Genomic DNA, 144179 nt, shown 5'->3' with positions numbered 1-144179 from the left:
AGCCTCTGGGAGGTGACTTTAAGGTAGGATGTTTTGGAATTGCCAACACTTGGTAAGCTTTTGGACTCCAATGAGACATCCATTAGTTATCTCTTGCGAGCTTGAGAAGGGAAGTCCAAGGTTAAAGATCACCTTGAATGGTTAAGGCTTAGTGAGAGGCTTGAACCATTGCAAGTTGCATCAGTGAGAGAATTAAAGTTGAAATCTAATTAAAGGATGTATTTGTATAACACCGGTTAGAGAATTGACTATATGTTGAATCTCTAACGCGAGGAAATGAACCATCTGACCGGAGCTATGTCTTTTGCATGAGGAACCACCCCAGTGAACCTGACTCTCCAAGAAATGCTTTTCTTCCTAAGTTATTCCCATTACTTGTTTTGTTAGTTAGTTTAAATCTAAATTTTTACAAAACAAAGTTTGTGTTTTAGTTCTTAAGCTAACCTTGAAATGAAACACTACCAATTCACTTTGAATTGATATCATTGATAATTTGGAAACCCTTCCCAGTGAACGATCCTAGAGCCGCTATACTATAGTAGCTTTTTCTTTGCTACCCTAGTATATGGTGTAATAGGTTATAAATTTTATTGATTACTCCCTCATCCAAGGAGCACCAGCTGGACACGAATCAGCTGAGACACCAATTGGGCATGAATCAAATGGCGCCGTTGCCGGGGAAGGTGTCAAGTTTATAGTGATACCATTTTAGAGCACTTGTGATTTTTCATCACAAGTTGGTAACGTTTCTTTCACTTTACTAATTCTCATTTTTTCTTTATTTATTCATAATCCAAGTTTTTTAATTTTGTTGTTGTAGCCTTGTTTCCTTTTGTTGTCCTTTATTTTCATTTAAGTTGCAGATAGATACTAGTTGTGTATGCCAAAGTGGATACGAGACAGTGGAGGAAGACTTGTTAAGTGTGATCCACCTCATAACAAATAATTCAAATTGAGCTTGAATATCATGGAAGCTACACCTGAAGATCAGCATAGTCACCAAGGTCGTCAAGACAATCTCAATGAATTCAGATCAATGAGGGTTCGTATGCATCCACCTCGTATGAGTGCACCATCATGTATAGTGCCCCCTACAGAGCAGCTAGTGATCAGACCGTATCTTGTTCCACTTCTACCAACTTTCCATGGGATGGAAAGTGAGAATCCCTATGCACACATCAAGGAATTTGAAGATGTTTGTAATACATTCCAAGAGGGAGGAGCTTCAATCGATATGATGAGGCTTAAGTTATTTCCTTTTACTTTAAAGGATAAGGCAAAAATTTGGCTTAATTCTTTAAGGCCAAGGAGTATCCATTCTTGGACTGACTTACAAGCTGAATTCCTCAAGAAATTTTTTCCCACTCATAGAACAAATGGCTTGAAAAGGCAAATTTCAAACTTCTCAGCTAAAGAGAATGAGAAATTCTATGAGTGTTGGGAAAGATATATGGAAGCTATAAATGCTTGCCCTCACCATGGCTTTAATACTTGGCTATTGGTGAGCTATTTTTATGATGGTATGTCTTCCTCAATGAAGCAACTCCTCGAGACAATGTGTGGAGGAGATTTCATGAGCAAAAATCCAGAGGAAGCTATGGATTTCTTGAGCTATGTAGCTGATGTTTCAAGGGGATGGGATGAACCAACCAAAGGAGAAGTGGGGAAGATGAAGTCTCAACTGAGTGTTTTTAATGCTAAGGCTGGGATGTATACCTTGAAAGAAGATGATGATATGAAAGCAAAGTTGGCAGCTATGACAAGAAGATTGGAGGAGCTGGAGCTGAAAAGAATACATGAAGTGCAAGCTGTTGCTGAAGCACCAGTGCAAGTGAAGTTGTGTCCTAATTGTAAATCATATGAACATTTGGTGGAGGAATGCCTTGCAATTTCAGCTGAAAGGGAAATGTTTAGAGATCAAGCAAATGTTGTTGGACAATTCAGGCCCAATAACAATGCGCCTTATGGAAATACCTACAACTCAAGTTGGAGGAATCATCCAAATTTCTCATGGAAGGCTAGAGCAACTCAATACCAACAGTCGGATCCACCATCTCAACAATCTTCAAGTCTTGAACAAGCAATGGCTAATCTCAGCAAGGTAGTGGGAGATTTTGTTGGAAACCAAGAAGCCACCAATGCTCAAATCAATCAAAGAATTGACAGAGTGGAGAGTATTTTGAGTAAAAGGATGGATGGAATGCAAAATGATATGAACCAAAAGTTTGATAACATCCAATATTCAATTTCAAGGCTTACAAATTTGAATACACTGCAAGAAAAGGGAAGATTTCCTTCTCAACCCCACCAAAACCCCAAAGGTGTCCATGAAGTGGAAAGGCAAGAGGGAGAATCATCACAGATGAAAGATGTAAAAGCCTTGATCACTCTAAGGAGTGGTAAAAAAATTGAGCAGCCAACACCCAAGCCACATGTTGAGAAAGAAGAAGAGATAAAGAAAGGGAATGAAATGGAAGATAAAGAGAGTGAGATCAGTGAAGAAAAGAAGGACTCTGATTCAATAATGAATGCAATTCCAAAGAAGGAACTTCTGAAGGAAGAATGTTGAAGAAATCAACTTCTCCACCTTTTCCTCAAGCATTACATGGGAAAAAGGGGATTAGAAATGCAGCTGAAATCCTTAAAGTATTGAGGCAAGTGAAAGTAAATATCCCATTGCTGGATATGATTAAACAAGTTCCAACGTATGCAAAATTCCTAAAGGACTTATGTACTATCAAAAGAGGGTTGACTGTAAACAAGAAAGCCTTCTTGACTGAGCAAGTAAGTGCAATCTTACAATGTAAGTCTCATTTGAAGTACAAAGACCCGGGAAGTCCTACCATTTCAGTCATGATTGGAGGAAAGGTAGTGGAGAAAGCTTTTTTAGACTTGGGGGCAAGTGTGAATTTGCTTCCATATTCCGTCTACAAGCAATTGGGACTTGGGGAATTGAAGCCAACATCAATCACTCTATCTCTAGCAGATAGATCAGTGAAAATTCCAAGGGGGGTAATTGAGGATGTCTTGGTTCAAGTGGATAATTTCTACTATCCAGTAGATTTTATTGTTCTTAATACAGATCCTACTGTAAAGGAAGCTAATTTAGTTCCTATCATCCTTGGAAGGCCATTTCTTGCTACCTCAAATGCAATCATCAACTGCAGGAATGGGCTGACGCAACTCACTTTTGGCAACATGACACTTGATCTCAATATTTTCTATATGTCTAAAAAGCAAACCACTCCAGAAGAAGAAGAGGGTCCAGAAGAGTTGTGCATTATTGATACTTTGGTGGAGGAGCACTGTAATCAAAATATGCAAGACAAGTTGAACGAAAGTCTTGTGGATTTTGAGGAAGGTTTGTCTGAATCTCCTACTGTGCTTGCTACTCTACAAAGTTGGAGAAAGATAGAAGAGATTCTACCTTTGTTCAATAAAGAAGAAGAGACAATTGCTGAAAAAGAAACTCCAAAACTCAATCTGAAGCCTTTACCTGTGGAGCTGAAATATACATATCTTGAAGAAAATAATCAATGTCCTGTTGTGATATCTTCATCTCTGACCAGTCATCAAGAGAATTATTTAATAGAAGTTCTCAAGAGGTGTAAGAAGGCAATAGGATGGCAAATATCCGACTTGAAAGGCATTAGTCCTTTAGTTTGTACTCATCATATATATATGGAGGAGGAAGCAAAGCCAATTCGTCAACTTCAAAGAAGATTGAATCCTCATTTACAAGAGGTGGTGCGAGCTGAGGTGCTGAAGCTACTTCAAGCAGGAATCATTTACCCTATATCTGATAGCCCTTGGGTAAGTCCTACTCAAGTGGTACCAAAGAAGTCAGGGATCACAGTGGTTCAGAATGAAAAAGGAGAAGAAATTACTACACGCCTCACTTCAGGATAGAGGGTGTGTATTGATTATAGAAAGTTGAATGCTGTAACCAGGAAAGATAATTTTCCATTGCCATTTATTGACCAAGTGCTGGAGAAAGTCTCTGGACATCCGTTCTATTGCTTCTTGGACGGGTATTCAGGGTATTTTCAAATCGAAATTGATGTGGCAGATCAGGAAAAGACCACTTTTACATGTCCATTTGGAACATATGCTTACAGGAGAATGCCTTTTGGTTTATGCAATGCACCTGCTACATTTCAAAGATGTATGTTGAGTATTTTCAGTGATATGGTGGAGCAAATTATGGAGGTTTTCATGGATGACATCACCGTATATGGAGGTACATATGAGGAATGCTTAGTCAATTTGGAAGCGGTTCTTCACAGATGCATTGAAAAAGACCTGGTGCTCAATTGGGAGAAATGCCATTTTATGGTTCGTCAAGGAATTGACCTTGACCATATTATCTCCGAAAAAAGCATTGAAGTAGATAAAGCAAAGGTGGAGCTTATTGTCAAATTACCATTTCCAACAACTGTAAAAGGAGTAAGGCAGTTCTTTGGCCATGCAGGGTTCTATAGGAGGTTTATAAAAGGTTTTTCAAGTCTTTCAAAACCTCTTTGTGAGCTGTTAGCTAAGGATGCTAAGTTTATATGGGATGAAAGATGTCAAAATAGCTTTGATCAGCTGAAGAAATTTTTAACAACAACTCCAATAGTGAGAGCCCCTAACTGGCAACTACCCTTTGAACTGATGTGTGATGCCAGTGACTTTGCTATAGGAGCTGTGCTTGGCCAAAGAGAAGATGGGAAGCCCTATGTGATTTACTATGCAAGCAAAACACTGAATGAAGCTCAAAGGAACTACACAACTACAGAGAAAGAATTGTTAGCTGTGGTATTTGCTTTGGACAAATTTCGTGCTTATTTAGTGGGGTCTTTCATCATTGTCTTCACTGACCATTCAGCCTTGAAGTATTTATTAACAAAGCAAGATGCAAAAGCAAGGTTGATTAGATGGATTCTTTTGTTACAAGAATTCGATCTCCAAATCAAAGATAAGAAATGAGTGGAGAATGTGGTAGCTGACCACCTTTCAAGGTTAGTTATAGCACATAATTCCCATCCCTTGCCTATTAATGATGATTTTCCTGAAGAATCACTCATGTTCCTAGTGAAAACTCCTTGGTATTCTCATATTGCTAATTATTTAGTAACTGGTGAAATTCCAAGTGAGTGGAATGCATAGGACAGGAAGCACTTCTTTGCCAAAATTCATGCTTATTATTGGGAAGAGCCCTTTCTTTTTAAGTATTGAGCAGCAAGGGATTCTATCTCATTGTCATGAGAATGCATGTGGAGGCCACTTTGCCTCTTAGAAAACAGCCATGAAGGTATTGCAATCAGGGTTTACTTGGCTATCTCTTTTCAAAGATGCCCACATCATGTATAGGAGTTGTGATAGATGCCAAAGGCTTGGAAAGTTAACAAAAAGAAATCAAATGCCTATGAACCCCATTCTAATAGTTGAGTTATTTGATGTATGGGGTATTGACTTCATGGGACCTTTCCCAATGTCTTTTGGTAATTCTTACATCTTGGTGGGGGTGGATTATGTTTCTAAATGGGTTGAGGCAATCCCTTGTAGACAAAATGATTACAGGGTGGTTCTCAAATTCCTTAAAGAGAACATTTTTTCGAGATTTGGGGTGCCCAAAGCCATAATCAGTGATGGAGGTGCTCATTTTTGCAACAAACCTTTTGAAGCTCTGTTATCCAAGTATGGAGTGAAGCATAAGGTGGCTACACCTTATCATCCTCAGACTTCCGGGCAAGTTGAGCTAGCTAACAGGGAAATAAAAAACATATTGATGAAAGTGGTGAATTCCAGCAGAAAAGATTGGTCTATTAGGCTTCATGATTCATTGTGGGCATATAGAACAGCTTATAAGACTATTCTTGGCATGTCTTCCTATCGTCTTGTCTATGGCAAAGCATGCCATCTCCCTGTGGAAGTTGAATACAAAGCTTGGTGGGCAATAAAGAAGCTGAACATGGACTTGATCAGAGCCGAAGAAAAGAGATATCTAGATCTTAATGAGATGGAGGAATTAAGAAATGATGCTTATATCAATTCCAAAGTTGCAAAACAGAGGATGAAGAAGTGGCATGATCAACTAATCTCCAACAAGGAATTTCAGAAAGGGTAAAGAGTTTTACTGTATGACACAAGACTCCATATCTTTCCTGGGAAGCTCAAGTCAAGGTGGATAGGCCCGTTCATTATTCACCAAGTATATGCCAATGGAGTGGTGGAATTATTGAATTCCAATGGCAAAGACACCTTTAAAGTCAATGGATATCGTCTCAAACCATTCATGGAGCCATTCAAACCAGAAAAAAAGGAAATCAACCTCCTTGAACCACAAAAATCCTAAGCAAATAAGGGTTTGGTGGACGTGGTTTTACCACAGTCCGACATTTTTGTAAATTTTGTAAATTTCAAAGTTTTTTCCATACTTTTGATCTTAAATCATGTTTTTATGTGTGTTTTAATCTTCTTGAATGATCTCAGGTGGAAGAAAATGCAAAGAAATTGAAAAAAAAAAATCGGGAAGAAATCGGAGCAAAAACAGGGCTCTACGAGACTTCGCAACCTGAGGAAAACTTCTACAAAAAGAGCACTTTGTTGCCAAACCATTCCGCAACACTTTGGGATTCTCTGTGAGAATTTTCGTAGCTGCGAAGGCGAGTTTGGCACACGAGTGCCACTTCGCAGCATAGGAGCCCCCATTTCGCAGCTGCGAAACGGCTGCGAAGCGATAAAGCGTGAAAATCCCTGATTTCGCAACCAAAGTTCCATTCCGCAGGGTATTTCGCAATTGCGAAAGCGATTTTGGCACACTTGTGCCACTTCGCAGCACAGTGACATTCATTTCGTAGTTGCGAAACGGATTGCGAAGTGGCTGCGAAATTGGCTTTTTTCTGCGAAACTCAAATTAACCCTTAGTCTTCCGTTTTTTTTATAGATACCGGTCATTTGAGCTGCGAAAAAGGTTTCAAAATAGAACTCGCTATTCTCGCAGACTGTTCATCTCCTTCCTCGAGCCCGACACCGCGCAAGCCTCCGGTCATCCATTCCGGCCAAATTTCGGTAACCCGAAATGGCATCGAACCAGAGGGGCCAAGTCTTCCTCTCCTTCAAGCCGCAAAAGAGTCCCGTGAGGGGAGCCCGTTCCAAAACCCATCTCTGAGCCTCCGCAGCCGAAAGCAATTTCTCCTCCGGCAAAGCCCACGCCGCAGAAGCCTCCGACGAGACGTTATCTCACCAGGTCAGGGGGTCGGCCACTGCAAAAGAGAGCAAGGGTTGAAAGCTCAGAACCCATTGATTTAACGGAGCAGTCCCCAGAGCCCTCGCCGGTTCCATCTCCAGTTCCATCTCCGGTGCCATCTCCGGCGCTGCCAACAGAGCCTAAAGAGCCTCAGCCACCACTTCCCGAGCCCCAAATTCCATCTGAAATAGCCCCTGAAGCAGTAATCAGGCAGCCGATGCTGACGCAACCTCCAATTGAGGGGAATTTGGACTGTAGAGCCAGGCCATTCCACTCCGAGCTGTGCTTTGACATAGCTACATTCCAATTACGGCCGGAGCTTGCCCAATCATTCCAACTGCTGCGAAGATACCGCATGGAGCACCTGCTGACTCCGAGAGACTTTTTCTACTCCAGGGTAGCCATGGATTTCTATCAATCCATGACAACCAACCAGGTCAGGGATCCAACTTTAATTCATTTCACCATTGATGGGAGGCATGACATACTGGGAGCTCGCCATATAGTTGAGGCCTTGCAAATTCCCTACGAGCCGAGCCATTTCGATGATTTTAGAGCGTGGACCAGTCCTACTAAGCTGGAAATGGTGCATATCCTATCCAGAGGAGCTTCTACACGTCCGCATCTGTTGAAAGGAGAGCTTCCTCCAATCATGTTTCTGATTGATGCATTTTTGCGTCATAACCTCTACCCACTGCAGCATTGGACTCAAATGAGAGGAGTCCTATTAGAAGCCCTGTTCAAGATGTCTGAGGGATTTTTCTTCGACTCTCATCATCTAATTTTGGCAGCCCTTCTCTATTTCGAAGAGAAGGTACACAAAAAGAAGCTTCAGAGAGCTGATACCATTCCCCTTCTCTTTCCAAGGCTGCTATGCCAAATTCTGGAGCACTTGGGGTATCCTTCTGAGCCTCAGTTGGAGCGTAAGCGCATTTGCCGAGAGGTATTTACTCTCGACAAATGGAACAACATGACAACTTATAGAGTTGACCATCCAGTGCACCCACAGCTAGCTGCTAGGAGAGCATCCCCACGACACATACCTGAAGGTATACCTATTGCTGCTCCTGCCACTCCCAAAGCTCCACCAGTTGCTCCAACTTCATCTCAGCCATCCACTTCAGCTGAACCGAGGATGGCCATTCCCATTTTTGAATACAGAGAGTTGTGCCGTTCATTGGAGACCCTCACAGCATCTCAGCGCAGCCTTGCTCAAGAGATGGCAGCCATTCGAGCATGCCAAGAGTAGATGTTGGCCACTCAGGCTCAACACACTGCCATCTTAAGGCAGCTCCAGCTTCATTTCGACCTACCACCAGCTGTTGAGCCCTCCACTTCTACTATAGCAGTGCCACACTCTCATCCCACAGAGCCTCAGGCCCCATCTAGAGCACCAACTGAAGAGGCAGACCCATCTGCCTAGTCCCAGCACCACCCACTCATCATATCATTATATCTATATCTACTGCTTTTGTTTTATGTATTTCGTTTTTTTTTTGTTTTAAAGAAATCCCATTATTTTGGTACCATATTTGGGATTGCTCGTATTGCTTTTCTTTTTCATTGTACTCAAATGGATTCAAAGTAATACAAGTCTAATATTTCTTGTTAACAGTTAGCATTAATTTATCCTTATTTCATTTTCTCACATATTTTATTCTTTTTGAAACATGTGGTTTCTCCAATCAGTATGCGAAATTGATATCACTCAGGAGGTACCACTTCCTCCCTTTAATTACAATCACTCATATCACATTGAGGACAATGCTCAGTTCAGTTGGGGGGGAATGAGGAAGGAAGTATGCTAAGTTAAAGGAAGTATGCTAAATCTTTTTGATAATGCAATTAGGTTGGTAATCAATTGTAGTTTTTGCTTTTTACTCTTTTTATTCTATTCTCCATGGATTTTGAGGAAAACTTTTCAAATTAAAACAGGAGAAATTGAACTGTTGCTTTTCACTTGACTTAGAGTATGGATTATGCTCACTAAAGTGGTTCAATTTTTGAAACTTCTATTGAAATTGAATTTAGTTCTTCCACTTTAAGCTATTCACACACTGTGCACATTAGATTCCGATTATAAGATGAAAAGCTATTTCCCTCTCGACTTAGGATAATTTTAGGACTTGGTACATTTGACCTCATTTGATAAAATTGAAACACCCTGCAAAAGGCCAATGAGCCTTTGAAATAAAGAAAGTTGTTTGCTTGCCTTAAAACCCGAGCAAGGTCTGAGGGGTATATGGTGAAAATCTTTAAAACCTGGTGCCCTAAGCCTTCATTGGTTGGGAGTCACCGACCTCAATGCTCGTTATAAGGGTGAATAGGTAGAGTTAGCATATGGTAGGTGCTTGGGTATTAGAAATTCATTCTCAAAAGTCCGGGGAAAAATCCGAGGAGTTAGTGGTTGAAAGATCCTTAAAACATGATGCCCTAAACCTTAATTGGTTGGGAGTCATCGATGGACCCCCATTACATGGACAATTCAGAAAGAGTACCCCATAAAGCCTCTTTAAAAAAAAAAAGAAAAAAAAAGAAAAAAAAAAGAGAAAGTGTGTTCTTTCTTTATTGATTTTGGTCAGTTTGCTAAGTGTTGAAAAGAGATAGGTTGGGGGAGAGAGATTAGTTTAGCATATTATTCTCGGAAACTAAGGAACCTATACACATAGATTTTTGAGGAAGAATAAAGTTTGGTTCTTTGAAAGTGGACATGATTTTAAAACTTCAGTTTGCATAATGCATTCCCTTGATTGACAGTGTTTAGCATAGTTTGTTATAACTCTTGTTGAAATTTGGGTTTATATTTCTTTAATGTTTCATGAGAGAATTAGATCATCATGCCACTTGAGAATTGTTTTTTGATCAGCATGATGTTGTAAATTTTAGTATATGTTGCTTTTTATTTTCATTTTTCTCTCCTTCATTGCTAAGGGACTAGCAATATGTCGGTTGGGGGGAGTGATTACTACTCAAAAAGTGCTATTTGATAGCTTATAATTAATCCTTTTAAACACTTTTGAGTAGTAGTTTTGGCCTTTTGACTCAATTGGCATGTTAAGGACCCTTGAAAGCAACTTTAATCACTTTGTGTAAGTTTTGGTGTTGTTGTTAGTAATTTGATCACCAAAGAAATCCAAGATTGAGGAGAGTTATGTGGAATCTAGGTCAAATCTTGGAAGTCATTTGCCAAGAGTAAATCCGGAATGCAAGGAGAAAAAGTAAAGAGAATCTGCCATGAAGTATATTCTTGATGACAGTCGTGACAGCCACTTTTGGAGTACTTTCTGAAGTCCAATTGATGCATGCTATATACCATTTCAAAGCTCAGGAAGTCAACAATCCAATGCTTCAAACGGTGCACAATTCAGAGTTGAAACGAAGAAGTTACATCCATTGCAAGTCAATCACTCCAAGTTGAAGGAAGCATTTTGCAAAGTGTTGGGAAATCACCCTTTTGTTGCGAAGTGATTTCGCAGCCTTTTTGTACAGTATGGTGTATTTCCTCCTGAAGTTGCCCGATATATGCCGCAAGCTGGAAGCTAGGAACCTCAAGATGGAAGCCAACTTCGCAGCCCTGCGAGAATAGCCTTTTGCTACGAAGTGATTTCGCAGCCCTTCTTGAGTGTCTGCGAAATCTCGCAGACACCATTTTCTCTTGCGAAATGGTCCCTGGAGCATCCCGATATTTGCTACCGACATTGGGAGATATTTTACATCAGATTTTTGTTGTCTAAATCCCAAAATACTCCTTGTAAGCCACCAATTACAAGATTCCTTAGCTTTTAAGTTAGTAAAAAGAGAAAATATCTATGTAATAATTAGTTTTGTATTATGTTCATATATATATACCTCTCGAGAGCCTGTTCTCAACGAGGGGACCCTTTGTAAAGTTTTGGAAAGCAAGTAAAGTTCAGGCCCTTTGTTTTGCCTTACCTTCTCACTTTGTATTATTTATTTCTTACTAAGTTATGCACTCCCTGAGGAATTTTCCCCAGAGAATGAGTAACTAAACCTCTAGTTCCTTAGAGCTAAGGTTGCCGGGGAAGGTTCCAAGTGCAAGAATGCAAAGCTTTGTGGTTTCAGCCATCAATGAAGAGGAAGTGAAATCCTTTAGTGATTTCTATGTTTTTAGTTAACTTAAAACACCTTAGAGTCACCTGGGCCAACACTTGGTAAGGCAAGTGATTTCCAACCATGGAGATGCACTAGTTTACCCCTTGCGAGCCTCTGGGAGGTGACTTTAAGGTAGGATTTTCTGGAATTGCCAACACTTGGTAAGCTTTTGGACTCCAAGGAGACATCCATTAGTTATCTCTTGCGAGCTTGAGAAGGGAAGTCCAAGGTTAAAGATCACCTTGAATGGTTAAGGCTTAGTGAGAGGCTTGAACCATTGCAAGTTGCATCAGTGAGAGAATTAAAGTTGAAATCTAATTAAAGGATGTATCTGTACAACACCGGTTAGAGAATTGATTATATGTTGAATCTCTAACGCGAGGAAATGAACCATCTGACCGGAGCTATGTCTTTTGCATGAGGAACCACCCCAGTGAACCTGACTCTCCAAGAAATGCTTTTCTTCCTAAGTTATTCCCATTACTTGTTTTGTTAGTTAGTTTAAATCTAAATTTTTACAAATCAAAGTTTGTGTTTTAGTTCTTAAGCTAACCTTGAAATGAAACACTACCAATTCACTTTGAATTGATATCATTGATAATTTGGAAACCCTTCCCAGTGAACGATCCTAGAGCCGCTATACTATAGTAGCTTTTTCTTTGCTACCCTAGTATATGGTGTAATAGGTTATAAATTTTGTTGATTACTCCCTCATCCAAGGAGCACCAGCTGGACACGAATCAGCTAAGACACCAATTGGGCATGAATCACCCAACATGCCCACAACAAAAGCAATATCAGGGCATGTACATACTTGAGCATACATAAGGCTGCCAACCAAAGAAGAATAAGGAATGACTCTCATTTCCTCTCTCTCATCATTATTTTGAGGACACTGAGCCTTTGAAAACTTATCAGCCTTCACAATTGGTGCTCTAGTAGAACTACAGTTGTGCATATTGAACTTCTTCAATATCTTCCCAATATAGGCTTTTTGAGACAATTTAAGCACTCCATTAGCCTTATCACGAAGAATCTTTATGCCCAAAACATAAGAAGCCTCACCAAGATCCTTCATGTCAAAATGGGTTGACAACATGTGCTTTGTCTCAATCAACAAGTCAGAATCATTTGATGCGAGTAGTATATCATCAACATATAAAACAAGAAATATGTAACTACTCCCACTGAACCTTAAATATATGCCTCTGTCAATTGTATTCTCTTTCAAACCATTTTGGGTGATAATCCTATCAAACTTCACCACCGCCTCAAAGCTTGTTTAAGACCATAAATTGACTTATTGAGCTTGCAAACTAAATCTTCCTTTCCAACTTTTGCAAAACCAGTAGGCTGCTCCATATACACGTCCTCATCCAGATCACCATTCAAGAAAGCTGTCTTGATATCCATATGATGTAGCTCCAAATCAAAATGAGCTACTATGGCCATAATCACTCTAAAAGAGTCATTGGTCGATACAGGTGAGAATGTTTCTTTAAAATCAATTCTTTCTCTTTGACTATAACCTTTAACCACAAGTCTAGCTTTATATCCCTCTATTTGCCCACTAGAATCACGTTTGGTCTTAAATACTCACTTGCATCCAACTGATTTACAACCATGTGGCAATTCGACCAAATCCCAAACACCATTCAAATACATAAAGTTCATTTCATCATCCATGGCTTCTTTCCAAGAAGTGAATTGAGGACAATGAATTGCTTCTTGATAAGTGACTGGATCAGAAACATCATAACCATCATACTCATGCTCCTGCAAATAAACCATATAATCATTTGAAATAGCCGGCCAACGAACACTCTATGATATTCTCAAAGTAATCCCATCAACAACAGTATCATCAATAGGAATGCTAGGTTCCACTTGATCACCATGCTCTCATTGATTAGTGGCTGGCTGTTGGATAATAGGAACATCCACATTTGGAACATGAGATGTGTGAAAAGGAATTATAACATGCTCTACTCCAAAAGGTATCTCACGAGGCACAAAATTGGGATCAACATTAACTTCATCTTCAAAGTATACAACCCTATCTGACTCAATGATCCTGGTGGTATGAGATGGACAATAAAATCTGGAACTCCTTGATCCAATGCAATAGCCAACAAAGAAACCACTAATGGTTTTAGGATCAAGTTTCTTTGATTGTGGGTTATATGGCCTAACATCAGCCTTACATCCCCAAACATGGAAATGGTGATGGCTCGGTTTCTTCCCTGACCATAGCTCATAAGGTGTCTTAAGCACAGACTTACTAGGCGCTTGATTCAAAATATATGTAGTAGTCCTTAAGGCTTCACCCCATAGAAATTCTGGTAAGGAGGAATTAGACAACATGCACGTCACCATATTCAACAATGTGCGATTTCTTCTTTCTGCAACCCCATTCTGTTAAGGAGTGCCTGACATTGTTTATCTAGCATCAATGCCGCATTCCAACAGAAACTTTGCGAATGATCCAAGATTCCGTCCAGTCTCATCATATCTCCCATAATACTCACCACCTCTATCAGACTTCACAGCTTTAATGGGTTTTCCCAACTGCAATTCCACCTTAGCCTTAAACAGATTTAGGGAGTCAGATTTCTCATGGATTAGTTCAACATAACCATATCTAGAGAAATCATTAATAAAAGTGATGAAATATTTATGACCCCCTAAAGTAGTTGGTGTCAAAGGACCATATATATCTGTGTGGATCAAGTCTAAAGTACTTCCACACCTATCAATCTTCTCTTTTCTAGTCTTAGCTATCATCTTCCCCTTTAAGCAAACAACACAAGTCTCGAAGTCTGAGAAATCAAGATTAGAAAGCACACCATCTCTAACCAATCTTTCTAATCTTTACCTAGAAATATGACCTAGGCGTTTGTGTCACAACATGGAAAAACTCAAATTCATTCTAGCACACTTGCAATTAGGGATGGCAATGGGGCGGGTCATTTCGGGTACCCGCCCCGCCCCGCCCCTAATGGGGCGGGATATTATTTTTCTAAACGGGTATGGGACGGGTTTGGGATTTTTTTTGAAACCCGGGGTGGGTTCGGGTATTGCCCCGTCCCACCCCGCCCCGCCCCGCCCCGATTATATATAAAATTAAAATTAAAATTAAATTAAGTTTAAATTTTAAAATTTATTTAATTTAATTTTTATTTTATTATTTTTAATATATAGATAATAATAAATTATTTTTAATAAAATAAGTTATAAAAAATATAATAATTTAATTATTTATAAAATATATTTATTTTAATATAATTAAAAAATTTAAAAGTAATTTAAAAAAATTAAAATTAAAATTAAATAAAAAGTTAAACGGGGCAAGTATGGGAATGTAGCATACCCGCTCGCCTTGCCCCGCCCCGTCCCGTCTCGCCCCGTTTAATTTTTTAAATGGGACGGAGATGAGAATTGCTTTAAATAAACGGGGCGGGGTTGGGAGGGGGGCGTCCCGCCCTGAACCCACCCCGTTGCCATCCCTACTTGCAACCAACAACAGATTTAATAGAAGATGAATCACATAAAGGACCATGATGAAAACTGAGACTCTAAAGATTGCCAAACAAAACAACATTGCCAATTAGAACTGAGTTGCTAAATATATCCACTTTTCCTCCTCCAAAGTGAAAAGTGTAACCTTGTCTATCCAAAATAGATATAAGAATCAGATTCCTCCTAAGTGAGGGTATGAAAACAACATTGTGTAACAACAAAAAACTTTATGTGATCAACCTTAGCTTTATCATGCCAAAAAATTCTACTTTCACTTTGCTTCTATCACCCATATACACACATTCTTCATGCTTTGACGACCTCCTTTTGTTTGTCATCTCCTATTAAGAATTAGTGACATGAATAGTGGCACCAGTATCTAACCACCAAGAATTGGCATGAACATCAACAATATTAGTCTCAATCATGTTTGCATTCAAATTAACCACAACCACAATTTCACATTTCTTTTTCTTCTCTAACTAATTTTTAAACTTGAAGTAATCAGCCTGCTTCTGGCCAATCTTATGGCAAAAGTTGCACTTCCCCTTAAATCTCTTATTCTTTGTAGCATTAGAAGAAGCAAATACATTGGAGGTTCCTTGACTTGAATTCCATTTCCTCTTGAATTGCTTAGAGCCTCCAAAATTCTTGTGTGAAGGTTTTTTCTTCATATTACTCACTTGGTCAGTAACAAGAGCAAGATAGTGAGTCTCATTTTTCTTTAGTGAGACTTCATGTTGCACCACAATCGACATCAACTCCTTCAGAGTCCATTCTTCCTTCAAAGCATTATAAGTCAACTTCACCGCATCAAAGGAAGTAGGAAGAAACTCAAGTATCAACCATTTCAAGAATTTCTCACTCAACTCTACTTTCATCTCATTTGCCTTGTTGAAGTAGTGCTTTAGCTTGATGATGTGATCTCTAACCCCACCTACTCCATCATACATAGTGGTTGTGAGAAACTTCAAATAAGTTGTAATTTTTGTCTTATCAATCTTGGTATAATTGGCCTTCACATATTCCAATAAGTCTTTGGCTCTTTCCGTTTGACACACATTCTTTAATAGATTTGTCTATAGTATACTTCATTACCATCAAACAACTCCTATTGGAGTGTTCCCATCTCTCATAAAAAGATCTTTTATCAGTAGAGATCACATCAGTGGGCTTACTTGGCTCATCAACTTTCAAAGCCAAGTCCAAATTTTGCAAAGTCATATGCACATTGAAAGACTCATACCATTCCTCAAAATTATTTCCAATAAGAGGCTTGATGGCAGATAATTGCAGAGTAATTCAAGGATTGCTAGTAGCTGAAAAATAGCAAAATTAAACAATATCATGCACTTTGCTAGTTTCTAGAATTTCTCAATTTAGCAATAGCTTGGAATTTTGAAATTCCACAGCGGTAGGAACAACTAATTAAATATCACAACCAAGATGCACTAATTTTATTACTGAAAGGGCAAAAGAAAATTAGTACGGTTTGTAATATATAATTAATTTCCTTCACCAATCTAAGCATCCTACCAAGTATTATAATTATCGATAGGACAATTACAATACCCGTATGGACCTTAGTAATCACAATAATAAAGCAACCAAAAGTGGAAGATAAAATATCTCAACAAAGGCAATTTGACACATATAGGATCACGATAGGCACCCACATATATGTTCACTATTGTCATGATAAACTCAAATATTTAATTTTCACAACTTGACACACTTGGAATTGTGATAGGCAATCACACAAGTGTTCTTCATTGCCATAATAAATTTAAATATTTAACAAAAATGGCCTAGGACAACATTATTGGTATAAGATAAAAAATTATATCATAAAGAACAATAATAATAATAATTGTCCCAATAAAACCAAATTTAACAAATGCATGAATACCAAGACAAAAAAAAAAAAAAAAAATTAATGATGTCATGATGACGTCATCTCATCGTGTCCACTAGAACACGACCTAGTTATTCTTTGGAGAGAAAAAAAAAATTCGACCAAAATTTTGTGCATTTTCCGACGAAAACACTTAGGTTTCCATCTTTAAACATCAATTCTTCAATTTAAACCCAAAAATTGCACAAAAAATTGCATAAAAGGAATAACCAAAATAAGCCTTAATTTCCGAAATTCCATCAAATGAGCTCCAAAAAAACCACAAAAAATGATGGGTTTTGCTCCAAACAATATTCTCTACAAGTCTCCAACATCAATCAGGCTTGAAAACTAAGAAACAACACCAAACGGAAAAAAAAAAACTCCAAAAAAAATTGGCTTCCATAACCAGAAAACAAGAAACCTAAAATAACCTAAATATGCAACTCAAATATCATCCATGTTATGCTCTGATACCAATTGATGAATTTTTAAATAACATAGGATCATATGTAGACATTAAAGCATGCATTAAACTAGAATAAACGAAATGCTATCATTGATTAATGTCGTGGAAAGCCATTTTCTCGTTCCACTGCCTCCAAGACGAAGCTCAGCCTGTGATGGTATGTGAATCCAAGTTCAATGAGCTTTTCCATTTCCTATACCCAAGATTCAATCCAAGTGTGTTGTGCGTGCCCTCTCCAACCAAAGAAGAAGAAGACAGAGAGATGGAGCGAGAGAGAGAGCTATCTCTTTTTTTTCACTTATATATATGCGCATTACACACATTATTTGGACCACTTGACTTAATGGGTCAGTCAAGTGAATTAGGGTGAGCCCATAAAAAATCAAGCAACAATATGTGTCCAACCCCATTATGGACCACAATGAAAAAATAAAATAACATTGATTTATAGTATTATCACATTGATTATGTAAGTCCACACATAAAAAATTCCAACAAACAGATGGTATCCGATACTGATTCACTAGGCCAAATTATGCAAAATCCTACTTCTCACAAATGACGCAGTGCTCACATTCCAGATTTCCTAGAAATAAGCAAATCTAAAACCAAAAAAACTTCCTAAATTGGCCTTTGATTTGAGTTCATGTGCAAGTGGATCTGCAAAAGAAGACTCATGCACGATCAAGTTGTGACCAAACTCTTCAAACCAAGGATTTGGAACCCACAAACTCCTTTTGCAGAAATTGCATCTTCTCCTGGACTCCATTCCTTCATGGCCACCTTTTTTAGGTGTGTAATTCCTAAAGCTGAAGATGATGCAAGTACAAGGCTGGTTTTGACTAGTGAAAGCTTTGAATGTGGAATCGGAACTCTTCAGACTATTCAAAATGAATCTAAGAGCTTGAAAAAGTCACTCAAGGATGTTGCAACAGAAAACGAATTCAAGAAAAGGCTCCTAGTTGGTGCCATTCCTTCAGTACCTATCATTGAGGTGGACAACTAGAGTTCCAACAGGGACCCACGAGATGGCTATCAAGCTTCAAGTCACCAAACCAGTTTCAACTTAAGTACAAGTGACAACGATCCCCTAGTTCAAAAGATTGAACCTGTATATTCCTCTGTAGGAATGCATTGCATCTTTGACCAATGCAAAGCTTCTATTATAGTTTTGAAGTTTGGGAACAAGAGTTCTGATCTACTAGCATATGGAGCAGCAGATGGAACCCCTACATAAGAGTTTTTTTTTTCTTTTTTCTCAAAAATTCTTCCTTGCTGCTAGTTTTCACTCAATCACTAATCCTTTAGATTTAAAATTCGTTTCATCAACTTCAAAATAATTTTAAAAAAAAATTGAAAATTTTTATAACTTTCCTCACTCCTTGAACTTGAATTTTAAGTTTCGTTTGAGTTAAAAAACCATTTTGGAATAGAAGATATAAACGAGTCTTTAGGGGGGCTCCGTTTTCACTCAATTCTGGACACCCGAGATATTTTTGAAAAAATAAAATATCAGAAGACTTTTTAATTTTATTAAATATTTTTTCTGAATTCTAGACTTGTTGAAATTGATATTAGAGATATAAAATATTTAAAACTATGCATTTTTGAGGGAGATATGATTTTTCAAATTCATATCTACTATGCATGCTAGATTTTGGATGCCTGATTAGCTTGTGTTTTAAAAATATTTTTGAGTACCATTTGACCCTGGATTCATTTTTTATGTGATATAAACACTTTGAATATGTGTGTGATTTTTTTTTTTATGATTTTATGTGATCAGTTATCATTTTAGTAAAATTCGTTTATGCATGTCACTTTTTCTTATCTAATTTGGACTTTGTAGAACCTTTAGGTGTCTTTGCTGCAATTTGTCCTTTGAATGAGTGTTTGGCTTTTGGTATGTTGATCTAGATGTGTAGGAGTTATTTCCTGAAATTTTTTGTAATTAAATTCCACTCTAAGCCATTTTTTTAGAAATTGTTTTATGATGCTTCCTTTTCTAACTGCATGCTGATGGTTTTATACTTTACTTGAAATTGTTATTATTTTTGGAGTCATTTGATTTATCTAAGCTCAATTTTTGGCTTTGGCACTGTATATTAGACATAATGGATATGTTATATAATTTATGCTTGTCCTAACCACTCTAGCATTTTTTGAGGAATCTATTAAATTATGCATGCTATCCATGTACACTCTCTATCACTTGCTTTTTGGAATTTTATGAACATGCATGTTGTTGTGAGTCATATTCATGTTTGATTCCATCATTGGGTGCTTAGATGTATGTTAGATTTGCTTGGATAAAATGCATGTTGTGTACTATATTTCTATACTAATTTTGATGTCTTATGATAACGTTTGAGAGGCAGTCTAGGTACGCATCCTAACCTTCCTTTGTGATTGGTTTTCTTGTTTGGCATGCTTTTTTTTTAAATCACCCAGCCTACCTAGGTACTCTCAATTAATCAATTAATTGCCTCATTTCCCTCAACCTAGTCATTAGAGACCTCTTTAGGGCTTAGAGAGGAGGTACCTCTAAGTGCTACCTCTTAGAGGTACCTTCCCAATAGGTAACCTGATCCCCGAACCTAAACTTGGGTTTTTCAAAGACACGCTTTTCCAAAAATTATGAAGTCACTTCTTCAGGGTTTTTCTTTCTTATTTTATTTTCCTTTTTAAAATAAAATAAAATGAGTGGTGAATCCAACTTTTCCAAAACTAATTTTTCACTAATAAAAGCGAGTCTTGTCCATTGAGTGGGGACGCACGTGGAAAATGCAGGTCCACATCTACTCAATTCTAGATGAAAAACCTAGGTAAGGTGCAATATATTCTTAAAATTAAGGTTCTTTAGGATCATAAGAATAGGAAGATTGCATTGTCTTATTCCATTTACATTAATAAGCTTTTGGTTAAGTATGTGATATAGGACTCCAATAAGGGTCTGCTTCCCTTCAGGCATGGAGTGCATTTTTCTTCAGCAATAGGTAGCCTGATGTATGCAATGCTATGTACTAGACTAAACATTTGTTTTGCTGTAGGAATGGTGAGTAGATATCAATTCAATCCGGGCATAGATCATTAGACAACGATCAAACATATACTCAAGTATCTTCGCAGAATAAAAGATTATATGTTGGTGTACCATTGTGATAAGTTAGTACCCCTTGGGTACACGGATTTAGATTTTCAATCTGATAAAGATTCTCATAAATCAACCTTTGGGTTTGTTCACTCTAGATGGTGGGACTGTTAGTTGGAGAAGTATGAAACAATCTTGTTTTGTTTATTCCATTATGGAAATTGAGTATGTTACTGCTTTTAAAGCAATAAAGGAAACCATTTGGCTTTGAAAGTTCCCAATGGGACTTAGGGTAATACCCTTGGTTGCATTACCCCTGGTACTGTTTTGTGATAGTAGTAGGGTAGTAACACAATCTAAAGAACCAAGAAACCACTAGAAGGGAAAATACATTAAGAGAAAGTATCACTTGATACGTGAGATAGTTTTTAGAGGAGATGTAGTTGTGGAGAAGATTGTTTCTATGGAAAACCTGACAAATCCTTTCATGAAGACTTCACGAAGACATTGTCTACTAGAGTCTTGGATGGTCATAGAGATAGCTTAGGTGTCAAATGTGTTCCCACCATGTTTTAGGGCTAGTGAGAGTATGTTGGGATTAAGCCTTAGAAATCATGACATGATGTAATAGATTTAGATTCATTTATAAATGTATTTATTTATGTTTTTTGTTTTCCCTTTTATTATCCTATATGCATTAGTTGGACATCTAAGCATACACACTTATATATATATCTTATATTGTACATGACTTGAGTATATTAGGAGTTACAAAAAAGATACAAGTTATGAGTTCCTTGTAAGTAGATAATTTGTCTACAATCTGTTCATGGATTTGAATAATCTAGTAGAGATTGTAGTATAATATCTCTTAATTAGAAGGATGACTTCTCTTGGTTGTTAGGATAAATTTCTAATGGCTAATGCACTAGTGTGTATGGTTACATATTGGACTGGACCTATGGTAAATCATGATGCAAGGTTATCATCTATCATGATTCACCAAACTACTTTATTGCATGGACTCTTAACCTTGAGAGAATATTGAGTCTGTGCCAAAATCAATAAGAGGCTTTAACTTATGGGTAAGATCATAATGTCGTCATATATTCCTATGGATTGAGTTATTGTTGATAGAGGTTGGTGACAATAGATATTCTCAATAGAGACACTATGATATTTCATGGTATTAAGACAATTTGTCCCCTTGGACGATCCAAAAGGCATATGATTTAAAAGACTATGGTTGTAGCATTTCACTTAGTGGAATTTAGCATATGTTCCTTTGAACTAAAGTATGTCAATTATTGATCACATAATAAAAATAATTTGGAACTCAAAGATTGGAGAGGTAATCTTGATAGGTGATAATACCACCTTATTAAATTACGAACACCAACTTATGGGGAGTTTGTATGCAATGGATAATAGGGCACAAGCCTAAACATTCACTTTGTTGTAATTATATAAAATACTATAGTGCAATTGATTCTCTTTAGTGGAATGTTGAATAAACTTCAAAATTGGATTCTGAGAGAGCCGGTATTTTCCTTTGGGTCCTAATGGTCTTCGTTCAAGCTCATAAATGAAGGAGGCACTTATGTTGAGGATTGTGGGTTTTAGGTTCATAAGTGTGCATAAAGATGTTTTGGTAAAAATGCAAAGTTGCACTAGATCTTATGAATTAACTTTTTGGCATAAGCTAATTAATTAATTGGAGCTTAATAGAGTGAATTAATTAATTAGGATCTAAGTAGGCTGAATTAGGTGACCCAAGCCAATTAGATTCAAATCACTTAAGCCTACTAGGAGTCATATATCTATACTCCTTAGGGTTAGGCTTTCCTACACATTTTTATTGTCTTTTTCCAGATAGCCTCTAGAGTTTAATCTTAGTTTTTCTTTTGATATATAAATCCATTATTTTCTTGTGCCTAGAGCCTTGTGAGAAGTGATCGGGTGGAAGAAACTTGGGTAGACATGTTTTGGAGGAATTTTCTATGGTTGTAGAATCTTCTACGACATCACCATCAATTTGAATATGATTTGGGGACGTCTAGATCAAAGTATGATTTTTCCGTCTCTAGATGATTGTTTTATTTGATGTTTAAATCTATTGTTTCCATTCAAATAGTTTCTAGAGAAGCCTAAGGTAGATTATATGCTCCCTATACGATCCACGGTAAGATGATGAAGAAATCCGGAGTTCCAAGCAAAATAAGATGTCAGTTATGCCTAAAGAGAGATTCAAGACTTATGGAGCATGATGAAACCTAATTAAGGGAAAAACAAGTGATTCATTAGCATGAAAGAAGAACAATGAATTTTATGGATCGATTTAGAGAGCAAAGAACCATCAAGAAGAAAGTTTGAAGCAAATGCAATCAAACTTAAAATGGAATTTGCAACTTAAACCTGGTAGCACCACATGCCTTGACTTTGAGGTGAATTTTAAAGCACTTTCTATGATATTTCTAGGGTAAACCACATATGACTTTGAAACTCAAGAAGTCATCAATCGAACACTTTAAATGATTTGTGAATAGAAGGTGAAACGAGGAAGATAACAAATTAAAACAAATTGCACAAAGTTGAAACAAGAAGTATCAATATAAGGAAATTAATATGATTATTATCAAGATATAGATAACTAATTTTGAATTCTTGAATAATAGTATATAAAAATGAGACTTGTGTATAACGAAATAAGACCTAAAAAAAAAAGAGACCTAAGAATAAAGAAAATGATATAACTATTATCAAGATACAAAAAAACAAGATTGTTTTTTGTCACATGACCTATAATTTTAATGGAATAATACTTTTCTATATGGAATTGAAAAGTGACTTTTGTTAGTTCAAACTCTCAAGGATTTCTTCAACATGCTTTCTAATGTCCAATTTAAAAATAAAATGAATTACTCACGTCCTTTACTTGATGAAAGTAACATAACATTATTTAAGTTGTGGTATTTCCTAAGTAGTAAACTTTATTTTAAGATTATTTTATCTAAAATGGATATATCAACTATGAAATCTTATATCCATCAATTTTGTTTTCAATGTAAGAGGAACTAGAGACAATTCTCCTTACTTCACATTGAGTTGAAATATATTCTCATCATAGATATCCATCTAGTTGGCTCTCTAAACTCTAAAAACTCAATCACAATCGAAGAAGATATGTGCATATATAATAGAGCGAAGATATAAAATGTTGCAAAATAAAATCATGGTTATGTTGGGTTTTTTTTTGTTTTTATTTTGTTTTGTACTTTTTTAATGTTTTACTATGAGATTGAGGTAATGTTTTAAATTTTTTAATGTGTAAGGTGATGATCTTTCTTTAGCATTACTTACTATTTGGATATTTTAAAGGATAGTGATGATTAATGGATAAAAGAATTCCATCAATTTGTGTGTTTTTACTATATATATGTTGTATTGATGATTTTGTTATATAAATATGGAAGCCCACTATATGTATTTTTATTGTTTTTGAATATTATTTACAAAAATAAAACATGATAATAAAACATTTTTGTTTTTTATTTTATTTTATGTTTTAGGTCTATTTTATAACTGATAAGTTGTTTTAGAATTTTTAATTAAAAATAAAAAATTTTAATGAAATAATTTATAGGTTTTATTAAAACACCTTAGTGAGTGTGGATTATTTGATGATCCTTTAAAGCTTTAGCAAGGGCTAAAAAAGATTTATCATTAAAATAATTTCTTTAAATAATATAAAATTAAATAGATAAGAAATTTATTTATTTTTTCTTTTTTCATAACATTCATTAAATGACTATCATTGTAACCTTTTAGTCCATCCTTGAAAAATTTAGTGAGAGTCAATAAATGACTTTGATTAAAACCCTCAATGCAGGTTATCTAATTATCACTTAAAATTTTTATTAACACCCTTTTTAATGACACTATAATTATGACTATTATCAATTATTGATAAGTGATAAATCTTATCCTTATAATGACCAATAAACATCATTAAAACCTTAATTTATTTTTGCATTTAGATTTGGATATTTGAGATATGTTAATCTCATTAAAAGTGGATAAGTTAGACTCTTAGATAAAATGTTCATATGTATTAAACTCTTAAGTCTTTCCATGTTTCTATGTGAAATAAATTTTACTCAACTACACTCTAAATAAAGAGATCAATCTCTATTTTATTCCTATGTCAACAAAAAATTTAGTATCTACAATATAATAGTTTGTCATTACATGTTGTATGGGTAAACAAACCATCATTAGAAAATATGATTAATTATATATTGAAAGTTTTGTTTGTAAATTAGTTCTTCACTACTAAATAGTATTAAAGCTAGTCATTCTTTGTTGATGTTTGAATGAAAATAAGTGTCAATAATTTTATTTTATTTTTTTTGTAGTAATAATTGTGTCCAACTACTAGTGGTACACTAATGACATAACAATGCAGAATGTCTATATTAACCTTTTTGAGGTTTGTATATAACTATGTTAAATAAATTTATTAAAACCTAACAAGGAATCGTGCATTTTTTGTGCAGCTTAAAATTAAATTCATATGATATAATGATTAATTATTACAATTTATAATATCAAATAAGCATTATTTTAGGATTTGATTATTATTATTATGACTAAAGATATACCAAATAGTACCAAATATTATTTGATAATTAGTTTCATATAAACACGTTCTATTTTCCGATAGGTTGAAATTAAAAATTCAAATAAAAATTAAAAAAAATAAATATTAAACAATTTTAAATCATGCTTCATTCAATCTTGACAGAAAATGGGTGAATCTTAATATATATTGTATCCAATTTTCTCATAAAAATAATCAATTTTTTAACATATGTCAAAACAAATCTTGACACAAGATTAAAAAACTATGACACGTATCCCAAACAACCATTATACATATGACACCCAACCTAAGCATATCTTGCATCTAATATTCACACAATAGAAATCAACCTTAGCATATGTCAAAACAAACCTTAACAAAAGATTGAACAACTTTTATAGATATCTTTAGCAACTTTGATATATCTTTTATCCAATCTTGATAAATATTGCAATGGCCATAACATATGTGACAACTTTTCTTGATTGATGGTCGATGATGAAAGACACCTAACTTAATAATGTATTTATATCAAGATTGCTTGTACCTCTAGCTTGAGAGTTAGCATAAATGTCAAATATGAACATAATGATATAATGATATATACACCTTACCTTGATGTTCTAACCATTAGGAACAACTTTTTATTTTATTTTTCTTATAATAAAATTATTAAATATGTAAAGCATTGTATACTACTATGTCAAATAAATTTTATCAAAAATAAACAAAGATGTGTAACTTAAAATTAAATATATTTAGTATAATGTGTCATTACAAGTTGTATTTGCAAATAAACAGTTATTGAGAAACTTAATAAATAATATTTATCTCTTGGATACCTAAAATTTAATGTCAACAAATATGGAAACTAATGATGGATGAAGTTATTATTTCCATTTTTTTCATTAGAAGGGCACAAATTTATTTATTTTTGTCATATATAGATTACAATTTAATTAAATAATAATATATATTTATGGTACAATAATTGATATGTTTTCTTTTTGACAAGCATTAGTAAAATAGTTTACTATTCATACCTTATAAATAGAGGATTTGTTGTTGAGATAGGTGGAGTTGGGGTTTTTTCATAAAGAGCCCCAAACTTCCAGAGCTCCCTCAAAGACAACCAAATGACACAATAAAGGTATTTCACTTTTTGTTCCGTTGATTTTTCTTCTTCAAGTGGTATGGTAATTTAAGGGTGTATTTACATTCAGAATTTTGAATCACTTGAGGGATTCAAATTTGTTGGATTAGAATTCCACTAGTGAATCTAGTGCATTGATGGTATTGGTGGTAATGGTAATTGCAGGCTTGCAACATCAACAATAATGATAACAACGATGGTGGTACATGAACAGTGGTGATTGTGATGGTTACTGTGGCTTTGGTGCAGTTAATTGATACAATAATCCTTCTCAGAATGATTCCTGATATCGATTTTCCCAACGATTTGAAGTAAGAATTGAACAATCACATTCTTTTCCCCAAATTCTGTAGAAGAGAATTCCTATTGATCACCAATTTTACTTAAAAAGCTCTATATCTTTTGTTAATCTAAAAGAAAAGTTGTTATCCATTTGTTCCTATTAGAAAAATGTCATTTTTGTTCATTTTATCTTTTTAAATAGAGTTGTTTGATCTTATATCCATGTTTCCATGTCATTAATTTTATGAGATCAAGATCTGAAAATGTTTATTTATTTGTTGTGTTATGCCTTAACATGTTGTTAGGTTATCATATTTTATATTTATTTTCATTGATATAACTAATTTTTACTTTGACATAATGATGAATGTATCTTTGTGGTTATTTACTTATTATTTTAATTTCTAGACATATTCACCATTGAATTGTAAGAAGTTATTGGAAAAGGAAGCTAGGAATTTGTTATGGATGTGTTAAATCTTAGTACCATATTGGGCCATTTTTCAAAGAAAATTAATGTTTATTTGGTTCTCTAAAGTAATGCTCTACATAATTTTGAAAACAAACTACCATGTTTTCTTTTGAAGAAATGTATCCCATTATTAAAATCTTTTCATATTGAAAAGGATTCATAAAGGATATAAATATAATTATATTGTATTATTTTACTTTTTGGTGAACATTAGGAATTTACTAAAACTAATTTTAAAGTGAAGAAATTACTCAACTTTAATGAAAAACATTGACATTAAAAAAATTGTTAATTCAATTAACATAATTAAGTTATCATTAATATCTTTTATGCACTCAATTTTGTAACCTAAAAACTCTAAACATAATGAAATTTAAGTATTTAATAGTATTTGAAACCCTAGGGAATTGATTCTAGAATTGGGCACGAGATTGGCACAGGTATGCTCATGGCTATAGGAGTAAACATATGTAAAGTGAAGTCTATATGAGCAAAGCAAGGCATACATAGATTCTTGGTCCTCTAAGTGTGCTTATATAGGGTTAAGTGTGCATACAAAAAATCATGTCCACATTGAGAAGTGTATTAAGTTAAGATATGCATATGTAGAGTAGAATGTGTTGAGGACTAAATATACATATAGTTGGTGTGCTTAAGAGTTTGTTTATGCTAAAGAGTACACACAGTTTTGCACATATACTACTTTATCTTCTTCAATTTTGTTCATTTTCTTGTATTTTCTCCAATTTTCTCTTTCTCTACTTTATCTCAATACCTTCAAAAGGCTTCTACCATGATCCATATACTTTTCTCCTCTTTGTCATTCTTCTACAAGCTAGCTTCCTTAAATATATTGAAAATGAATTGTTAAAATGAGTTATTGTTACTCTAATAGTTAATGTTAATCATGAATTAATGACTTTTAAGTTTAGTTTTGACTTTGGTTAGGTTAGGTTGATAAAAGGGTTAAACAAGATAAATTGGAAAGTTGAATAAAATAATTGGAAGTTGAAAATTCTTGTAGAGTTTAAATAATCATTATAGTATGGGTAAAGTGGAATAATGAAAAAGAGAAAATAGTAACATTGATTAATAACATTACAATCTAAAAATATCAATTACCAATTGTTCGTTCATAAATGGTAAGCAAATGATTGCTTAAGCATTATTATCATGGGATGTAACATTAGGAATAATCACTTGTTTTTTTTTATTTGGACTTAATGTAGTGTTGGTTTTTTATTTTTTTATTTTTTTATTTTTTTAACTTAATGCTAAATGTAATTTACTTTCAGACTTTTGTTGATTTGTTCTTAATATATTTTTTTACTTATTACCTATTTTCAAGTTTTTTTTGTTAGAATAAAATATGACAAAATATTTTGCTTTTTGTCGATTGTTAAAATTAACTTTTTAAAACAAGGAAAACACAACCTCAATAAAACCCTTACCCTATTAATACTTAACATTTAACAAAAATAAAATAAAATAAAAAATTAATATTTAATACTATTAACTTGTATTTAGAATTAAGTTAAATTAAGTTCTATTTAGATTTGTGTCGGAAAAAAAAAACCAAAAACTACTTCAACTATCTATATTCTTATATAGTTACAATGAGTATAACTAGTATGTAGTATGGTGATTGGCCTTAATAGTGATTCATGATGGTAGATGTGATTAGAGCCACAAATTGTGCTATAATGACACAATTAGAGAGTAAATTATGTGATAGAAAGACTTAACTCATCCTACTTAATTTCAATTTTTTTTAAGACCTTAGCCATGAGTCGTATATCTTGAGCTAAATCCCAAGTTTAAGAGATGAAAAGGATGCAACTCACAAGAACCTCTTTCATCCATGATAATGAAGGAGCTTAATGTGCATACAAGGAGCTCCAAGAATTCTTAAGCATAATGAGAGCTGCACAAATGCAAATGGAGCAATGCAATCAAGAAAGATTAGAAATAAAGATCATAGAGAGATATGAAGAGCAAGCAAACACGGAAAATAAGATTGGAGGTCATAGATTAATGTTCAACATAGGAATTGGTATTCAAACTTGGTAGCAACACATACCCAGACTTTGACATCATTTTTTGAAGGATTTCCTTAAGGTTAATTTTAAGCAAATTATATACCATTTCAAAGTTCAAGAAGTCAATAGTCTAATGCTTCAAAGAGTGTGTAGATTGAAGCTGAAATAGAGAAGTTATAGTTGTTTGAAAACAATTGGTAGAACTCAAGAGCCATTTTGAAATCGAAATGATGATTTTGAAAATTTAACTTACGATTTCAAAATCACCCTAATTTGAAATCACTCATTGACACTTTGAGGTTTGCTTCTCTACCTTGGGAATTGTATCTTAGGCACTCCATCCACCCTAAGTATACTCCACATGATTGGAAATCAGGATTTCATTTATTTAGTCATTTTTAGGTAATTATTTAGAACATAAGTGGCCAACATTTCACATGTGAGATTTTTGTTGAAACTATAAAAACTCTATTTTTTAGGTTTTTTTAGGAGTTCTTCGATTTTCTAGGTAGAGAAGACATATTGAAGATTCTTGGTTTGTTTTCTATATTTTATTAATTTAATCAATTATTTCAAATTTCTTTAATTCAATAATGATTCTTTATTCTTCTTTTATGGATTGTGTGAATAAAATCACCACCATGAGAGGATAAAAAGTCATTTTGGGATGTGAAATATGAAAACCTAAGGTTAGAGCCAAAGGAAAACAATGGGTAAAATCGAACTAAAAATGGAGTAAAGGAAAGGTTGAGGCATAATAAATGAAAATACATATATCATCTTATGTTAGTTTGAATTAGAGGATGATACAATAACTCATTCCTTAATACTAAGGATTCTTGATAATTTTTTATCTTTATTTATTTGAGGTTTTGTTATTGTTATTTACCTTAGGACAAATCTACACAAAATGGTAAAAGCCAAAATCCTACGACCAAAACCCAAATTTCATATTTATTCATCTATTTGGTATTTTAGTAATGAAATAAAATATTAAAAGTTATAATACAAATGCAACCCTAAGTTATGAAACTCGGGTCGATCTCGTTTGACTTCACATTTTGAATATGTTAAGACTAACTAAAATTAATACCCTTGTTTTTCTTGAGGCCCTACACTTGAAGTTAGATTGTGGAACCCTCTTGAATCATTTGAATTAGAAATCAATAATTCTCTTGTTATTTAATTAGATTTATTTTAGTAAATTCAATTTTATTTAAATCAATTTTACACATTCTTAATTTAAGAAATTAGGGAAAAAAACAAATCAACTTTACACATTCTTAGTTTAAGAAACTACACAATTCTAAACTTTGTGGGAAAAAAAGACTTGTGATTGAACCTAGAAAGGTTTAATACAAGTAGGGGATGTTTGTTTTGAAAGATGAGTTTTATAAAACTTATTTTATCAACAAGAATTTATAGAATTGTGGTAACCCTAACTATCATAGAATTTACACACGAGTGTCCAATCGTTCTAGAGTGAATAATAACTACATTAAAAGGAACATATCATTACACTCACAATGCAATTATGCAAGTTATCATGAGTTGAATTTAGGTCATTTCAAAAAAAAAAAAAGGAAAGAAAGAAAAACCCATTAGGTATATTAATTATGAAAAACAGATTTAAAAAAAAAAATCCAAAAATACCAAACCAAATGCAAGGGCATGAAACAAATTTCCTATTGGGAAGGGCATAAGATAGCAATGGTATGAAATGCTAAGCAAGCCTCCATGGCAGACCCACCATTTCTTTTAAGGAATTCAGGCATCAATACATAAATTGCAGTCTAATTCAAATCAAGTTAAAATCATAATTAAAATAAGCTTAATTATTTACAAAAACATATAAATAAATTAATTAAAGGTTGAGAAAGTTTTTCTTCTCTTTGGCCAACTTTAGAGAGGAGCAAGCATTCTTTATGTCATACTAATTTCTCTTTCAAATAAGGAGCATTCAAATATTGGAAAGACTATTTTTATGGGTTATTCAATTAACAGGTTATTAGAAACCCAAATTTTGAAATCTAATCATTCATCATTTTTTTAGTCTCATTTTGATAAAAATGTGTTCATTGTTTTCTTGTAAAAATTATCATTCTTTTAAACATATTGTAAATATTTGAAATAGTTAAGGGCATTTATGTCAAAAATGAGTTACTCTTAAAATAATTTATTTATTTAAAAAAAAAATTTGTTTTTATTTTATAAAAAAATGTAAGTTTAATTTATATTAATATTAAATTAAACTCAACTTAATTCTTATTAAAAAGAAAAAACAATTTCTAGAAAAAAGACTTGTGCATATGAATGAATTAAAAATAAATAGTTTTTGGTAAATATTATTATTAATATTAAAAAATAGTGTAAATTGTTTTTTTTTTTATTAGAAAGAAGGATAATCTTTTGATAGGATATTGTAAAATATAAATATTAATATTTTAATAAAGACAAAAATTCTATTTGGAAAGTTTCCAAAAATAGTTCTCAAAAAACAAACAAAAAACGGTTTTTAAAAAACTTTTCTTAAATGTTTTTAGAAACAAAATTTTATTTAAAAATTCAAATATGAAAATTTCTAAAATATTTCTATATGTTCAATTATTACTTATACAATTGAATAAACCTAACAAAACACTAACACTTCAACCAATATTTAAATATTAGAAATTAATTGTTGTATGAATTGTTTAAGTTTGAAGTGAGCTAATCCCCGATCTAATTATTATATTTCACATGGATAAGTGAAAAGGTTTTTAATACTAAATACATATTAACTTCTCTAAACTTTACAAAAATGTTTTAAAGTTTTGAGAATCCTTTTAATCCAGAGTTTCATATCTAATTTAAGAAGTTTTTAGAATTAATTACCTTTTAAATTTCAAATTAATTTTAGAAATTACTAACTCATTTTGGGTGTTATTCTCTACCAATTGTTGCATGCAAATTTTTTAATATTAATTTGATTGCCTTTTAAATTTCTAGTTAATTTTTAAAATTATTAGAGTAATTTATAAATATTAGGCATTAACTCTTGTTGTATTTATAGTTTGGTTAATGGGTATTTGGTAAACCAACTTAATAATTAAAGTGACTTAACAATTTAATATAAGTCATTAAGTAAAATAATAATGTTTGGTAAAATAACTTAATGGTATGACTTCAAGCGAAAAAACAACTTTAAGTAATAAGTAAAAACAATTAATTTATTCTTAAATTCACGTATTTATTTTATTTTTTTTATCCTCATTTACCTAAATTACTTTCACGATCTTTTTTGCTACTTCACTGTTACTCAACCTTATTTATCTTAGTTATAATTTAATAAGGATAAATATGTCAATTTGATGAGTATAAATAAGTTTTAAGTTAATTTTATTAAATAACCAATTTGATGACTTTAAATAAGTTTTAAGTTAATTTTATTAAATAACCTTAATATATTTAAAGTAAAAATTAAGTAATGGGTTTTAAATAAATAATTTAAGTATAATTTCACTTAAAATTAAGTTAAGTCATTAAATAATAAGTATTAAATTTTGTTAATAGAAAATAAGATTATGTGTAAAGGTGAAACCATTTGAATTATTTTGAAATATTTTTAATTTATAAATTTATTTAATTAATTAACACATATTTTGAGTTCTAATTTAATTTTTTTTTAAATTAATTCTAAAATTCAAGAAAATGTGAAGAAGTTCAATGTTGACAGTTGAGAGAGAGAGAGAGGGGGGGTTAGGATTCGGGAATTTTATTAGGGCTTAGATGGTGGAGAGAAAGTAGGAGAAGAGATGGAGAGAGAATCGTGCTTATATGTTTTCTTTACCTTCCACGTTTTTGTTTTCAATTTCTTTGCTTTATATGCTTTCCTTTTGTAGTTAAAAACTACTCAGAAACAATTTGCAATTCCTTTTGCAGAATTGGATTAGGAAACCTTTCGGTAATTCGTGACTAAATCTAACACGACGGTTGAAAACCTATATATGTACAAAAGAAGTGAACAACTAAGTCCAGGTTCTTTCTCTCTGTTTCACCGCTCATCCTCAAAACACCCATTGCTGCTACTGCCCAAATACGCTCTCTAAACTCTTCCGGTACCTATTTATTTTTTCTCTCCCAATTTTAATTTTCAAGCTATGCAATCTGTTTGTTTCCAAGGGAAAATTATTCCGAGAAAGATTTCTATTTTACTCTAAAAATATTAGTCAAATTAAAGTTAAAGATTTCAAAATCCTCCCGGTTCAGTTGGAAAACGCCGGTTCAGCAGGTTTTTGTATAATTGAGTCAAATTCTCATATGTTCGAATCAATGGGCAGGTTCCATCAACCTGAAAAATTAGGGCGTGTCGGTTTCTGGTTTTGTGACTTGCTTTGGTGGGGAGATTAATGGCTTTTGGGTTATGCCCAATTTTGTCTGTTTGGTTGCTGAGAAAAATCAGGAAGTTGTTTTTTGTTCCTAAGAATGCGAATTTTACCTCAACTGAGGCCCTCTCGGTAGAGGGTTGTGTTTTTCTACCTTTTTCCCAGTAACCCAATGGAGCATTTAGTTTTTCTTGGTGATTTTGAGGTGGATTTGTTAAAATCCGATTTAAATGGTAAAGAAGCCAAGAAAAATACTAGTATGTTTTCAGTCCATGGTATCTTTTTGGTTAAGATACTATAAAAGCCAAGAATGCTGTTCTCTGTTCAGATGATCTACCGTTTCTAATTCTATGCATTAACTCAATCTTGAATATGGGGCTGCAGGTCAGATTTGATATAAAAGTGACACCAAATGGATAAAGCTTTAGACAGCTTATCTCATAAAAGGTATTCTCTTTTTTTACAAGTTAGTCATGTTCATACTCTTCTTCTGATATTCGTAGTTTGGACTTCATTTTGTTGCCAAGTATCTTTTGGACGAGATCAGTGTGTTAGCTTGATTTCAATGTTGTTATAGGGGATCGGTAAGGGAGGAGGCACTGTGTTCAATAATCACAGATTCTACTGCCAAAGTGCAAGTTCAGTTTGCAGAAAAGAAGTAAGCATTTTAGTGATTATTTTGACCTCTTTCTGAATGATGTTTATCATCCAGAATTTCTAGACTTTTTAGTGGCGCCATTCTACTGAGGAGTGGTAACCTGGTAGAACTATTGGACTTGATGAAATAGTAACATCAGAATACTTGAATAACTTTATGTTGTGTTTTTGCAGCTTTGTTACTTTGGTGTATCGAAGCCTAGCTTTACTAAAGAAGGGGTCTCCCAAAGAAGTTTCTTTAGCTACTCAGGCCATTGGTTTGTCCAGTCTTTACAAAAAGAAAGAATTATTTCCCTTATAATGAATTCAGAAAATTTATATTTCTTTTGTATCCATTGGCAGCTTTGTTTGCCATCACCTTGGGTCCTGGGGGTAATACACATGAAATATATAAAGATTCACTTCCTCCACTTTCACAGGTTCTCGAATCTGGTTCTGAATCATCCAAGATATCATCTGTACGTGAAATAGTCTGTAATTTATCAATAAATTCTACATTTCTCCCATTCTGGGCTATAGTTCTTAAAAAGAAAATTTTTTTCCTGACGTGTAATTTTTTGTTGTAGATATTAGATTGTTTGGCTATTGTCACTTTTGTTGGTGCAAAGGATTTTGAGGAGACTGAAAAAAGTATGCAAATTATATGGAAACTCATTCAGCCGGTAGCCTTGAATGTATGTACACTACCTGACCTCTCTGTCTATGAAAATTGTCTACTTTTTCTTTTTTGAATAAATGCATACAATCTGAGTTAAATATATATAATTTGATATGCTCTTGATTTTATTGACTGAGACAAAATGGCAAATAATTATACAATTGGTAGCAGAATATGCACATTTCAAAAAGAATATCTGCTGCCACCATTACTGCTCTTTGTCTTCTTTTCTTCTTAATCCATACTTAACCCTGTTTCCGAATATCTTCTTTTATTTCTTAGTTTTTCTTTTTCAATGATTGACTTCTCAGTTTTTTAGTTAGTGCTTCACTAAAGTTTCCTAAAATTTTGAATTTCCCCAATGTCTAATAATTCTGAATGCCAAAGTATTGTGGTAATCTTGACCATAATATAATTGAATGATGCTAATGTTGTTGTGCAATCTATCTGCTGTTAATGAAAAAAATTTCTGTTTTAATTCTTAGGTCAATGCAAGAAAACATTCACCAGCCATTCTAGCTGCTGCAATTTCTGCATGGTCATTCATTCTGACAACAGTGGATGGATGGAGGCTTAATTACAAGTATTGCCGAGGGTAAAACAAAATTTCAATCCTGATCACTTATACAAACTGCAATAAAGGTCTCCAAATTTTTAACTAATTGGTTTCTGAATTATGTGCCACCTTCTATGTAAAACCTCATTTCTCATTAAGAAAGGAAAAATGAAAAAAAAGAAAAGAATTTGTTGTGAATAATTCAATAATTCTCAGATATTGTAAATAATTCCCACATGGTTAAAAGAATTACAGCATATGCTTCTTTCAGTGCATTGATTATCCTTCAAATTTTTCCTTCATATATTTTGCTTCTGGATTATTCCCACAATGCTTGCCAATATAGTACTCTTACTTCTCGATCTTCATGATATTTCCACCACTAAATCTTGGCTTCTAAATTTTTTGCAAAGTTGAATATCTCCCAAAGCATGACTTGTCATGCTGTTTCGGTGCACTAGCAGTATGAAGAAATAACATAGTTGTTTTGTAAATTGTTGCAGGGCTATTTCTTATTTGTCAGATCTAATAGAGTATGATGATGAATCCGTCCGTATTGCTGCCCTCGAAGCACTGGCTTTGATATTCGAATCAGGTTGTTTTAATAGCTTGTCAACTGAAGCTAAATGTTCTAGTAGTTGCTTGATTCATGAAGGGAATACTTCCACAAATGGATATTCACCTATACAAGAAATGAAAGACAACATCCTACATCGAGTGAGGAGACTTTCTTTAAAAGACGAAGTTGACAAAGATCGCATGAGTGATTGGTTAAAAGTTTTTGAGGTATTGCATCACTTTAAATTAGTGAAACACCAGGATATTTATAAATGTGAATAAAAAATCAATTGGAAAATCATGTGTATGTCCTCAAAGTTCCTATGAATAACCTTTCTTAACTACTACATCAATTGATTTATTTTCCTCTTCAAATATATGCTTACCAATAAATTTTTAAATATTTTTACTCCATACTAGTAGAACAATATAAAGACAAAAGGTCATATTTGAAACTGGGTTATCTGTGGGACATACTCCATGCAATTATTATCTTATTTTCATTCACTTTATGATAAGATTAAGAGGGAGTTATATGTGGTATTTCACATAATGGAGACTGGAGGCTTCTTTTAACAATTAGATTCGTGTTATATATATTAAGTAGTGAACGAGTTTATATAGTGAACTTCAATTATTTGAGTAACAGGATGGTTGCTGTCCCAAAACCTTGGTGATAAATTGGCAAAATATGCTCAAATCATTTGCATGGTATCGACTGCTACAGGTTTTTCCCTTCTTTCTTTCTAATTTCATCTTAATTGTCTTTTCTAGAGCTAAACATTCACAATTTTTTGAGATCTTGCTAATCAAAATCTTTTAACAGATTAAGTTTATGAAGCGTATTCTTGGGAGTGGATTTAACAAACACATGCAGGTTGGTCATTTGTGCTCTTACCTTACCTAGTGTCCTTAAAGAGAAGCTAATTTTAGTACCTTTTTCTTTTGTGAATAACATTTTTTTTTTAAAATTGTTCAACCAGGAAAATGAGTTCCTCCATGAACTCTTTGAGATTGTTACACCAAAAAGAGAGGATGTTTCAGGCTATGGGTGTCAACTGTATGAACTTGATAGTAAAGAGGTTAGTCTCTCTGAAAATATGCAGTAGGTATCTGTGAAAACTGCAATGTTTTCTAAGATGACCCTAATGTTTTGCCTTTTAGTAAGACTCTCATATTGGCCCTTTTGGTTTGATTTTTCATCATGTGCCATGATGAGAAATCAAATCAAAATCAAACAAAATCCCTTGTTGGATTCAGTGACTATAATGTATGAACATATGCAATTTGTAGCCTTTCTTTCTGGGACAATCATATCTGATTTATTGCTGAACAACCTGGTCTACATGGAATCTTTAAATTTGTAAAACCTTCAACTACTGGAGTTAGCTGCAGCAGCATAGTTCATGTCAGAAGTACTTGTAATCTTCTGATGTGGGGTAGCTTTTGAGTATCACCTGTTGGGTTATGTTTATTTGATCCATCTATCTATTCTGTTCACCTGTCTAAGATGGGGTCCTTGAGCAAAGTAAGATATCACACATATGTTGGAATGTTGCAGTTATCAAGATAGGATTTATAACCTGTTAGCAGTGCATCAGCCCCTATCCTATTATAAGTGGGAGTTACCCTCCAATTTTAGGTAGGCATCATCTATTTCATGGAACCCCCAGAACATATTCCAGACAATAGTGAAGAGTTAGCATCAAGAAGAGAAAAATGAGCTAGCTTTCTGTCTCTCTGTTTTAATAAGAAAAGGCAAGGAAAGAAAAGTTCTTTGGGAACCTCATTTTTTATCTTAAGTAGCCATATAAATTGAAGAAACAAAGTGTTAACCACATTGGACCTTTTGCCACTCAAAGGAATTGAAGGAATATACCCTGAACATTTCTCATTCCTTTGCTTGATTATATAATAAGTTTCACCCATTTAGCATTTCTTTTTGTGCTGTTAATTTTTAGGTTTTGAGGATCAACTCTTTTTTCCCCTTTGGCTGGATCTGTATAGATTCTATTTAATAGTTGCTATTATTCACATATCATTTAGTTTTTGTCTTCTTTTTTTTTTTCTCACCTTTTCATTTTCACATTTTCTTTCTAGTTGTTGCACTTGCTAAACTTTTCCTTCTCTAACTATATGCACCTCATTAAGTTTTTATGTGGAAATTTAGACATAAATTCATTTTCTTTTTTTCTTTTCTAAATTCATTATATCTAACGTGCATTCAACTTAGGTCATTGCTGAGTACTACGAACCTGAACTAAGAAAGAACAACAAAAGCAGCATTCAGGTAATTTTCCTGCTTCATAATACTTTGTGAATTTAAATGGTTTTCAGCTTGAATTATAATTGATATCTTTTCAATTTTACTTTCATGCCTAGGAGATCATGACCACTAGCTCACCATTATTATAAGGCTCAATTTTACTTTTTTTTGTCACTTGGTTCCGCATTGTCCTTTGGGTTCTCATGCCATTTTATCAGAGTCCAACCAAGCTGTCGTATTTGTAATAACTTCCATATGTTCTTCTCAACACAGAGAATGTTCATGTCACCCAACTCCTTCCACAACAAGGCAATGACTCAGCTACTGAACAAGCGGCGCATGTTATCACAGGTAGTTTCTTCTTTTATTACCTAACAGGAAAATTTATGCTTACTGTCCACTGGAAATATTTTGGTGATCTTGAAACCACTGAAGATAGATATCATGCCTCTTAAGTTGTCTTTGACTCAGCTGCTGTTAACCTATCATCAAGTTCTCCTATTCTCTGCACCATATAACATTTTACTTAGTGACAAGAAGTCACTAATGGTTCTCTCCACATCCATATTACAGTCATTCATTCAGCAAAAGGGGTCAACATTGATCACCTGCAAAACTTAAGGGCTGCCATTTTCTAGTGATCCTGTACATCACTGTTGTGAAGTGCATTTTTTTAGATGGTTTAGGGAATGTTTGTTTGATATAAAATGTCGAGGCATGTTTGGCCAACTGAAGTTTTCAGTTTTTGACCTATAAATAAATGTGCCTTATCATAACTCTCCTCAAAGCTAATAGCTGTCTTTGCTATGAGGAAATACTTGAAACAGTCTGGCCTTGCTCATGTTGTAAAACTTGGTCATGATCAACGTTTCCCACAGAAAGTTTCATAATATAAGTTCAATTAGTTTTCTGTTACTCAAGTTTCATGCAAACACATAAATGCCTGCTGCATTCTTAATTCTTACTGATCAGTTTTACATTCTCTCTCTCTCTCTCTCTCTCTCTCTCTTTGTGAGTGTAGAAAAGGCGCAATGGTCACTATGTAGTTGATGATGAATGTTGACACAGCATAGAGCAATTTTAGTCTGACAACCTCTTGAAAGTTAAAAGTTAGGTTACATTCTTGTTTCGGAAAATTTTGTTCCCAAGCATTATTTTCTTCCATCTGGGAGCGGCTATTATACTCGACTTCCAGCCAGCTAAATCAAGATCGGATAGAGAGTATCATGGAGTGTGAAGGTCCAAGCTCTTGCCTGAGAGTTTGCATTGGCACTCATTTGACAAAGTCTGGGTTGCAGCTTATTTTTTATAGATATTTAGTTTCATATTTTTTTTCATTAATTTAATGACAGAACCATAAAGATGTTGTCATATGATTTGGGTTAATTATAATTTTATTTTTACTATGAGGCAGTTGTTTGGATTCTTCATCATTTACCCTCTTTCTTTCTGTTACTTTTGTCCCATACCCAAAAAAAAAAAAAAAAAGAGATTCAAGAACTGTAGTGCAGAGAAAATCTGATGTAGAAATGCTAAAGTTTGAGTGAAATATTTTCCCTTGGGAGAGATATATATCAAGCCTATATACTAATGATGATTGAAGAATCAACAGAAGTGACTCTCACAAATCAGGTAAAAGAATTCCATGTGAATTGGATGGGTTCTTGTTACTAGGGTGAGAACATTGTGTCATGGCACATACATCTCCACACTTGGGGATAGTACTCATTCTCTTCCTGCTCTTCTACCCGGACTGTCACTTCAACTGGCATGCAGGGCATGCATTGGTTGCACTTTGAGTGGCAACGAGCCGGAAACGATCCCCGCCTTGCCTTTTCACTTCCTCGTTCAAACAGGTTTTTCTCCATGCCGATTGGCTCGCCATTGACCTACACAGATTTTAACATTTTCAGAGTATATTACCAAATGATAAGATGGTTGGAATATTGGAGGATGAACACTAACCGGTACTGCAGGTGATGGGGAGCCTGCTAGGTTGCGGGGGTGGACCAGGCGTGAATGAATGAGGATGGTGAGGAAGAAAGTGATAATGAGGGTGGGCTTTACTTGAAGCTCCATTCTTGTAAAAGACTCTGAATGGCACTGAGACTTTGTAGTGGGTGTCTTTCTGAAGTTGATTGAACAGGTCTTTTACACACATGGGGAGGTTATAGAGTGGTTGATGCATTGTGGAAATGGTCAAGCTACCTTAAATGGGTGTGTGAATGTTGTTTCAAACCTGTGACAGAAAAAAAAACAACTACCATAACATTCAAATCAGAGGTGGGATGCCTTTGGGAGAGCATCATAGGAATAAATCTATTAAGAAATTGATATTATCTTACTGCAATAAAATGCATACATCAACCACATTACATCTGACCATCATATTTCCACATATGGGACCTTCATGCATATGTACCTTCTAAAATTAATACTGACAATTGCCTTCTAACTTCTAATATTATCACATCAAAGAATTATATAGTTATAAATGTAAATTTAAAAAAAAAACCAACAGCTGGAGTAGCTCAGTTGGTTAGAGCGTGTGGCTGTTAACCACAAGGTCGAAGGTTCAAGCCCTTCCTCTAGCGGTTTTCATTTTCCACTTTATGCCTCGTTGTACCATGGCTCATTTTGAGCAAGCCTAATGTTGACACGATGCCTTACATTGCATTAAAGTTTGTGCCCCAATTTACATCATATGGGGCTCACTTTTAGCAAGCCTAAAGTTGACATGGTGCCTCGCTTGTTGCTCACTTGAAGAACCAACCACAAGTGTATGCATCCCCATCACCAACTTCCTCTTCCCTTCTTCATCCACATTACTTATTTTTCCACACACATCCAACCTCATTCCCACCATCTCTGTCTTCCCTCTCTTCACCTCCACTCTCTCAAACCCCACCAGCTCCACTCCTGGTGCCCCCCTCACTCCTGACCTTGGTGGCTTCCAAAACGCTAGCACAACATGCGTACCATCAATTTCGCCCGCATTCTTCACTCCAATCACTATATCAATATTGCTCAAGTTCCTGCAGTCTATGGCTGAGATATCAATGGCTTGGCCATTAGTATTGGGGTTTGGCATTGTGGGGTAATTGGAAGAGAAAATGTTAGGCATGTCCATCTGGGGCAGTAAATGGACTAGAACGGTGGTGGGGGCTGATTTTATGAACTTGTAAAATGTTGAGTAGCTTAGGCCATGCCCGAACTGGTATAACGATTTCCCTGTATAGAAGCGGTAGGTTCTTCCTGGGAAGTTTGAAGTGGCATTAGGTCTCATGTTCATATCAGTCATTGGAACTTGATCCACATACTCTTGAGGGTACCATGTAAATGGGGACCTTCCACCTGACAGCAAAAACAATACAGTGGCTCATTGTGCTTGCAGAAGTATTTCATCAAATTGATAGAATTAAAATTAGTTTAACCTGGATTGTAGTCTCCAAATATGACTTGAGATATGGCATCACCTCCTGCTTGACCTGGGTACCCGACCCATAGGATCCCCCCAATCTTGCTCACATTCTTCACAAAGGAAATGTCAACAGGGCCAGCTGACATAACAACAAGAATCACTGTCCCGTTTGCTGCCTTAGCCGCTTCCATCACAAGCTTCTCTTGAAACCCAGGTAAGGTCAAGTTCACTCTGTCAAGGTCTTCTGCCTCAATGAATAGATCAAGGCCCACAACCACCACAGTGGCATCAGCCATGGATGCAATGCTGGCTGCCCCCTCAATCAGGGTTTCTTCACTGCAGCTCACATTGGCACACCCTTTCTCATAACTCACAGCTGACACATATTTCTGCAGTCCTTGTAAAGGACTAGTGTATCGACATGGTACACCAGCATAGTTGCTTAACATGGTATTGGTTGCATCAGCATTAGGTCCTATAACAGCTAATGTCTTGGTGGTATTTGGGGACAATGGAAGGGCTCCATTGTTATGCAGCAAGACTATTCCCTGCTTTGCAGCATCCAGAGCCAACAGTTGATGATCAACGGTGCACACGTCGGATGGCCCCATTTTCCCAAATGGGAGCATTGTTGGGTCCCCATCAAAGAAGCCAAGCCTCATAAGGACTATGTAGTTGTATATCAAGGCCTGGTTGACAATAGATTCTTTTACCTTTCCCAAGTTAACTGCATTCTTAGTATAGTCACCAAGATAAGATCCACAATTCAAGTTTAAACCTGTATGATCATGTAGCTAAACTTATTAGACAGACAACAAGTACTAAACTCCCTTTATCTTTACTATGATTAGCATTCACATGGGAGCAAGTATGGTACCCGCTTTCAAGGCAAGAGCCACCGCATCTTCTGGTGTTTCTGTGTAATTCATCCTCTCGTGATATACCATTATGGAGTCACAATCAGAAACAATGTATCTGTTTAAAAGCAAAATACTGTATCAGTATGATCACAAGCTCACTTTTAGCAATTTGATCACTAGTCATGCGGCTGAAGATTTGGGGGAGGAACAAACCCATCTAGACCCCATTGGTCTCTGATCACCCCTTTGAGCAGTTCTGGGTTGGCGCAGGTGGGAACTCCATTTACTCTATTGTATGAACACATTACACTGCTTACGTGCCCCTCCTCTACACAGCTCTTGAATGGTGGCTGATATGTATCTTCTAGGTCCTGCAATGTCACCTGCACCAACACCAACAGCCTTATGTTTGTTATTTTCAATGGACAAACACATCAATAATGTTGTGTTTGCTTCAATTATTCTTAAACTATTTGCTTGTTTTCCCTTATGAATCCTGTTTGCTTCCCAATTTTCTAAGATAAATAGTCTTGCCTTCAAAGTGAATACAATGAATATTGAAATGAATCAAATGTGATGTATGTATATATGTATATATATACCTTTGCGTCAAAATGAAATCGATCAACCCCTTTCCACTTATCAACATCATAGGCAGTGTAGTGTTTACAGCAGCTTGAAACCTTGAGGCGATCAGCAGCAAAGTTTCCCTCCTTACCTACTTCTTGTAAACCCCGGACATAGTTTACAGCATACCGTGAAACAACCAGGGGGTCCTCACCTGGAGTCTCCTGGCCCCTTCCCCATCTGGGGTCACGAAAAATGTTAACATTAGGACTCCAATATGTCAGCCCAGCTTGACCTACATTGTACATGGCTCTACCTTCAGTGGACACAACCTGCCCCATCGTGTACCACAATGACTCATTGAAACTAGCAGCCGAGAGAATCACTGCTGGAAAAATAGTCACAGCAGGGATGGGATCATGAAAATGCACCCCAATCCCACTGTTTGAGACCCCATGAAGTGCTTCAGACCACCATTCGTAATCGGGCACACCAAGCCTAGAAATACCTGTGGCACTGTTTATTAGTTGCTTCGCCTTCTCTTGGAGGGTGAGGCGCGACACTAGGTCGCTGGCTCGGTCCTGGTAAGGTAAGGAGGTGTTACAGAATGGAAATTGGCTCGAGTTGGGATCGGTTCTATCGCATGCGTATCGGTGAGTAGGTTGTGAGATTGCTAGGAGCGGCAGTGACAGGAAAATGGGCAACAGAATTAGTTGGTTCTTCTTCATGGCTTCTTTGCTTGGGAGATGATCAGAAGCACTTGCATTGTTTTTTATAGTTGAAGGCCAGCCAAACGCCATCTGGACTTCACTAGGGTTTATCTTCTATGCTAAAAAAGGTTGGTTACTTGTTGTTTGAGGTACACAAAGGTGAGTGAATGCCTTGTTTAGGAAGAGATGATCCTTTTGTTGCTTAAAAGTAGGAGTGACCATTTTTGTTGGTAGATTGTATTTTGTCATGTCAAAGCCTATATATTTTACTACATATATAACTCAACCAAACTCGACTAGAATAATTATTGTATAAAAATATAAACTTAAATACTGCATAATAATTAAACAGATAATACGTCCTGTAATCCATTTAACCTATTTAATAGTCAGGTTGAGTTAAATTTTGAATCTATTTATATGATTAATGTCTCAACCAAATATGTTTATAATTCAATTAATCTATTTATTTAAAAACAAATTTAAAATGAGTTAAATATGGATTAAATGGTTTAAAAATATAATTAGGTTAATAGATGGATTATTAAATGCATCAATTTGATTCAAATTTGTGTTATGCATGTTAACAAAAAAATTACATATTTATTATATAGGTTATGCATGTTGACACGATTATGATCCAAACTCATTTATACTTAATTCAAACCTACAAAAAAAACGTGTTGGGTTTGTATCATGTTGACAAATGATATTAAACTTTATTATCCCTGCATAAAAGTCTAAACAAAAGGTTAATGTTCTAGCTCTAATAGTGCTAGTTATATGTACAAATGTTGGTTCATGCTATGGTCCGAATCCTAAGTGGAGAGAACAATGAAACATTATTTGTCTAAGAACACCATGAATATTGTCCCAAGGCCAATTGAGTGATGCTAAAAGTGCTAAATGGGTGTATTTAAATGCTAGGAATGTACTTAATGCATAATTTTACTCAATTTTTATAATAAGCATTAATCATTTTTCCTCAAGGTATATGCGTATTTAACTTTATCAAATTCATTAAGGTTGGCATAAAAGTCTTCCAAGTAACATTTATAGTATCGAATCACGACATCGTCACCCGATTTAGATAGTTGGACAAGAATATAGCTCAAGTTATGAACACATATAAATATGGTCATTATTAGATTAGTTTACGTGATTGTTTGTGATTAGTCTTCCATAACTAAGATTGTCTATGAAGAGAATTGCACTCTAAACGTAAATCTTTATATGTAGTGCATCATGATTCTCTTGGACTTACTGTTTTGACAAGCTAGTAATGTTCATGACAAAGCAAAAGATCTCAAATTCGTTCAAATTAAGAAAGCAGCCTATTTTGAGAGTGACATTCGATGACTCATTAAGGGGTGCCTTTGAAGAGATTGGGGACAAGTCATGTGAAATTGAACTGCTCCATTGTATTTTAGGTAGCATTTGGACATATGATAGTTATGTGTTTTAAATTCCATACCTACCACATGTGTGCAGCTCTTAAAATACATATATAAGGTTTCGTGAGGATCAAAATGATCAAGAATGGTTGAGAGAGAGAGAGAGAGTTTTCTGAACATTTAACTTTATTTTAAGCTATTTGAGCTTTTGTGTTTTTGAGATTACATTGATTGAAAGTTTGGATTATTAAATTAAAATTTTCATTTAGAAGTAGGGTTTTTTACTTTTTTAGATTTTTCTATATAACTAAGTCATTCCTTTCATATTTTTCTTGATTTCTTTTTTCAAACAAACAACCAAAGAACTCAGTATAATTCTTTTGTTATCCAAATCCCAACCCAGCTTTGATATTGCTTCATAATATGTTGCTTCGACTTGCTTAGGTTGAGTTTGTATTAAAGATAGTTTAACACTTCAAAAGAAAAATGATTAAATTCATTAGTCTATCACACAAAGTATACATACAAATTGGTGTTATTGATTGGTTGAACTCTATGTAAGCAAAGGGACTAATAAACTCAATAGTCTAACATAATTAAAAAGAGAAGTTAGAATTTTCTTTTATTTTTAATATTTTTTTTATTTGAAAAAAAATGATTTAATTAAAATTTGATAAATAAATAAATAAATAATGCGGGGGTTTTGAGTTTTGGCAAATAAATGCCCACACTTTCAACCTATGTCAATCATAATATTTTTGGGTTAATTTTTTTTTTTTAACTTGGGTGAACCCCATTTCCACCTTATTCATACCAACCTAAACACTTGATTAAACATAGGTTGGGTGGATTAGGCTCGTCAAAACTATTACAGTGACATATGGCATTAGATCATGGTGGATCTTCCAATGACAGCACACTCTCCTCTCAATCCAATCAAAGCGGGTTTAAGCATGGTCTATCCTCTCTTGAGGATCTCCAACTCTATTCACTTGACTAAAACCCTTATCCTAAGAACTCAACAACAGAAAGGCTAAGTTCACCACTGTGAAATGCACCAAATACACACCTTGATTCGTGTTCCTAGCTTAAGTATAGGGAGTGAGAAGATTAAGTAGCAAGGTCATTAAACGATATAAATGTAATGACCTAAATTTAATTAAGGATTAATTTAAGTTTACTGAATCCCTTAATAATGATTATTGGTTTGGTTAGTGAATTAATTGATTAATAAATTAAAGAAAATGATTTATTTATTAATAAGATTGTTAAATTAATTGAAAGATGATTAAGAGTAAATGGTGTTCCTTTGTAAATTTTTCTTATAATTAATAAGTTGACAACTTAGTTAACTGCTTGTTTGAGTGAGTGGTTAAGAGTTCGGCAAATAACAATTATTAGTTTGGTTAGTGAATTGATTGGTTAATAAATCTTTTATTTTTTAATATGATTGTTAAGTCAATTGAAAGGTGACTAAGAGTTGGTGTTCCTCAGTAAATTTTCTAATTCTTGGTGAGTTGATAGCTTAGTTAACTGCTTATTTGAGTAGGTGGATGGGAGTTCAACAAATTTAATTCATTCATTTGGTTGTAATAAAAGTCATTTACCACCTTAAAATGGAATTAAAAGAAGCTAAAGAGGTGTGAGAAGTTGATTAATTGTGGGATGCTAAGGTTGTTTAAAAATTACACACTTGATAACAACTTCTTGTGAATAAATAGTTGTTAGCCTTAACTTTTGTTTGTTTTGAAAAATCAAAACGTGTGAACAACAAAACTTTCTTCTAGAAGGAAACTGAAGTTAGGTTAACCAAATTGGTTAAAGAGATAGGGATGTTTGTTTGAAAATATTGTTTTAATTTCTTGTTTAAAGCTTGAGGAAACATATTTGATAGACTTGATGTTTGAAACAAATTGTGATATGCTCAATTTTGGTTGAGATATACTCTATTCTTGTTGAAACTAATTTGTTATTGTAGCTTTGGCGATATGGAACAATGCTGAGAGCATTAATGTAATTTTTTGAAAAGGCACCTATAAGGGTAGCTTGAAAGATAGGTAAAAGCAAATGAAAGAACAGTCCCAAGGTGAAAATCCCCAAAGGAAGAAAGGTAGAGTACCTTAGGGTAAAAGACTTAAAGCTTCCCTAGGAAGATCCATATATAGATTAATGAGTTGGGCATGAATGCATGTCTCTTGGTGAGATCTCCAAAATGTTTTTTAGTTGTTTGCAAATAATGAAAGCTTGGATAGAGGTAAGTCATTAAGCTCTTTAAACCCAACACCCTCATTCATAGAAGCTTTTAAGGTTGTTTTCCTATGTTTCTTTAAAGTAAGCAGAGACATCTCACATACTTGAAGTAATCCAACAATAAAGTGGATTGACTATACTTGTTGTCCTCTATGTCATTGCCTTAAATAACTATTTTGAAACTTGAATTGACTATATCATTTAATTCAACATAAAAAGTTTTCACCTTAAATTCTTATAATTTCAAACTTGACATGAACCATTTGGATTTTCGACAATTTCATAGTTGAAGTTCCCTCTTGTGTGACAAATCATAAAATATTTCAACCCTTGTTAGCAGGTTTACATCCTATGAAATTCATCAGAGACATTTACTTCATTGTCGTTATTATTAAGTTTATTTCATTCATATTTGGGCTTAAGTTTGCCGGTTGATCTCCTAACACCATCCAAATTTAATCGATCAAAATCCAAACATCTTCACCTTGCAATTTTAAGGCAAAAAAAAAAATCCATATAGCTTTCTAGTAAGTATAAATGCTTCTATTAAAATAAGAAGAAAATTTTATCCATGATAAAGAGTACAAACAAAAATTGAATTTTTTTTTTATTTTTAAAATTTAACATGCTATTATACCAATTAAAATTTTGATGTTCTTAATTTATGAAACTACCAGTACCAAGTACATAATTTTTCCCAAACCCAAACATTATCTTCTTCCAAGGGGCTTACCAGGGACTTACTTTGGTAAGCCCCTACTCTGTTTTCATGTCCGCAACATAACATCTCATTGTTTACACCTTATCGAAGGGATATGATCAGCTACCAACTTGACTCAGACCTTTAAATAGACTTTGAGAGTTTGAGACAAGACAATAAAATCCGATATTTTGCAAGGATGAAAAAATCAGGATATTTTGCAAGAAAAATCGGATATCGGGCAGGCCCGATACGAAATCTGCGACGATATCTCCTTCCACCGAAATTTCCATTTATTTCGGCATTTTTCGCCCAGACACCCATTCAGCCTGCATGGCCCAATCAAGCAGCCCCCGCCCACTCGACCCAAAGAGAGCTGTAACCCACTGAGTTGGGTTTGTCTTTAAATTCAACTAAACTTACTCTCCTATTCCAAGTGTGAGCTTGGCCCGTTGCAACCATTGAACCAATGTTTTATTTGTACTATGCTTTTACATGCAAATTAATATATATTATATAACTTAATTAAAATAAAATTCTTATAAATAAATCAATTTTTAATTATTTACCATATATTTTATATAATAATTAAATATAAAACAAATATAAATTTATAAATAAAATCATCAATATTTTTAAATAAAAAAACTTATTCCAAACTAAATATATTATAATTCTAAATTTAATATTCTTTTAAATTCTATATATTATTACAAAATGTCATAAAATATATTATACATATATTTTTTTTTTTAAACTTAGATATTCTAACATTTCTATGAAATTTGATAATGTTCGCTTTGTCAATATTTTGTATTCGCTGATATTTTAAAATATGTCCTAATATATCTGTTGAAAATGATGATATGTCCGTCGAAATCGGCGATATATCAATGGAAATTGATATTTTCATCCTTTGTACTTTTATACCCTCGTTACATTTAATTTCTAATGAATTAATGAGTTAAAAGTGATGAAATAATCCTTATATTTATTAATTTATCCCCTCTCATGTTTTTGTTTCAAGAGTAACTCGTTTTTTGTATTAATATTTTTTACTATTTCAAGTATTTATAGTATATTTTAAAACAAATTATTATTTTTACAAGAAAACAATGATGATATTATTGTCAAAATAAGACCAAAAAAAGATGAAGTGTTATATTTCCAAAATTGGGTTTTCATTTTCCAATGACCCTTTTAACCAAATATCCTATTAAGTAATAACTTGGTATTCGGAAAATAACTTCTACTTTTTTAAAACTCGAAAATGACCCTTTTTTTACTAACTTACCCCTAAAAAAATATGGATGATTAAAACCTTTCAAATTCAAAAAAGCAAAAAGGAAGAGAAATAGCGGAGAACGAAGGGTTCTTCGTTGGAACGTACACTTTGGTCTTTTGCTTTTGGAGGGACATCATGTCTTTGGTAGGGATCTTATGTAGGTTTAGAGGGAAATAAATAAGGGTAAAAATGTCCAAATTAGGTCATCTCTCAAAACAATTAATAGATGAGGTTGTTTTTACAATTTGACCCTTATTTTGAGTCACCTATCCAAATAACCCTTACGAAATTATCATGCAACATACTCAATCAGCTAGTTTAGTACATGATGCACTAAACCTTTGCCAAAGAAGTCCCATGGAAAAATAAGTAATGTGGTGTGGTTGTAAAACCAGAAAGGGGCATACATTATTAAGAAGCAAGGAGGATGAATGCTCATAGAGATCCTTGTTGGCATGGAAGCTGAGAATTAAAGACAATTAATGCATGGGATTTGGTGATGGGAATTAAATCTGGGCCTGGAAATTTCCTTGCAAGTTCAATGTAAAAGATGGTTTCTTGCTTATGTTTGAAGAGCAAAAGTAAATCCACATAATCAGATTGCCAAATAGGTAGGATAATGTGTGAGGTCAAGCCAGTGAATGATTAGTTAGATATGGATTTGGAGGTTTCTGCAATGGAAGCTTGCAGGAAGGTGAGTGGCAGAACATATGGTGGATTTTGGAGCATGTTGGGACAACTTCCATATTGGAAAATATGAGGACAAAACTTGAAGTTATTTTTAATGGTTTTATTTTATTTAAATTTTCTTAATTTAAAAAATTCAAATCCTATTAATAAATTTATCATCATTTTGAAACTTTTTTTATCACCTAAACTTCCTATGTAAAGTAAGTACTAAAATTATTAAAAAAATTTATCATGGAACATTTTTCATTTGGAAGTTGTTTTCAAATTTTTATTTAAAATTTTTTTTTGACATTGTCTTATTATTGGTTTCTTTTTTTAATTGCTAAGATGGTTGAATCTTGTATTTATATTTATTTTTATTAAATTAATTTTCACAAAAATCTTAAAAACCTTTTTTTTAAAAAAAATTAAGATATTTTATTTGGTTTTACATTTTAAGATATTTTAAGATATTATATATATATATGGGTTCTCATCATATAAAGTTTAAAGTGGCAGTATTGGAAATTGACTTGGGACATTGTTAACATATAAGTTAAAAGGCACAAAAAATAAATAAATAAATAATCTTCATAAAAACAATGATAAATGTTAGTGCACTCAACAAGCTAAAGAAAAATTATTGGTCAATTTTTAAATAAATATAAAAATACATATTATATTATATTGGTTTATGATGGTATTAAAAATTGAGAACTCTTAAAGTATTATTATGCATATTTTTATGCCCAACACCAATTTTTAATGAAAATAAATGTGTTGAATTTTTTTTAAAGAAACAATTGATTTTGAATTTTTTATTCTTGCTCACAAATTGGGATTTATTTATTTTTCCGTTGCATGAGGAATTTTAAAAAATTATAGAAATTTTGTACCTTTTTTCTCTCATTTTAATGGGATCCAAGTTGTAATATTATACCTATAATCTTATAAGTAAGATCGAGTCAAGTGAACGATCTAATTAGATCTAATTAAGTGATTCATACTCAAGTTAAAATCAAGTCATCATTGATTTGCATAACTTATGATTCACGCTTGAGATTCATCAAGGTTACATCAATCAATATTTTAAACTATGAAATAGGTTTCAATACAGTGAACGATCAAATTAAGTGATTCATACTCAAGTTGAAATCAAGTTGTTATTGATTTACACAATGTTCAATTCATGTGTGAGACTCATCAAGGTCACATCAATCAATAGTTTGAACGGTGAAGTAGCCTTCAATATGTTATATCGAGCTACCACTAATAAGATAAATGCTAATTGAATATATATCATGATATTTTATTTTGTGCATGCAACCTTGTATAAGTAGATATCATGTCATTCAAATTATTGAAAATACATGAATTAATGAGTATAAAATTAACAAAAATAAAAATTAAACTCGCAAATAAGGTTGATTGAAGCTAAAGTTTGACTTTATATCGTCAAGATGAATTTACTCTAGTCATATGCTTATGACTTAGTTAGCAATTGTCTCATAGAATACAACAATCATTTTTTGTAAGTAGCATTCAAATCACAACAAACAACGAATCAAACAATGAATTGTACCCTCTACAAAAGTTTGGATGCTATAAAACTGTAACTCACACTTGCTTCGGGATAAAATTCCACATTTGGGAACAACTTGGAATTGAACACCATACTTGGTTGGCATAAATGATATGTTGTGGAGAGGCCCCCTATTTATAGTTGTATCTAGTGACTATTAGAATGGTTGTGTCTATTAGACACTAAACAGGTATATTAGAAAAGTTGTGTATTAAAATACTAAAAACATTTTTTCAAAAAAAAGAAAAAAAACCATCTTTTCTAAAAATATGTGTCTTATCACTTTGAACTTCATTTTTCATTCACTTATAAATGATTTCTTTTCCAACATATCACACTTTAAATCCTATGGTAACATAATGAGTACATGTTTGAAACATTGAAATATGCATTACTATTTTTATATTACTTTTTCAGAATGAGAGTGGAAATCAAGACTTTTATTTGGGAAATGTTTTTAAAAACATTTTTGGAAAATAGTTTTTTCTAACAATTTTTTAGAATTATCCTCTAATATGGTGTAGAATAAAAATCTATTTAAAAATCTAAAATATTTTTAATCTATTTTTCATATTTTTAAATACGTTTTAAAAATAACTTATATATATGGTTTTTTATTTCTAATCATTTTTCATATTTGTATAATTATTTTTTAAAACAATCCTAAAAAACAAATTAAAATAATTAAATAATGTTATCTAAAAACATTCGTGTTTTCTGTTTTTAAAAATAAGAAACCATTTTTTATTTTCTGGATTGTTTTATAAAACAATTACTAAACATAGTCAAAACTTCACTTTTATGAAAATCAAAATTTATTATTATTATTGAGAATTTAATTTATCTCTTCCACACTTGTACTCTCATTCTATTTCTATTCTCACTTCTAGTGGGCTTGCTTTTATGGTGGAGCAAAGGAGTAAGCAGTCACCCAAGTCTAAAGGTAAAGGTGACAATGCAATGAGAGTGCATGGCCCCATTTGACATGAACTTCTCACAAGCTTTACCAATGCCTCATATTATGCAATACTGTGAACCCCGCATTTCGTCTCATGCGTTTCCCACTCGAAGGCAAGCTCGATTTTAATTTGAAAAATGATTTTATTTATAAAAAAAAATGACTTGGAGTCGCCACTTATTTTTGTTTTATTTTTAAAAAGTAAACAAAATAAGAAAGAAAACCCTAAGTGTGACTCCTTACTTTGGAAAAAGTGGTCTGTGAAAAACCGAATCGGGTTCGAGGGTCAAGTTACTTATCAGGAAGGTACGGTAAGGACCGTAGCACCCCTCTAAGTCCCTAAAGTGGGTCTCTACTAATAAAATGAAGCAATCATGGCAATTGATTAATCGAGCCTGATACCAGATAAATATTGCTCAAAACAAAATAATTGAATGAATAGGAAAGACAAAGAATGTACCTGAGTGATGAACCGGTTTACTTCAATGAAAGCGAATGTTAGCAATTAAACACAGAATAATCACATGCATGTCATAGAGTGGAATAAATCAATCGCGCGTGACAAACAAATCAATAAATAAATCAATCAATCATAAAATCACGTATGTGAGGCCCCCACCAAAGCCCGATTGATTTTGCACGAATTAATCTCACAAATTCCATTATTCTGAAATTATGAAAATGACATTCATGCTTATATAAAATTAAGAGAAAAAGAAGATTATTTGAAAACCAAAGAGAATTAAAACTGTTAGAGAGAAAATCGGATTTTTGAAATTTATTTGAAAATTTGAGTATTGGAAAGGGATATGAGATGAAATGGGATGAGAAAAAAAGGAAGTATGGATGATGGGCTTGGGAGGCACATGGTGTAGATAAAGAGATGAGTGGTAAGAAAATGGGTATATGCATGGATAGTGGGTATGTTAATGGGTATTGTTGATGGCAAAATTCCCCTACTGCAATAGTAATCACCAGCAACAGAATCTCGATCAACGTGTTGTAGCAATTCCTCCTTCCTTCTGCAAAAAGGACGTCCGAGTGGGTTGTCCGGACACCCTCCGATTATTAAGTTAGTCTTTTGGAAGTTGTTGGAAAATAGAGTTTTCCTTTTGGAGTGTTGCTCCGTGATTTTTGTCAATGATGCTTTTTGATTGTGGGCGGAAATGGATCCGACGAGTCGTAAGTGTCTGATGAGCCAAGCTGTCCGGAGAATCTGAATCGTTAGCTGCGGATGTTCTCCGGATAAGCGTTACCGGAGGATCCGGACATGTCTGCCCGGGGAAATTGAATCGTCCTCCTCTCCCATCCAACGACAGGCGCCGACTGTGAAGTATCCGAAGAAGATGAATCGTCTGCCGTATAGAATTCCCATCCGAGTGGAATGAACGATGTCATGTGTTAGTAGGGGGACTATCCGCGTAGTTGGCTGAGAGGGAGCCACGTGGCAGATTTGGGAGGGATCCTACAGGTATGGGATTTATGGAGCGGGTGGTGTAGATCATTGAGAAAACAATGCTTGAGGAGTATGAGGTGTAGAGAGGGAAAATGAGAGATAGTGATAGGTATGTGCGGAAACGGATATGTGGAGGTTAATGGAAATGGGCATAGGAATGAAGTAGCTAAAAACAGGGCAAAAATAGGGGCTCAAGGAGTTGTAAAGCAAAAACCTTCTTTTATGAGTGATGGACGGGCTGCTGGATGGTGGGATAAACTAGGAGTCCACAATATCATTATCAAACATCCAATACAACCCAAAAAAAAAGGTACCATTATTTTATAGAGGAGAGTCTAGGATATCAAGGAAGGCCAAAACAGAGTATGTCCTACAAAATAACCATGTTTAACCCAAGCAAACTTGTGGCCCTCTATGTCCATAGCAAACAGCAAAAACAATATCCATAGAGTACCAGAGAATAGAGCAGGACATTAAGAGGCGAAAACGTACCGAGCTTAAGGTGATCTTTCCTGATGATCCACAACGCAACCTTCCTTTGCTTTTCCTCCTTTGATCATTCCAAAAAAAATATCTTCTAAGCTACCTCGGAAAAACCAGCTTGCTTCCTCCACGAGCTTCAGAAATATCTCAGTAAGCTCACGCTTGAAAATCTCCCCTCTAGCCACCTGCCTTCCCGGAAAATCCGTTCCCCTCGAATCTCACCCTCTTTTTCCTTTTTCTCTCTTTTCCTGCCAACCATCTCCACTCCTCTGTTCACCCGTCATCCTTCTGAAGCCCCCAACCACCACCATGGTGATGGTCAGTTCCCCCAGCCACGCGTCTCCAGTAGCTCGCCCTTAGAAGTCGTCCCCACCCAGCCACTCCTCAAAGGTGGCGGGAAAAAGGCTAATAGTCAAATGGGGGTCTACAAATACATAATTTACAAACAAACAGAAGCAACATTTGGAATACCCATTTGTGTCCTCAATTATTGCACTCCATTTCATAACTGCTTACTAGTAGTAGTAATGTCAATAAATAAAATGTTTCTTTTCATCACTTGCAAAACCATTTAAACTGACCCCTCATTTATAGAAATTATTATTTATTTTTTTTGAAAATTGTTACTTATAAAAATAATTATATGAAACTAATAAAAATATATTTGACAGTGTTTTTAAAAAATATTACTAATATAAAAGTATTTTTGAATAAAACTCAAACATTTGGTAAAATTTAAAAATTATTTTTCAAGCATTTAAAAACCGTTTGTAGTGTTTCTTGAAAAAAAAACTCTTAATAGATGATTCTTCCAAAAAAATACTTTTTGAAGAAAACATTTTTAATAAAAGTGCTTCGATTAAAAACACTTCCAAACATGCCTAGACATCAACCATGTTTGGACTGACATATTGAAAATGAGAATAAAAATTAAAAAAATATATTTACTTAAATATCAAAAATTTTATATTTACTTTTTAAATTCTTCTTCACATGCTATTATAATTCATATTTAATTTTACTTACATTTTTTTCTCTTCTTAAGTAGCACATGGTCCATGGTGCATTTAAAATAAGTTTGATAGCATTTTTACTCAAAGTATTTTCAATAAAAGTGTTTTATCCGTAAGTATTTTTAGGAGAATCATTTATCAAATATTTAGAAAAAAAAAACATTAGAAGTGATTTTTCAATACTATAAGTGATTTTTTAAAATTTTAAAAGTATTTTCTTAGAAAAAAAAAACACTATCAAACATCATAAAATGAAAATATGGATGGATACGAAGGAGAATATCATGTCTTCGAAGGGAATCAAGATAACATTAGGTTTGGATGTTTCAATTTTATTATTACTATTTTTAATTATTATTCAAACAAAATAATAAATATAAAATGGAATGAATTTCTCAATTTTATAATCAATTTTAATACATTATAAGAAAAGTTGAGCATAAATAGAAATTTCTAATAAGAGTGACACTAATAACATAAGTTAATTATATAACTACTGAATAAACAAATAATTGGAACCCAACATGTAATATGGGTCGTCATCATCAAGATTTCATCTCATTTATATAAATATATTTTCTTCTCGACATAATAAAATATGGTGGCACAAGTAGGACAAATATGAGCCTCTGAATTCCCTTTTTTTTTTCCCAACTTGCACTATATTAATTTCAAGTTTATATATATATATATATATATATATATATATATATAAACGAGAAGGAACAAGACTTTATTGAAACTACTCTAAGTTTAAAAAAAAATCGTAAACTTATCTCTATTCCCTTTATTTTCGGTTCAAAATACGCTTTAGTGCATCAAATTTATGAAAATAATTTAATTTTATTGACTTTCAGTAAATGTTTAAGTTCTGGTTTGGATCAACTTTTAACATATCAAAAGGTTTTTTTAAGCTCTATAAAAACTTTTATATTTATTTGATTAATTTTGTTCAAACTTCTCATGACTCAAAAAATAGAACAATATGAAAGTGAGTAAAATATTTTTTCTACTAAAAAATTTATTTTAATTTATATAAGAAGTACTTTTATATTTAATAAAAAAATTAAAATGCCTATATTATTATTATTATTTTTTTAAATTGTGACTTTATCTTGAACTTCAGCTTTAGTTAAAGTTAAAAATATGAAGCTATCCGAAAACGACACTTGGAATCTAATAAATTAAATACTATAATTATATAATAAAATTAATTTTGTAAATGATTTTCAATAATTCAATTTGAGGAAAAAAGACAATCATATTTTTTCACATTTATAAAATGATTCTACCATATATGTCAAAAATACATTTGAATTTGTTCCAAAACATTTAGTTAGAATGTAATTAATCTAAATAATTCTATAATAATGTTTTCTAAACATTAACTTAATTTGACCTCCGAATGTCAGGGAGAGGTAGCCTTCAATCCTTCAATCAATGGCAGCATCACAGTTTCATTTTCAACTTCATTTTTATTTTTATTTTTTTATTTTTTTTAAAACCATAATTTATAGATATATTTGTATTCCATGTCCATACTGTTCAATTGTGAATATGATGATTTTTCTGTCCTAAAGCCCCAAGATACTGAGAGCCCCTCACAAGTCACAACAACAAAAATCATCATCACACCAACATTTCAACGAAAAAGACCAAAACCCAGAAAGGAAAATGCAAAAATAAACAACCCATCTCGCAATCTGAAGATACAATTTTTTTTTTTTCTTCAATTTTCTCGGTATCCAATCAAATCCCATCAATATTTTCTATGCAATTCCCGGAAATGGGGCTTCTGAGATCAGTGCTGGCACTGTGTCTAGGGTTTGTGGTGGTGTGTCTGGTAGTGGTGCCTCCTGCTGTAGCGAAGTTTGTGGTGGAGAAGAACAGCTTGACGGTGGTATCTCCGGAAAGCATCAAGGGAACGCACGATAGCGCTATTGGGAACTTCGGAATTCCGCAGTATGGGGGGAGTATGGCTGGTACGGTTGTGTATCCCAAGGAAAACACCAAGGGGTGCAAGGGTTTTGATGAGTATGGGATTTCATTCAAGAGCAAGATTGGTGCTCTGCCCACTTTTGTTGTGGTCGATCGTGGAGGTACCCATGTCTCATATTGGACTAATTTGCTTGTTTTTGGAGTTTTTAGGTTTTTGATAGTTTGTTTTGATTGATTGTGGAATACCCTTTTTGTTAATTTGTCTTTTGTTTGCTCTTTGTGTTGAGATTTCGATTGGTTTACGTTGGTTGATTGAGGTGGTACTTTGTATCATTTTTTATTGGTGCTAATTTGCTTGCTGTTGGCGATCTATGTTGGTTGATTGCCGAAACCCTTTTCGTAGTTTTGGTTAATTATTTTGTTAGTTACACTTTTTTTCTTTGAAATTTGATGGTTTAATTGGCCTTTTTAGATTGATTGAGGGTGCCCTTGTTCATAGTTTTGATTGATTCACTTGTCCATTACTTTCCTCTTTTAAACTTGAGAACATAAAGGGTGTTTGATCAGTTTGGTTGTTTGTTGCTTGTACCTATTGAATTTTTGGGGGCTCAGTTAGACGTTTTGGTTCATTGAGGAGGTACCCTTATACTAGTTTTGATTGATCCATTTATTTTTAGCTCTACTATTTTTGGCAAAACCCATGCTTTTGCATCAATCTGAGCATCAACATGCAAGTTACCTCAGTCAAGGCTGAATCTGCAGAAAACTGTATGTTAAAACCAGAACATGGGGAAGAATATGCTGATATCGGATAGTTATACCAAAAGAACTCTTGATTTTCACCTTAATTCTCCAAAAATGTTCATTGTTTCAGTGAATCGTTCTTGTTTAGTTTCAAATGACTGGTAGAGATACTTGAAAGATGGGATATATGGGAAAATATATATATATATATATATATATATATATATATATTCAAGAAAAGAAGATTATTATGGAGTTGGAGTCCTTGCTTTATCTTAATGAGAGATGGGAGGTGTGGAGTCCTTGTTTCGGAAACTACAACCCTTGGTTGTGAGAAGAGAAGTGGAGGATATTTTGAGCTGGAGAGAAAGTAAGAATTACAATTTTTTAGTTAGATCCCTTTATCGCTCCTACACGAGGGCTTCTAGAGATCCCTTTCCATGGAGTATCATTTGAAGGTCTTGGGTCCTAGTGAGGGTGAGTTTTTTTGCTTGGGAAGTGCCTTGGAACAAAATTATGACTATTGACCAGCTGAAAAGAAGGGGATGGAAGTATACTTTGAGGGCATTGCTTTTGGTGTCTCCTCTTTTCTATTTATACTACTTCTCTTTACCAATCAAAAAAAAAAAAAAAGGAAAAAAGAAGTGGATGGAATATACTGAATAGGTGCTACTTGTGCAAAGAAAAGAAGGAAACCACTGACCACCTAATCCTGTTTTGTGGCAAGGCTAGAATTGGTTTGCCCTTTTCGGTGTGCATTGGGTTATACATTCCTCAGTTAGGAAGAATCTATTAGGTTGGCACGACTCTTTTGTGGGTAAAAGAAGGGAGAAAGTGTGGACGGCTACCCCCTTATGCTTAATGTGAACTTTATGGAAGGAAAGAAATGGCAGAGCTTTCAGTGATGTCGAGCAGTCCAACCAAGCTATTAAATCTTTTTCTTGTATATTTTTGTCTATTGGGCTAGGGTGTATATAGAGGATCATACTTTGCCCACAATTGACCATATAAATTGGTTGTTTGTCAAGTAAGGGGAAGACTTTTTTTTTGTCTCCTTATTACCTAGTTTTTTGGGGCATTGTTTGTATACTTTGTGTGTACTGTTTTTGCCGCTTTTAGGTGTTTCTAATGCAAGTCTTTTATTTACCTATCAATATATATATATATATATATATATATATATATATATATAGATTATGGTAAAGTTTTCTAACATTGCTATTCATATAGTAGAAAGGTATTGTTAAAATATCAACTCTGTGACATCTGGGACATATTCCTACACTTTACTCAGTTAAAGAAAGTTTATATCTTAAAATATGTTGCCTTATACATCAATATGAGATTAAGCGATTGTAGATGATAATTTATATCTTAAATTATGCTATTGTGCATATTGGTATTTCCATCATTGTAACATCTGATTAACTAATTTGTATATAATACCACAGCCCTTGAAGTTATTTGATGGTTCATATCACCATCAAAGTTATTGAAACTTGCCGCATTTGTTGGTCTCCTGTGATAGTCTAAGCCTTCATCTTATCTGTCATTGCCACACAACAGGAGGAACCCTTTTAACAGATTTAAATATTTGTCTTTCTTTGCAGATTGCTTTTTTGCGTTAAAGGTTTGGAATGCCCAGAATGCAGGTGCTTCTGCAGTGCTTGTTGCAGATAACATTGAGGAACCACTGATAACCATGGACTCCCCTGAAGAGGATGGTTCATCCTCAAAATATATTGAGAACATAACAATACCATCTGCTCTTATTGAGAAAAGTTTTGGTGAAAAACTGAAGAAAGCAATTACTAGTGGGGAGATGGTTAATGTGAACCTTGATTGGAGAGAAGCTGTTCCGCATCCAGATGATCGTGTGGAGTATGAGTTGTGGACAAACAGCAATGATGAGTGTGGAGTTAAATGTGACATGTTGATGGAATTTGTAAAAGATTTCAAGGGTGCTGCACAGATACTTGAGAAAGGAGGTTTCACTCAGTTCACACCCCATTATATAACTTGGTACTGCCCTCAGGCATTCACTGTTAGTAAACAGTGCAAGTCCCAATGCATTAATCATGGAAGATATTGTGCTCCTGATCCTGAACAGGATTTTAGCAAAGGCTATGAAGGGAAAGATGTAGTTCTTGAAAACTTAAGGCAACTATGTGTGTTTAGAGTGGCAAATGAGAGCAAAAGGCCCTGGGTGTGGTGGGACTATGTGACTGATTTTCAAATTAGATGTCCCATGAGGAAGAAAAAATACAACAAGGAATGTGCTGAAACTGTCATCGCATCTCTAGGTAAATAATATATCCTTGCATCCTCTGATTGTAAGGATACCAGTCATATTGATTAATAATTTTTTATTTCTAATGTTGGTTCTGCACAGGGCTTGATAGTAAAAAGATTGAAAAGTGTATGGGAGATTCAAATGCCGATTCTGACAATCCTCTTCTGAAAGAAGAGCAAGATGCTCAAGTAAGCATCTCTTCTTCATATATTTTTTATTTTATTGAAGTGCTTCAGCAACCCTTTTGTTGTTTGTTGGGCTTCTGGCTTTTATACGCATTGTCTTGAGATTGGTTATTCCAGTTCAATCAAACACTGTTTGACAAGAACACTTCCTACAGGTTGGGAAAGGAACAAGAGGCGATGTCACTATATTGCCCACCCTTGTTGTGAACAATAGACAATATCGAGGTTTGTCTTAGTGTTAATGTTTCTTAAAATGTCAGGATGTTTCCCTTCCTAAAACATGTAGTTGCAGGAAAGTTGGAGAAAGGTGCTGTTCTGAAGGCCATTTGTTCTGGTTTTGAGGAAACCACTGAGCCAGATGTTTGTTTGAGTGGTGGTAAGCTTTTACCATAAGTTAGATACTAAGTTCGGTATATCCAAATCTCTTGATTGACTCGCTTGCTCATCAGTTTTCCTTCTAATCTATTTTTTTAATGGATTCTTTTCCTGGCAGATGTGGAGACAAATGAATGCCTGGATAATAATGGTGGTTGCTGGCAAGATAAAACAGCCAACATCACTGCATGCAAGGTAATAACCAAAATTCACTGGGATTACACATGCTTAATTGTTAATGTGCCTATTAACAGTTGCATTTATTTACTCAGGATACATTTCGCGGGAGAGTGTGTGAATGCCCCTTGGTTGATGGTGTGAAGTTTAAGGGAGATGGTTACAGTTCCTGTGAAGGTAAAGTTCACACTTGATATCTTTGTTTGCATAAAATTTAACAAATCTCTTCAAGAAACACCCTAGGCTTTTGCCTATGATCATAATCTAGTGAACACTTATTGAACATGCATGGACACAATTTTCACCTCGTACATGAATTGCTGAAAGATTTTGACAAACATGGGTTTGCCTTGATCATTTGGAGTATTTTTTAGAACTTTAATCATTGTTGTGAAGAATATTTTAAAATTAGTTTGTAAAACATTTTTATGAACAAACAATCTTTAGGTTTTCTAGAGAAATAACTTACAATGATATATGTATGCATTGAGCATAAATCTAAACAAGATAAAAAGGAAATGGCATGAAAACAATATGAACGTAAATATATCATGTAGTAATACTAGGGAAAAGCCTTTTGGATAAAGCATGTTATAATATTTTCTTTTTATAGATTAGATAGAATTTATATTAAGAGGCTCCTAATGGGGAACCTACCATCCAGGTACACAGCAGGATGCATGAAGCACCCAAAAAAACAAAATGTAGAGAAAATAATAATTGTAATAATAAAAAAATAATATAAAGGAGGGACTTCTTACACATTAAGGACAGCCAAAGCATCAATGAAATCTACAAATGATAGGCTCCCATATCCTACAGATCTCTGGGGCCACACAAAGGATAGTTTTTCATCTTTCTTTTCTGTGGAATTTGTGCATTATTTTCTCATTTGCAAATGCCTTCTGATTAGGTTTGCTTCGTCCAAACTTAATTAATTTTGATATATTAGACCTACCAAAGAAAAAAAAAAAAAAAAACTGTTAATATAGCCTGAAATCAGTGAGAAAAGTAGGTTTGTTCTGCATACTTAACTGCAGCTTCTGATGAATTAGTATTCTTGGGATGTGGTTCTAAATCAGTATAATAACTAGATTCAATATTTGGTACAGATGATGGGAAAAAAAAATTCTTAAATCCATAACCTTGGTGTGTTGGAAATGAAATATCATGTCCTCAACCTTTTGAGCTACACAGTAAAATATGGTCAGGACTCAAGATTCTGGAAGATCTGATTTTTACCATGTTAATTAGACTAAGGAATTTCTAAACCGTCCATGCCCCCGCGCCCCCCTCCCCCCCAACCAAAAAAAAAAAAAACGCTGAAGAAAGTTAATGGATTGAATAAGTATTCCATAAATCATGGGTACGTGAGGATCCGTTACTTGCTACAGCCAAAGTGACAGAGTATTCTTTAACTGGATCTTCCAGCGTGATAGTTTGGCTTTTTAATACCTCTTAGTGCGGCCCATCATTTGTTGAAAATTCATGCTTTGAGTTTCAATCCCAGATGCAATAAATGTTGAAAATTAGGACAGTTCAAGGTTGTTTTTTTAAAATGTTAGATTTTATTTTTATTCTTATTTTTTTGGTCTTGAAATTTTCATGGCCTCAAACATCATGGTCATAGATTATACTTTACATCCAAGCATCTTTTTGCTTGCAGCTAGTGGGCCTGGGAGGTGCAAGATAAACAATGGAGGTTGTTGGCATGACTCCCAAGATGGACAGAGCTTCTCCGCTTGTTTGGTTGGTGATATTGACGGATTTATTTTTATTTATTTATTTATTTATTTTTGTTCTTTCCAACAGATAGATTTGGATGTAAATTCTTCTTTTTACTATCAACAGGATATTGATGGCGGTAAATGTGAGTGTCCTCCAGGGTTTAAAGGTGATGGTGTTAAGAGTTGTAAAGGTAAGAGATGTTGACAGTATTACTGCATGCTATTGTAGGCTTATAGCTATGCTAGGATATATGATTGGTGTTCATAATTGTTAAAGAGCATGATATACATTATGGACCCAAATCCTAAAAGTTTAAGTTTTTAGGAAAATTGGTTATCTAACATAGTATCTTTGTTTGGTGGGAGGTCATGTGTTCAAGCCTCATCACATAATAGTTATTTTCCCAATTTATTTAGCCCTTGTGTAAGCCCAAAAAAGGTTGGTTGTGGTTGTTAGCCTATGGGCCCATCTATCTCTCCATCTGCAGGCATGGGGCCACACGTAAGGGAGAGTGTTAAAGAGTTTGATGTACATTGTGAACTCAAATCCTATGAGTTTCAGTTTTTAGCAAAATTGGTAACTCAACAATAATAAAATGGGAAGAGCCCAAGTTTAGTAGGTCACACTTAATTATATTTTGAAAGCAATCAACATGACTGAATTTGGAATGGAAGAAAATAAGGCCTTACGAAGAGAAGTTTTTGGAACCCATATTTACAGTTTAATGGCTCAGATCTTCTATTTCTTTATAAGTAATTGTAATCCATATGTATATACATACATACATAGATATATATACACACTTAGTTCTATTTGAGAGAAATCAACATGACTGAATTTGGAATGGTAGAAGATAAGGCCACACGAAGAGAAGTGTTGGAACTTATATTTATATTTTAATGGCTCAGATCTATAATTTTTTTTATAGGTAATTGCAATCCATTTATATGTATATATATAGGCTGAACCCAGTGCAGTGCATAAGGCAGCACCCTGTCTAGAAAACAAAAAGAAATGGAGAACTAAACCTGAGCATTTATCTGCCACCCAACCTATCCAAAAAATTCTTAAAAGGAGCATCTCCTATTCCACCCTCTGGTTGGTTATCTCCTTACATGTTGATTTCATGCACATCCCATACATCATGCATAGTGAGTGTGTGCATGTCTCCCAAGCACTAGTAGCACCTACCTGGCGATGTTCTTTCTCACAGTTAAGCATTCTATCTTCCCATGCTCAGCACTCTTGTTGCACACCCTTCAATTTCCAGCAGAAAACTGACCTCTCTGTTAAATTTCCTGAAAGCAGCTTCACTTCACTTCCTTCCCTAACCTCCAAATAAGACCCACGTGGGGCTGTCACTACCTTGCACCCGCCACAGAGTGGGGTTCTTTGCAGCATGGAAATCTCCTTATTGAGGACAAAATCAGGAGCCTGGGGCTTCTGTATGGTCTTCTCATCTGTGTGTCCTTTACTAGGTTCCCACTAAAAATCTGCTACTCAGATTAAGATGACAAATCCCCTTCGACCAGGATCTCAGGTAGCAGAAAGAAATTCCAGCCTCATTTTTCTCCCTTTTCATCTATATTCTTCTCTATTTTATGATGAACCCAGCTCTGAACCCACACATCCATCTACTTTGGGTGTTGCAACATCTCCACCAACCACCTTGAGGCATATCTTTCTAGGTACACCAATATGCTAAAGCCTCATCTTTCAAACACTACATCTGTATTGAATGAAGGATCACTAGTTTGAAGGTCTTCATTCTGTAGAATTTACCCTGCACTCCTGCCCTCCTTCTGTTGAGTTTTTCTATTTCCTACCGCTCTGATAATTATTATTAAGAACATCTGGGTGGTTGCAATTACTGCACCCATTGTATGCAGGTATTTTTCCAGTATAATATGATCTTCCATGCAGTAGTTTGAAACCCAATCCAATAAGATTGGTCAGAACTAGAAGCATCATTATGGAGCCTTGCATTTAGTTCGTGTGGAACAGTGCTCTAGGTAATTCAAAAACAAATGTGGACCTCATGTCTTTTTCTACCTGGATAACCCATTTGGTTCAAATGTTCAATCAATGGATCGACTCCAGATCTCTGTTCTTGCTTTTCAGATATTATGTATGGAGAAAGAGATATTAGCTGTTAACACCAATTTAAAATGGATTGAGTAGCCCTTCACTTGAAACTTTCTATTTTCAGTTGAAAGCATGTTAAAGAGAAGTCAAAATTTGTGAACAGAATCCTAAGTTGACATTGCTGTTTTTATGTAACTGTTTCTCTTACCTTACAGATGTTGATGAATGCAAAGAAAAGAAAGCCTGTCAGTGCCCTGAATGCAGCTGCAAAAACACATGGGGTAGCTACGAGTGCACTTGCAGTGGGGATCTTTTGTATATCAGGGACCATGATACCTGCATAAGTGAGTTAAACAACCAGAGTTCTATAACCTATCAAACAAAAAAACAACCAGACTTCTGTAAATGTCTGTTTGCACACAAATAATATACTTCCCCTCCATGGTCATGTGCAGGTAAGCGGGCAACTGAAGTGAAATCTGCATGGGCTGCAGTCTGGGTAATTTTGATTGGCTTGGCTATGGCTGGTACTGGAGCATATCTTGTGTACAAATATAGAATAAGGGTAAGCTTGGTGCAATACTTTTCTGTGTGCTGACTTTACTCTGACTGCAGCATTGGAGCCTTTAGACTGTAGGTGCTAGCATTGGCCTTCACCCTTTCTGCACTCATTGCATTTCTTCTTCTTCTTGCTAGCTTTAGACTTTACCCTTACTACAGTCGTTGCATGTCCATTGCATTCATCACCATCATCATCACCTTCTTCCTTCTTCTTCTTCTTCTTCTTCTTCTTCTTGTACTTTTCTTTCTAGCATTGGACTTTACCCTTACTACAGTCATTGCATTTCATCATCATCATTATCTTCTTCTTCTTCCTGTTAGTATTGGAATTTAACCTTGCTACAGTAATTGCATTTCATCATCATCTTCTTCTTCTTCTTCTACTTGTGGACTTTACACTTACTGACTGCAGTCACAAGAGCCACATGATGTTGGTAACACAAAAGCTTCTTCTTCTTCATCATCATCATCTTCTTCTTGTTGCTAGCATTGGACTTTACCCTTGCTACAGTCATTGCATGCTTCTTCTTGTTGACTTTACCCTTACTGACTGACTGCAGTCACAAGAGCCACATGATGTTAGTAACACAAAAGCTTCTTCTTCTTGTGTGGGTGTGTCCAAATTTTTTCTTCTGTGGACTTTAACCTTACAGACTAACTGCAGTTACAAGAGCCACATAATGTTGGTAATACAAAAGCTTGTTTTTGTTTGTTGGTAACACAAAAGCTTCTTGTGTGTGGATGTGTCCAAATGCTTCTTCTGTACATGGATTGCTCACACATATATTTCTTCTTCTTGTTTGTCTTCTTCCTGTGTGTGGGTGTATGTTGGTAACTGAAAAACTCTCTATGGGTTGCACATGCACATTATTTCCTTGTTGTAGTACAAGGCCCAAATTTTGTTTTTCCCCCCAATTAATTAATATGGTTGCATTACACCTGGGGAATATGCATATACATATAGAAGGGGGATGGCGATGCCATGCATCCTGATAACAACCAAACCTGAGCAACACAATAGGTCGGAAGTTAGGTTGGGTTGCTTTAGATAGCCCATTTAACCCTGGGGCTTTTAAGTCCTTCAATTGGGCTTCAACCTTAGCCAACCTGCCTAACTTTCAGCTCCAAAAAAGTGTTTCTGGAAGGTAAACCTTCTCTGAAGTAAAATGCTTAAGCCCTTTAGAAGGGGGTCACTGTTGTGGATGCTCAACTGGCTGTTTTGATACTTGTGGAATGTTTTAATGAGTTGAGAAATTGCAATGTAAGGTTGACAATATTTGTTGGTTTTGCACTTTTGGATTATTGATTGATGTTTCATGGTTGCTTTTTCAGTCATACATGGACTCGGAGATCAGAGCTATAATGGCACAATACATGCCCCTGGACAGCCAAACGGAAGTCCCAAATCATGTCTCTGAGGATCATGCATGAAAGCAAAAACTCCTTAAATTAATCTAGGATCTTGGAGACTGCAGTGCCGTGGATTTGAGAATAGATATTTATATCTTTGTAAAAATATGTTGGGCAATAAGAAAATGCAGATTAGAAATTGTCCAGTTGTTCATCAAGAATGTAACATGAACAACAGTAGAAATAGGGAATGGGATTTGGGGCCAGTTCTTGAAGGATTGGTGCTGTAGCTTGTGGCAATTTCTGTTCCCATCGTCTGAAAAACATGTTTCCTAACTTGCATGTTAATCTGTAAGCCACGATTGCCTTCTTTCTTGGGCTGAATGCTTTTCATGATTGCAGTTTTGTCGACTTCAAAACGAGAATCACCATTGTTGTTCCCACATAATACAGTCATGCTTCTTGGTTTTTGAATGAATATGCATGCCATTCAATTGCTGTTTGTGTGATTCCACTGTTGCACTCATCTGTGTGTGTGTGTGTGTGTGTGTGTGTTTTTCTTCTGATGAAGATTTTCAATATCCTAACCATGATGAATGGTTCATTGGCTCATTGCTTTCAGCATACTAAGCCTCCGACCCCAAAGAGATACATGTTGGATTGTTGATGTAACTAAAAACCCTTGTGATGTTCCTTGAAAGTTGAGTTCCTAACTTACTATGACTACAGATTGTACTTCCAAGTGTTTGGGGAAGGAGCCCAAATTTTGAAACCATTGCTGGAAATGGGTAAATCTGAGATGTACTAAGAAATGCTGCAGCCAAGGAATTGGGAGTCCAGCCTACAAAGAAATTAATTGTAGGGTATTTCAAGACAAGACATGACATGTTACATGAGGATTGTTTTTAAAAATAGAAAACAATAATCACTTCCATGTGCAGTGGAAGAAATCTTGTAAACTTACCTTTAAAATAAAAACTGTTTAAAAAAAAATTATGGGTATTAAAAAAAAAAATATTACCTTACATTTCAAAAATTATAAAAATAAATTTTAAGAATGAAAGGTAAATTCATACTTTTTGCATAAAAGTTATTTATAATTTTAAAAAATATAAGACAAATTTATACTTTTATATAAAAGTCACTGTATTATTACCGTTTACAAAAATTATGAAGCGTTTTGGAGCACGAATAAATTGCTTTTTTTTAAGATATTATTTATACAAATAGGGATGACAATGGGTTAAGTCGTGTTGAGATAAGAAATACTAAAAATTTGTTTAATTTCAACACAACATAACATAACATAACATATATGATCACATTGGAATTATTATTACACGATCGATTTATTTTACGAATAACACAACATGATCATATTAATAGACGGATTGGATAATTCATTAATATGATCAACAAAAACAATTCTAGCCCATTTAGTCATGTTTGAATGATTTAATATGAATATGACTAGTTTATTACACATATAACACAACACAATGGGATTAATAAATGAATCCGATAACTAACTCATCAACATGATCTGATAAAACAATTCTAACCCATCAATCCTATGTATTATATAACACATTTAAACTATTTACTATTTTAAATTTATAAATAAAATATTTTTAAATACTTTTTAATTAATTGTAACTTTTAAATATTAATTTTTTTAAATCATTTTATGCTCTTTCGAATGCCTTTTTTATTTTCCATTTTTGTAAAATTTTATGGATAAAAAAATATAATTACCTTCTATTTTTAAGATTTGAGGCAGTAAAAATCTTTTTATACTTAATTTTTTTTTAAACTATCATCTTTTTAAGGCAAGTCTCAAAGACTTCTTGTGTTTTCTATAGAAGTTACCATCATTTTTCATTTTTTAAAAAATAAAATAAGAAGTGTATCCAAACATACCTTAATTATTTAATTTTTAATTATAATATTTCTATAATAAAAAAATAAATTAATTTTTTTTATTTTATACTTGTTTATAATTTTATTTAATGTTTTAATTATAAAAGTATTTTTAATTTTAACAATGAAACATATAATTTTTTACTTTATTTATTTAATTTAATTTTTTTTGCCTATATAATATTTATAATTCAATAGACATGGTGCTATACTTCAAATAGTATTCGAACTTCCATTATGTTAATGGTTTGTCTACATGAATCTCCACACCAACTCAACACTTGGTGCTTCTTGAAACATTAATAAAAAGAAAATGGCCATGGCCAACACTTTATGCTGATCAAACTATGTTCATTGTATTTAGGTGTTACAATAATCAAATACATTTCACTTAGATCAATTATTGCCCAGATGAATATGATAGAACAAATTTAATTTATACCTTATGCAGTATGGTGGTAATTGACTTTGATTTTCCTTTTTTTTCTAATTAAATATGAAATCCCAACTGAAAAGTAGGTTCAGGTGACATCCTTCCTTTCATTTTCTTGGCATGGAGATCTTCAGATCAAGCCCAATGTCCATTCCATTGTAAGCGAGTGGAGCATACATCCATAGATCATCTGAGCTCAAGAGCTACACAGAGAACATGGAGACCGAAAATGAGATGATTTTCCGGGGTGTTAATTGAAGTTCAAATGAAAATCTAGTAGGATTTTGTCTTGTACATACCTTGATCTGGAGTTGCAAAAACTTCACGTACTCGACAGCTTCCTCAAGCATTGTGCTGATATCAACCTGTCATGCCGAGAAGGTGGTTTTCAGGATCATATCAGAATTTGGATTAGGATTAGAAAACCATTACATGCAGAGTTGACATGGAGGACTGCCTACCTTTGTTCCATTTGGGACAAGGTTCTGTAAGATTTTCAGCCTCTCATTGATCCTCTCTCTTCTTTTCTGCAAGAAGATGAACCAATGATCAGTTCTGTGGGGAAAAAGAAAAATCATGGAAACTGGGGAAAATGTGATGGCATTGGTAGGTTTCTTACCCTTGCATAGAGGCTTTGGGGATCAGTGGCTGATCCTCTACTGGCTCTTGCTTTGTCTTTCGAGTTGAGAGCTGCAGACCCTTTTGGGCTTGAACTTCCATTCAGCTCCTGGGAAGCAATGGATTCATCCTCTGAGCTGCAGCTGCTCGAGCTCTGCCCATTGACCACCCCACCATTGTTGTCTTCCTCATTGTTGCTAGAGACACTCTTCTGGCTTTTCTTCTTCACATTCCTCTTGTTCTTTTGGACCTGCATTGTAAAACTACAATGAGAGACCTGCAGAAAATGTAAGCACCTCCATAACTAGATATGAAGAACTTTTTCTTTATACTCACATCTCCTGAGTCCCGCATCCTTTTCTTGGAATTCTCTGGCATTTTGTTGTTTTTATCCTCTGTGGCTGATGGCAGTTCTGGCATCTCAGGAAAGTTCCTCCTACATTCTTCCACATTCAAGCAGTACTCATCGCCTTCCATTAGGCTATCAGCAAAGACTTGAACTGCCAAGCTGTTGTTTTTGTCATCCCCAATACAAAAATCCATGGACATGGCGCTGTTATTTCCCCCCAAAACTTGTTGAGAATCACTCAGATAGTAGCTCCCTTGACTTGAATTTGGAAAAAGAGAACTACCACCACTATAACTACTACTCCCTTGTGAAAAACAATATAGATTAGTGTTAGCAGCATCTGAAGAACAATACAAACTCTTATTCACTGATTCATGGCCAGCTGCCCAGAAGGCGGATGGAATGCCCAGGCTTGACCCTCCATCAAGCTCATTAGGAAATGATGAACAGTTACCCAACAACTGAGCCATGAACTCAGCCTCCTCAGTGGTGTACATTCCACTAAGAGAGCCCCATTCTCCCTCTGAAATGGCTCCAACAGGCTCCATCTTCTGTCTTACAAGTAGGGGAGAGTTTGTTGGGTGTTTTGAAGTAGTAATAGAAGCACGATTTGGTCGATGCTTGGAGGGGAGAATGGATTAAGAGACATATTTATACCAAACACCTATGAAGAATGTCACAGATGATTAGCTTCATTCACATAACATGATTACAATACTTAATTCCCAATGATTAACATGCAAAAAAATTCAAAAATTCTCTGAGACTGATTCACACAAAGTCCGTAGTGGGGCCAAGAACAACTCATGCCGGGACCAAGCTCAGGCAATCATGGAATAAAATAATGCAACCTTTCAGCAGCTTTAAACGCCTTGTGGCTTAGCCAGAAAACAGGAGGGATGAGTAACTGCTAAATTGCTAATTAAGTATCCAAACAGACCATCATATTAAAATGAGAGTGAGATTTGGGGCAGGGGGAGGAGAATCACACCTGGCAGTAGAGAGAACGTGGGAGTCTTCTTCAATATCATAAACTCATAGAATTTGTGTTAAGTGAATGAAGATGATGTAGCTCAAGGACGGCGAGAGATCGTGGAGCTGAGTCTGACATTCTCATTACTATCTGGAAGCCTGGCATCAGACATAATATCTTCCAACTTAGATCCTTGTCCCCATTCTAATCTCAAACTACAGCCTCAACAAAATTTCTAAGTATCGGGATTCGACTAACGTGACAATGATATTTTTTTTTAACAATTTTATGGGTTTTAGTATGCTATCAAAGTTATAATTAACTAAAGATCTCGAGTTTGAGTCTTACATGTTTGGATGAAATAATCAGAGAAAGTGTTTGGTAGAAGTAAAAGACTGAGTATAGGGTAGAATGATAGGGTTTTGGGGAGATGGAAGCAGTGGATTAGCATTGCTATAATTAAAAAGGTTGAATGGGGAGATACTGGTGTCAGAGTGGAAGTAAATAAAAAAATAACATGTTGTGGCAGCTCTGTTGGGAGCTTAGCTAGAATGAAATCTAATGATTGGATTAGTATTGGGGCCAGTAACTAAACATGGCACCTCCATGACTCATATTACATTTGCATGAATGCCACAATCTTGGATGAAGGTCCTCTCCAATGGTGACACTTGCCTCTTCCTCAATGCTCTTTTGATGATGTGGTGGTGTTGGGGTGGCAATTTGTGTTAGCAGATGGAGCATTCATCTAACTACGCCACTTCAAACACAACACGAATAATAATTGGATTAAAAGCATAAATCCAAATACGACATACTTATTAGATAGATAACATGTCGTATAATCTATTTGATTATTAGGTTTTATTCAATAATCAGATCAATATGATATGTTGATTATAATCAAGTTAATCAATTCAATTATTAAATTAGTTAATTCGAATAAAATTCTTGTTTCATGGATTGATGAAAAAACTTGCTTATAAGAACATGATTCCTCCTATATAGATATTGCTTAATTGAAATATTACAAGACAAAGACGTCTCTAGTAAGTTGAACAAATAAAAGTTTTATCAATGTTAATGTTCAATTTTAATATCATTTGTAACAATTCGTTATTATTTATTTTGGAGTTAATAGACTCTCACAGTTTTACAATACTTCTGTATGATTAAGAAAAATTCATACATATATAGTATTAAATTCATTTTATATAATATGATATCACATTAAATGAGTTATATAAATCAATACGAATTTAATCTAAATATGATTATACTCAAATTAGATTAAAAAAATATTTCACACCCCTTCACAAACCAAACAACCCCTAACAACCCCTACATTGGACACTTAATCAAACAGATAAATACTATTTATATGATCAAAATAAACAAATCACAACACTAGACACTTAATCGTTTATATATTATTTGCTTTAAATCCAAAAGGTCTTATTTATATATTATTCGCTTCAAGTCCAAAAGGTCTTCACGATTTTAAATTAATGCGAGAGAAACTTTCTCTTGGGCATCACACTATTTTTCTTAACAAATTAAGGGAAAAAGTAAAATAAAACAAAAGCAACAAAAATGTGCTTCATAGGGAAGAAAGAAAATATTTTCACATTAATTACTTTTATTTTAAATTTTCCCTAGCCTCCCATATCTCTAATCATCAAATCCTTCTTCAGTCGAGCTCTACCTGAAAAGGAAACAGAGAAACACACCAACCCTTCGTCTCTCAATCTCTACCTGAGATTCCGGCAAGGTTGGCAGTTCATTGAAATTTATGCCGGCCATAGAGATTAGAAACTAAAACCCCATGTATTAAAAATGGGAGAGAAGAATAAAATCAGGCAAAAGCAATAAACTTTCAAACCCTAACTGAAAAAAAAAATGGAGATATCGTTGAAGCATGAGAGAATAAAGAAGAGAAAGAAATGATAGGCCAGGCCAGGCCTGCACGACCCTTTTAGGGGGTAAAGAGCTGTCAATTGGCTGGTTCCCGACCCCTCCCCCCGCCCCCATTAATCCTTTCCAAATTCCAAGAGCTTTTATGCCATAAATTTCATTTGTTTATGGTCTGCCTCCCGGATTCGGACACGCTGTTCCTCCACTTCAATGCCACGCCATCCTCCCATTTCCACCCCATTAATGATTTTATTTTACAATGCCTTCTTTATAAGCTTTGATATAACCATGTTGTAGAGTGATAAGTCATGTTGGGAAGATGTTAGGAATCTTTTTTAGGCTCGAATCAAGATATGAAAAATGTGATCCATCATCTCTCCAACAATGAAGGAAAATAAAAGGTGTTATTAGTTTATAAATTTATTCTTTATCTTCGTCTCATTTTCATCTTAAACTAGGTCAACTAAGGACAAGAATTTCCTTCGATCCCTATTACTACTCACACAAAAAAAATGTTGATTAGTTTGATTAAGGATGAAACTATCAAATTAGAGATCGAAGAAAGCTTTAAAAGAAAAAAAAGTTAATAATATTCAATTATGATTTAGGGGTATTTGATAAAATTTAATATTTATTATTTAATTATTTAAGTTGATTTTAAGTTAAATTATTCATTTAAAACTTCTTGTTTAATTTTTACTTTAAATATTAAGGTTGTTTGATAAAATTAACTTAAAATTTATTCTAAACATCAAATTAATATATATGAAAGCTAATTTTTAGATGGAAGATAAAACATTCATGAATGATGAAGCCCCTATTCTGGATCAGAAAAGCATTGAACCATGCTCTCTAATAATCCCAATAATTAAAAGCAATGGGGTGGAAATCCTAATCTTTCAAGGGAATTTTCTGAACCATCAAAACCAACCATCATAGAAGGTAAATCTTAAATCATAGATACATAAGGAGAAATATCTTACAATGGGAGGAAAGCTTTGAAGAAAGCTTGGGGCTTGAAAGGCTTTTTGAGAGAGAAAGAAGAGAGAGGTGAGAGCATAAGCTTGGGAGAGAAAATTTCAGATCTAAAATTCTAGGTGCTTACAAATGAGGATCAAGTCTCCTTAAATAGCCAAAAAGAGGGGACAAAGCACTGTTTTCTTTTTGACTAACTGCCATGAATAGTAATCTCGTGCATGAATAGTGAATAGTGAATAGTAAAATTAACTTTTCAATCTAATTCCACCGAAAAACCCACTTTCGACTGAGAAGACTACTAATAGGCTGCTTTAAACTGTGTAGTCACATGCTTGCTGCTTTTGGTGCTGAAACTGCAAAACTGTAAAATATTCTTGATGGTAGGAAGACATAAGGCTAATGATTACTTGGATCTTCTTATTGGAGGAAGGATTCCTTCATAGTCGTCACCATTGTCTGGAAGGTAGCTTGTTGAATCATCAGATTCTGCATAAGAATTTTCTTGGGAGAAACTTGAGTTTCCTTCTTCAAGGATTTTTTGGAAATCTCGAGGGGTCTTAGCTGCTACGAGCATGGCTTGTAACTGTTGCTTTTTGAGGAGAAATTGAGACATATCATCACTGGCTGAGACTTGTGTGGGGTTCTTAAGGAAATACTACTTAACTACATCAATAGATGCATCATTTTTCAAGGCGTCCCACCATTTAGTTTTAAAAGTCCTTTCCAAAGATGGAAAGACTGTTGATTCATCTATAATGATAATATAGTCCTACGGTCTATCCAAGTAAGGCCAAATTTGCTGAAAAAGAATAGTAAATGGGGAAAAGCTGAAAGTTCTCTGTGGATATCAAAAGAACTGCTGAATAGCTCAAAGCCATCCAGGATGGGCTTAGGAAGAATCTTAATAGTCGGACCATAATAAGTCCACCAACTGTGGAACCAAAATGGGAAAGAGGAAAGCTGATTCTTAGATGGAAAATAGAACATCCATGAATGATGGAAGTCCCTATTCTGGATCAGAAAAGCATTGAACCATGCTCTCTGATAATCCCAATAATTAAAAAACCTTGGTTTTGATGGTTCAGAAAATTCCCTTAAAAGATTAGGATTTCCATCCCATTACTTGACAGTAAGAATCTTATAGATATGGCAAGTGGAGAATGCCAAGCCCATATTGCTGAATTTATCAGCGTTATGCTTAATTTTAACAAAACCAGTTTCTGTAAGGACTGCTTCATAAAACTCTCTTGTTTTTAAAATATCACTAGAGAGATAATGAAAATTTTCTTGAAAAGCTTTTGCAGCAATTTCTCTAGGATTTTCAGAGAAAAATTCTCTTTCAATAACCAAAAGATGTTGATTTAAATCATTTTGTCAATATCTTGATTTTGTTGAAAGAGGTGTGGGGTTGGCAGCCACCACAATTTGCTTGTTTGAAAAAGAGGAGTTTGATGCTAATTCCTTTTGAGAGGGATTAGCCTTAGTGACTTGCTTGAAGGTCTGAGACCCTGAAATGGCTGGGTATTAGGTGGCCTTGACTGGATTAGCTGGATCAAAATGATCATAGTACAAGGTCATCATCTTATTAAGCATAGGGTTAAAAGAATGAAGTCTTGCTTCTTCTTCTTCAACTTGTTGGCTCCATAGCATTTTATGGGGAGAAGGAGCTTGACTGGATTGGGTTTTCTGGTTAGGAGCTTAGGTATTCTTTTTTAAGGGTCATGGTCTCGTGAACCTTGCAAATTCCACGAGTTGAGTGATTAGGAATGGAACTTTCTCCTTTAATAAACTTAATTTGAAAATTAGGGTTTAAAATAATCCAATCAGTTAAATTATACTTAAAAGCTAAATACTTAATTGTTTTCTCAGATGTGAAAACAACTTTTAAAAATCCTTGGTTCAAAATATCAGATTGAAATTTTGAAATGCATAAAGGAATGCTTAAAATATCATTTATAATGAGATTATGAATGAATTGGGTACCTAATATCTTAGGTGAATCATCTATTCCAACAAGATTAATTTCTTGATCACAAGGAGTGATGTTTTCAACAGGATTAGCAAATTCAAAAAGAATTTCTTTATCAAAAAGGTTTGTTCTTATACCTTGGTTATCTACCCACAAGGGATAAATAGAGCTTAAGAAGGGTATTCCTAGGAGGGCTTTTTCCTTAAGATCGTTAACAAGGATAAAGGTTTGCTTAATACAGATGTCATGGTTACGGATATGAACATCTGTTAATTTATACTTAGTGGCAAGTCTTTTGCCATTGGCTCCAAATAGAGACTGACTAGTCTCTTCACATAAAGCAATAGGTACAAGACCTTTTTGAAGGCAATTTTCAGTTGCTCCTGAATCAATCAAAGCAATAATATCAAAGACAAATTTATCTTTGACTACTATAGTAAGGGAGACTTCCCACCTCTGGAAGATAACCCTACTCACAGTATTTAAAAAAGTATGTGTCTCATTATCATTAACATGAAAAGATTTTGTAATATCCATAAGGTTTCCTTGGTTGACAATTCTATTGATTTGTTCTTGGAGATTAGAGAGACCTAAACCTATGAATTGTCTTAACTCCTAAATCTCTTTTCTATACTGCCTAACTTCATCATGAAGTTCCTTAATGCTAACTTCCTTGGGAGACTGTTGGTCAAACCTGTTTAAGACATCATTAAGGTTATAAGGATTTACAGTCTTCTTAGCTTCTACCTTAACAACAGATTTCTTAAAAACTTCATAAATATTTTGCTTAGTCTTTTCATCTTCAACTTTCCTTAAAGTATCTAGGATAAATTCCTGATCTTGGCTTATGACATTTATAGTTTTAGGACGGCAATTACAATTACCCTTAATACATTCTGCTTAGTCACTAGAAGATTGGCTAGAAACTTCACCACTACTGTCTAGTTGATTAATGTCATCTTCATTATCTGAATCAGTCCTTGATTTAGAATCTATGGAGTTTAACATTACCTTACAAAGCATATTTTTTAGGTCATCTGAGACACTTAAGTTATTAATCTTTTGCTTAACTCTACAATCTTTTTTATAATGGCCAACCTTGCCACATTTAAAACAGATAATTGGCTTGACATCTAAAGGGGTTTCGACCTTTTTATGGGTATCTTTATTAACCCTTCTTTGGACGTGTCTTGACTGCTTAGTATCATTCATCCTATAGTTGTCATAGGTACCTCTCTTACTGTGGTAAAACTTATCTTTGCTAGGCTTCCTACTTGGTTTTTGCTTAGAAGGAGGCATAGTTTTCTTTTGGCTGAAACCAAACTGGCTACAGAATGATCCAAATTCATTCTTGTAGATTTTTTGTTCATTCTTCATTTGTTGCTTAAGCTTGAAGTCATTGCACAACTTAATCCCTTCAGCTGTGACAATGCTTATAATCTCACCATAGGTTAGCTTATCATAAGGGATTTGACCATTATACCGTTCCCTTATCTTAATCCTAATTCTCTCAGAGAAAAACTTGGGTAATCTTGAGATGAATTTTTCTTTCCAAAAGGACTGGTTGCAATCTGACCTTAGCATGACTTTGGTTAGGAAGACTTCCTTATACCACCTAAAATCATGAAGCTTGGGACACTTAAGGTTGGTTAAGAGATCTGCAGTTTTATCCTTAATTTTTGCAGGATCTCCAATGAAGTGTTTGGATATTGAGTAGATTAGAGTAGCCACTGCATCCTCTATATCTTGGTCATCTTCGTCCTTAACAACTTCACTATTCTCATTAATCCTATAGGCTTTTAGGATACTATTTCTATCATCAAAAGTGAGATAATTATCCCACCAACCCTTAAGCTGACCTATAAACCTAGCAACAATGGTTTGAGCTACAGCATGATATGGCAATCTATTGTTTAATTTATAGGTTGTACTTACCATGGTCATTTCTTGAAGCTTAGTGAGTATGTTATACTCGGTCATACCATCTATGTTCCATTCATAGATAGTACCACTGGTGTATGAGGCTTGAGTATACTGATTTCTTTCCTCAAACTGCATGTCAGGAAAGGTGGGTCTAGGATAGTAATTCCTAGTCTTAAAGGTTTCCAAATTGTTAATATCTTTTGAAATAGTTTGATTATGGGGTTCGTTAAACATCTTAATTAGTTCATCGGCTTCTTCTTCTGAACTAATATCACCTTTAACCATATTGATTCTCTTATGAGGCTGGACAGTCAAAGGAGCAACAAGATTATCCTTAATCTCTGGTTAATCCTATCAACAAAAGCTTGGTTGATTTGGGGATATTCCTGGAATTCCTTAGAAAATTCTAAAGACTTAATTTTATCAGTGCTCTTAGTGTTATTAACACGCTTATAAGGATAATTTGGATATTCCTCTTGTTTGAAGAGTTCAAACCAAATCCAAAACTTAATATTTTTCTTTTCTTGTCCTAAGTAGGCATAGAAATCTTCTTGGTAAATGGCTCTAATGACTTTAGGGATAGTGCTAAAGAACCAATCATTTCTTTGCTTATTGACTTTAGAATAGAAGTCCTTTCTTAAGATATCCTTGTTGATCTCAAAGTCCTCATCACTTAGGCTTATTGTGTTAATCATCTGGGAATAGGTAGGAGACATCACAGGGGACTCATCCTGTTGGGATTCCTGAGTAGACTCATTTTCCTTAGTGTAAAATGGTCTAGCTACGTTGGTGTGACTTCTAACACCTGTTAGCTTAATGTTCTTAGGATTTCCTAAGTTGGAACCTTCTTCTTCCCTAGAGGTTCTAATTGGGTTAGAAGAGCTTGAAGCTCCAAAGGGTTCATAAACTGAAACTCTAAGACTACTGGAATGTTTGAAAGAGTTGGAGAAAACTAGTTCTCCTCCTCCATCGGGATATTGAACAATTTGTTCAATCCTTTCAGATCGCTGTGCAATGGCTGGAACAGCATTAACAAAATGCCAATTTTCAGGAAACTCAACATCTTTTCACAAGATCTTCTTGGGGATGATGAAATCTGACTTATCAAGCATATCTGAGTGAAAGTAAGTGGTCTCACCCTTAGGGCTGGTGCAAAGAGCCCCAGATCCAACGCTTGTGTTCATGCTCTTATAGGCAAACTTGGTTATGATTGAAACAGGACTGTTTCCTGGTTTGATCTTAAAGTCATGGGTCTTAATATGCAGGACAATAGAATCTAAGATGTTTGCATCTCTTATTCTAACTGTGAAGTTAGGATAACACTGGAAATAAATTAGGTCATCATTCAGTCCAGCTTAGACTGTGCCTATAATAGAATCTCGATATTCGAGATGCCTTTTATCCCTTAAACACATGACAATAGAGGTGTTTAAACCTAATCTTGTCAAAGGCTTAGCTGCTACTTGAATCATACCAAAGTGTATGAAATTATAGTCATCTTTCTTATGCTTTTCAATGGACTTGTTATCAAGAAGTCTTATGACTTGGTCGTCTTGTTCTAAGCTGACTAACATTTCAGAGGTTTTGATGGTATAATCTGTGAAGAACTTAAAGGTCTCTTTCTTATAAATTTCTTGATTAGACACCTTGGGTAACTTCCAATCATCTAAATCATTTTGGATCTTAGGATAATTGATCTCTTCACTGTTATATATATATATATATATATATATATATATATATATATATATATATATATATATATATATATCCTTATAATATTAAATTAAATTATTAAGTTATTTTACTTAATATATTTAATTTATTTAATGAATTAAATTAAGTTATTAAGTTGGTCTATCAAAAACCCACTTAGTTTGGGCTAACTATCAATCATGGAGGGGTTTTAACTTTTGGTTCCGATAATGGTCATGGGTCAGTCTCCATGTTTGGATAAGAGCGTTAGCCATGGCCCAAGAAATTTATGGTCGGTCCAACCTCATGTGATGACCAAAAATAAGGTTGGGTGATGGCTTCATTGATAGATGGACTTTCCTCGTGCTTCTGCATTAAAAATTTAGTATATAAACTAAAAATTGTTGGATTTTGTAAAAGTTTTATTTTGATTTATACAAGAAATTTTTTCATAATAAATAAAACTTTTATAATATCAATATTGTCTTTCAAAAATTTATGACTTTGATTTTACCTTTGATTTTCAAATAAGACCAAAATCAAGAAATTATCCCAAATGAGAGATTTGAATAATCTAAGGCTATGTTTGATTTGCAAAAAGTTCAAAGAAAAATATAAGAGAAAAAAATATAGTGAAAAAAAGTAGATGAAAAAATAAAGAAAAATTAAAAATAAATTTAAAGTTATTGATATATTATTTCAGACATTTTTCATTTATTTAACTCTTCTATATAAAGATTAAATAATTTAAATGTATAAAAATTTCTTAATAATTTTAATTATATTTAATTTTCTTCTTATTCTTCGTATCAAAACGAAATATAAGAAAATCATTTTATTTAACTTTTTTTTTTCTAACATTTTATGGGAACAACATAGCTTAAATATTGAAATTAACGGAAAATAAAATTAAGCTAGAAATCATGTCACTTTGAAATTTGAATGTTGGGTACTTAACCAAAGGACTTGCCTTATAAAATAAAATCAAAATAATGTACCAAGAAAGTTGGTGACACACTCTGCATTCATTTTAGGGTATGGCCCACAATAGAGATTTTCAATCCCTTATGTGTGTGTATATATATATATTTTCCTCCAATCTTTTTTAATTATTATTATTATTATTAAATGAGAGGAAGAGAAGAAAAAGTCGCTACTAATTCTTTATGGAATGGACGAGTTTTATCATATTGAAGAACTAAAAAAAATATCACATTGGTGTTATTATTGAAACTAATTTATTTAATTTTCCCTAAATATTGAAATTTTCAAAAAAAAAAAAAAGGTGTCATTGAGTGATCAATTTATAAAGACAGCTATTGTCAAAATAATATTATTATTATCAAGACGGATTGTGGCATAAATTTGAACAATAATTTAATTAATTAATTGTTGATTACAATAAATTCCTTTTTTTAATTAATTAAAGGAAGGGATCTATCAATACGAAAATCTCTTCTTCTTTTTTAATTATTATTATTGATTACAATAAATTCATAATATCTCATAGTGTTTTTATGATAATATCAAACAAAGTACTAATATTTAGAAGTGAAATTCAATTTGGATTGGTTGATCCTATGAAACTCAAAATTAATAATTTCTTACCAATATTTCTCTTTGATCCTTCTTAATTTGCAGGATAATTTATGGAATTGTTCTCGTTTGTTTAAAAAAAAAAAACTCATTTTTGTTAAATTTGCCTTACAATATGATCACATCGAGCCTCTAATTTAATATAGAGTTGAAGTTTTAATTAATATATAAGGTTGTATGAAGATACCTCACTTTATTTATTTATTTAATTCTAAAAAAAAAAAACTTTTCTAAATCATGCCATCATTGAAATGCAAGCTTGAGATGTCTTTGAGATCTTATCAATCAATTCGTAAACAAACACGAGAGAAATCTTTGAACAGATTGAAAAAGTAGGTGGTTGAAGAAAAAAATGTTCAATTATAAAAAACCAATTGACATTTTCAAAACCCTAATATATTTTAAGCCTTTGACTATATATTATTTTCTATAATCTAATTTCATATATAAATTATAGTTATGTCAAGGCTAAGATACTGGTTATTGCGAAACTTTATAGTACTCATGAAACTACCAATCCTTTAAATTTTCAACCATGGGTATACTTGAATAGCATTTTATCTATTGTATGACTTTGAAGTTCAAACATCTTCGAGTTCGATGGTAGGATTATATGAAAACACATATATGACAATGTACTATCATTTAAAAGTGTAATTTAGTTTAGATTGATTTATGAAAAACTCACAATCAACAACTTCATCTTGTTTATACAACACCTAGTTTGATTACCGAAGTAGCTTATGATGAATTTGAAAGATAATTTAATTAATAGCATCATTCTCATTTGTTTACAAGAACCTGATTTTGGTTAATCCCGTCTTATATAATATGGTCACATCAAGCCTCTAATTTAATATAGAGTTGAGGGTTTAATTTAATGTGAGCTTATGTCTCTACTTTAATGGCAGGTACTTCTTTATTTGATTTATTAAATTCTAAAGGAAACTTTCTAAATAGTTTCATACAAACAATAATTTTATGGGTCATTCGAGGTAATTTGTGGATCATTCGAGGTAAACCATCCCCTATTGGGATGAGAATTGGAAGGTACTAAGTGTGGGATGGGTTTGGGCAAAATTTTAAAACCTAAATCAAGTTCTAACCAAAGAAGGGTTTTGTGTCAACTTGTCCCGAATAAGTGTGAATCAACTAAAATATCCCTCAAATATTAAAAAAATGCAAAAAAGTTTCCTTCCCATAAATAGTTGTTTCTTCTACTCCAATCATTCATTTTGCCCAAATTCCTTTTGCTCTAAATCCATAACACAAAGTTAATGCTCTCTCATTTGTACTTTCCCATTTCATTTTGCCCTAAAATCATACCATAGATGACAATTTGTCTTATTTATACTTGATTTCTTTACTAAAAGGTTTGCTCACTCTAACTTATAAGTAAGGGTTGTCTCAAATTTTTTATTTCTTTTTATTTGGTTTCTATACGATAGAGGCAAATACTCATGAACGCTAAGATCAATACTAAACCATTGATGGTTTTTGTATGAGAAATTATGCAAAAATTAACGAAGATGTTTTCTAAGGTTTAGAAATTAAAAATACTTCAAATTGAAAGTCATTGTGCATAAAATAAAAACATCACTCTAAAAGAACTAAACCAGACATAAAAGGAGATAACAAAGGATGAGAACATTTGAGGAGTCTATTTCTATCAATTTTGAGTCCATGAGTATAGAGGTTTAACATAATATTAATCGAATAAAGCTAATATGTATCCTCCTTATATCATGAGTTGTGGTTAGTTTTCTTCAAATAATGGGATGGATTCAAGTTTAAATTATGATGAATATGGTATATTTAGCTAACCTGCTACACAAATGTCATATGGTGATTCAAATAAAACGGAATGACGTTTTCAAACAAACATATAAATAAACTTGGATTTCAAATATATTTCATCATAAAAGATGCAACCCCATTACATAAAAACAAAGGAGGGATTGGTCTTTAATAATACTATATTAATCTTAATCATCCAATTTGAGTGCATGTACGATTAGGGATAGAAATACGATGAAAATGATAAGAGATGTGAATCATAGTTACATATGGAAGAGAAAAATAGAGTTTGTTTTGTAATGTTTTTCAAAGTATTTTTCAAAACAAAATTTTGTTTGATAACTCAAATATGAAAAATAGTTTTTCCATATGTTCTTCGTAGAAGCCATGTACAATTACATACAATACAAAAGTTTCAAACCTATATATTTTATGTGTCTATAATTATTTTGTAAAACATTCTATAATAAATATATGGAAATATGCCAATCTTTTAAAAAAAAAAAAATAATCATGTATGTTTTCGAAACAAATTCTCAGCAAATTATTTTCAATCAAGAATTTATTAAATATGTTTTTAAAGTTAAAAATATTATTTTAATTCTAAATAACAACACTATTTAGCCTACTTAACCAATAACAAATATATATATATATATATATATATATATATATATATATAGTGTTTTTATATAACATATTTTAGTTATTTTTAATCATTTTCACTTATTTGTTAAAGATTATTTTAAAAAATAATTATACAAATATAGAAAATAATTAAAAATAAAGTATTTCAAATAAAAGTAAAAATATTTCAAGTTTTCAAATAGACTTTTATTCAATAAAACATTATAAAATATGAAAAGCAATTCTCATTAATTATTTTTTAGAATTATTTTCAAAACTACTTTTCAAACCCAACCTTTTTCCCCCCTAAACTTTTTAGCACACATAAAATTAAATAGAAAAAACATGATTAACTAATCTATAATTAAATAAATCCTAATTAATCTAAAGCAATTCACAAGCTTGAATTCCTAATTCCACCACTTCAAAATCACTTTCAAATTTGAATATAGTTGGGTACTTAACACAATGGCTCACCTCATAAACAAACAAAATAATTTTGTTAGGAGTTGGTGGCTTGCTCGTGCATTCATCTAAGTAAGAGGCCACGATACACACTCTCCACCCTTCAATTTTTTTTCAATAAGATCAATTTGAATAAGTATTTGTTATTATTAAATGTAAGGAGCATCAATCTCTAGACTGACCAAGAATAGTAGTCACCATGAACCCTTTATGGCATAGAGGAGGCAAGATCTTCAATAAAAATTACAAAAATGTCCAAATCATTGTCATTATTGATATTAAACTATTCATTAATTAGCTCAAATTTTCATTTATTTAAAAAAAATTTCCTTCATAAATAAATTTTCAAAGAGGTGACAATAAGTGACCAATTTACTTACACAAATTGTTGCATTTGATTAAAAAATAACAATCTATTAGTATGAAGATCTTTTTTCTCGTGATAAGTATAATAAAATTTCAAATATCTCATAAAATGTTTTTGTGACAAAGGATTTATAAACAATGGTTATTAGTTTCATCGTTGTTAGAGTTGTATCAAAACAAACATCTAATAAAAGTATTAGCATTTAGAAATGCAATTTGATCCGGATTATGTCATAACAAACTCACAATAAAAAAATAAAAAAATAAAAAATCATCTTGTTTTTATAAGATATTTCTTTTTAATCCTTCTTACTTTGCTATCCAACTAAGTTACAATAGATTAGAAAGATGGTTTCATGATCATTCTTACTTTTTTTATAAGAACCCTATTTTAGTTAATCGCACTTTATACCATCATCACGTCAAGTCCCCAATTTAATATATTGAAGCTTTAATTTATTGTGTGATTATGCATCTATTTTATTGTAAATGACATCTTTAATTTGATTTCTTTACTTCTAAAAGGAACATCGTTGAAAAAGAAAGTTCAAGTTCTCTTCGAGATCTTATCAATCAATACCTAAATTGAAATATACGTAGTACATATATACAATAAAAAATGATCTTCAAATAAGATTGAGTATTAAGTTGTTGAAAAAAATATTTGTCAATTATAAAGTATCAATTGGTCCAAACTCTACTATATTTCACTATGAACTATTATTTATGTGTAATTTTTATTTATAAATTATAGATAAATCAGGGTGTTTCTACAAATTTCTAAGATAATTAGTGGCTATCATGAATTTCATGGTATTGTAAAACTATCAAACCTTCAAATTTTCCCCCTTTGAAAACTATTTTACCTATTAATTTTTAGTGACAAAGGTCAAAATTCAAACATTTGACATCTTACCATCTACAATATACTCTCATTGTTTCATAAGATGGCACTAAGGGCTTAAATGTTATATGGTAAAAATTATCTTCTCCTTATTCCAGAAAGGAGCTTTCGATTATGTCACCTTTTACATTCTCTTTTCCTTGAATAAAGTTTCAGACATAAAAGATCGACGCAATCTCTACTAAATTTTTTCAAGTGTACTTTCCATATAAGAAAGGATCTTGACTTCTAACGCGGTTTCTTCTGGTTTCCTTTTGGGCCCCCAAAGTCAGCAGTAGATGTCACCATTCTGAAAAGATTTGTATTTTGTACCAAAGGCTGTCAGAATTTTGTCATTCCCCTCTATTCCAAAGTCTAGCGGTTGATGCCCTTAGTGCTTCTTGCATGGGCAAAAGCATAAATAGTTAAAAAAAAAACTATCATTTTATTCTACAAATTGTTTGTTACTCCTTTTTCACCAGAACTATCTCATAGATCTCTGAGAGATAACCCCACATAATCTCTCAGAAACTAAACTTAAGGACGAGACTCATTTAGAACTGAGTTGGTAAAGCTCTAATTGTTGTTTTTGTTTCTGTTTTCCTAATTTATCCACTAGGTCAGTCTGGTTGGCTCTCTGTGCCTAGTTTTGGTGTAGTAACTATATTTCGATTCATGCTCTTTTGCCAAGGGTTTCGTGATTGGACGTTGAACCCATTTTATATGTTGCAAGCTTATTGACTGGAAATAGATAATTACAAGCACACCCAGTTCTGAGAAAGTGTCTTGCCTCAAACCTGATTCTCCAATTCAACAGCACAAAATGGTAAGCAGAAAAGAAAGGAAGAATGAAGAGTGAAGATTGTGTAACATTATGCTCCAGCAGACAGTGAAATGAAAATTCACAAGGATTATGTATTTGTGTGATTCACTGAAACAAGCAACGTATCCATGAGAGGCAGGAACTGAACAAAAACAAGAAGCAGCAGAAGCACCAGGCACTGCAGCACAGACAATCTGCATGTTAAGTGAAATAAAAATTGTCACCCAAATTTCAATACAACCTTGTATGATAAATCACTGCTGCTCATCATCAGGCATCTCTTTTCCCAAACCACGTTGTGCAAGTCTGTAGTACAGAATACCCATAGTTGCCATGCATGCCCTGCGCACGATTATGGAATATTTACATCAGTTAATATAGTTTTGTTCTTTTTTGTTCCCAATTTTACTGTTTGCTTGTGTTGGGACTTTAATGATAGTAATGACTATGACCACCATATCAGTATCAAGGTGGAAGACCTTTTATGTACTCCAATAAGGGCATCCATTAAGTCATACAGGGCAATATCCACACTAAGATGATCCCATCATCTACTCATGAGAAATCGATATGGCTACCAGTAAAAAGATGTGTCTTAGTTGAAACCATCCTATTGAGAGGATTTTAAACTGCATCAAACTTTGATCCTATACATGTTCATCCACCATAGTGTGCCAAAATCTGTGTCATCCTAGAGTAGTGCCTCATCTAGCCTATTTACCATGGAAACAGAGCCTTGAACCACTTGATCTAGTTGTTAAACATTCATATCTTGCCTTTTGTTTTTCTTTTTCGTGTCCCTCTTCTGTTCCTCCAATTTTTCTTGTTCCTTTTTTTCAAGCTATTCTCATTTCAGGAAAAACAAAAATATAAATTGCAAAGAAGAAAGTGAAAAAAGAGATGAGTGAGTTGACATTACATTATTGCTATGATAAGAAGGACTTTTCTTGGATCCATCCGAGAAGATCTCTGATGCCGTGGACGAGATTCCAGGACATCATCTGCATTTGATGCATCTTTCCGTGAAGGTGCAGTCACTGGTAAAGTTGGCAGTGCAGAAGACCAGAAAGGCAGCAATGCTCTAAGAAACTTGTGGTGGAAAGGACCTGCAATTGAAATTCCCATTAGTTTAAATTCAAATTTTGCATTCAATCAGCAGAGTTGCAAGAAATGACAGCAAAAGCATGCATTAAACAAGATTAAATAAGAACACAGTAAAAATGGATTAAGAAACACCCTCAATTATTTTCTTTGATACGTTGGAATAAAAAAAAAATGAAAACAGAAAAAATGGATTAAAAAACACCTTCTCTCTCTTTTTTTTCTTTCATTTTTTTATTTTTTATTTTATATCAGGGTTAACACCAGGAAGATATGAAATAATTTTGATTAGTTCAAGATTGCTTCATTCTAATGGAAGCTCTGGCAAAATCTGTCCTCAAGGTGGTCATATAATTAAGACCTAGCAGTTGCAAAACATGCTAAAAATTTTATACCCACCCCTTCGAGTGTACTTCTTATGCGTCCCATCTTCATCATCATCAGCATAATAAGAGATTTCGGAGTTTTGCCTTTCAACATATAATCCACTCTTTCGCGTTGTAGCACCAGGCTGTGTTGCAAAACAATAATCAAATCAGATTTGTACAAGACTACAAGTTAAAAACATATATGAAAAAGCACATCAAATGTGCACACCCATACTCTTTTTCATCAAATTGGCACATATATGCAATCAGAGAATGATTTGAATAGTATATAATCTAGATGCCATATTTTAACAGCAAAATCGTCTTACACCAGAGGGACTTGTGCTTTTCATAAAATTTGTCTCATGATTAGAGATCTGCGCATTCCCTGCTGAGCTAGGACCATCTATTTCCACAATATCTGATACGGAAAGTTTAGAAGGGCCAGTTCCATTGGCAGATGAGTAACCATCAGTAAAGTTTGTTTCATCCTTTGCTATTGAGGGTGATGAGCTTGTAGCAGAGACATGCATCAGAGGATCTGAGGCAAAAGCAGGAGGAGGACTACGAGATTCCACTGCTGGTAATGAAACTGGATGATTTCCAAATAAGTTCTTTTCCATGCCAGTCTGCACATAAGAGCAAACCAGAGTTATCCAAAAGCAGGGAGTTTAGCAAGATCAACAAGGTCAGCTCTCCTGCAAAGGAACCTTCTACTTATTTAATACACCACAGAGTTCCCCAGCTTATTATCCTGCTACATATTTTAGCCACATATTTATAATTTGTAGCATTGCTATAACAGTTGATTTGAAATAGTGATCCACAAACAATGACTACAGTATATGGATCTATCATGTAGTCCCACATGCACTCTCCCATTTTAAAATTACACAGAACCATTAGAAGCAACAGAGATCAGCCCTTGGTTTGCAAATATCATCTCGAAAATTAAAAGAAAGAAGAAGAGGAGAATAAGAGCCAAAGTCATACTAAATCTAAAACCCCAAAACAGGGTATATACCAGTGAGCTTCAATCAACTTTAGATTAATCTCAGCAATCCAATAGGGCAAAATTTCATACAAGGAGTCCACAACATTCTCCCAAAATCACAAGTGAGCAAAATGTTGCCAATCAATTTTGAAAGAAGTTCTTATACCAAGGTTTTAAAGTCCAGCAAAGTAGCCAACCAAAATGATCAGCAGAGACTCCAAAGATATGACAACCAGCTTCACCTTCCCACATTGAAGGATATGAAGATATTGGAAGATTTACACCACTTAAATACGATAATCAAGACTCTCAAAATTTCTTCTTCTACTGGTGAAGAAAACTTGACATTAAAAAACTGTATGATTCCACATTGAAATTTTTTCCACTGCTAAATGAAGAAATCTTGATGTTTGCAAGCAGCTGCATGATGCACATACAACTCACAAACAAACAAGAAATATGATGTGAAATCCATAATATCAACTACAATAAAAAATTCTAAGACCCTAACCAACTTTCATGATAGCACCAAGATTTTTATAGGAACATTTGGACCATAGATGCACCATTGGGCAACATATCATCTTAGAGATTTGGTTAAATTAACAGAATTTTTAACACGTTGATATTTTGATATATTTCAATAACCAACTATCAGAGTCCCCTCAAAAGGCCTTCAGCCCATGGATATCCTTTTACTTCCCCCTAGTTTAATGACAAAATGATGCCTTGGAAACCTAGTCATACAACCATGCATGTTGGAATGCTAAGCATGTAGCTAGAAGGGAAACCCATGGAGAAGAATTCAAAAATGGATGTGCTTCCATAAATTAGAACTTATGTCACATAGACACTGCAAAGTATGAGAATCACACATGTCAAATATTGACAATGGTTTGGATATGGAATGTGGTATCCCACATTGGACAGGGGAAAATGTTTTTGCCCTATATATATATATATATGAGCTCCTCTTAATCTCGTAAACAAGTTTTAATGCCATGAGGGCTGTTTGGGCCCATAGTGAACAACATCTACACAGTTTGGAGCAGGTTGTGATGTATCAAAGCCGATCCCCAACCCAGGTGTAGGGGTTTGTTTGGCTTCATAAGGGGTGCTTATTTATTCAACCCTGCAATCCCGTGGGACACACAACAAGGACATTGTGTCTTGGTGGGGGGGGGGGGGGGGGGGGGGGGGGGGGCGGGCTTGGGGTTATTCTAATATCCCACGTCAAATAGGGAAAAAAGTTCTTAGCACTATATATGTATGGGCTCCTTTTAATCCCATAGATGCATTTGAAAGTTGTGAGAGCCCTTTAAGCCCGGAGCAAACAATATCTACACATTTGGGAGCCAGCCGTCACATGGAATATGTGTCTGACTTGCCCAATGACAAATATGGATCCGATAATGATGCCAAACAAAGATAAAAAAACGAATTTGGCAATTCCAAATTCCTTGCAAGTCTACTTAGCCTCAAGTTGGAGGATGTTCTTAGTCATACAATTCAATTTGACAATGTACTCGTGTCCTAAGATCTAGGAATTAAATCTATCTAACACTTAGCGGATAGGCAAAACAAAGAGTACCTAAAAAGGGAGGCAACCCAAAGTAGCACCTGTTGGCATTACAAGTTACAACCCAACACGCATAATGCATTCTAATACAATGCTAAAGAAGTTCAGCAGGTCAATAGAACTGTAATTGTACAAATAAAGAAACAGTAAATAGTGATTGTCACATTTCATTAAAGCGAGAACATGTTTACAATAATCTAGGAATGTGGCATGGACTTTACCTGCATGATAGCTTCCTTCAATTTTGAATGAAGACGTGACCCTGAATCTCTAACGCTTTTAGGGGGCCATATCTACACAAACAAAGCATCATCAGAAATGAATTAGACCTAAAACCAGCATGGAAGGAACAAAGGTCTAAAATAACACCATAAAGACTTGTCAATCTACCGATTAAACCCAAAAGCTTAAGTTGTGAGTTGATGAGCCAACAATGTATGTCCAACTAACAAATCTCTTGCATGAAGCCTCCTCTTGTTTGTGAATGGGTGAAATCAATGAGGGATAATATATAGGCAATGGGGTTCACATGAAAACTTTGATACCATGCCAAGTTACTAGTGTTTAACTTAACAGTTTAAATTGTTAAGTAACAAGTCAACAATGTATACCTGACAAATATTTCCGTTAAAGTCTTAACATTGACAAAGCCAAAATGGTCAACATAATTTGTTGAAAATTGACAAAAGGCCGGAAGGAGGTAGCATGATTGAGTGTTTACTATTTTGCAAAATTCAGAACACATCTTGTTGTAGATAATGATCCATTAGGAGGAATGGCATTAAGCATTTAGAGATCACAAGATAAATTTTAATTGCTTTCACTTTTCATATGCAACTAGCCCTTAAGTGATGGACAGGAACCTTGTAATAAACAATAATAATAATAACAATAATTGTCGTAGTAGTAGTAAAACATAATAACGTAAAAACGTCTTTGGTGAATATTTGATCATCAAAAGGGCTATTATTATCAGATTAACATTTTTCTTGAAGAGATGAAACAGACCAACACACAAAATTTTAGCCCTGTCAAAGTCATTTTTTATATAAAAGGGCAAAGATGGTCTAGAATAAAATAATTACTTGCAGAAAAAATCACTTCCCATAGAAGTTGATGAGGAATGAAAAATATATAATCAGAGAGAAACTTTAAATGTTTCTTTCTTTAGCACTAAAGAAAAAGTTATCCTTCCAATAGAAGAATTATATGTATGAGAAAGAGAGATAGATTTAATGGGACTACTTCCCTAATATAACAAACTAAGAGAAAGAGGGGTAATAGATAAATTAATGGGAATCAACAGTGTAGGAGGGTTACTCAGAACTAATTAATTAAAAAACTAAAAATTTGAAAATATTTCACTACCAACAGACAAGTAGCCAGTAAATATCAAGGATGTCTAAATGACGCCAGAGACAGACCAGAAATCACTCAAATTACTTAGAATCCCAGTGTCACATTGGACTGCAGCGGGACAGTCATAAAGTAATTATCCACTGAGAGACTTTTGAGCCACTCCAAACAGTAGTAAAATCTTCAAGAATTGAGCCTCTTTCAATTCTAAATTAACCAAAAAATTTAGCCTCTAGGAGTTCTAAATTAACCAGAACCTAGAGCTTCAGTAAGAGCATTTACATTAATGCAAGAGACTCACTGCAGTGAAGCAGAGTCCTTCAACAATTGATTCGCCAATGGGAAACCACTTTGCCTTGTTTGATTTTGTATCTCGGTGTTATGCAGTAGTTGCCCATGTTAATCTGCTGCTCATATGCATCTTTTAGACCTTTGAGTTCTTTATCTTTAAAAACACATTCAGTAGTATAAAACTAATTAATTTTTAAACAAAAGAGAGAGAGAGAGAGAGAGAGATAAAAGAAAGGTAACAACACATTGTGAAATTTTAAAAAATGCTTGTTATTACTAATTTTTTCTCCAAGAATACTAGCAACTGCTACCACTTCCAGCCATGATTTATTAATTAAGAAGGAAAAAAAATGAAATCAACCAAAGTAGATAAAATTATGGATAACTTCTAAAGGCAATACTTACCGAAGTGGAACATGCAGGACATGCATATCCAGCTGGTGCAGTGTGCGGAGGAAAACTTTTAATATGTGAAACCAAACAATTTGTGTGTATGATATCTAAAATAAGCCAAAAAGAAAATATTAAGTTTTGCAGAATGACAATAATAGGCTTTCTTTCAAAGAGAAAAATTGCATATAGGAGGCAATGACTAAATCAAACAGAGCACATACGCAAGCAGCCTAATCGAGTCGTTTGAGAATCCGTCCCCTCTTGGAGTGCCGCTTGACAAAGACAACATGTTGGAGGCCAATCATACTCTCCATCTATCACCCATTCTGAGTACGTACGGACCTAGGATAAATGTCAAGATAAATTCAGCATGGTGCCTGAAATTGCTGCGACCACCATATGGACAACAAGAACTATTTTGGTTGCATGAATATATGGATGCAGCAGATGCACAGACACACAAAAGGGAAAATAGCAGTCATGTATTAACACTGCTACATGGATCCAGATGCAGGTGAATGCAACTCAGAGTTTTCCACAAATTATTACCCTTATAAACCTATTCTCTATTATGTTAATTAACACTTGACAGAAACAGTTACAGCTTCAAGTCAATCTATCTAAGCAGTTTAATTTAATACCCAAAAATAAATAAATATGTAAAATAAAGCAAGACCAAAAAAGTCTTCCTAATACCCTATTAAATCATATCTAAGGTGAATGAAATTCATTAAAAAAATCATTAAAAACATTGGGATGAGAATTTCTCAGGTGAAATTAGTTGAGTTTCTACAAATTTATTAGCCCAAAAAAGAAATCAAGGTTGTTCAAGGAGCCCACTAGAATATAAAACCAACTTACATCATCAAAAAAGGCAAATACCATTCAATAGAATAATAAGAGGCATGCAATCAAACTGAGCCAACCACTGTTCATCCATCCTCATGATCATGTACTCTTTCTCAAAATAACAAACAACAGTTCCCATAATCTCAACAAAAAATCCCAGTGTAGTATTTCATTCTGAGACCAAAAACTCTTCTTAGCAAACTCCAAAACAATAGATTAACCAAACTACAAATTTTTGCAACACGCACAAAATTCAAATGGTGGTATATGATGGAAAGAGACATAAAACATAATCCAAACAAATTCTTCCGAAAATCCGCAGCACATAAAACACAAGTCAAACAAGCAAAAATCCAATATCCGTACCACGCATATTTGGTGCTCAGGAAAACAGATGCATTCTCCACAAACCGGGACCTTGTGCACGAAACAGTACAACTTGGTTGCCTGAAACCCAAAACCTCCTCACATGTCAGTCTTCAAAGTTGCAATTTAAACCCAAATTTCGAATTAACTCCAAACAACAACACCAAAAGCTAAATTACATCACACCAAGCTACACAAACAGCATAGACCAATCACAATTTACAAATTTCAATAAATCTAGAACCGAACATCAATCCAAACAGTCCAAAAAACCCAAAACTCGGAGATCGCCGAGACAATCAGATCTGAAACCCACACCACCAAAAGCAATCACGCATTTCAACACCACAACAGAAAACACAAAATTCATACGAGTTTCAATCAATCATCAATTGATGCAGGGATAGATGGATGTGTACCTTTCGGCATTTGCAGACCACCATCGCATTTAGTGCAGAGCGATGAAGTGGAGGATATTAACGGATCAGAAACGCGTAGAAGAGTGAATTGGAAAAGAAAAGGGAAATTGAGATGGAAATTGAAGAGAAAAAATGTAGGGTTTGAAGAGAGAGTGGGATCTGTGAGGAAGAAAGGGAATGGGCTTATAGAGCTGTGTGTGAGTAAACACCAAATGCCCTCATTGGGTTCGCCGTTTTGGGTTTGTAGAAATTAGAATGTAAAGAATGTAGATCCGTTTCCCTTCTCGTCAGATTTTCATAGATGGAAATAATCATCTCCTATACATACATACATACATACATACATACATATACATATATATATATATATATTTCACATTCCTTAAGATTTTGGATAAATATATCTAAGCTCCAAAATGAAAAAAATAAAAAAAATATTTGATGAAATTTTAAGTCTCTATAAGATTTAGATATATTTAACTGAAACTTTAGAAGAAGTTAATTAATCTATTATATTTTTTCTAAATAGTTTTCAAAATCATTTATTTTTTAATATTAGTCTTGAAGATTATTATTATTGATAGAAAATAAATCCTTAAAGTTGTTAATTCATTAAAAAGGTTACTTATACTTGTTAGAAAAATATTAAAATAATATGTTAATTATTATTGTAAAATATTTTTTCTTTGAATTGATATATGAATTTACTATTAATTATAAAAATCAAGTTTTAAATTAATTTTAATTATATTTAATATTTTCATTTTTTTTTTATGGTAAACCAAGAACATGGAAAATCATTTTTTTAATTATTTTTCTTTTTATTAGTATGTCTCTAGAATCAAACATATAGTAAATTTCTTTCCTCAAATCCTTTGAAATACTTTCTCTCTCTCTCTCTCTCTTGGATGGACGTCGCCAACCACACTTAGCAACAGATATGATATAAGATTAGCTTCATCGCCTACTCTAAAAAAATTCAATTGTTATGCTTATAATTTGGTTTAATAAGGTTGCAATTTGGGCAAATTGGTTGGATTGATGGTTAATCCAAACCTATCCCAAATTAAGAAATAATCAACATAAACTCAATCATATTCAATCTCTAACTTAAGATATTCAACCTAAATCGGATCGCAACTAATTTTTTAAAACTTTGGTTGAGTTCATATTGTTCAAGTTAGGTTCAAGTTTATCATATTAGACTCAAGTTGAATTCAGGTTGATGATGTTGCATGATTCAAAATCCATCTATAATAATTAAAAAAAAAATTGTATTTATATGAAAATTTAAATAGTAAATAGAACAAAAATTCAAGATAGCTACCAAAAAAATATAAATTTATATATTTTAAAAAAATTGAAAAAATATATAATATAATATAATTTGATTTTTTTTCTTAAAAATATAAAAGAAATATGAATATTATTATATAAAATAATATATATTATAAATATTATAAAATACATTAAATCTAGTTCAGTTTAAGTTCGAGTTGTTTGAGCCTTGGTCAAAACCTAACCCAAATTGAATTCAAGTTGAAAAAACTTAACTCAAACCCAACTAAAATATTAAAAATGATTGTACAAACTCATCCAAACATCGGGTTGGATCAAATGAACTCACTCAAGTTACACTTCTACTTCCCATAACTTATCTATCTGGGGATTACAATTTTCCATTTATCAATTATTTTTACTGTATTGATTTAGTTTGTTAATTATTTGAGTTATATCACAATGGTCTAACCAAAGTATTTGAAACGAGTATTGTCATCTTGGTCTTTTTCCTTAAAAACAAATTTTTAGGTGGTGCTATATATACACAATTATTTTTAATAATTTTATTATATATTTTTAATTAGTGTTAGATTTAATAAAAAGTTGCTAATGAGAGTTAGGTACAAAGAAAAGTGAATAAGACATGAATAAAAGGTATATATATATATATATGGTTATTTTTTATTTACTATATTTTACATATACTAATGAAAAATGTAATCTTCAATTACAAATATCAACACTAGGAAATAGCAAAGGTGACTTTACAACTAATATTTTTCATACTATTTACTCATGGGCAATTCAACTTGTATGACAGTTGAAGTGTCTTGTGAGACATCCAATAGACAGTAGGATGCCTTGGATTGGGAAACAAGCTCCATCCTCAATTGTCTCTTCTTGTGTCTCCTGGTTCCAAATTAACTTCAGTTGTCACTCATATGCTTGGTCCATGACAACTAATTGCTTCTTTAAATATAATTATGAGATTACTTAAATAATTTCTTTGAAATTTTGTATATATATGAAGCTTTTATTTAATTAGTTCCCTTTTGAAACATTGTCATCAATTTTATATTGTTTAAATTATTGAAAGCCTATGACCTGTAAGTCTATAAATAAATAAAGTAAATAGAAATTAAATTCATAAATAAGTCAATCGAGGTTAGAATTTGATTTTTTATCCTCACGAAGAATTTGTTCCTCTATGATACAATGATCACTATCTTGTGATAGTAGTGCTTTAAATCAATCAATGATTTGTATTGTCTGCAAAAGCTTAGGTTTTAGATTATGCATACTTATAACTTATACTTGGAATGAAATGACAATGACTTGGAATGGAACATTGTACTTGAGAGAATGATGAATGAAAGTCGGAATTGATGAAATTTCACCTTATTTATAGTTGTAGGTGGTGGCTATTGGAGAGGTTCTGTCTATATGACACTAGATATATCTATTGGAAAGGTTTTATCTCAAGACACCAGAACATCTTTACAAAAAAAACATGATTTTTGAAAATAGGTGTCCAAACACTTTGAACTCAAATTTTCATTCCCCGGTAAATGGTTTGATTCACTTATAATATTTCTTTTAGTCATTCATAAGGATGACAATGAGATAGATTTTTTTTGGGTATCCGCTTTACTTGTCCTTAATGGAATGAGTTTAGAATTAAATAAATAGGTTAGAGGAGGGTTTGAGATTTTATTTTTTAAAACCCAAGGCATGTTTGAGTACTATCTTGTTATCCTGCCCTCACCAGTCTCGATTATATAAAAAATTAATTTAATTTAATTTTTTTATTTTCTCATTTTTTTATACATATAAAATAATATAGCATTTTAATTTTTAATGATAAAAGTTTATAAAAAAATTGTAATATTTTAATTATTTATAAAATATATTTATTTTTAATGTAATTAAAAAATTGTAAATTTTTTTTTAAAAAAAGTTAAGCAGAACAAGAAATGACAAGTATGGGAAATCCACACACCAGCCAAACACTATTTTATTTTATTTTACTAAGGTAAGGATGAGAATCATTTTGAATAAATGAGACAATATCAAGATTAAAGCAACCTGACCCATCCCGAACACACCCCGTTGCCACCATAGGTCATTCAAAACTTATTTATCCCTTTGAAATAAATCTCTAGTCAACTAAGTTGGATTACCATTATGAAAACTTTAATCATCATAGGCTTCAATCTCATCCTCCTCAATGAGCAATTAACTCGATCTTTTGACAAACCTTGAATAAGTGAATACGTAAGATGATCCTTTAATTTGATAGTATTTGTATCTTCAACATATATGTCAAAATTTACTATTATATATATAATTCTATACCCTCCTAAAAACTAATTGATTATTGCATACTTACTTTAGGCACAAGTTTTTAGCCAACATGGTATGCCCTCTTGGAAATTACCCTGCTTTGTCTAATGCTATAAAAGTTTTTAAATGCTTTGTTTGCATTGTGCATAGGATCTTGTAGTCCTCAATATAGTTTCATGTACCTAACAAGATTCAAGGCCTAGGAAGAAAGTAATATGGAGTTCCATACAAATTTCATACTAAACTCTTCTGATTATGAAGTTCTTGAAACCATCATTCTTTATATTATACTTTTTCCTCAAGGACTCCATAGTTGTTTTATATTGTTTATTAGACTATACACATTATATAATATATTGTCCAAGCCATTGAGGATGTAGTTTTTACACATGAAGGTAGAATGATTCAAAGCTTTTGCAACTATTTATATTTGCACAATACTTTCATTGTCCTTTGAAACATGGCATTTTTATACAAGACCTGAGCAAGATTTGGAGTTGTGAGGTGGAACAACATTATTTTTTTGTTACCACCACTTAAAGTTTGTTCTAATAAACTTCTCTAAAATTTCACCATAGACAATGTGTCAAAATAATCAAACGATAAAATAGAATTCATCTTAAGATTGTTGTACTAATTATTAAAAACCGTAAGGACCAATGAGTGTGTGAATGAATAAAGCAAATAGAAATTAAACTCACAAACAAGGTTGATCGATGTTAAAGTTTGACTCTATATCCTTAAAATGAAGTTACTTTGCCCAGACGCTTACAATTTAGTAGCAATTATCTTTCAAGATACAACAATTACTTTCTTGTGACGCTTCAAATAGAAAAAAATAAAAAAGATAAATTGATCAATAGTTTATGCTCTTTACAAAAATTTAATGCTTTGAATATGACACACTTGTAGTTTGCACTTAACTTCAAATGACATAGAAAATAACTTGAAATGCAATACTATAGTTGAGAGTTGAGAGAGATGATTGAATATTGGAATGGATGAAATTCCATGGAAGAGAACCCTATTTATAGTTGTAGATGGTGGCTATCAGGGATGTTGGCTATGTTTGGTTCCTGGAAAATGCTAAGGAAAAGAAAAAAATATATAGAGGAAAATGGTTTTCTTTAGTTTGGATGACATGGAAAATATGATGGAAAAAAAATATAAAGGAAAATATTAAAAAAAAAAATTGAAATATTTTCCCTATTATTTTCCTTAAAAAATAATGAGGAAAATAAGATAAAAAAAGAAGGAAAAAGGGGGGAAAATTTTATCAGGCTCTTGTTCACCGAGGCTTCACCTCTAACTTCCTCTTCATCGGTGGCTATGGCTTCTCACCGTTGTCGACCCTTTCAACGACCACCACTATCACTCTGACCACCTTCCAGTGCCGAAAACCTACCTTTTCCAGGCACTCGAGTTCCCATGGATGAAGTGGGTTCTTCAAATCAAGTTCCCATGGATGAAATGAATTCTTCAAATCCAATGAATGTATTCGGATCCATGTCTTCGGATCAGGTATGAATTGAACTACAATCCACCTCATCCTGTGAAAACCCGGAACCCAAGGTAATAGCTCTTTCTTGGGTTCTCTGTTTGGGTTTCTAGGTTGCTTTCGCCTTTCCCGTTTCTTAAATTTCGCCAAAATTTTTCTAAACTTTCCTGGCTTGTTGTTTTTTGGATTTGATATGATTTTTACCCTTGATGTTCTGCTATTATTTACTGGCTGATGGTTTTTTCATAATTGGGTTGGGGGAATGGGTCTGCAGTTGTGTATTGCATCTATCTTTTCAGCATGTTATTCAATTATTCATTTGTTTGGTTAGTTGAAAAATGGAGAAAATTATGCTTTTTTCGGTTTAGACCAGCTTGTTGTTTCTTGAGTTTTCGATAATTTACAAATTGAATTTCAAATTCTGGACTTCTTCTTTCATTGAATTCTCTGATTATCTACGTTTTTGCGGCTATCGAACAGAGCGCAGAGTTCAGTTTGATTGCCTTAGGTGCTTAAGGTGATATGTTTTGTATAGATAGCATCATAGGGTTGTGGAGTGACACTCTGTATAGTTGGCTAATTTCAGTGGCTAGCTACTATTAGAAGTTGTGTAAACCAACTTAAGGGTAATCAAATCTGCAGCTACTTTTACCTTAGTTTTGATACCCGTTTTTACATTTTTATCTAGTCTTTTTTGCTCATGTATCTCTACACTAATCATAGGATATATGTATGAATTTTGCAGGTTTCATTGCCGATAAATGAGTGGTTATTCAGAGGGCAGTGCACTGTAATGGCAACCTCCATATCATCTTAGCTCATTTAAAACATTGAGCAGTTTATTATAACATCATTTCTAGTGCAGGATTACTAGCTAGAGAGAAGAGTTCTTGATACTGATATATGTAGTATAGCTCTGATAGGAGTTATTCTAAAGAGACCCTCTTCTTGTTTTTGGAGAATAAGAATATGATGTCACTGATATACTTTATGCTACTGCTAAGAGAAAGAATTGTGAGGTTTTTAGGCTTGTTTTTTATTTATAGTGTCTCCAAGGTTCTCCACCAGCAAAGGTGGAGAGATAGAGGAGCAAATTGGGGAGATCCCTTCTATTTTTAAGTGGGAGATGATAAATAGAGTTGTTCATGCCACTACCAGAGGGGAAATTTGGAGATTTTGAAGGAACTCCTTAGTGAGTTTTGGCCGAATGTAAGATCGAAATATGTAAAAATAAAAAGTTACTATTTTTTATTTTTACAAATAAAAAATATTTTATATTGTATCTTTTTATTTTTACAAATTTAATTTTTAAATTTAGATTTAGAAAATCCTTTTTAATTTTGAATTTTATATTTTATATAATAGTTTTTTATTTTTACATTATATGACCATATTTTATTTCTAAATTTTGATTCTTAAAATCTTTCTGAATTTTTTTAAGAGCTTTTTATTAGCTATAAATGTTCCCTTGAAAATAAAAAATAGTTATTACTCATATATTTTATTTGTATTGCATGAGGAAAATTTTATACATAAATCTTATAATTATTAATAAAAATAATAATAACAGAGACTTTTTATGAACAATGCTTTAAGTTGAAAAATTAACGCTTTTCAATAGTTTTTTTATTGGAGTAATTTATTTTATTATTTAACAAATTGATAATCATCTAAGACAAATTATTGATTTTATTTTCCTTCCATTTTTCTTTGACTTTTTTTTTTCCCTTGAATTTTCAATAGATAACCAAACAAGTGAAAAAAATTATATTCATTTTCTCAGCTTTTTCTTTCCTTCCATTTTTCCTCCCAATTTTCTTTCTTTTGCATTTTTTGGGAACCAAACATAGCCGTTGTGTTTCTAAGACACAAAATACATTTATTGGAAATATTGTATCTTAAGATACCAGACACGTCTTTTCCCAAAGAACATTTCTTTTGAAAATAGGTGTACATACAATTTAAACTCAAATTTTCCTTCATATATAAATGGTTTTAAGTCTTTTTTTTTTCTTTTCAAAAACCATTTTATTATAAGAATGACTCTAAAAGACGTTTTTTTTTTTTAATTTCTTAACTGTAATCTAATAGAATGAAATGACATCACAACTTGAGCAAGGGGTTGGACCAAATTTGTAGTCAACTCAAACCCAGTTCAACCTCTAACTTGGACTTATTTTCTCAAGTTTTAATGAAGTGAAACTCAAGTTAATATGATTGTATGTATCAAAATATGTTCAGGTCGGGTTCAAGACACTCCCAATATTTTCTTGCTAAATTTTTTCTCTTTATACCAAAATTTAAATAATAAATCGAAGAACATATTACAATAATTACCAAGCAAATAATATAATTACAATTTGACTTTATTTTTCCATTAAAATTCAAAAGCCAAACACAATGAATATTTTTATATAAAATTATAAATATCATAGATTTGTTTTAAGTTAGAGTTGTTTAAACTTTGACTCAATTCTAATACAAATTAAGTTTGAATGGAAAAAAAGAACTCAAAACACAAATATTGGAATCTTTGTTGATTTCAAAGTTAAACTAGAAACATATTCAATTTTGGACTACTTTCAATCATTTTTTTAGCTTTTTACTGAAAATAATTTATCTTCAAACTTTAAATAATCCATTTTTAAGTTTTTTGTTCATTTTTTACTTATTTCTTAAACTTTTTGATTGAATAGAAAAAAAAATAGTTAATTTTTGCTTAATGTTAAAGGTAATCTATTTTTTTTTTTTTTACTTCTTAGTACTTAATAAAAATAAAATATTAAAAAAATAATCTATTTAATACTTAATATTATTAAGTGCAATTTAACTTTAAGTCCTATTTAGAATTAAGTTTAAAAAAAAATTAAAATACTAAGTTAATATTTAAATATTAAAATTATTTCTTTTATCAATTTTTTACTGGTGATGTGACAGCAATAAATGGGGACAAAGATTAAAAAGCATATAATAAAAGGAGAATGATAGATCTAAATGTGACTTTTTTCATTATTTTTGTCACGTTGTTATTAGGTGGTAAATCCCATAGGATCCCAAAACTTTTATGCGTTTAATAGATGCAGAGTACTTGTTGTCATGGTAAAAAATTATTGTTTTACTTTTACCACCTCGTTTTTTACTGCGTCTGTGTGTTGGGACTTAAGCCAACAGTTTCACTCCTTGAAATTTAAATTCAAAAGGCAGTAGGGTTCTCTTTCTCCATTTTCATTTTCAAATCTCCTTCCCTCTCTCTCTCTCTCTCCCTCCCTCCCTCCCTCCCAAAACCCTAACTCTAAACGCTACTCCAACAATCACGCTATGACAGCTGTGAACCCCCCGGTAATCGGCCGGGAGCTCGTGAACCCTCCGGCAGATGGGATCTCCAATCTCCGCTTCTCCAATCATAGCGACAACCTTCTCGTATCCTCCTGGGACAAGGTATGTCGCAAAACCTAGCTCTGTTTCTTCAATGCTTGGATCTCGAAGCTCAATTCGATGTTGAGGTTTGTTTCGATTTTTTTAGAGTGTTCGGTTGTACGATGCGAGTGCAAATGTGTTGCGAGGAGAGTTCATGCACGGAGGCCCTGTCTTGGATTGCTGCTTCCATGACGATTCCTCAGGGTTCAGTGCCAGCGTCGACAATTCCGTGAGGCGGTAAGACTGATTCCTCACCTAATTTTCTGTTTGGTTGCTCGGGAAGTACAGGATAGTAACACATATTGGAAATTTGGAGTTTATACTTTTTGAAAGTTTCTGGAAAGCGTTTCTGGCATTTTTTTTTCTTCTCTCAAGCTCCGTGTGTTGGAAATTTACAATGAAACTTCAATTAAGTCTCTCGGAGAAAAAGTAATTTTTCGCAGCTGGAAATTTATACATATTTCTCTAGAAAAATGTTTGTAGGAAATGAGCTCTAATGTATCTTCCCTGGATATTATAGCAGGAAGCTGGATGAGAATTTATCACTTCAATTGCGTCTGAATTAAAAAATCTCTGTAACTAAAATTGTATTTTTTTTGAGAAAAAATTTCCCTGCTAAACAAATTGGCCTTACCATAGGATGAAACAGTCATGAAAATAATTTTCCTTGACCATGTAAGGGCAAAAAGGGATGGGAGACAGTTGAATCTATGCTGAAAATTATTGTGTAATGACTTGCTGATACCCATTATGGTGTAGAGATTATCTCAGTTCCTGATTCTTAAATGCACAACTTTCATTTCCATGACTCATTTCTGCTGATATTATTATTAATTTATCTTTATACAAGTTTTCTCATTTTTATTTTTTTAATATTTTTATTGGTATTTTATGAGTTATATTATTTTCAAATTCTTCCATGCTATTTGTGTGGTGCAATCTTTTAAAATTCCCATGATTGTTTCACTACTTGCAAGAATGAGAGTGAATTAGGTAGCTTAGATGCTTCGCATACAAAAAGCAACAAGTCTGCCAAATTAATCTATCACTGGAGCAGCTATGCATGAAAAAGAGTATTGTTTGCAAGTTTCTTAAGTAATATTTAGCCTTTTCACAATTTTCAATGTGCGTTTATGTGACACTCCCATCGATCACACAGTGCAGTTTCACCTAAATTATTTGTGAAAAAGCCACATTTTATGTAGAAACATATACCACATAGTGTTTGTTGTTTCACGTGAAATAAATGATGGCATGCTCTTGACTTATTTCTGGTGTTTTTTCTAAACTTTGTCTTTGATATTCATTGACAAGAGTAATCTTCATGACGACATATTTCTTTAGGCATTTGTTATCCCCGGCTTATTTTTTATATTAACCTTTTTAATGCCACATTCGATTTTTGTGCACAGCTTGTGCCATATACTACAAATAGGATATCGTATTTGGATTGTAAACACAAATGCTTGAATAAATATATTGTAGCAGCATCCCATAAGATCTAAGTTTTGGATCTAAGATTGAAGCATGAAGAAAAACATTCATATCTATTCTTGCATTATCAGATTTATGCTCCGTTTATTGTTTGTTTGCAATCAAAATTCTTTCTTCTGCATCAGCCCCATGTTTTAAGTTTAATGGGGCTTACGCCTTGAGGCTCACCTCAAGGCGATGCTTTACAACTTAGCCTTGAGGCTATAGTCTTAGTTAAGGTAATCAAGGCTTAAGCCTCAACCTATCGAGACTTATAGCTTTGAGGCTATAGCCTCAAATATTCAAAGGGTTTTCGACCTTTATGGGCCTTTGGTATATGTTTATAAGAGACTTAAGTCTCAATATTCGATCAGTTTTGATGGGTTCTATAATCTATGTTTTTATGGATTTTTTATATAAATTTCTTGAATTTTGCATTGGGTCCCTACTTGGTTAAACCTTTCAGAAAATAAGGGCTTACTTAACTTTCAATTAACTTTTAAAATGGAAGGGAAAAGGAGATTGAGAAGATTAAGGGATAAGTTGACACTCCTAGTAGTTGATTTCATATGTAATCTAACTATTTATAGATAAAAAAAATACCACTACATTTGGTGGACAAAGAAGAAGACGGACGATTGGATATTGACACTAATGGGGAGGATAATATAACAATTGGATATGATCATATTCATGGAAGGATCCTAGTAATTGTAATAATAATGTTGAAAATTATGTGGTAAATCCATGAGAGAGATCAAAATTTTGTGAGAGAAAAAGGAACTAAATTAGAACTATTAATAATGAAAAATAATTGATTTTATCATTATGAAGCTTATGTCTTTTTTATTATTTAATTTTATTGTGATTTTATGGTTTTTTTTTTAATAAAAAATTGATAATTTTTATTTATTTATTTGTTTAAGTTGAGGCTTACACCTCATTCTACCTTGAGGCTTTCACCTTGCCGCACATATTCCTTAAGACCGTCTTTAGCTTTTTAAAATATTGTATCAGCCTAAAATAGCTTGTTTAACAATTTCCCAATTTCAAATGTAGTGATGCTAACCAGTATTTGTTCCCGACTGATGTGAACATGGGTGAACATTTGAGTTTTATACACTTGTAAAAGGACATAATTTTCCCTCAATTTCATTCCTCTGTTGTCTTACTAACATCTTGCTTTCATTTTGGTGGTCCATGTGTATTAATTTCTATGATAACCGGTTGCTTATGTGAACTTTAATGGTTCCTAAAAGAACTAAATTGAATAGTCTCTTTAGTTTTCTACTGAGATTCATTTGTTCGCAGATGATGGCTTAGAATTTTCTTACTAACACTTCAGTTCTTGTAGAATGTGTTTTTGTCTTATTGAATTGTGCTTCTTTTCCTTCCATTTTGTAATGCCAAATGCCACATCAGATTGTCTAGTCAAGCTAATATAAGATTCTGCTATTGATTTTTCAGGCTTGTTTTCAGCCATGGAAAAGAGGATGTTTTAGGAAGGCATGATGCACCTGTGCGTTGTATTGAGTACTCTTATGCAACAGGTTGGTTTTAATTTGAGTAGTGAGTCTAGTGACAACATTCCTCTCTCTCTCTCTCACATGCACACACACACACTTCTTTTTGTTTTTGCTAGTGTGTGTTTCCTTGTAAACTGCAGATAGGCGAGCGTAACTGCTCTCTCGCTCTCTCCCTCCCTCTCTCTCTCTCACACACACCTTTTTGTTTTTGTTACTGTATGCCACTTGAAAACTTGAACAGTTTTCCAGAATGACCAAAGACATCTTTCATTGTAAACTGTGGATAATTGTCGAATGATAACTGTTAGTTCGAGGTTGTTGGTCTATCAGTGCAGCGACTTTCTTTAAAAGCATAGGCAGGCCTAATTGCTTAACAATTTGAAGACTCCTCCTGGTTAATTAAGACTAAGTTGAGTTGATTAAATTCAAATAACTTTCTGAGCACAGTATTGACATGATATTATTTCTGACATTCTATTATCGGATACAGCTTTAAAATCTTCATGTATGTTGTTCTGTTTGTTAGGTAAGATCTATGTTTGATTTTAAGATAGTGGATAACAAGACATGGGAAGTTTTGCATGTTTGAGCATCTTCTTGTTTCATTAAGTAGATCAGTTAAATATTAGTGATGACAAAGAAAATAGAGATTGTTATATATTCTCACTTTTTACCTATCAAAAAAAAGAAAAAGGAAAATAGAGATTGTTGAAAAGTTAGTCATTGGTGATTGATTTGCTTCCTAACATATGTGAAGAAATTGATTAGGCCTGATGACTAGGGACATAGCACAATATGCCATTTATTGTCAATGTCTGTTGTCATGAAATGATAAGAAGCAAACAGGTGTGTCACCAATTTATGATGACATTCCCTTGTAACTAGATTTTGTAATCCTTCACCCTATGTTAATAAATAATCGATCCGTTTTTGTGGGGAGGAGATAAATAAAGAAACAAAGTCATTCGATTCCCGATGAGCCCTTTGCCACAGAGCAGCCCCATAAGGTGCAACTTCAGCAGATGATGTGCTGCTCCCATTTCATTTTCTTTTTCTTTTGCTTAAATAAAAAATTGGTCACTCATTTGCTCCTATGCCCTATCTTGCAGCAATGCCAGGCCCCTTATTAAAAGTAAGGGTTTAAAATGTTTGATGGTTTTTCCCATTGGATTACAGTAAATTATGATCCCAATTCAATAAATGTGGCTTTATCATTAATCATTTATTGTCCCTTGTTGTTTCTCATTAAAATGACATGTTAGTTCTATAATTGGTTTCTTTAAGTTATTTTATATTTAAATCATGCATCAAATTCTATTATTTTTGTTCCACTTAAAAATGTGAATACTTAACATTTCTGTTGTCTGTTAATGGTTCGAGTTTAGGGCAAGTGGTAACTGGTAGCTGGGACAAAACACTCAAGTGTTGGGATCCTAGAGGAGCAAGTGGGCAGGAGCGCACTCTTGTTGGGACATACGCACAACCTGAGCGTGTTTATTCTCTATCTCTTTTCAGCAATCGATTAGTAGTTGCAACTGCAGGAAGACATGTAAATATCTATGATTTGCGAAATATGTCTCAACCTGAGCAACGAAGAGAATCTTCATTGAAATATCAAACTAGATGTGTTCGTTGTTACCCCAATGGAACAGGTATTCATCTGAACACTAGATGTTTGGAACACTATCTTATGAAATCTTTAACTATACCTTTTAGCAGTTGATAATTTTCCAAATCATATGGGGCACTCTAGTTGTTTCCCATTCAACATGGTTTCCCTTTTTTAATTATTTTAACAGTTGCTGTGAGATCCTTTTCATGAATTCACTGCAATACTAAAATTGCATCTCTTTCTCACACTCTACTTCTGTATCATTGGAAGCTTCTTACGAAGTTTTTTTCTTTTCATCACTAGTATGAAAGAATCCTCTATAGTCTTATATGGTGTAACATGGTGCCTTCATTGAGAGGGAAACATGACAAGCACCAAATAATGTACGGTTTCTTGCTCAGCCTGTGACTGCTGGCATTGAACTATGACCAGTTCTAGTAAGTAATAAAAAATCAACTGATAACAATTGTTTGATCGGTGCATTCATTCTCTAGTTTCTCTCAGGTTAGAATCTTTTGTAATCCAGACTGTGCTGCGTGCAGGTTATGCTCTTAGTTCTGTTGAAGGTCGGGTTGCAATGGAATTTTTTGAACTCTCTGAGGCCAGTCAAGCCAAAAAGTATGAAATAGTATTTCTTGTGCCTGGACTTAGATGCTATTCACAGGCCTCCCCCTTACATCTTTATGTTTTTACCTGTGTGTGTTTTCCACACAGCAAAATTTTTGTCTATCATTTTACTACTTATTGATGGTTTTAGCATTGTGCAGATATGCATTCAAGTGTCATCGAAAATCAGAGGCCGGAAGAGACATTGTGTATCCAGTAAATGCAATTGCATTCCACCCCATGTAAGTATTTATTTTTATTTTTATTTTTTATTTTTCTCTTGCTGGAGGAACTATAGGCTAACAGGATTATACATCAGTGATCACCTTCTCTGCCTTTTGGTTTTGGGAATTACTTGATGGAACCCCAAAGCCCTGATGCTGCATTGAAAGGGTGATCTCTATGATCAAAATAATATTCTTGTTAAGGATGATCCCCTCAATGTAATTTTCAGTAGTCAATTTGTCCAGGAGTTCTTAATAATTTGAATGATTGAGAATGGATAGCACATGCACTTATTGATGCAAAGAAAGGCGACAACCTGTTCCTATGATAAAGAGATAGCATGTGTTGTATTGCTCTTTATCAGAGGAATGGTTTCGGAACCCAAAATCTCACTTGACCTATTAAGTTAGCAGAATAAAAAGAATTTGGGAACTTGACCGAATGGATATACATCTTACTGCATTGAAAAGTAAGATAAGCAAATTTTTGTTGGTAGTTAAAGCTGGCCTTGTCTTACTAGTTTGGTCCAAAAATCTTAAGAATATTATGAAAATGATGGAGTGGCTGGAAGAGAGACAGAGGAAGGGGAGTTGGGAAGGCAAATGATCGTGGTCCCTTATGAAGCTTAGAGTATTGTCCTGGAATGTTAGAGGCATGCATGACCCAGATAAAAGGATGGTCATCAAGTCGATGGTGAGAAAACACAAGCCAGATCTGGTTTGTCTTCAGGAGACAAAGATGAAGGAAATGTCTGATAGGGTTGTCAAGAGTGTGGGAATTGGGAGGAATTTAGGTTGGGTGTCTTTAGATGCTAGGGGTGTTGCAGGTGGGGTGCTAGTAATATGGGATAAAAGAGTTTTGGAAGGGTTGGAGTTCGAAGTGGGGTCTTTTTCTATCTCTTGTCGCTTTAGAAATTGTGAAGAGGGCTTTGTGTGGGTTTTCTCTGGGTTATATGGCCCGAGCAAAGGAAGGGAGAGGAGGGAGTTGTGGGAGGAGTTAGCCACAATCAAGGGGCTGTGGAATGATCCCTGGTGCATAGTAGGGGATTTTAATGTAGTGCGGTTCCCAATTGAAACGAGCAATGGAAGGCAGATGTCAACTGCGATGAGAGAGTTTTCAAGCTTTATCGATGAGTTTGAACTAGGTGACCCACCTCTGGGGGGTGGAGCTTTCACTTGGATAGGAGGGGAAGGAGGGGCCCTTAAGGCTCGGTTAGATCGTTTTCTGTTCTCAGGAGACTGGGAGGAACGAGTGACCGGGGCAATGCAAAGTCTTCTGACTAGACTTGTTTCTGACCATTGTCCAATTCTGTTGGACTATGGTGGGGTGAGAAAAGGTAAAAGCCTGTTTAGGTTTGAGAACATGTGGCTAAGGGTGGAAGGATTTATGGATAAGGTTAAAGAATGGTGGCAGTCTTACAATTTTAGGGGGAATCCAAGCTTTGTGATAGCGAAGAAGCTTCAGGCTTTGAAACACAACCTGAAGTTGTGGAATAAAGAATCCCTTGGCGATGTTTCAGTTAAGAAGAATGCAGCCTGGGAGAAGTTAAAATATTGGGACAATTTAGAAAGTCTTGGCTCTCTCTCTAAGGAAGATAGGAGGAGTCAAGGGGCAGCCAGAGACGAATTTATTCATTGTGCCATCCTCGAAGAAATCTCCTGGAGGCAGAAGTCAAGGGCCCTTTGGCTGAAGGAGGAAGATAGCAACATTCTCCTTTTTTGTGAGGATGATAGGGATCAGCTGGTTTTTTGGAAGTGGGTTGTAATCTGCTTTGAAGTAGTTTCAGGTCTAAAAATTAATTTGTAGAAAAGCGAAATTATTCCAATTGGGGGAGTGGAAGAGGTGGATAGAGCTGTTGCAGTTTTCGGGTGTAAAGTGGGGAATCTCCCTACGAATTATCTAGGCCTACCTCTTGGAGCATCCCACAAGTCGTGTAGAGTTTGGGATGGGGTAGAAGAAAGATTCAAGAGAAAGTTGGCTATGTGGAAAAAACAATATCTCTCTAAGGGAGGTCGTCTTACCCTCATAAAGAGCACACTCTCAAATCTCCCTATCTACTTCATGTCTCTTTTTGTTATCCCAAGGAAAGTGAGACTCAGATTGGAAAAAATTCAAAGGGAGTTCTTGTGGGGAAATATGGAGGAAAGAAGGAAGATCCACTTGGTGAGATGGGAGGTCATTTGCAAAGATAAGAGGCATGGAGGGTTGGGGTTAAGGTACTTGAAGGATTTCAATCATGCTTTGCTCGGAAAATGGCTATGGAGATTTCCTATAGAAAGGGAGAGTTTTTGGAGAGGAGTCATTGTTGGTAAATTTGGGGAGGTTCAAGGTGGGTGGACCACTAGAGAGTCTTATGGGACGGGCCTTTGGAAAGACATTAGGAAGGGTTGGGAGGAATTCTTTCTCAGAACTAGGATTCATATTGGAAATGGGAGACGAACCAGATTTTGGTGGGACATGTGGGTAGGAGATTCTAAGCTAAAGGATCTTTTCCCTATGCTGTTTAGAATTGCAGCTAATAATTCTGCAACAGTGGCTGATCTGTGGGGAAGACAAGAAGGTGGAGGTGGGGGTTGGGAGGTGCACTTTAGAAGACCCTTTCAAGATTGGGAGTTGGAGGAGGTGAACTACTTTTTGGGTTACATTTATGCAGTAAGGGTGCAAGAAGGGGAGGATTTTCTAGTTTGGAAAATTGAGAGAAAAGGAACGTTTAAGGTAAATTCTTATTATAGGTCTTTGAAGGAAGACAATAGCCCTTTATTTCCAGAAAAGGAGGTTTGGGGTTCGTATGCCCCTTTAAGAACTCGTTTTTTTGCTTGGGAAGCAGTTTGGGGTAAAATTTCCACTATAGATATGCTAATGAGGAGGGGTTGGTCTATGGCTAATAGATGCAACCTGTGCAAAGAAAATGAGGAAACGACAAACCACATCTTAATTCATTGTGGTAAGACAAGGGATCTTTGGAACTTGTTTTCTTCGTTTGGGGTGGTGTGGGTGCTCCCGGATTTAGTGAGAAATTTGCTTATTGAGTGGAAAATGAAAGGCATGGGGAAGAAAAGGAGTGTAGTTTGGAAAATGGCGCCTATTTGTCTGTTTTGGTGTATTTGGGGAGAGCGAAATTGAAGAACCTTCCTAGAGGAAGAGATGTCAAATACGAGCTTGAGGAAACTCTTTCTTCGGTCCCTGCTTGAATGGTCTCAACAATTTGTGGACTTGGACTTGGACTATCTCTCTTTTCGGAATTTGTTGGGTGATAGGGTTGTTGTTTAGCTAATCCTTATTAGACTTTATTTTTCTCTTGTTGTCTTGTTTTGGGCCTTCTTTGTATACAACCTGTGTACTTAGGGAGCGCCCCCTGTTTTCTGGTGTTTTTTAATCTATTGGTTCTCTTTGTCTATCAAAAAAAAAATCTTAAGAACATTTTATAAATCTGTGTACCTCGCAAGTTCCTTGAGATTGCATTTGGTTTGGAATTGATTATGATTTGAAATGGAGGATCTGCTTGGAAGAATGAGATCGGTTTTCCATTTCTGAAAACAGACAAAATGATACAGAGAACATGTTTAATAGCTTACAAAAACTGTTTTGAAAATGTTTCTTATAAATGGGTCATTTTTGAACTGCAAGACAGTGAAAATGGTACAGAGAGAGAGGATGTTTAGTACCTTTACAAAAACCGTTTTGAAAATGTTTCTTGTAAATGGGTCATTTTCAAAAAGCATTTAAGTATTGTTTTCCATGTTTTCAGTAATGCAAGCACTTTTACATGATGAAAATGATGCAAAATGAACACGTCCATTGTTTTCATCTTGAAAAATGAAAAAGATTTCTGAAAAACCATGTTCATTTTTGCTACAAAAACGTCTGAAGGGAAAGAAAATTCCTTCGTATGAAAATTTGTCTTTATGAGTGTCCTAAGTTTCAGTGAATATGTTCATAATAAGGTTGTGATGGTGAGAATTGTGGTTATGGTACAATTTTAGTGGTTGCTGATACTTACAGCAATGGTAGGGTGGCATGGCATGGTAGTAGTGGTGATGGTGGTCAGTTGGTAACTTTCTTTGGTGTTTGTGGCAATGGAAAACTGTGTTGGTTGTTGGGTGGCATGGTAGGATGGTGTGGTGGCCACAACAGTGGTATAAGGATGGACTATTGTCTCTCTTTTATACTTGAGGGTGTGAGAGAACACGTTCTCCATATTATTTTAAAATGCTTAGATTTGTGGATCTTAAGTACCCTAAAATTAGAATCCTTCCTAAGAATGTCCTGAGCTATCTGACTAGAAAAATGATTTCTCAAATTCATATTTCCTCAAATTCCTTCCTTTAAATCCCTTGTTCAATTGCGCTATAAAAAATTGTGACTGGCAATGTTCTGATGTTGCTTGTGAGTTGGTCCAAGGCTTGGATCACATGACTCATGTTCAAGTATCAATTAGTATTTTGAGTAGCTTCTTTGCACAATACTTGCATATTAGTTAATTATTGGACCATGCTTTCAAATTCAACCTGCAGCTATGGGACATTTGCAACTGGAGGTTGTGATGGTTTTGTGAATGTTTGGGATGGAAACAACAAGAAGAGGCTATATCAGGTAAACAACTGTGGAACAAATTGTATCTTCTAATTTCAATTGGAGAAAAGTGAGTATAACTATAATTTCTGCTATGCATTTGTCTTCCAGTATTCAAAATACCCTTCAAGTGTTGCAGCACTATCGTTTAGCAGAGACGGTCGCCTGTTGGCTGTGGCATCAAGTTACACATTTGAAGAGGGAGACAAACCGTAAGAATGAATCCTGTCTCACTGTCTCTGTCTATATATATAGATATATTGTTTTCCCCCTTAGCAATTGCTTATTTGTTTTGCAGCCATGAGCCAGATGCTATCTTCGTACGCAGCGTGAATGAAATGGAAGTTAAGCCAAAGCCAAAAGTGTTACCCTAATCCCCTCCCAAATGACTGAAAATTGTGGAAAGGCTTGTTTTAATGATATTTCTGTCTGTGTTCATATGTTATATTACATTGCAAGGTTTCACTTCCTCATGAAGCTCATTAAACTTGATATGTAAACTGATTTTGAATCAAAGTTACATGATATTTCCTCTTTGGCCTGATATTATCCCCAACAGAAAACTCCATGGTTAAAACCCTCTGCTAAATCCTAGCTGTGGATATATAACATAATCATGAGCAATCATTTGATGATCCATTAGCGTACAGAGTATTCCCAATGATGCCTGAGTGCAGCTATGCCCTTCAAAATTAACAAGTTCTCTGGTTATCCTGTAAGACATCGGTTTACAAGCTTTGATATTTGTACAGGAGATGAAATATTGGGGTCCCCCAACCCCGTTTGCTAGCTTCTCTGGTTTCCCGTTTCCACGATCTCTAAATTGTTTTGTTTTGGGTTTGACATGACAAGCTGACGCCTTGGAAAATACGTATATGGATGATATAATTGTCACAGAAAATGATCCAAGGGAAAGGGAGTACGTCCAGCGATATCTTGAAGGGAGTTTAAAATAAAGGAATTTGGGAAATTAAAATTATTCCTAGGAATTGGGGTTGCAAATTTAAGAGAAAAAGAAAAAAAAACGGATATTTTTATACCTGACACTATAGTCACTATTAGGAACTTTGAGAAATTAACATGCTTTCTAAGAATTGAGGTGGCACATTCGAAAAAATATTTTTTTATTTCTCAACAAAAATATGTAACCGATCTTCTAAATGAGATAAACGGGGTTGTAAGCCTCCAGTCACCCCTATAGAGCTAGATCATAAGTTAGGAGAGGAAATAAATGGTATGATGGTTGATCGAGGTATGTATTAAAGACTTGTTGGTAGACTAATTTACCATTTACAAATAAGACTAGACAAAATTTTCATACATCCGGACTTTTCATGCATCCATTCCTTTTTCCTTTTTTTTTTTAAATAATTTTTTTTACATTCAATACCAAGATGATATGAAATGATACCCACAACAATAATTTGAAAATAATAACAAGAAAAATAGAGCAATAAATAAAATAATGGGCAAAAATACTTATATGGTAAAACCCTTTGTTATGAGGGAAATCTCCACAGGTTTAGACAAAAAAAATATCCACTATATGAAGACAAAATTATAACCTCTCTCTCAATTAAAAGGAGAGAATCTAAAAGATTAAAAAAGGATGAAAACCTTTTATGGGATGAATAGCATAAGGGGTGAAAGCCTCTTTTTATAGTACAAGAAAGCTTCCTCTTTTTGTCTTCTTTCAATAAAGGACGACTTCAACCTTAATATTCTCTCACTTGAAATCATTCTTCTATGTCTTGCCCTATAACATGCTGCTTACATTATTGTCAAGCCATAAGAGGATTTGCATCAACTAAATTTATTAGTATTAATTGGTTTTGTCAAGGCATCTACTAAATTGTCCTTTGTATAGATATTTTGCATATTCACGGTTCCTTTTTCCACGACTTCTTGGACAAAGTGATATTGAACCCCTATGTGCTTAGTCTTGGAATGAAATGCTAGATTCCTTGCAATGTGCAAGACACTTTGACTATCATAGAACAAGGAAATCTTCTCTTGTCTGTGTCCAAGCTCCTTCAATAACCTTTTAATCCAAATAGCTTTTTTGTAAGCTTGTGTAGCTATCATGTACTTTGATTTTGTTGTAGATAAAGCCACAACAATTTAAAGTTTTGAAACCCAGCTCACAACTCTTCCTGTAAGTGTGAGCACATAGCTCATAGTAGATTTCCTCTTATCAAGATCACCTATAAAGTCTAAATGAACATAGTCTTTGATGATGAATTATGATCCTCCAATACATAATGTAACATTTGAGGTCCTTTTGATGTATTTAAGGATCCTCTTAACTATATTCGAATGCTCTCTCCTCCGATTTTCCATAAACCGACTTATCGTTCCTGTTGCTTGTATAATGTCTGGACTTGTACAAATCATAACAAACATTAAACTTCCCACTACTAATGCATATGGTATTTAAGATAGTTCCATCCTCTCCACTTCATTACTATAACTCACATTTGAGGATAATTTGTAATTCATAGGAAGTAGGGTAGAAACTAGCTTATAATCATACATGTTGAAACGACATTAAATTTTCTCGAAATAGTTTTTATGTGAGAGCAAATCTTCTTGCTTTGTCTATCTCGGTGAAATTACATCCCTAGAATCTTGTTTGCTGGTCTTAGATCCTTCATCTCAAACATCCAAGCCAACTATGCCTTTACTCCTTGGATTCGATCTTTGTTGGGGCTTGCAACCAACATGTCATCCACGTACAACAATAAGATAATAAAATCATCACCCTCAAACCTCTTATAATATATACAATGATTTGAATTAAGCCTATTGTACCCAAGGCTTAATATGAAGGAATCAAATCTCTTATACCAACATCTGATCATACAGGGATTTGGTTAACCTATAAACCAAATTCTCTTTCCCATTTTCTTTAAAACCTTCCGGTTGGAGCATATGAATTTCTTCTTCAAGCTCTCCATGAAGAAACTCAAATTTCACATCTAACCACTTAAGGTGTAAATCAAATCTAGCACACATAGCCAAGACTATTCGAATTGATGTAAGTTGAACAATTGGAGAAAAAATCTAGTTGAAATCAATACCTTCATTTTTAGCATATCCTTTAACTACTAGTCTTGCACGATACCATTCCACTTGGTCATTACTATCACATTTGATCTTATAGACCCACTCGTTTCCAATAGCTTTTCTTTCAGGTGATAATGGCACAAGTTTCCATGTCTAGTTCTCAAGCAAGGCTTCAACCTCCCTTTCATTGTTGCCATCCATAAAGATGAATCCAAATTGTTTATGGTCTCCTAATAATTTGAAGGCTTTTCATCTTCTATAAGAAGACAGTAAGAAAGATTCGTTGTCATAACAAACTCTAAGTGCCAAGAAGGTTCTCTTCTTTCTTGGATTGACCGTGGCACTTCAAGTATCTCAGACTCAACTGGTACTTGTTCATTGTGTTTTGGAACTACTTCAAAAGATTCTGGTTGTTCTTGTTCTGATTATTTGTTTCCAATGAAACTTATAATATCTATCTTTTTCATCAGTGTGTTATCTCACTTTCACTTTGTAGCATTTCTTCTACAAAGATGACATTTCTACTAATGATAACCTTGTAGGTTGTGGGATTCCACAGGCGATACCCCTTTACTCGATCAACAAACCCCAAGAATATGCATTTTCTAAATTTTGGATCCAGTTTTGATCTTTCTTAGTCATTATACATCACATAAGCAGGACACCCAAATATGTGTAAGAAGGAATAGCTCGCTGACTTACTAGTCCACATCTCCATAGGTGTCTTCATCTCAATTGTTATTGATGAAGACCTATTAATTATATAGTAGACAATTTTGGTTGCTTTAGCCAAATATGGTTTGGGTAGTCCTGCAGTCTTCAATATAACTTTCATTCTTTCTACAAGAGTTCTATTTGTCCGCTCTGCTACGTCATTTTTTTGTAGATTATAAGCAATAGTTTTCTATTATTGTATGTCTTTTTTACTACAAAATGCATCAAACTTCTACCTATAGAATTTTCCTCCATTATTTGTCTTTAAACATTTAATATTCTTTCCCATTTCAAGCTCCCTTTGTGCTTTAAAGGTTTTGAATAATGGAAAACATTTGACTATCTCTTGATGAGGTACACCCAACATCTTTTGGAATAATCATCTACAAACAATACTAGATAATTTGTTCCTCCAAGAGATGTGATCAGTGATTCTCAAACATCAAAATGAACCAAGAAGCAACTTTTGATCAAAGAGGATTTTCAATCCCTTTTCTGACATGTAACCAAGTTTGCGATGCCACTTCATTGTCAATTCTTTTCCAAAGTTTGCGACAACCCATGCAACATGTATAGTTTTACAACAATCTCCTCTGCCTTCATCACCGCAAGTGCACCTCTAATAACTTTCATGATTCCTTCTTCAACATGGAATTCATACCCAAGGTCATCCAGCTGTCCCATTGATAGCAAATTCTTCTTTAAGCCCTTCACATGTCATACATTTGGAATAATGTGAATCACACCATCATCCATCTTTACTTTGATAGAACCAACACCAACAATCTCCAAGGCATGATCATTACCCATGTAAACTGATCCCCCTGCAATAGGTTCATATTGGTGAAACCATTCTCTATGAGAAGTTATGTGTTATGTTGCTATTGAGTCAATTAACCAAACTTTAGCAAATCTCTTTTTGCCTTTTGCAATTGTTGTTGGTTCACTATCCAAGATTTTGTCTTCATTCGAAGTACTTGCTACATAACTCTTAAGTATTTGATGGCTCAAATTCTTTCATTTTCATGTTTTTTTCTACCACTCTTTTATAGTGTCAACACTCCTTTTTTATGTGCCCTTACTTTCTACAGTGATAACATTTAACTTTCTTTTTACTTTGTGACTTTGACCTAATCTATTTGTGACTCCCACTAGAAACATGTTCTGTTGATCTTCTTCTAGAAATAATTAGAGCCTCAATTTGTTAAGAAGATGATATTCTGTCTTCCTTGTTTTTACACCTACTTTTTCCCTCAAGTACAGTAGTCGCAACATCATTAAAGACTAGCATTGTTCTTAAAGCACCAAAGCACCATTGGTCACATTTATGATGAGATGATCATATGAATCAGGTAGACTTTGGAGTAAAAGTTCAAGACATTTCTTCTCTTCTATATTATCCTCCATAGTTGATAGTTGAGAGAATAGAGTTTTCAAGGTGTTGATGTGTTCAGTCATTAAAGTAGATTCTAGCATTCAAAGAGTGTGGATTTTTTTTTTCTTAAGAGGATTTTGTTTTGCAATGACTTGACTTCATATAGGTTTGTCAACGTATCCCAAATTTCTTTTGTCGACTATAATTCTGAGATGCTTGATAGTATATTATCTGCTACTGCTAAATGTAAGCTTGAAATGACATTTGTATCTATTTGCTCCCACTTTCTATTTGCAATATTTTTTTACCTTTCACCAATTGCTTCTAAGCAATTTTCCTTCCTCAAGATGACTCATTTTCATTTTCCACAGCCCAAAATTGCTCCCATTGAATTTTTCTATTTTAAATTTCACCACCATTTGTTCCACTTTTACAATGAATAATAACCCGTGATAATAATAAGTGTCTGTGTGGAAAACACGAAGAAAGTCCCCAGGAAAGTGGAGAGGTCATAGTGGCTCCAGTTAAAACCGGCTTTCCTTAGGCTCTTATTGCCTTTTTGATAGAACTTTCCTAGACATGTACAAACCACACAAGTAACCACCTACTGTCCTAGACCTAGGTTTTGATACCACTGTTATGAAATGATACTCGCAACGATAATTTGAAAATATAATAATAAAAAAATAAAGTAATAAATAAAACAATAAATAAAATAATGGGTTAAAGTACTTTCGTAGTAAAACACTCTGCTACGAGGGAAACCTCCATGAGCAATACAAAAAAATTTCCAATATATGAAACAAAATTATAACCTCTTTCTTAATTTAAGAGGAGAGAATATAAAAACTTATAAAAGGAAGAAGGTAGTTTTATCATTTTATATATCAATTTTATTTATTTTTTTTAAAATTAAGTGGATGTAGAGATGGGTTTAACAACTGACCTTCACAAAGAGACGTTGGAAAGTAGAGGAGATATTCAGCCTTGTATTCATGAAGGAAATTATTATAAAACTGTGTTAAGTCAAACTTTCTATATGTACAATTAGAGTGAGTTTTCAATGTCAAAGTCAGTTTCCAATTTAAATTTTGAATTCCAATAAGATTATGTAATCAGATAAATATGCACAATATGATGTAATAAGACAGTTTTAGCATTTCTCACATCAGTTCTTATATCCTTCAAACTTACTTTTGATTTTATGTTTTCTAGTTGGCTCTTTGATCATCTTTTTTGTGCTGCAAAGGTGAGAAGTATGCCATGGCCCCATTAGTTTGAATGGGAAGCAATTGTGTAAAAGAAATTTACCTCTTTTTGCTTCAATGGAAATCATTGAAGTTTGTCAACAAGGGAATCTTTTCCCAGAATTTTCCTTGAAATATTGAGTGACACCAGGCAGACTGAAAATAAGATATGAGGACAGTAGCTAGAACCCAGAAATTAGGGGAACCCTCTCAGCTTTCTTTGTGACTTCTGCCATTGTCACAACCTGTTAAAGGGGAAAAAAAGAGTAGAACTTGCATAACATTCTGTTTCAATGTGGTTTCTTATGCCACCCCCACTCAAATCATCTTCTTTACACTGCCATTTCCAATTCTAAAGCAATCAATCAACTGACCGGAGCTGAGAAAATATGAATAAAAGCCAATCCCACATGATAACCGCAGAGTAGTAACTGAACTTGACCATGTATACAGCACTCAAAAAGTACTGGCAGAGGCAAGTGCAACCTGGCCATGAAAGGGGGCAATACATTTGTGTCTACATATTAGCTATAATTTCAAACAAAGCCCCAAATGGAACTACTTTCTCAGTATCCAAATGTGTCCATTTTGCAGATCTGTGACCATTTATGGTGTGCAAAAGACTGGATGGCCAAATGTTTCCCTTCTGCGGTTTTGTATTTACCTAAATCCAGAGGGAGCTGCTTGTGGGCCAGCTCCTGCTGCTCTCCTCATGGATTTTGCTTGGGCAAGCATCTCATCATAATTCTGATCAGTAACAAAATACTGTTAGAATAGACATGGAAAGCAAGTGATGTTAACAAAACGGGAGAGAAAAATTTAATAAGAGTTTTACCCGTTTCTCATATGCTGGATCCATTGAGCTAATTATCTTGTCTGCAAGGCCATAGTCAATGGCTTCTTGTGCTTGCAAATATTTTGGGCGTTCGACATCTTTTTTTATTTCTTCCTTTGTCTTCCCAGTTCCTTTAGCTAATAGCTCAATGTAATACTCCGAGTTTGCATCTAGTTCTTTGGCCTGATGGAGGAAATTCTTTTAAAAAATAGAGCATAGAAATAAAAAATAGAGCATAATAGATAGACACTGAGCAAGAGAGAGAGGGAGAAAGACCTTAATCCACATATCTATGGTAGCCCCACTTGATCGGTTTACTTTAGGTAGATATAATTTCGCTGCAATTCAGCCAAAAAAATAAGGTCAATAGGGAAGGAGAGAACAAAGATGTGCTATATTCCATGAACTCATACAGAACACATAGTCCAACTATTTCAACTACAATTCTAAATTAGCAAGCTCCACTAGTACAAATAGAGAATTAGATTGGCACAACTGCCATAACCATAGTTACTGGAAAATGAGTTCCTAATCTCAATGGGCATTTGGAGAGAACACTCTCCAGAGGGAAACAAATCTTAAAGCATTTTCTGGCTATTTAATATCATTAAGAAACAAGAAAATCCCAAATAAAAAATGGTCAATCATGTAACTCTACAAAAACAATGATTATCATCATGGTTATATCCAATAAAAGAAATTAATATGTGATGCTGACCAAAATAATGCACTCTCTCATTATGAAGTAGATGTATAAAAAAATGGTAAAGCTGTAGGAAGCTTAAAAAGGTGTAACGAAATTTAGAGCAAGAGGAAACCACAACAAACTAAACCAAAAGAAGATTTGAAGGCCACTACTTCCAATCGAGGCAAGGACTCAACAATTTTATTTTTTTATTTTTTTCATTTTTATAGCAAATAAAGAGTTTTTGATTAGCAAAAAAAAAAAAAAAAATCAATTTTTATTTATTCATCTTTTTTCATTCAAAATTCATCATACTCCATGCACCTTTTTCAGATTTCAAAATTAGTCATAGTCCAATGCGCTGTTGTTAAAACCCTCAAAACTTTCTTTGCAGCTTGAGGGGCATGTACACTAATATGAGAAACCAAGAATATAGAAATCATTCACCCCCTTTTTGTGTTTAAAGTTTGAAAAAGACAGTATATTGGCATAAAAAAGAATAAAAAATTCTTTCAAACAAAATCAAAATGAAAGGAACTTCAGAATAATAAGTCTCAAGGATGTAAGATTACAGAGAATATGGGGTTAAAATGAAAATAGCCAAATAAAATAAGACACTTGAAAACCATGGTTACTTCCATTCAAAAGATGCATAAACTATAATAAACCCAATTTACCAAATTAACTTTGGCAGTCCATATATTGGACAGCGATTTGGACCAAAGTGGTTCCACGGTGGAGATGCCTATTGCTTTGAAGTCCTACATGGATTGGATGGAGCAGTTGGGACCACTGGATGCATGGCTAAACTTTCCCTATCTAATACAACAAAATCAGTGCTTCTGAAAGGACTCAAAGTTTTCCAGTCATGTTGTGGCAATAGCATCATGCAGTGTATATGTAACCACATTCCTTTGCATTTACTCCAATTTCTAGCTGCTGTTACCTACTTTATTCTCCAAGACCTTGATTGTACTAGTTTTCTTCATTTGTTAAAATTTTGATGGGTTATAAACATCTTCCTCACTCTCTCCAATCGTTTCAACATATTTTGCTTTCTAGGCAAAGCAATCTTAATAACCAGGTTAAAAGCTAGTTATTTGAAAGATAGGGTTCAAAAATTATGAATTTGAATGTGAAGGAGTGGGATCGAAGAGGCAATTCTCCCCCCATTAGGATTTAGGGATCCTGATGATCCACTTCCCTCCAGACCCTGGGAGACTGCTTAAGCCCTAAGCCATCAACCACAGCAAGCCAATAAGCAGAAAGTTGGTCCAGACTTCAGTACAGCAGACTGCTTCATCAGGCAAGTCGCCTGAATCTGAAGTGGCAACTATGCAGCTTTCCTGGCTTCAGCAACAAGATTTCAGGTAACTTGAAGAGTCATGAAAAAGAATGATTCAAGGATGCAGAAAGCAGCATTGTCTTGACAACTTCTAGGATACAAATAAAATTTACAAAAAGAAATAATTCAAATCTTTTAGGAGAGAAGTTGATTCATACTGGAGGCATTTGGCTGTAGACCACGGTAACCCTTGGCTCCAACTGATAGAAGCATTGCTGCTTGACCATATGCCGTGCCACAGTTCACTGTATAGACGTCCGACTTGCAGTACTTCAGGCAGATAGAAACAGATATTACACATGTTAAATTTAAAGCAGGCCAAATGGATCAAAGATTAAAAACTTCTGAGATCCTATAAAAACAACTAGCATATTTTCTTTGGCATAAATATCAACTAAATCTTAATCTGACATGGATATGTGCTAAATTGTATACAAATAATCTGGTGGAACAGCTAGGAACCTGTCACTTGATTCCAAGAAACATCCATAATTAATAAATATAAGCAAAAAATGCCACATATAACTAATGTTAATACTTACCGCCATGGAATCAGCAATAGCATATGCCTCAGTTTCAGATCCAACAGTCTCCATCTTCTCATTCTAAGAATTGCATCATAGAACCAAATTAAAACAGATGGGATACAAACTTTGAAGATGAGAAAAACTAAGGCAACCTCAGAAAATTATTTAGTGTCTCAAATAGTGAAGAAAACAGTATTATTAAAATAATGTATTCCAGAGCTAACCTGTGTTCCAGTTGAATTTATGTAGAGATATATAGGCTTTGAGGGGTTGTCAAAATCCAACCACATAAACTGAGCAACAAGAAGCTCAGCTACTGCAGGTACGATCTGCAGAAAATTAGAGGGGAAAAAAAATATCAAGGCAACTAATCAAATCGAAGGAATATGGCAAGAGAAATAGGGAAGTTCCTAGCCAATACCCAGAGCACAGGATAAACAAAGAGAGAGAATGACTTACTGGCATGCCCAGATAGCAAATCCGAGCATCTAAGAGCAAAGATGGCAAATCAGGAGGAGCAGTTCTGGGTCTTCCAGATCCTCTGCCTCCACGATACATGCTTACACTCATACTATATTTTGAAGGACCCCTGTCATTCACTCCTGATAGACTCCACATCCCTCCATTATCCATATAATTCCGAGCAGATGAGATGCTTTCCTGTTAACAGTTATTGAAGAATAAGAATCCCTCCTGGATACAAAATCCACTGATATAACAGTGAGTTCTATTTTTTTCCAAGTCAATTATTAAGCAAAAAAAATGGACTACTAAGATGATTTAGTTATTCTGGGGCTTCTTTTAGAAATCGAAGCCACTTGGATGTACAGTGAGCTGAGATTAGGGAGTTTTGAAGAAATGACCTCTGTAACTCTTTCTGACTGCCGGCTAATGGGATTATCTTCTGTCATGAACATGTCCATTTGTGAAGGTGAAAGGCCATAAAAATACTGGGGAACATTTTTATAGTTTTCCATCACTGCAAAAGAGAACATAGTTAGGTAAACATTAATTCATATAATCCTGATTTTAAAATAAAAATAAAAATCAGGGATGCTTGAGCATTTCAAAACAAGGTCATGTATCATTCAGAACAAGAAGCTCTCTCAAGTCTCAAGTTCTCATATAGGAAATTCCTACCTCTTTTAGAAGAAGGAAAAGGAATATAAGACAAGTAGGGCCTGTTTGGCAATGTTTTTGAGAAAAGTGCTCATAAGACAATTTTTAAAAACAATTCTCAATTGTTTTCAAGAACAAAATTTTAGTTGAGAACTCAAATATGAAAAATAATCTCCTTGGATTAATCTCCATTTGGGCACTATGAGCTTATGCACAATGTAAAAGTTCTTAAAGTATTCTTAATATTTTCAATTATTTCTTAAAACACAACAAAAAACACCTCAAATTTATTCTAAAAAACAACAAACTTTCGGAACAAATTTTCAAACAGCTATTTTCAGAAGAAAAACAGTTTTCAAAACCAAATTCCAAATAGACCCTTAATTTCAGGGACAATGAGTACCAAACTGCAAAAACTGATACAAAGATACAATAATGTCCAAAATGAACATCAAAGAATTTGTAGTGCCATAATTTGCATCCAAAGAATTTCATCAAATTTGAAGGGTCTATGGTTTAGCATTCTGAAATAAATTTTCTTGGTATTATTACTTCTAAATTTAGTATCAATTTCTTCCTTCCAAATCTGTTTTTCTCTGGGTTGCCAGATTGTTGGTTCAAGGGTCAGAGCTCATCCAAGACATTTTTATTTGGTCTCCCTTGTCACAATTTAATCAAAGTCTCATAAATTACCACCACCCACACCGTTCCCCCCCCCCCCCCCCCCCACACACACACAACAAATAAAAAAAAAAAAATAGTTGTTATCATTTCACCAAAAGAAGAATCGCGGCAGTTGGTTTAAGAATCTGCTAGGGAGTGATTTTGAAATGGCCTAAAAGCGCTTCCTAATGCTTGGAAGAGCTCTCTTAAAAATATTAAGTGTTTGGCAAATTTTGAAATCACTGTTAAAAATATGGAGATACACACACACACACACATGAAAAACACTATCAAAATGTTTCTTTTTTTTAGTTTATATTCAGACACTAAGCGATTCTCTTTAAAAGGGTTTCTAATGGAAGAGCTCTAAATTTGATTTGAGCACCAAAATGAATTCCAAACTTTTGTTAAACTGAATTTGCAATTTTAATTTATGTTCAGTAACAGAACATCTAACTACAATCATTCCAATATACACAATAATAGACTAATCCAATGGGCAAATAATTGCTTTATTGAAACTGAACCACACAGAAATAAATATTCGTATAATTCCCAAATTAATTGAAGTTCCTACACGCCTTCGGTTGTGAAAGCAAAATCATCACAATGGGGACTCTCAGGTTGAGTTCTGCTCAGGTTTTTTATCACATAAATAAACCCATAGGTGGAATTGGATTGCCTAATAAAGGGAAAAACACCTACTCTCAGTAATCATAGTAGCAAAACCATAAAAAGAAAAGCAAAGGGGGAAAACCCCACAAATTTTTTTCCATTGAAGAACACAAACAAAACCCAAACAAGAATCAATGAATCAAAACAGGCTAATAAAAGCATAATATCAAACAAGGAAAAAAAAAAAGGAGAGAAGATGTATATAATCGAAACAAAGAAGTGGAGTACCCATCTGAGCACTCAAAATTATTCTATTCAATTCAAATTTTTATCCAACAAGAAACCGACCAAGAAATGAAATACCCGTCCAAGCACTCAAAATTATTCTATTCTATTCAAATTTTTATCCAACAATAAACCGACCAAGAAATGAAATACCCGTCCAAGCACTCAAAATTATTCTATTAAAGGCCCAAAATTTCAACCCCAAAAGTCAGTAAAAATAGGCATAATATGCATAAAAGAGAGGAATTACATCCGTCTTGGAGATTTCCCTCTCTGAACTGTTTAGGTATGTGGTCAAACGAGGCCTTTGCAGATGGAGACCTGAACCCTCTCCGAACTGCGCTTCTTCCGAGTTTGGGAGCAGAGAAGAGCTTTGTGCAGTGAAGGAAAGAGGATTTGACGGCACCACCGGCGGAACCAACGTCGTGAGCGTCCACGGTCGAGGGCGAGATAGGAGAAGAGAGAGGTGAGAGTAGAGAGGTGGCCATGGCGGTTTCACTCTCTGCAGTTCGCACTCTCTGCTTTTGCTCCTATGAGTTTTGAGGCTAAGGATTGGTGATCCTGTGTGGCTCAGCCCTATGACATTTTTTTACGGGTTCGGTCCACTGCCCATCCCAAGTTCAATTCATAAAGCCCAGTGCGGTCCATGTATTTCTGTATTAAAAATAAATAAATTGGTGTTTTAAGCTTATGGAAAAAAAAATTAATTTCGTGAAAAATATATTAAGAAAATAAAATTTTCATGTATGATTTTTCATAAAAATATAAAAAAAATTAAAAATAATTAAAATTAATTATATACAAAAAAAAATTAAATTAAAATTTGTTTAAAGAAGCATATAAGAATAATGTATTAATATTACTTCATAAGGAGATTGATAATTTAAGAATTGCTTAAAATAATAATTATGTTGATGTATTAATCTAAATTGATAATTTTGTTTTATTTATGCACATCTTTAGATCTTACTTCTTAAGTGTGGGGGGTTTCTCTCCACGTGTCTTCTCCCAAATAAAAAACCGTTGGTTCGTCCAAGGTAAGCAGATGATCCGTCTCATATCAATCCGTCTGAACCAAAACAAATTATGTCTAGCGAAAGAGGAAAGAAATTTCCTTTTTACTGAATGTCAAACGGAATGGACAGACCACGCCAACTGATATTCCTAGATGGATTAACCAACACAGTCGGAGATTTCAGGCATTTAGTAGATGTATAATCGTACCTAATGTCTAGACAACGGCCTAGACGACATTTATGCCTAAGAGTCAATGAATACTAATTGCTATGCACAATCAATAACATTGAAAAACATAAATGCATAGTCAACTATATGGTTCGAGACTTTTACTTGACAACCAACAAATGACACAAGTTAGCGGATTTTGTTTGGTATGATTGCCCAATCCATGCAAAAATGATGGCGTTGACTGTCTTGCTAAGGCTTGATTTCCACCCTAATGGCAATCATCATCACACAAAAAGGCATGAATGCACCATCAACGTTATGACAATGGTGTCATTTGTTCTATAAAAACCCCTTGAGAAGCATAAAACAGGTACACGCGTACATTGCCATTTGAAATAATTGGATCTATCCTTATTACTTTCTGACTTAAACTTCAGAGGGGCGTGCCCGAACCACCTGTCCGAACATCCTTTAGTATAGGAAAGAAGCCCGTCTGACTCCAAAGAAGCTAAACGAACTTAAATTTGGTTGGCACTACACCAACTTTGGCGTTGTCTGTGGGAAATGAAAAAACTAAGGATGTCAACATCCTCAAGAACTCAATCGTTAGCTATGGGTGGCGAAGACTATTTCGTATGGTGTGAAAGCATGGAGAGACATCAATGAGAAAATGATCAGCAAATGCGGACTTTGCTTCGCTAAATGAAATGACTCAAAGAAGAAAATAAGGAGTTACAGACTCAAAAGTTAGCACACTCAAAGAGGGCACAAAGTTCTCCTATGGCAGTTATTTAAGACAGTCCAGGGAGGAATCTTCGTCGAATCGCCGAGTACAACCGGATGAAGAAACCATCTCTACCCAGGTATCCAGGAATATGAGGCGCGACAAAAGGTCGCATTTATCAGATGCAATACAAGCCCGACTAGGACCTCAGGTGCCAAGCGCGGAGGGGCAATCACGCATGTCAGAGACTCTAAGGGCTCGTTTAGGTCCCCTAGCTGTGACACCTATGTCAGAAGGACCTTCTCAACTATTAAGGCAGCAAGTTGAAGTATCGTCGATGAGAGCTCCACCCGACTTTATCAATCGACGGTTGAATGACATGTTCTTCACGTCGTTTGGCCCCCATATCATCAAGTACAAGACGCCCAGGGGGTTTGTAGTGCCAAAATTCGCGATGTACGATGGAATGAGCGACCCATTCGATCACATTATGCACTTCAGGCAACTCACGATCCTTGATATAGGGAATGATGCACTCATGTGTAAGGTCTTTCTAGCTAGCCTACATGGCCCGACTCTCTCATGGTTCCACCGTCTCCCGCAGAATTTCGTGAACAAGTTTTGAGATATCTCGGAAGCCTTTGTGGGCCACTACCTATGTTCCACTCGCCAAAAGCAGAACATAAGCACCTTGCAGAACATCAAGCTACAGGAGAACGAGTTGCTTAGATACTTCATGAAGTGGTTCAGGCAAGCAGTACTCCAAGTGGAATCATACAGTATGGATGTCATCCTGTAGATTTTCAAGCGAAGCATTAACCTAGGCACACCATTATTTGAGTCTCTCGCAAAGAAGTCGTTTGCAACAATAAATGACCTGTTCAGACGGGAGAACAAATATTCTATTCTCGAAGATGACGTTCGAGCAACATCTCAACAGGTCTTGGTTAGTAGTTGATTACTACTAAAAAAAAGCATATTTTATATAATAATTCTCATGAATTTTACATCTTTTGAGTAGTAATTATACCTAAAACACTTAATTAATATGTTGTTACCCTTCAAGAGTTACTAACAAGTTTTATGAAGTTTTGGAGTCATTTTAAGGTATGCTTTTGATAAATTTGTGCCAAAAGATATGAATCAAATTGAAGAAAACAAATAAAGTTGATGATGATCCAAATACACAATGAAAGAAGTAATGTAATTGGTTTGGACCGATCTTTGGAGCTTAATTGAAGGTGATGGGGGTGGATTAAAAATGAAGAAATGGGAGAAATTGCAAAGAGGAGTCGGAAAAGCATGTTTTTCAATTTCACATGACCATGCAAAATTTTCGCACAGTCATGTAAAATGCTTTAGAAAGATGAAAATGAAGCTGATGGATTTTCCACTTCGCACCATCATGCGAAATTGCTGAGGCTCGTGCGAAAATGTATTTTCTCCAGATTCCTTAATGAAGAAGCATCCGGAAGACCTCTTAGATGATGTCAAGTGTCCTCTTGACCTCGACCTATAAATAGAAACATGATTGACTCATTTAAAAAACTTTTTTACATTTTTCTAATTGTAAAACTTTCCAGATTTCTTTTTTCTCTATATAATTCTCTACTTTCCTTCATTTTCTCGATAGCCAAACATGTCTTGTGAGATCAAATCTCCAAGCATGAGTGGGTAAATCTCGTTTTTCTCGGAGGATGAAGGATCTAGAGGCAAGATCTATGGTGAATTAGAGAAATGAGCTTGAATTGCAAAGGTAATTTGATCCAATTGATTGATTAATTGAAATTTGGGGATTTTTCTCTTCAAATTGTTTTGGATGATTACTACAATGCAAGCTAGGTAAATTCATCAAATTCTTAATGTTAGATTTGATGAGATTGAATAGTTGCATTGTGTGAATCATCGGAAGATAATTTAAGATGAATTGAATATATGATTCAAATTGATTTCTTGGATTAGATTACCTAATTTGAAAAGAAATTAGATCTAGACCTAAAACTAAATCAAAAATCGGTTTAGATGAAAATTTAGGTTTTCAATCTAACTTGATGAAAATTAGATCTCAACACCTATTCACCATGGAAATTGCTTTCTAGAAAATCTTAACTCCGAGAATCTCACATCTTATTAATTTTCTTATCTTTTACACTTCATTTTCCTTTCAATTTGAATACATTGTTATCTTGAGATTTTATCATGCAATTTCAAGTCAATTTCACTTGATCACAATCATTTCTTATCATTTCATTCAAGTCTTATATACCGAGAATAATCCATCATTGTGGACGATACCTAAATACCACTATACTACAGTAGTTTGTACTAAAATCATTTTTGATCGGGTACAAGCTACTCTAGAATAGTGAATTAGGTTATAAATTTTGTTTTGATCAAATAAACGATAAAAATCTGAGCGATCAAAAATGGCGCCGTTGTTGGGGATGGTGCCAAGGTGATTAAGGCAATTTTTTTGGTGAGAATTAGTCGTCTATCTCGACTGGGATCTGCTAAGTAGCCGAAAAAAGCACCCCCATGTTTTGTATTAGGGGTTCTCTCTTTATGATGGAAGGAATATGAGCACACAGGCTGAACCTTTCCTTCTGGCTCATCTTGATGGTATAAACGAACAAAACTTCCAACAAGGAAAGATCTAGTTGAAAAAGCATGTCCAACACACTACATCCCATTAGCACTTGGACAACGTTCGGATGAAAAAAAAAAACTGGAGGGATTTGTGTGAAATGAATAAATTGCTTGAAGAGAGAAGGGATAGGTAAACGGAGCCTAGCAACAAATTGCTCATTGGTGAAATACATCATATTACCGGGAAGGTTAGAAGAGGATAAAGCCTCATCGTCTGTTAATTGGATCGCGATATTGTCTGGAATATGGAAATGAGCTCGGAATTCCCGTTCAGATAGGACATAACTGGACGCTCCAGTTTGAGGTGCTTGACTCTAGTGTTTTTATGTCCACTTTGCTGAAGGCTTCCACTGGTAGAAGCAACTCCTCCTTTTGCCATTATGCTAAGTGGATCTAAGCCGCGTGGAAACCTATGCGGGTCAACACAATTATCAAAACCAATCTCTCAGCTCATCCATCATTTAGCATTGCCTCAACAATACAAAAAGGAACCTAAATGGACTAAAAACCCGAAACTAGACGAATTTGGCTACCGAAACTTACAGAGCAAGTCTCTTAGCCAATGATAGAGGAAGAATTGCTCTCATCGCCCCAGCGCAACGACAACGAAACATGTGAGCCGACGATAAAAACATGGATGCCTTGGCAACACAGGAATGAAAGAGGAAACTGAAAAACCCTAAATCCGGCCCTCGACACATCCATCATCTCTCAAGCAAAGCATCCAAAACAAGCAAAAACACGGAGAAAACCCTAAATCTGGACGTCGAGGAGTCCATTTTCTCTCTAACCAAACAAGCCACTTGGAAATGTTTCCCAAAGCCAACTGAAGAAGTGTGTCGCTTGACAGCCAACCTTGATTGATGTGATTCATCATTGCAGTCCCAAATGACACATGTTCCTAAGCGCCCAAATAACCTGAAAAGATAGATAATCCGTTTTACCTCAACCCGTCGGCTACTCAGCCTGAAAAAAGCAAACGGATTAAGGGGGCATTGTGGGGGGTTTCCCTCCACGTGTCCTCCCCCAAATCAAAAAACCCTTGGTCCGTCTAAGGTAAGTAGATGATTCGTCCGAGATCGATCCATTTGAACCAAATCAAATTTTGTCTAGCGCAAAAGGAAAGAGATTTCCTTCTTTCTGGATGCCAGACAGAATGAACAGACCACGCCAATTGAGATTCCCAAACGGATTAACCAACACAACCAAAGATTCCAGGCATTGAGTAGATGTATAATCGTACCCAATACTTGAACAACGACCTAAACGGAATTGACGCCTAAAAGTTAATGAATGCTAATTGCTACGTGCAATCAACAACATTAACAAACGTAAATGCATAGTCAACTACATGGTTCGAGACTTTTACTTGATAGCTAGCAAATGACACCAATTAATGGATTTTGTTTGGTATGATTGCTCAATTCGCGTAGAAATGATGGTGTTGACTGTCTTGTTAAGACTTGATTTCCGCTCTGATGACAATCATCATCACAAAAAAAGCATGAATGCATTATCAGCATTCTGGCGATGATGTCATTCACTCTATAAAAACCCATCGAGAAGCATGAAACAGGTACACGCGTACAAAGCCATTTGAAATAATTGAATCCATCTTTATTAGTTTATGACTTAAGCTTCGAAGGGGTGTGCTCGAACCACCTGTCTAGACATCCTTTTGTGTAGTGAAGAAGCTCGTTTGACTTTAAAGAAGCTAGACGAACTCAAATCTGGTTGGCATTATACCAACATAAAGGTCATATTGATTATAGTTGACTTCAAGTTGATTTCAAGTCAGGGTAATCTTCTAAGTACTTATATGTTTGAAGTAATTAGAGTTTAAGGAAATGACTATGGTATGCTAGTTTAGTGATATTTTAAGAGAAAATGTAAAAAAAATGAAATTTATTATGCAAAATTAGAGAGGAACATTGACACATGTAGAAGAGCATTCAAATATCATTACAGATGGCTAAACGATCCCAAATGACATTCAAACATCCCTTGGTATGTTCAAATATTGCCTTCCATTTGGCTAATTTTGATTTAATTTTTGTATGTTTAAACTTAGAATTATTTTCTAAAAGTTTTTCTAGGTTTTGGGTATACATAAATAATTTTATTGAATTGTATTAGAGACATAAGAATATAGTCATCATGATAATCTTAATTTTTCGTTTCTTAATTTTTTTAAGGGCAAATTTAAAAGAGTCCTTCAATGAAAAAAATGGTTTGATCTACTATTCTTAGCTAAAAATTGAGATATCTACTAAGGAATATGAGGCGTTCCATCAAATATATAAAAGATTATATACATTCTGACCGATATAAGATCTCAAGAAATAGAAACATTCAAATCAAATTCAATATATTTATTTAAGGTTCTAATCATAATTTTTTTTATATCTATCGATTTTATGGGAAATTTTGTAAATATTTTTCCTATGTTATATTTGATGTGTTTTTGTATGGATTGATTATCTTCTACTTGTTGAATTCAATGAAATAAATTGATATTATCGAAATATAAATGAAATTAAAAACGAAGATAACTTGGACCACCTACTCACCCTACTAATCCTATGGATAAAATCAAGACTTGGGGGAATGGTACATCATAGGACGGTGGGTACGACATCAAGTTCACATGACCTTTATGGGTTAGTTAGCAAATATGATATAATATCAATTACCTTGGGAAACAAGGTTCTAACGTGGAGCGAATCTGAAAAGATTGTCCTAATTCGAATTGAACTTTCCAATTCAGATTGTCCCAATTCGGATTGATCTCCCCAACTCAAAACCATGCACCAATGAAACCTGACATCTGAGTCGAAATGAAGGTAGGGGTTACATCTTACTTAGGATGAATCTATGGGTAAATTTATCTAAAATTTATAAATTAAAATGTGTAATAAATAAATTAAAAATGGAATATTAAACATAAAAAATAAATATCAAAATATCAAACCTTTGCAGCTACTGACCGGAGTGGGTCAGGTGGGGGCTTTACAGTAGCAGGGGGCGCTTGCAACGGTGTAGGGGGAAGATGCGACGTTGTAACGGTCGGTGGAGGGGAGGTTTTGCAAGGCTTCTAAGCCGCTGATGGGAGCTATCTCGACGTGGGTGTCGCGGAGCGTTGGGGGGCAGCAACTTATGCGGTTCAGACCGCAAGATGGAGGGTTTGAAAGGTGATTTTATATCCTTCAAAATGGAGTTGTTTTAATGTTAGAAACATCAAAACAACGTCGTTTTGATACTATAAAATAAATAAATAAATAAATAAATTTAATTGATCCGTCCAATTCGTTCGATTCACTGATCAAATCGTTAGTTCAATCGATCCAATTCCGATTCAACCTATTCCTGGCCAATTGGTCGAACCAGATTGAAACCGTGATCAACCGGTCTGGTCCCATTTTTAAAACCATAGTTATATATGATGTGTATTTTTTTGGATCAATTATCTTCTACTTGTTGAATTCAATGAAATAAATTGATATTATCAAAATTTAAATAAAATTAAAAATGGAGATAACTTGGACCATCTACTCACCCGACTAATCCTACGGATAATTTTCTCAATCAAGACTTAAGGGAATGGTACATTATAGGACGGTGGGTACAACATCAGGTTCACACTACCTTTGTGGGTTAGTCAGCAAATATGATATAATAACAATTACCTTGGGAGACAAGGTTCTAAGGTGGAGCCAATCCGAAAAGATTGTCCCAATTCGAATTGATCTCCCCAACTCAAAAGTATAAAATTAGCATCAACATATCATATTGAAGAACTAACAATTTAACCTTATAGATTTACTTTTATTTCGACCTTTACAAATCAAATTTGTAATAGTGTTTCTCAATTGATCCAAAAATACTTTTCTTCGGGATGTCTTATTCTTTATGTGACTTTTACATCATGATTTTTCGATATCTAATATTAATTTTATAATATGATTTAAATATAAAAAAAAAAAAAATTATATTGTTGAAAAATTATCATCTCATCTCACTGAATACGTAAGACACGGAAAAGCACAACCAGGGACGATGGATGTGGGGGATTCTTACAAGCCGTCATAATTGGGTACACGTGAGTTGAACATGTATGGTGAATGCAATGAAGTCAATGATTGGTTAAAATCTGTGGTGTTCAAAACCCAACCCAAGCTCACTTTTGACTTACATGCCTACCCTTCACACCCTCAGCTTCTCCACACCAACACTCAACCCTTACCATCTCCTCCACTCATCCCTCACTTGTCGCTTCCACACAAATCCACCACGTCGATTGATCATTTGTTTTAGATATAGAAATAATATGATTAGTAACATGGTCTAATACATCAATAATTAGATTGTCTTAATCACATACACACTTTCAAAATCGAATGATTGTATCTTAATCTTACTTATTTATACCCTCATACTATTTATATTATTATTCCATAATATAATTATCATTATATATATTCAATATCGGGTTTTTCTGTTTTATAAGTACTGTAACGATACTTATAAAAAAAACATTTTTAATTCAACGTTGTTATATACATATTTTCAAGTGTTATTATCTGTATCCTAATTTCACTTATTTATAACTTTATACTTTGATTTCATTTATTTATATCATCATTCAACAACGTAAATCTTATCATACATATTTAATGTTTTAGAATTTGTGTTCTATAAATATCGAAGCAGTACCTATTGAACAAAAGATTTAGGTTGTTAAAACATGGATGAAATTAAAATGTAAGAATACAAATAAATGAGACTATATGATAGAAAAAAAATTATATATATAATATTATTTAATTGATATTGCATTTGTATCTTTTGATACAATTATCTTTCAATAATTTTTTAGATTTTTTAAACAAAATGTTTAAAAATAAAAATATTAAAATGAAATTATATATTTTAAAATTTCAAAATATTAAAGTTATTTTTTGAATAATCAAATCATTTATTTATATTCTTATATTTTGATTTTATTTATTTCGAAGTTTCACTGTACACGTCTAAAAATTGAGACCGACAACTGTTATTTTCCTCGCTTTAGTTACTTGTACAGTTGTATAACAACCTACTACTCAAAGACGGACTCAAGAAAACGCAGCCACGTGTCGACGTCACGTATGCCGTGTTCGTGACGGTTGGGCGTCGGTGGAGTTGCTGTCTCGCTGTTTCTCCACTGTCCTACTGAGCTGAGCTCTACTAGGGGAGTTCCATTGACGGGAGTGCCCTTGGCCCAAACCAGATTCAATGGGGTATCTCGGTAATTTCGGGATTGGTGAATCATCTTCTTTAAAGTTCTAGAAACGACACCGCTTTTGCACACGTGGCCACCTGGGCTGCTTCTCAGAAAAGCTTATGTGAGCCAACCAACGACGAACTGCCAAACTTAGTCTAAATTGTAAGGATAAAAGGGGAATTTTCTGTTTTACCCTCCAAGGCCACTTTCTAGGCGCGTGAAGTACGTGGTCTTGTCAAATTTCTTCATTGTAATAAAACTTCCTAAATATTTGAAATCGACATGACCCATGTTTGGTTCTCCAAAATTTAATAAAAAATATTAAGGAAAAAAAAATATAATAAAAAAAAAAAAATATATATATATATATATATATATATATATTATTTTTAAATGTTTATTTTTATAAACTAAAATCATTTAATTTTTTATAAAAATTATTTTCATTTTCACTTTTTTTTTTCTATTTTTTATTTTCTAGTATTCATATTAGAAATAAAATATTTCTAAAATTTAAATTTATTTATTTTTATATAAATATTATATAATTATAAAATAAATAAATTTATAATTAATTTCAATTGTATTTGATTTATCAACTTTTCATCTTTTATACAATTTCTAATATTTAAAATTTTTATTTTTTAAGTATTAAAAAAATTAGAAATATTTCTTATAATCATCGTAAAATGCATTATAAGTATTTAGTAAATTTTTAAAAATTTTAAAAATCACTTGTAATATTAAAAAATTATTTATAATATTTTTTAAAGAAATATTTCATAAATGATTTTCCTAACATTTTTATTAAAAATACTTTAAAATACTTGAACCTTTAATGACACAGAGTAATTAAATCACAAAGTTACAATGTTCGTATTTATTTATGCTTGTTAACTTTAACTAAATCCTAAAATCCTATATTTCCATGATTAATTTCCTCACACTCATTATTATGATGGTGCCAAAATATTTTTGCATTTAATATATTATAGTACTATTTTAATGTCCAATCACTATTAGTGTATACTAAAAAACGTGACATAAAAATATGAAATTGAAGCACTCCAAAAAAAATTATATTCCTTTTCTTAGCTTTTTCTTTCCTTTCATTTTTCCTCCCAATTTTCTTTCTCTCATATTTTCCGAGAACTAAACATAGCCTTAATGTTTGGCAAGCATCCTTTTAAAGAATTATTAATGTTTGGCATGCATCTTTTTAAGGAATTTAGATTGTTGGTATGGTTTTAATAATCATAAAAATCTTACGTGTGAGAGTGGTCTAGTCAATTAAAGCCATTTAATTTCATTTAATTTATATTACATGTAATGAAATATGGAATTGATTAAAAAAATATTTTAAATTAAGAAAAATTGAAAAAAAGAAAAATTAGCCATGGTTTTTATTGTTATTCTTAATTTTGCAGTCTGTCCATTTATAGTGATGCCATATTCCGAAAGATTCAGGAAATATCTGGCTATGTCGTGTCTCAGCCAATACAATTTATTACTATTATATGCAATATCGTTATCTTCGGGACATTTGTGAGCGGGGAAGGCGGAGGGTGGGGCGCACGCGCTGAAAGGAAGTGGGTCAAAAGGGTTAAAAGAGGAAGCTGACTGGAGCTTGAATGTGTGTGGTGATTTTGACTTGGAAAAAGTCATTGCAGGAAGCTCAGTCACACCTCCACAGCCCCTTCCACCACTCCACTCCTCCCTTATTGACCGCCTTGCCACGACCACCACCCACCGCCTCCACTGCCACGTCATCCCTTACCGCTTCAACCCCTCTTATTTATTCCTCGCCTCCTCTCCTTTCATTTCATTCTTCACTCCACTTCTCTCCCTACAATCTCATCGCAAACTCTCTCTCTCTCTCTCTGAAACTCTCAATTCTCTTTCTCTCTTACAGTCAGTGATGGCTTTGGAAGCGCTGAATTCTCCGACGACGATGTCTCCTACTTTCAAATTTGAGGAGGCGGAGTTGCACTCTCTTGAGCCATGGACGAAGAGGAAGCGATCGAGACGACCCCGTTTTGAGAACCCCTCTACTGAGGAAGAGTACTTGGCTCTGTGTCTCATCATGTTGGCCCGTGGGGGCGCCACCACCCGGGAAGAGTCACCGATGCCGCTGCGGGCAGTGCCTCCTCCTCCCCCGTTGAATCTCTCTTACAAGTGTAACGTCTGCAACAAGGCCTTCTCTTCGTACCAAGCTCTCGGAGGCCACAAGGCCAGCCACCGGAAGTCCTCCACCGACGACGCGTCCACCTCCGCCAACACCACCACTACGGCGGGGAGTTCCGCGCTGAATCCTAGCGGGAAGACCCACGAGTGCTCCATCTGCCACCGCACGTTCCCCACCGGGCAGGCCTTGGGCGGCCACAAGCGTTGTCACTACGATGGTGGCAGCAGCGGCGTCACGTCTTCAGAAGGCGCTGTTTCTAGTCACAGCCACCGGGACTTTGACCTGAACTTGCCGGCCTTGCCGGATTTCTGGCCGAGGTTTCGCGTTGACGGAGGGCGGAAAAGTCAAACTGGGGTTGAGCAAGAGGTGGAGAGTCCACTGCCGGCGAAGAAGCCACGGTTCTTGTTTCCGGTCGGCGATATGAATTCTTCACATGAGTGATCAGTATATTACATGAAGTGAATCCCTGAGCTTCATGTCATTTTTTTTTTTTAATTTGCTTTAATGAATTGTATCTGCACAGAGATTTGTTCATTATTTGTGGACTCTCTCATTAATTTAATTCATTGATTCATTTTCAAATTGAATATTTGCAATTGAAGGAATTTTATCAGTTTGAGGTCAGTTTTCCTAACCTTTCATACAAGCCAAACAAGAAAAATATGGGAAAAATAAAAAGAAAATAAATAAAATTGGGTGAACAGCAGGGAAACAGCAGTGAGGACACAGAGGAAGCCGTGACTACTTCATTCCCATGCTTTCCACTTTTGAAACTTTTTGCTTTTCAATTTTTTTAAATTTCTTTATTTTTCTCTTTTTTTTTTTTGTTTTCAATTTGGGGTGCATGGGTGGCCTCTGATACCAGCCAGCTCACCTCATGAACACTTCTCATCTCTCACCCCCACAAGCACCACCTGTTTGGTGGAAAAGAAAAGAAAAGAAAATCCCATTTCATAAAGCCAAAATAAAATTTATAAAGCACATACTTGAAAATTTCTTGAGCCCAAATTTAATATAGGCATTTCGTTAAGTTCATGAAGTTGTATGTGAATTTGACAACTTAAAAAGAAAAATAAATAATTTTCGTAGACTTGCTGTGCTGGTGCATGCGTGCCGTGTTATTAATGGCAAGGTATCCAAACGCGGTCTTGAAGACTTTATATATGAATGCTTATCTCCAGTGGAACATGCTTTGTCATCTACAGGTATTAGCTTTTTCTTTAACCCTAATTCCACCTATAATTAATTAAAATATGTGTATTTAATTTGCTTGTATCCATATTCTATGGGGCAGTCTAAAAATTTAATTTTAAAAATAAATAAATAAATAAAAGTAGGGATGTAGGCAAAATAATTTTTTTTTTTTTTTTTTGATAAATCAATACAAACCAATCAAAATCAATTATATTGATTCAATTTTTCACAATAAAAAAGGTTGGTTCGGTATTAGATTTTCTTATCTCCTAACTGATATAAATTGAATAAAACCGACATTACCAATCAAAATTGACTATATTGATTCGGTTTTCAATAATAAAAAAGGTTGATTTGATTTTAGATTTTCTTATCTTTTAACTGATGTAAATTAAACCAAATCGATATTACAAATCAAAACTAATTATATTGATTCAGTTTTCAATCTCTATATCCATAATTAAAGTAATTCATTATTTCATATTACAATCAAATTAATTCTTAATGCTTTTAATATATTTTTAATATCAAATCCAAATTGATTTAAATTAATTTAAAAAATAAATTAGACTTAAAGTCTAATATAAACTCAAATTAATGGGTTTTAGGTTTAAAGAAAAACAAATCTAAAATTGAGCTAAAGACCAAAAATGACAATTAGGTTGGAATCGATCCATACAAATCGAACTAAACAGACCTTAAAAGGCTTGATTTAGTTTGGTTTTTCATTTCAAATCTAGTCGGTTTGATTTTTATCATATGTAAATCGATCACATCCATTCACTTCATTTTCTACTCAAAATCGAACGAATTGGTAAGAGACATAATAAATTTTATAACACGCACGGACTTTGACATCTCTTCAAATATAAACTGCATGAGAAATTATTGAAAAAGTTAGGGTCAAAAATAGGACATAAAATATCTGGAATTTGGGAGATATGACCACGAAGATATTTTAAGGTTTTAAAAACATTATAAACATGTCGAATTCATGAAAATATTATTTTAAATTATAAGAAGATAGAATATTAGGAGGATTTTCTTGTCCATAGACCAAACTGGGTTGAAGAATTCTAGGCCCATGTTTGGTCCATTGTTCTGTTCAAGGTCTGCAGGTCCAAGTAGTTCGGCTGAGTTTTACAAGCCACTAGTTGACTTTTAAAATTCAACGCAAAAGATTCTAGAATGTAGATGGTTTGGCGCGGATTTCTGGCAATGTGGCTGGCCCATAGGATATGGGCTCAGCAAATGATGGGCCGAACTAGCAAGAAGTTCAGTCCGGATCCACCAAAAGGGTCATGCTCCATTATTCCTCAAATTAATTTTTAAAACAAATATAAAGAAAATAAAAATGTTTTTGATAGGTTAAGTGATTAAAAGGGTCATTGAAACCAATTTCGGAAATCTAACCCTTTATTTTTTTTTGGGCTCATTTTGACAAAAATGTCCTTTTTGTTTTCTTGTAAAAATAACATTTTCATTTAAAACATATTGTAAATACTTGAAATAATTAAGGGCATTTATGTCAAAAATTAATTACTTTTTAAACAAAAAACATGGGAGGGGATAAATTCATAAATATAGGAAGTATTTTATTCTTTTTAACTAATTATTTCAATTGTAGACTTGGGAAGTTGATAGACAATAAAATTATTTTTCATTTATTTCATAGTACAAATTATATCATAATTGAATAAATTTGTCCTTAAATTATATTATATAGAAATCATATTAATGATAGAGATTATAAAACAAAGAAATATTGGTCATGTTAGGCAAATATTTTTAAAAACAATTTTCTGTTTTCTAGAATAAAAGAAAAAAGAAAAATATTTGTATTTGTTAGAAAACAAAAAATAGTTTTATGTTATTAAAAACAGAAAACAAAGTGTTTTTTGAGAACATCATTTAATTATTTTAAATTGTTTTCACTTATTTTTTTAGGGTTGTTTTAAAAAAATAATTATACAATTTTGAAGAATGATTAAAAAAAATGCATATAAATTTTATTTTAAGAACATATTAAAAAAATAGAAAAAAATGTTAAAAATATTTTAAATTCCCAAACATCCATTTGTTTTGCGAAACATCATAAAATAACTATTTTTGAAAACATGTCTCAACTAGAACCATTATTTCTAAATTGTTTTTAAATATGTATATTATGAATTTTTAAATTATTTTTCAAAAAAGTCCAATTATAAAAGGTGATACACTTGTAAGTTTAAGTAATGAGAATTATTGTGGTTTGACTTTGTAACAACCCATTCTCAACAGTGTAGACATTGTTCGTTTTGGGTTTAAATGGGTCTCCATGACTTTAAAACATATTTATAGGGTTAAGAAGAGCTCATATTTATATAGTACTATGAACTTTCTCTCATATCTGATGTGAAATATCACAAACACCCCTCATGTAGATACAACATCCTCGTTGTGTCCCATAGGATTACGGGGTCAAACAGACAAACACATCTCACAAAGCCAAACAAACCCTCAACCAGGGACGAGGATCGACTTTGATACCATTTGTAATGACTTGCTGGTATCAGAGTTGATTCCTGACCTTGATGTAGGGGTTTGTTTGGCCCCATAAGATGTATTTGTTAGTTTGGCCCTGATGTACCACAAGGGATAGGGGAGAGAAAGTTTACGACACTATAAGTATGAACCATTTTTAACCCTATAAATGCGCTTTAAAGCCGTGAGGGCTTCTTTGGGTCCAAAGCGGACAATATCTACATAGTTGGGTGCAGATCATTACAAATGATATTAGAGCCGATCTTTAACCTCGGTGTGGGGGTTTGTTTGGCCTTATGAGAGGTATTTGTTAATTTGACCATGATGTCCCATATCGGATAGAAGAGAAAGTTCCTAACATTATAAGTATGAACCCCCCTTAATCATGTAGACACGTTTTAAAGTTGTGAGAGTCCCTTTGAGTCTAGAACGGACAATATCTATATGGTTGGATGCGAGTTGTTACAAATGGTATCAGAGTCGGTCCTCATCCCTAGTGTGAGGGTTTGTTTGGTCTCGTGGCACGAGCATAAAGGATTTCTGGACGACTTGGCATAAAGGATCCCACAATGATTACTTGATTACTAATGTCATGATTCATTATACGTTTTATCCAATGTGTAACCATACACACTAGTGCACTCCTTATGAGAAACTTATCTTGATAATCAAGACAAGTTATTCCTCATTTTAGATGGTAATGCACTATAACCTTAGATAAATTGTTAAGTCCATAAATCAAGTATGAACATCTCATCAACCTATAAAGAATCCCCGACTTAGATATTTCACACAACTCCTAATGTACCCAGGTTCATATATAATACAATTGATGTAGACTTGAATGCTTAGCATACATAATGCATAAATATGACAGTGAATGGAAAACCAAAATCATGATATAAATATTAATGAAATTCATTTACTATTACATCATGTCATGTTTTTAAGGCCATAATGCATAAATATGACAATGAATTGAAAACCCAAATCATAATATAAATATTAATGAAATTCATTTACTGTTGCATCATATCGTGCTTTTAAGGACTTTATTATACATCTACAACAACCTTGAATTTTCAAAAGGAGTGTAAATAACATGTAGGCTATGTTTGGTACGCTACAATGAGAAGTGAGAATGAACATATCATTTCATTTCTCATCCATTCCAATGTTTGAATAACTCAAGGGGGATGAAAATATAATAAAAAATGATTCCAATGGGAATGAACACCCGCTTATAAGTCAAATTTCGAATCATCTCTAATAGAAAGCATTTTGATTCCCTTGATATAGTTGTTTTTAAAATCACTTTTCAAAAAATGAAAAACCAAAAACTTGTTTGGGTAAATTACTTTTTTTTTTTTTTAATTTGATTTTGTAAAAAAATTATAAATTCAGTCTATATAATATAAAATAAAATAAATTAAAGTTTTATTAAAAATACAAATAATTTTTTTTAATTGAAAATAAATTAAAAAATAAATAGTTTTTAATAAGATATGAATATTAATATTCTCACAAAAGCATAATTGATTTATTTTTATTAAAAATAAATAAAAATAATTTAAAATTAATAATTGTTAATACTATTTTATTTTAAATGAATTTAAAAACAAATAAAGTTTATATTTTTAAGGTATAAATGAGTTAAGTTTTTCATTATATACATATAAAATATTTAGAAAATTTTTATCTACTTTGTAATTAATTGAATTGCAAATTATTTTTAAAAATTAAATTATTTATTAAAGAATTGAAAATATTAATTACGTTTCACTTAATAATTTTAATTTTTTCTTATTTCTCTATATTTTCCTTTTTTTTCTTATTTTCTTTTGCCTAGGATCAAACAAACTTCTATTATTTAGTTAAAAAAAAAATCTCTCAAATATGTTTTCTTTTTTATAAATGAAAACAAAAAAAAATAGTTTTAACTATGTAGTTTGAGAGTTTTTTTTTTTCAAATAAAAAAAATATTTTAAATGGATACTTTTGTCGATTTATTTCTTCTACCATTCTCATTCATGTTGTTACCTAACATTAAAATAAAAATAAATAAGTATTTCAATTTTGCATTTTTAAGTGCATCCGAACACAAAAATTAGAATTATCAAATTCATTTATGTTTAAGGAGAAATAAGAATGAAAATCAAATATTCATCTTTTTTTAAAAAAAAATTAACATAATTTAAATGACTTTAAAATATCAAATAAAAATAATTTATTAATTTTAAATCTATTTAAAAATTTTATTTCTTTTTTGCTTTTCCTCCTAATTTTTTCTTCCTCGTTACCTCAAAATTGAAAAACCAAATTGAAACATTGTTTAGTAAACAAAAATTAGGTGGTACGAATCAAACAAAAGTTTTGGTAAACAAATATTAGGTGGTACCCAAACCGACAAGGTGACATGTGGTGTGATTATAGAAAGTTAAAATTGTGAGTTAGACGAAACTTGTAGAAACTTCCTTCTCTCAAATTCTCAATTTTTATATTCGAGAAAACTATTTTTTTTCAAAAAAATATGAATAAATCATATTGTAAACTCTAACATTCCTCTCAAAAATCACATTGGAAACTGTGAGGTGATTTTTGAGAATCCTATGAACTTCTCAAAATTGTGTTTGATACTCAAGATCTTAGCTTTTAAAATCCTCTCCCAAGTCAACGCTCACAAGGGCTTTTGAATTACAAAATGATACTACACTCTTAAATTTTTCAATTTTCTTCTAACATGTGTTTAGGGAACTATATTATTAGAAAATGATTTTGCCTTTTTTATTTTATTTTATTTCATTTTGGAAATAAAACATGATTTGATAGATTTGATTTTGAACATCATTAATATATCACTTAATTGATGTAGTTGTTTTAGATACATTGACCATCAAATTGACCAAATCTAAAAGGAGGACGTGTTTGATTTGATTTTCCTTAGTTAATAAAAAATAATTGATTAAATTAATATTAATAGTTTAAATAAGAAAACCAACTATTTTTTATCAATTTGGAACAAAATACTAGAAGCTTATAATATAGCTTACAGACCAATAATTATTAACATAGAATTTAAATCATCTAGTCTCGTCAAAATGAGTAACAACTAAGCTCTAAAGTTATAAGTGGACTTACAAATATGTAAATGGGGAAGCAAGGATACAAATTGCGAAGAGGCAAATCAAACACGAGGGTTCTCTTTAAGCTAAACTCTGATATCATGTTGAATTATAATTCTTAAAAATTTAAGTTTACAGAATATGTGTTCATCATACATTTCATGCTATTTAACGATATCAACCCTTTATTATATGATTATTGGAAAGTAATCCCTCTTTGAAAGCAAATAAATGATAGTTAAAGCTAAATTGAAGTCTATAGAATTACCCTATCAACCTTTTATTTCAATTATTCAAGATATTAATGGATAGAAACACACTTGATCTACACAAATAACTCTTAGATGAAGTACTAAAATGAAAAGATTCATTAGATGATAAATTATTGGTTCTTGGTCAACTTCAATAATGAATCAATAATTTAGAGTGTTTTTCTTACGTAGTCCCGATAAATATAATCATTTGGATTCATTTTTATATTTATTACATCAAAATTATGAAAAATTATATTA

At 33.7% G+C, this 144179-nt stretch overlaps 9 protein-coding genes and 1 non-coding gene across 12 annotated transcripts; 5 read left to right on the top strand and 5 right to left on the bottom strand.

Annotated features, from left to right (window-relative positions):
* Positions 1–32604: 32604 nt before the first annotated feature.
* On the top strand, positions 32605–39370 carry LOC100266897 (uncharacterized). Of its 3 annotated transcripts, none has more exons than XM_010649619.3 (14): positions 32605–33002; positions 33654–33716; positions 33847–33927; positions 34101–34183; positions 34269–34384; positions 34493–34600; positions 35070–35179; positions 35644–35926; positions 36348–36425; positions 36525–36575; positions 36682–36780; positions 37932–37988; positions 38238–38315; positions 38986–39370. In XM_010649619.3, the coding sequence occupies exons 2-14, from the start codon at positions 33682–33684 to the stop codon at positions 39025–39027; spliced, it is 1221 nt and encodes a 406-aa protein (XP_010647921.1). In that variant the 5' UTR covers positions 32605–33002; positions 33654–33681; the 3' UTR covers positions 39028–39370. The 3 variants fall into 3 exon arrangements, with proteins under 3 accessions (XP_010647921.1, XP_010647923.1, XP_019074563.1); XM_010649621.3 differs by having other exon boundaries at positions 32615–32922; XM_019219018.2 differs by lacking the exon at positions 32605–33002 and adding an exon at positions 33010–33526.
* On the bottom strand, positions 39109–43584 carry LOC100249727 (probable beta-D-xylosidase 5). The gene is made up of 6 exons (XM_002264078.4): positions 42848–43584; positions 42459–42628; positions 42263–42360; positions 41399–42163; positions 39930–41318; positions 39109–39853 (listed from the first exon to the last, which is right to left on the bottom strand). Exons 1-5 carry the CDS (start codon positions 43538–43540, stop codon positions 40660–40662), a joined length of 2385 nt encoding a protein of 794 aa, XP_002264114.2. The 5' UTR covers positions 43541–43584; the 3' UTR covers positions 39109–39853; positions 39930–40659.
* LOC109122311 (EPIDERMAL PATTERNING FACTOR-like protein 4) lies at positions 39635–40043 on the bottom strand. Its single transcript, XM_019218846.1, has 2 exons — positions 39930–40043; positions 39635–39853 (listed from the first exon to the last, which is right to left on the bottom strand). Exons 1-2 carry the CDS (start codon positions 40041–40043, stop codon positions 39635–39637), a joined length of 333 nt encoding a protein of 110 aa, XP_019074391.1.
* On the top strand, positions 40485–40558 carry TRNAN-GUU (transfer RNA asparagine (anticodon GUU)). The gene has a single exon. It is a non-coding gene; the product is annotated as a tRNA-Asn (tRNA).
* A 13124-nt stretch (positions 43585–56708) lies between the features above and the next one.
* Positions 56709–67226, top strand: LOC100265163 (vacuolar-sorting receptor 3). The gene is made up of 12 exons (XM_002264733.5): positions 56709–57411; positions 59605–60297; positions 60387–60475; positions 60628–60697; positions 60765–60848; positions 60966–61042; positions 61120–61201; positions 62691–62773; positions 62876–62942; positions 65053–65181; positions 65293–65402; positions 66731–67226. The coding sequence occupies exons 1-12, from the start codon at positions 57084–57086 to the stop codon at positions 66827–66829; spliced, it is 1911 nt and encodes a 636-aa protein (XP_002264769.1). The 5' UTR covers positions 56709–57083; the 3' UTR covers positions 66830–67226.
* A 1982-nt stretch (positions 67227–69208) lies between these two features.
* Positions 69209–70718, bottom strand: LOC100254852 (transcription factor bHLH139). The gene is made up of 5 exons (XM_002264047.3): positions 70056–70718; positions 69721–69969; positions 69563–69628; positions 69401–69466; positions 69209–69304 (listed from the first exon to the last, which is right to left on the bottom strand). The coding sequence occupies exons 1-5, from the start codon at positions 70614–70616 to the stop codon at positions 69209–69211; spliced, it is 1038 nt and encodes a 345-aa protein (XP_002264083.1). The 5' UTR covers positions 70617–70718.
* Positions 70719–86103: 15385 nt separating this feature from the next.
* Positions 86104–94069, bottom strand: LOC100242874 (uncharacterized). The gene is made up of 9 exons (XM_002264615.5): positions 93794–94069; positions 93375–93455; positions 92381–92501; positions 92172–92266; positions 90341–90412; positions 87876–88175; positions 87578–87689; positions 86997–87183; positions 86104–86419 (listed from the first exon to the last, which is right to left on the bottom strand). The coding sequence occupies exons 1-9, from the start codon at positions 93815–93817 to the stop codon at positions 86332–86334; spliced, it is 1080 nt and encodes a 359-aa protein (XP_002264651.1). The 5' UTR covers positions 93818–94069; the 3' UTR covers positions 86104–86331.
* Positions 94070–102109: 8040 nt separating this feature from the next.
* LOC100248006 (mitotic checkpoint protein BUB3.2) lies at positions 102110–112890 on the top strand. Its single transcript, XM_002264436.4, has 9 exons — positions 102110–102353; positions 102439–102569; positions 105273–105355; positions 106717–106983; positions 107486–107561; positions 107711–107791; positions 112289–112367; positions 112458–112558; positions 112645–112890. Exons 1-9 carry the CDS (start codon positions 102234–102236, stop codon positions 112718–112720), a joined length of 1014 nt encoding a protein of 337 aa, XP_002264472.1. The 5' UTR covers positions 102110–102233; the 3' UTR covers positions 112721–112890.
* A 6248-nt stretch (positions 112891–119138) lies between these two features.
* LOC100253136 (ATP-dependent Clp protease proteolytic subunit-related protein 1, chloroplastic) lies at positions 119139–125468 on the bottom strand. The gene is made up of 9 exons (XM_002264347.5): positions 125073–125468; positions 123004–123119; positions 122600–122800; positions 122365–122469; positions 122156–122218; positions 121772–121883; positions 119860–119921; positions 119584–119766; positions 119139–119495 (listed from the first exon to the last, which is right to left on the bottom strand). Exons 1-9 carry the CDS (start codon positions 125308–125310, stop codon positions 119409–119411), a joined length of 1167 nt encoding a protein of 388 aa, XP_002264383.1. The 5' UTR covers positions 125311–125468; the 3' UTR covers positions 119139–119408.
* A 10815-nt stretch (positions 125469–136283) lies between these two features.
* Positions 136284–137410, top strand: LOC100258264 (zinc finger protein ZAT10). Its single transcript, XM_002264266.4, has one exon. The coding sequence runs from the start codon at positions 136562–136564 to the stop codon at positions 137267–137269; it is 708 nt and encodes a 235-aa protein (XP_002264302.1). The 5' UTR covers positions 136284–136561; the 3' UTR covers positions 137270–137410.
* The last annotated feature ends 6769 nt before the right edge of the window (positions 137411–144179 follow it).

Source organism: Vitis vinifera, chromosome 3 (assembly GCF_030704535.1).
Source record: "Vitis vinifera cultivar Pinot Noir 40024 chromosome 3, ASM3070453v1".
Classification (NCBI taxonomy): Eukaryota; Viridiplantae; Streptophyta; class Magnoliopsida; order Vitales; family Vitaceae; genus Vitis; species Vitis vinifera.
Note: the sequence above shows the minus strand (reverse complement) of the source record. Positions and strands in the feature narration are given on the sequence as shown.

Coding starts and splice junctions, on each gene's coding strand:
- LOC100249727 (XM_002264078.4), bottom strand. CDS start 43,540: ATGAAGAAGAACCAACTAATTCTGTTGCCCATTTTCCTGTCACTGCCG. Junction 42,629..42,847: donor GATTTCATTTTGACGCAAAG/GTATATATATAC, acceptor GTGTTGGTGCAG/GTGACATTGCAGGACCTAGA. Junction 42,164..42,262: donor GGCTCTTGCCTTGAAAGCGG/GTACCATACTTG, acceptor ATGATCATACAG/GTTTAAACTTGAATTGTGGA.
- LOC109122311 (XM_019218846.1), bottom strand. CDS start 40,043: ATGGAGCTTCAAGTAAAGCCCACCCTCATTATCACTTTCTTCCTCACC. Junction 39,854..39,929: donor CCCCATCACCTGCAGTACCG/GTTAGTGTTCAT, acceptor AAATCTGTGTAG/GTCAATGGCGAGCCAATCGG.
- LOC100266897 (XM_010649619.3), top strand. CDS start 33,682: ATGGATAAAGCTTTAGACAGCTTATCTCATAAAAG. Junction 33,717..33,846: donor GACAGCTTATCTCATAAAAG/GTATTCTCTTTT, acceptor ATGTTGTTATAG/GGGATCGGTAAGGGAGGAGG. Junction 36,426..36,524: donor CATGGTATCGACTGCTACAG/GTTTTTCCCTTC, acceptor ATCTTTTAACAG/ATTAAGTTTATGAAGCGTAT.
- LOC100265163 (XM_002264733.5), top strand. CDS start 57,084: ATGCAATTCCCGGAAATGGGGCTTCTGAGATCAGTGCTGGCACTGTGT. Junction 60,849..60,965: donor AGATGTTTGTTTGAGTGGTG/GTAAGCTTTTAC, acceptor TTTTCCTGGCAG/ATGTGGAGACAAATGAATGC. Junction 65,182..65,292: donor GGACCATGATACCTGCATAA/GTGAGTTAAACA, acceptor GGTCATGTGCAG/GTAAGCGGGCAACTGAAGTG.
- LOC100242874 (XM_002264615.5), bottom strand. CDS start 93,817: ATGGTGGTCTGCAAATGCCGAAAG. Junction 90,413..92,171: donor GTCCTGCATGTTCCACTTCG/GTAAGTATTGCC, acceptor TTGTTTGTGTAG/ATATGGCCCCCTAAAAGCGT. Junction 86,420..86,996: donor CTTCTTATCATAGCAATAAT/GTAATGTCAACT, acceptor AATCGTGCGCAG/GGCATGCATGGCAACTATGG.
- LOC100253136 (XM_002264347.5), bottom strand. CDS start 125,310: ATGGCCACCTCTCTACTCTCACCTCTCTCTTCTCCTATCTCGCCCTCG. Junction 122,470..122,599: donor TTTGCTATCTGGGCATGCCA/GTAAGTCATTCT, acceptor AATTTTCTGCAG/ATCGTACCTGCAGTAGCTGA. Junction 119,922..121,771: donor TCTACAGCCAAATGCCTCCA/GTATGAATCAAC, acceptor GCTGAATTGCAG/CGAAATTATATCTACCTAAA.
- LOC100248006 (XM_002264436.4), top strand. CDS start 102,234: ATGACAGCTGTGAACCCCCCGGTAATCGGCCGGGAGCTCGTGAACCCT. Junction 105,356..106,716: donor TGAGTACTCTTATGCAACAG/GTTGGTTTTAAT, acceptor GTTCGAGTTTAG/GGCAAGTGGTAACTGGTAGC. Junction 106,984..107,485: donor TTGTTACCCCAATGGAACAG/GTATTCATCTGA, acceptor TGCTGCGTGCAG/GTTATGCTCTTAGTTCTGTT.
- LOC100254852 (XM_002264047.3), bottom strand. CDS start 70,616: ATGGAGCCTGTTGGAGCCATTTCAGAGGGAGAATGGGGCTCTCTTAGT. Junction 69,629..69,720: donor CCCAAAGCCTCTATGCAAGG/GTAAGAAACCTA, acceptor ATCTTCTTGCAG/AAAAGAAGAGAGAGGATCAA. Junction 69,467..69,562: donor TTGTCCCAAATGGAACAAAG/GTAGGCAGTCCT, acceptor TCGGCATGACAG/GTTGATATCAGCACAATGCT.
- LOC100258264 (XM_002264266.4), top strand. CDS start 136,562: ATGGCTTTGGAAGCGCTGAATTCTCCGACGACGATGTCTCCTACTTTC.